The 144179-nt window shown below is 45.7% G+C and overlaps 2 protein-coding genes and 1 pseudogene across 11 annotated transcripts; 2 read left to right on the forward strand and 1 right to left on the reverse strand.

Annotated features, from left to right (window-relative positions):
• The first annotated feature begins 475 nt into the window (after positions 1–475).
• Positions 476–70807, forward strand: NRAP (nebulin related anchoring protein). Of its 10 annotated transcripts, none has more exons than XM_007173108.3 (42): positions 480–528; positions 652–723; positions 1040–1134; positions 1710–1797; positions 6760–6864; positions 9303–9407; positions 10722–10826; positions 11538–11642; positions 12423–12530; positions 12821–12925; positions 16015–16122; positions 17094–17210; positions 19418–19522; positions 22203–22310; positions 23664–23768; positions 27887–27985; positions 29240–29344; positions 30679–30786; positions 31028–31129; positions 32770–32967; positions 33571–33675; positions 36078–36176; positions 37270–37374; positions 38522–38629; positions 40222–40533; positions 41657–41761; positions 43866–43964; positions 45602–45706; positions 46433–46540; positions 47060–47173; positions 48865–49062; positions 50928–51032; positions 52294–52392; positions 54294–54398; positions 54741–54848; positions 55699–56010; positions 61495–61599; positions 62416–62514; positions 63799–63903; positions 67261–67368; positions 69754–69885; positions 70432–70807. In XM_007173108.3, the coding sequence occupies exons 1-42, from the start codon at positions 526–528 to the stop codon at positions 70534–70536; spliced, it is 4887 nt and encodes a 1628-aa protein (XP_007173170.2). In that variant the 5' UTR covers positions 480–525; the 3' UTR covers positions 70537–70807. The 10 variants fall into 10 exon arrangements, with proteins under 10 accessions (XP_057386407.1, XP_007173170.2, XP_057386404.1 ...); XM_057530416.1 differs by having other exon boundaries at positions 481–528; positions 16018–16122; XM_057530421.1 differs by lacking the exon at positions 30679–30786.
• On the forward strand, positions 67375–69747 carry LOC103011996 (nebulin-related-anchoring protein-like; annotated as a pseudogene).
• A 39-nt stretch (positions 70808–70846) lies between the features above and the next one.
• HABP2 (hyaluronan binding protein 2) lies at positions 70847–107486 on the reverse strand. Its single transcript, XM_007173113.2, has 13 exons — positions 107330–107486; positions 95385–95421; positions 83781–83891; positions 82234–82341; positions 80893–81009; positions 80017–80136; positions 79349–79520; positions 78060–78157; positions 76390–76645; positions 75841–75983; positions 74992–75126; positions 73480–73625; positions 70847–71285 (listed from the first exon to the last, which is right to left on the reverse strand). The coding sequence occupies exons 1-13, from the start codon at positions 107396–107398 to the stop codon at positions 71121–71123; spliced, it is 1677 nt and encodes a 558-aa protein (XP_007173175.1). The 5' UTR covers positions 107399–107486; the 3' UTR covers positions 70847–71120.
• Positions 107487–144179: the final 36693 nt, after the last annotated feature.

Consider the following 144179-nt stretch of genomic DNA (forward strand, 5'->3'; position numbering starts at 1 on the left):
CATCTCTAGGTCCATCCATGTTGCTGCAAATAGCATTATTTCTTTTTTATGGCTGACTAATAGTAAACATTTTTAGTAGACAAGGCTAAATTTCAAATATGGTATTTACCCTCCTGTGGAGTGAATCAATCCTGTTTTATTTTCTTTTGCGGGGGGAGCTGGACTTTCTGCTTTAGTCACAGGCCTCACAGAGCCAGCTTTCTCATTTGGTCGTTGGATGAGGGTGTGGTGAATGCCTTTGAGTTCTTTTCTTGGGTTATGATCACAGCTAGTGTTAAACTACTACATGCTGCCTGATCATACACGAGGATTCGGTCATCCACATAAACGTGATGCTGGTGTGAGTTCACTTTTCTATTTAGAGAAGCATGTCAGCTAGGAATACCTCCACCTTATTTCCCAGGCGCATGCGTGCTGAGCAGAGTTGCCAAAATAGCCCTTTGAGTAAGTGGCAGCTTTAAAAACCATCCAGCTGCTGACTTCAAACTAGAAGGTCAGCAAAGGAAAGTGGAAGTTGGATTCTGAATGGTCAGGGTGCCCACAGAAATTTACTAGGGGTCGGGATTTTGGAGACTTGAACAACTAGACTGGGGCTTCTCCTTGGATTTCTTCCTTGTGACCTATCTTTGTCTTCTCTCTTCGGACTTCAAGATGAATGTGCAGGCTTGCTCGAGGTGTGGGTACGGAGTATACCCTGCTGAGAAGATCAGCTGTCTAGACCAGGTCAGTAGACTTTTCTTGGCCTTTGGGAATCATAACAAACATGGGAAATTTATCTTCTCACATGTGGACATGTGGGTTTTTTTAAACCCCCAAAATAAGACGCTTTCCCCACCTTTCTTCATTTCTACCCATTTCTAGCTACATCTCCTGTATTGCCTCAATTTTTTTAAATTCATTTATGTATCGTAGCCGTGTGTGTGTGTTTTATCACCATTTTATCCCTAAAGCTCATTTTTTTTTTACCCTGAAATATATTAAGAATACTGAGTCTGAAAAAAAAAGGTAATTTTGCTAAATCTTTTTGTTTGATTTCTAGATATGGCACAAAGCATGTTTTCACTGTGAAATTTGCAAGATGATGCTGTCAGTTAATAACTTTGTGAGTCACCAGAAAAAGCCATACTGTCATGCGTAAGTGTTTGACGCCTCTTCCCACCACCTCTTGAGTTGTGTTTATCTTTTTTTTAAACAAGTAGCCAACCAGAGGTTCAAATCACACACTCCAGGGTTAAATCCAAGAAATGCCTTCTCAAAAGTTTTTACTTCCATACAATCATTACAGAGACCTAAGATGGGATTTTATGCAATGGACAGAAAGTTGAAAATTTCAGATTTCTTATAAGTAAAAGATCAAATCTATGCACTACAACCTCATGTCAACTTATTAAATATTGTGCAGAACAGTGTAATTTCCATGAATATGCATGAAGCTTTAAAATGTTTTCTTTTAAATAATTTCAGAATCCTTTTCTATTTCTTCAGAAAGTTTTTAAGTGATCATTTCCAGTTAAATTTGGTCTTTAAGTTAAATAGGTTGAATTTATTTGATTAGCCTTTGTTTTCTTTAGGACGCATTGCCTGGAAAATCTTGAATTTAATTATTAGGTTTTATATTTTTGATTTAAAAAATGACTCTGCCTTTAAGAATAGTCAATCATCTTGGATAAAGTACAGTTCTAATTTTGGTTTATATCTACTTTTTGTAGCCATAACCCCAAGAACAACACTTTTACAAGTGTCTATCACACTCCATTAAATCTAAATGTGAGGAAATCTCCAGAGGCCATTTGTGGGGTAAGTTACTTAATTTTGAATTTCAAAATAGCCTTTAAAGAAGATTTCTTAGCTCAGGCACCTGTTAGGTTTTTAAGTGTCTCTGCCTAGATGTGAACCTGCCCATTTTCTCCACATATACAAGCAAAGTATATTTAAATAACAGATATTGCTATTTGCCCTACCACAACATAGAGGCCAATACACAGGATAATCTAGCTTGAATATCTGAGATCCTTGTATCTATTTTAATCTCTCTGTGTCTGCCAGCTCTGGACACCTTGATGCAATAGGCTGTGCATACACTAGGTGCTTAATACATAAAACAAAGTTTATATAGTTGGAAAGTATTACAAAGGCCTTTCCTTTCTTTCCCCATGATATTTTGGTACAGACACTGAAACCTCTAGTTCCGTACTCTTAAATCTCTCCAAATTCAGTAGTGTTTCAGTTTATTTGCAGTGTTTAAGATCTCTTTCCCTATGGGTAGCGGTAGGTCAAAGATATTTTGATTTGGAACTGATGTTTGGATAGACCAGGAGGCCATATTGATAAACCAACCTCTTTTGAAAAACCAACAGTAGAGTTTTGTCAAATAACTGTTGATTAAATGCTTGCATTTATTAAAATGATGAATCATTTCACTTCCCTCCCCCATGCTCCACAACAAGTTGTTTTTTGGGATGGAGCTAGCAGCTTTCTAAAATTAGAAAATGACACATGAGGTGGAAGGCTCTCTAGTAATCTGCCTTCCTCGTGTTACCTTACCTCATCCTGACTCTCCAGCCTGCCCAGGCCATGTCCTCCTCAAGAAAATGGTTTAGATTGAGCTTATCATTATCATGTGGCTCTCTCCACAGACTGCCAAGTAGCTTATTTCACTAAATGCTTTGCACCAATTGTGAGTTTATTAATTTTTTTACAAGCTTATATAATATTTACTGTACAGTCAGTTCATTTAATACATTACATTCAATAAAGTAGATACTATTTTTATCCCATTCTACTGGTGAGGAAACTGAGGCTCAGAGAGTTGTTCATATATCATTGATTTCTAAGGATTAACAAGCCTTAAGAATTCACAAGCCATCCTAGATTACTGAGAAGGCTAATTCTTTTAGGATTTTGCTTTCATCTCTGTTTGTTTGGTTTTTGTTGTTGTTGTTGTTTGTTTTCATCTCTTTTTATCTAAGGGCAACTACACAAAATTACAATCAATACTGAATTTAGCTCTCAGTTCGATAGAGTGCCAGACACTCTTTGAGGCCCTTTATCTGTGTGATCTCACTTTTTCTTCACAAGAACCCTCTGTAATATTATCATATTACAGTTGGGGAGGCTGAGGCTCAGAGAGATTAAGTAACTTGCCCAGTTTTACCCGGCTAGTTCAATGGGCACAAATCCAGATCTATCTCACTCTGGGACCTGTATCCTAAACTGCTCCATTGGTCTACTCCCATGTACCTAGGGGGTGGCAAACTCTCTAGGAGGAAAAAAAAAAGCACTTACTTATGTTTACAAACATGCAGATTTTTCTGCAGTTCTGGGCCAGAGTTTGACAGACTGAACACAAGAAGACGTACTTATACATCAGAGTACTATTTGTATTTATTACAAAAAGATCCATAATATCTGTATCTTTCATCCTATGCGAGGTGTCGACTGGCATGTCCCCCTTACGCTCTTACAACAGGTCACAAAGTATTTACCTTTTTTTGAGGTGGTAGTGGATTCACTTTCTTTTAACTTGTATGACAGGCCCGACCTGGAGCAAGATCATTGCTGGCTCTGTTTCCAGCCACAGACAGTGATGTGAGCTTCTCAGGAAGCCTGTGTGTGTGTATTTGTTCGCATCTATGTAAATATATGTGTATGTGTATAAAAATGTATGTGTGCATATGGAGAGTGTATGTATGTGTGTATGTAGGTGTGAATATGTGTACACATGTATACATATGTGTGTACATGGTGCATACGCACATGTGTATGTATGTGTACATGTGTATACATATCTGTGTGCACATCTGTGCATGTGTGTGGTGTGTGTATGCGTGTATGCGTATATGTGTGTTATCTCTGTGTGTATGGTGGATGTGTGTTTACGTGCATGTGTATGTACATGCATATGTGTGTACATGCGTATGTGTGCATGTGTGTACATGCATATGTGTGGGTGTGTACATATATATGGGTGTGTACATGCATATGTGTGCGTGTGTGTGTGTGTACTGAACAATTGACTGCTGAGACCCCTTTCTCCTCCTTTCCCACCAGGGAAAAAATCAAATGGACAACGATGTCTGTTCTAGGCCCCAGATCTTTTTTTTTTTTTAAATAAATTTATTTACTTATTTATTTTTGGCCACGTCGGGTCTTGTTGCTACATGCGGGTTTTCTCTAGTTGCAGCGAGCGGGGGCTACTCTTCGTTGCGGTGCGAGGGCTTCTCATTGCGGTGGCTTCTCTTGTTGTGGATCACAGACTACAGGCGCAAGGGCTTCAGTAGTTGTGGCACATGGGCTTATCTGCTCCGCGGCATGTGGAATCTTCCCAGACCAGGGCTCAAACCCATGTCCCCTGCATTGGCAGGCGGATTCTGTTTTTTTTTTTTTTTTTTAAATTTATTTATTTATTTATGGCTGTGTTGGGTCTTCGTTTCTGTGCGAGGGCTTTCTCTAGTTGCGGCAAGCGGGGGCCACTCTTCATCGGGGTGCGCGGGCCTCTCACTATCGCGGCCTCTGTTGTTGCGGAGCACAGGCTCCAGACGCGCAGGCTCAGCAGTTGTGGCCCACGGGCCCAGCCGCTCCGTGGCACGTGGGATCCTCCCAGACCAGGGCCCGAACCCGTGTCCCCCGCATTAGCAGGCAGACTCTCAACTACCGCGCCACCAGGGAAGCCCGGCAGGTGGATTCTTAACCACTGCACCACCAGGGAAGTCCCCAAGGCCCCAGATCTTATAACCATTCTAGGGAGTGTGGTGGATTACTTTCTTACTCCCTTTTCTTCTCTGAGAGACTTTGCCAATTGTATAAAAAAACAGATTCATGGTGCACATGCTAAAATAAAAAAAAAGGAAAGAAAGGGATGCTTCAGTAATGGTGATGAAGGACAAAAGTAAAGATTTTAAGTTGGCATTTGAAGGAGGTTGACATTTTTCTGTATTTTAAATGTCATTCTTTAAAAAGTAAATGAATAAATAAATATTTACTAAGACAAAATTTCCTGTTTGGTAGGTGTGAATGGAACTTTTAACAGAATAGAACATCTGGGTTCCCTTCTATTTGGAGAATGAACTTTAGCCCTTAATGCTTCCTTACCCCACTATTAACAGTTATGGCTTTTTCTCTCTTCCTGCTTCCTCTGAATAATCACGAGTCCTGTGAAAGGTCTCTGGGGAGGCAGGCACGGCCCCCACCGCCACCCCCCGCCCCATGATGGATTTGTCCTGTGAGACGGGGCAGCAGATATGCCTTCCTGTTTATTTTGGTCATGTGATTCTGATTCTGTAAGTCAAAGGCTCTCAAGGAGGGCAGTTTTGCCCCCCAGGTGATGTCTGGGGACTTTTTTTGGGTCAGAACTAGGAAGGTAGGAACACTATTGGCATCTGGTGGATAGAGACCACCTATCCTGGTCAGCGTAGTGCCATGCACTAGACAGTCACCCCCAACAAATAACGAACTGGCCCCAAATATCAGTGGAGCTGCCAACAAGAAACTTTGCCTTGAGTCTGTGTAATGTTTGTGGTAGTTTCTCAAAATCCAAGGGAAAAAACATGTTAAGATCTCTCAATTTATCTATTTTAAAGTATACATATTAGTGCAGTGTTAAGCAAGCCCAGACAAAGTGCCCTTGACAGGGAACTAGAATTCCTGGATTGTGAACCTGGCTCTGCTAAATCATTGAATGATTTCAATAAGTTCATTTCTCTTCTCTGAGCTTCTTTCCTCACGTGTAAAATTAATGACTTAAACTTCAACTTGTTAAAGTTGCAGGTTTCTGGGCCCCATCTTGGATCTCATACGTTATGCTATCTGGGTTTGGACTTAAGACCTGATTTTTTTCTTTTGTTATTAGTTCTTTTTATGTTCTCCTTAAGAAATCTTTGCCTATTCCAAAGTTATGAAGATATTGTTAGATGTCAGTTCTCCTCAAATTGATCTACACATTCAATGCAATCCCAGCCAAAATCCTGGTGTTTTTCATAGAAATTGACAAACTGATTCTAAAATTGATATGTACATACAATGATTCTAGAGTGGCCAAGAAGTCTTGAAGAGCAAAATCAATGGACTTAGGTTACCAGATTTCTAGACTTACTATAAAAGTAGTAGTAATTAACTCAGCATAGTATTGGTGTAAGAATGGACAGACAGACCAGTAGAAAACAATACAACATCCGGAAATAGAGCTGCACATATGTGGTCACTTGAGTTACAACAAAGGCACCACTGCATTTCAATGTAGCAAGAATGATCTTTAAATAAATGGTACCGGAGCGATTGGACACTTGCGTAGAAAAAAATGAACCTTGATATCTACCTCATACATAAAAATTAACTCAAGGTGTGTTATAGATCAAGATGTGAAAGGTGAAATTATAAAGCATAGGAGAACACCTACATGAATTTGGGGAGCCAGCATTTAACAAGCTCCCTGGGTGTTGCACAGGCCAAAGTTAAGAACAACTGCTCTAATGTCTAGTGTTTTCTAAGCTGAACACTTGGTGTTGTGTGATTAGCTCATAGAGATGTTGCCTTTTTAATTGCACTGCTAAATAGAGCTTTGCACACAGCAGGTGCTTTCTGTGTGCCCTTTGGCTGGTGGTACAGATGAAGCTGGTGGTGACACTGACAGCTGTGGCTTGTAGTGCAGTTAAGATGCTTTGCAGTTGAGACTTAGGATCCCCGCCCTAGTTTAGCTGTATATCATTTGTTTCCTTTCTCTTTTCTGATGGAAACATTACCGATGATATCTTCATTGTGCAGATCGATGAGGAAGACGATGGCAAACGCTTTAAATCGGTTTTTCACTGGGACATGAAATCCAAGGATGGGGCGACTGCACCTAACAGGCAACCATTGGTGGACAAGGTGAAGGAAGAGTTATAAATGGCTTTGGAAACAGAGAAAAGAATGACACACTATGCAAATGAAATGTATTATCAGTATTACTTCTAGAGGGCATTGGTTACACTTTCTTTTATCCAGTTTGTAATTCCAGCTGTCTGCAGAAGACCCAGCATCACCCCAGCCAAATCTGCTCCAGTCCAAGCTCACTGACTTCTCCCTTCCAACCACTGTGTTTCTGTCACTGGGATCAGCCACCAGGCTGGAAACCAAGGCTGCCTTTTCTTCTTCTTGACCCTTAACTCAGCTCCACCCCTTCCCTCCCATTTCACTCTCCCAGCTCTGAGCCCCATCATCTCCTGCCTGGACCTTTGTGAGGACCTTCCCTCTCCTGGGTTTGCCCCTCTTCAGCCTGTCATGTGACATCGGTCACACACATCTTCCTGCTTGTCTCTGATTTACTCTTCCCATCACCTGAGAATTCGTGGTCATTCTCTATTGACAGCCTCATCATTTCAAAATTCCGCAGCCATTTGTTTTTAATGACCCACATAAAACAGTCCAAACAGTGCAAAGCTAACCCTTTGTCCACTATCTCCAATCCCAGTTCCTTCTGTAGAGGTACCCATTGTTGTCAGTCTTGTGGGTATCCTTCCAGACTCTCTCTCCTCATTTACAAATTAATATCCATATAATTTATTTTTTTGTTACTTACATTTATATATGACTACTGCCACTTATTGAAGGACCTTTAATGAGTTATTTAACCATTCTTTTCTTTGGCTTTCTTTAAGTTCAATTTTTAAGTGAACTTCAAACAGTTCCTGATGCACAGAACTATTGTAAAAATTAAAAGAGTATATAAATGTAAAGATCTTAGAACACTGGTCGGCACAATAAATATCAGCTAGCATTTCTTATGGAAAATTATAGATGTATATTTCTACTGAAATGTATAATTTTGTTTTTCCGTGAAACAATATGCATTGTTTTACAACTTGCATTTTTCGCTCAACAAATACCCTGGAGATGTTTCTATGCCAGCAACCTTTTAAGCTGTTGTAGGTGGGTAGATCATGGGTGCAATCATTAAGAGAGGATGTATCATGCTTTCTTATTGATGGGCAGGGTTATTCCCATTTTTTTTCTGTTATGAATTTGCAGTGAACACCTTTGTGCAAGACCTCTTTTGGACACAGTGAGTGTTTCTCTAGAATAGATAATGGAAAATGAGGTTGCTAGATCAAGAGTCTGTGGCTTTTTAATTTTAATGGACAAACTGTCAAATTTCTGTCTAAAATGGCTGTACATTTTATATTCCCACAGGCAGAGTATGAGAATACCCGTTTCCCACAGACTCACCAACACTTGGTATTACCAGATAAAAGTTTTAACAACCTGTATTTTGTTGTTTGAATTTAAACTTCCCTGATTGGGAGTGTAGTTGAGCATATTTTCACATGTGAATTATCTGTCTTTCCAGATCGCCAAAAGATGGTCTGTGCAACTTGCCCCACCTCCAGCCCACTTGGTTCCTCATCCTTACTCCCAATTCCAATCAAACCACCTCCTCATGGTCTTTCACATGAAGCCTATCACTACCTTCATGCTTTTATTCATGGCAGTCCCCACTCCGAGAATTTATTCAACATATATTTATTGAGTATTATATGCCAGGCATAGTTCCAGGCTACTGGAATACATCAGTGCACAAAACAGATAAAAATCCCTGCCTTCATGGAACTGACCTCCTAGAGTAGATGTTTTTCTTTTTCTCTTTGCATTATCTGTCAACTGACCTTAGCCCTGGAGGACCAGCTCAAATTCCTGTCCAAAACAGGGGCCATCATATACAGATTGCTTTTTCAAGGCTCTCACTGTGTTTTATCTTCAATACAGTACATTTAAGCACACAGATGTTCTCTAATAGCTCATTGTTTCATATGTTAGTTTTATCTCCATAGATAGGTCACAAGTATCTTAAAAGAGAAACTTTGATTTCTTCTTCTTTTTTCTTTTTTGATTTTCTTTTCCTAGTGTTAACTGCTTAATCTAATGCTTGGCACGCAACAGGTAGCAGGTTTTTGAAGCTTGGCTGAATAGTGCTGATTAGTCTCAGATGGCCTGTCCACAGCAACTCCCCGCTGCCCATCTTGGTGCAATAATGAGCAAAGAAATGTTAAGTTACATTTGGAACTCTTCTATGATATAAGTGAATCTCAGAAAGTTTGGTTATTTAGGATATTAGGTTATTTTCTCGTTTGAAAAAAAATGAACATTCTGGTTAGGTGAGACCTACCATAAAGCAAGAGGAGTTTATAGTTTTTAGAGAATGTATATTTTTTCTACCTTATATTGACAATGTATGTGAGTGTTGCTGGGAGGGTGGGGTTGGTAGGGGGATCTTACCAGGCAAATGTGTGGGGTGTGTGTTTGTATACATTTGTGTTTTTCCTCTATAGAGAGCCTATTGGACTGGATATGGGGAAGGGAATGCTTGGCGCCCAGGAGCTCTGCCAGACGCTGAAGTCGTAAGGATGGCTAAGGCTCAAAAGTCACTGGGTGAGGTAAGGGCCCTGGAAAGTTACTTTAGCAATTAGTTTGAATGTTCCTTTATTTTAAGATTGTGGTAGACAGAATACTGGCCCTCCCCGAAAGATTCCCATGTCCTAATCCCTGGAACCTGTGTATATGCTACTTTGCCTGGCCAAAGGGATGTTACAGATATGATTACGGTAAGGATTTTTCTTTTTTATTGAAGTATAGTTGATTTATAATGTTGTGTTAGTTTCTGATGTACAGCAAAGTGATTCAGTTATACATATACATACATTTATATGTATATATATATTCTTTTTCAGATTCTTTTCATTATAATTTATTACAAGATATTGAATGTAGTTCCCTGTGCTATACAGTAGGACCTTGTTGTTTATCTATTTTATATATAGTAGTTTGTATCTGCTAAACCCAAACTCCTAATTAAGGTAAGTATAGGAAGATTATCCTGGATTATTAGGGTGGACCGAATGTAACAAGAGTCCTTATAAGGAGGGAGGCAGGAGGGTCAGAGTCAGAGAAAAGATGACGTGACAACAGAAGCAGAGGTCAAAACTGTTTGGGGCCATAAGCCAAGGAACGCGGGCTGCCTCCAGAAGCTGGAAAAGTCAAAGAAATGGTTTCTCCACCAGAGCCTCCAAAAGCAATCAGCCCTGATGCCCTATTTTAGATTTCTGACCTGTAGCACCATAAGAGAGATCTTAGTAGGTTTTCATCGTAGAAAAGGCAATTTTAGCCCAGATTATGGAAATCCTTAGTGATCTGCACACAGTACCCTCTAGTCCTCTCCATACACCCAGGGCACCTGCCCTTTGAAGAAACCACTCTGGAAAATATTGCTAGTCTTTAGTAACTTTTCTTTAGCAAATGGAAAGAAGACAACAGAAACATAATTGCTAAGGTGGAAAACAGACCATCAGAGATACTCAAAAGTTAGGAGCAAAAAAGAGCAGACATTTCACTTCCAGTGCTGTAGAACTGTCTCTAGTACCAGAAAGTCTTCTGCATAATAATTGCTGCATTATCACACAAGCCTTTGAGTTAAAGGACATCCCTTGGGTTGTGCCAGGTTCCACATAGTTTAATATAAACATTGAAGGAGAAGCCCTTTGACCTGGGAAATATGCTTTCTTCAGCCTTGAAGGTGTTATTTAAATCACCAAGTGAATAACATTTTCAAATTTATTCCAGGTGACTGCAATATTTTCCAAGTATCTTATACATCCAATTGCATTGGTTCTGATGATGCTTGCTATTGCAGTTTTATTCGTTCTCATTGGATTTCATATTGGTTCTCATGCTGACATTGGTCTGACCAACAGGAGTACACAGAAGACTATGAACAACAGCGGGGCAAGGGCAGCTTTCCAGCCATGATCACACCTGCTTATCAAAGGGCCAAGATAGCCAACCAGCTGGCCAGCCAAGTGAGTGTCTTAGTGCTTATTCACCATTGATTACGCTAATGTTTGTCATTAGTGAACCCCTGGGATTCAGATAAAATCCAAAAGGAGAGTGCTTTGGGGCAGTAGGTACCCTTAGTGTGATATTATGGAGAAAACTATGTTCTTATCTTTTCCCTATCATTCACTCTCTGTGCCTTGTTTGGGCCGCATCTATCACATGGAGAGAAGACCCTGTAGCTCACCCCAAGACTGTACCAAATAATTTCTTGTGGTGGCGTTAGCATTAAGGACACTGATTTTTATTAAGTGGACGGTAGAACCTCCTGAAGAGTAGCACAACTTGTTGGTTAAGAGCTCAGATTTTAGAGCTGGAATGTTGGGATTTGAATCCTGGCTTTCTCACTTAGTACCTGTGGGACCATGAGCAAATTACTTAACCTTTCTGTTCCTCAGCTGCTCTTTTGTAAAATGGGGAAAATCATAGTCTTGCCTTATGTGATTGTTATGGAGATGAATGAATATTTGTTAATGTTTAGAAGTTCCTGGCACTCTCTTGGACTTAACACATGAGCATTGATGCTTTTTGGAGAGGAGTCCGTAGAACAAACCAGAAAGACTTGCCATATGTTTGCGTTGAGTGTTGCCCGATGGTGTAGCTTCCGGACAGCCGCAAGGAGAGGTCCTACAAAGGCTGTTGGGTGTGACCTTGACTCTATGCTGTCCCCTCACCAGGTGGAGTACAAGAGAGGGCATGACGAACACATCTCCAGGTTCAGCACAGTGGCGGATACCCCTGAGCTTCTCCGGGCCAAGGCGGCAGGACAGCTTCAAAGTGATGTAAGAAATGATGGAAGCCAGATGCAGTGATTCTCGTTTAAGGTTCCCCATTCTTTCCTTATGTGGAGGAGGAGGCAGGGAGAATGCAGGCGGCATCTCAATCCTGTGCGGGGGCCAGGAAGAACTTTCTAAGGTCAAGGATGGTCAGGTCAGATTTGGCAGCTAGCACAGACCTTGCAAAAACTTTTCCTTAGAGAGAAAAGTTTACACGGTATTAGTAACAAGCCAGGTATATCTGATTAATCTTAAAGAAGTCTCTCCTTGTCACTGCAAATTGTAGAAGATAACTTCCGAAGAATTTCTTCCATTTGCCTTTTCATAGCCCAGTTGCTCCACGGCATACTAAGACTGGGAACTTAGTATTGCTCTGAGTGGGAAGTTTAAGCACGAATCCAGGTTCAGCTTAACAAGTGGCTTCCACTTGACTTGGGTTGAGAAGCCTCTTTCATCCCCCAGACTTGACTGGCAGCTCCTCGAGGGCAGAAGCCTTGTTGCTCTGCCTGGCCTCACCCCCTGGTCCACAGCAGGTGCTCACAAGTATGTGTCGAATTCTACATTGAGCATCTCCACGTATCAGGCAGTGAGCTGGGTATTGGGAATAAAGTGGTAAATAAGATACACAGGGTCCATCAAGCTCTAAGCCAACGACACTGCATAAGAGCTGTGACGATGTGAGATGTGCAGGGTGCTATGGGAGCCCTGAGCAGGGCTTCTCCGTCAGATTGCCTGGGAGATGGTGGGATTGTGGCATGTGATTCAAAATTTGTTTTCATTTTCCAGGTGAGATACACAGAGGACTATGAACGACAGAGAGGGAAAGGCAGTTTTCCTGCTATGACCACACCTGCTTATCAGATAGCCAAAAGAGCCAATGAGCTGGCAAGTGATGTGAGTGTCCAGGGCAATGTTTTCATGGGAGGGAAGGAAGCAGGAATTTACCTGGGCCTGGCGAGTCCAACTTCCTATCTCCTTGTCTCCGTTTTTTTGCACCGTGGATACAGGAAGTAGCTTTCCTACATAGTTTTCAATCAGTTTTACCAGGACAATGATGAGGCACTTTTATGTCTAAGACACATTCCCTAGACCCAAGCAGAAAAAGAACATTCCACAAGACGTTCATTTTTACTATTCTGGCCCCTGTGCATAAGAAGCTAAATTTGTCCTTCCCCTTCAAATAGGTGAGGTACCATCAACAATATCAAAGAGAAACGAAGGGAACGGCTGGTCCAGATGCTGGAACTGAGGGCGCATTGACAAAGGAGTATGTGGACCAGTATGGCCAGGTATGTGATAAAATGACGTCCTGCAAGACCCTTTTTGATGGTCATTTCTCAGTTTGGCAGCCCTCTAGCCTGTGACACAACCTATGACTATTTAATCAGGGGTTGGGCTGTGATTTTTTCTTTGCCCTATTTATGGAAGGTGGAATTTCCAAGCCAGAAAGTAGCGAACCAGCAATTACACAGGGCTCAACTTGACTCACTTAGGAAAACAGATTCTAAGCACTTTTTCTTTCCTTTTTTAAAAATAAAGGACCAATATCAAAATGGTGGGTTTGCCAGGAATAAAGCATCTTCATCTATTCACTGAAGAAAAGTCCCAAGGACTAAGGCTGTCTGTGTTTAGCCTGTCACTGCATAGGCAAAAAAGGGATCAAAATGCGTGTCTTGAAAAATATTGAGCACTTCACTGAGTAGCAGGATTCATTTTCTTAGAAAATGAATTTCTTATCTAGGTTGCTAGATAAAGCAATATGCCAGAGAAAGTAACCCTTTTTCTCAATTTCACTTCTTAAATGAACTACATCTTGGCAGGATGTAAAAACGTTGAGTGACAACTGCAGCTAATTTTATTTGCACATCCCTCTGATTTTCTGGTACTAGACAGGTGTTGTAAGGGAAAAAGGGAACATTATTTTTTCATGGTTGTAAGTAAAGAATGTTGGAAGAGCAAGCGTGTGTCCGGAAGGGTACATTCAGTGGGCTTGGGTGATATTTCTTTCTTAATTTGACAGTTGTTTAAATTTTTTGGCACTGGGTAGACTTTACAACATATGTGACATTCAATATACATAATTTATAAAAAGAAACAAATAACTTATTTCTCTTCTTCAGAAAACCAAGTTGCTTATATTGGGGATATATTCATGTGAAACTTAAAATGCATGTGAAGATACGTTTTGACCCTTTTGCAAATGTCTATCTGAGCAAAAATGTTTGGTTTTGAATTTAAAAGGCCATTTTATTAAATTTCATGATAAGTCAGTTAAATGGTCTCTCAGTGCTTAAAACTCAATGAAAATACATTCTTATTGGTTTCAAGTTGTAAATATGTTGTTTAGAATGCTCAGGACAACTTTTAAAAGTCTGTTTAAAAAATATTTGGCTTCCATATTTAGCAAAAAGTATTTTGTTCTAAATTTGGACTATCCTATCTGCCACTAGTTATAACACATGCATGTAATTTCATGTGTGTATCTAGACCTGTCTATACACAGTGATGAAATGTAACTTCATAGTATCATAGTGGAACCTTGATTATTAGGACATTTTGATTGAAGTTTCCAATCATGATAATAACAAATACAAGAATCAAAGTGGGTGTTGTTCGATAGCACTGCCAGCAGCTGTCAGTCGAGAGGACTCCATATCCTGTGGCATTTCACCGTGATTGACTGTGACTCACCAGGGCAAGAGTAGGAGGGAGTGATAGAGAAGCAGGCGGACAGTCAGATACACTATAAATATCTGTAGTGCCTAAAAGACCAAACAATTCATTCTTCATTTTTTTTTTTTATAAAATTATTTTATTTATTTATTTTTGGCTGTGTTGGGTCTTCGTTGCTGCGTGCGGGCTTTCTCTAGTTGCGGCGAGCGGGGGCTACTCTTCCTTGCGTTGCACGGGCTTCTCATTGCGGTGGCTTCTCTTGTTGCGGAGCACGGGCTGTAGGCACGCGGGCTTCAGTAGTTGTGGCTCACGGGCTCTAGAGTGCAGGCTCAGTAGTTGTGGCGCACGGGATGTGGGATCCTTCCGGTCCAGAGCTCGAACCCGTGTCCCCTGCATTGGCAGGCGGATTCTTAACCACTGCGCCACCAGGGAAGTACCCATTCTTCTTTTTAATGAGTAGTTTTTTAAGTTAATGGACTATACCGTGTAATCTATTATTTGTAACCTGTCAACTCCCCAATAGGATTAAGGGTCTCAAAAAGATTTACATACACGATATATATTCACATATGCGGAGAAGTTAAAATGAAGCTACAAGCCAACTCCAAACTGTAAAGCAGAATGGGCAAAAGGAGGTTACCAAAGAATTTGAGAGTCTTTGTTGTTATTATTTTTTTCACTTACTACATTTGGCCCAGAACATTCTGACAGCCAAGCATAAAGGAGCACTCAGGCTAAACAGTTGTCATTATTGGATAAAACGGAAGCCTGGACATTCTAATTTGACCCAACTACTTCATTTAAGAGAGTATGTGTGCTAGACTCTGAACCATGATGCTGGAGCAGGGCAGGCCCCTGCTTTGGAGGAGGCCAGAGAGAGATGGAGTCATAAGCCCAAGGAGGCACACTAAGGGCTGTTCAAGATTTGTGGGAACACAGATGAAGAAGCAGCTGATTCTGCCTGGGGTGGGGCTGGGAGTGAGGGAGGAGTTCCCTGGAGAGAAGGTAGCATCTGACGGGGTCTTGAAGTACCTCCGGTTGCTGGGGAAGTTTTACACTAGTAACGTGATGACAGTTCCGTGAGAGAGAAGGTTCTTCTTTGTGGGAGAGCCTGGGTGATGTGGGGAGGAGGACAGAAGAAATTAAGACTCGGATTGTAATACTTAGTCTGAAATATACATTTGGTCCCAGCTGAGATCCTCTTATTGCAATTTGAAGTCTTTTCAGCCAAATTGCAAAAATTCAAATAGTTACATAATATCTCTTTCTTGGTAAATGAAATGAATCCATCACTGGGGGAGACAGTATGTGGAATATCAACGTGTCTTTGCATAGATCTGCTAAGGGGCCTGAGAACGGTGGCATTCGAGACTACTGGAAGACAGAAGGACTTTCCAGGTGTCATTTAAGAAATGAATACTCCAAAATACATGAGCCTAGGAGACTCATAGAGTATCTTGATTTATCTGATGGAAATGATGATGCTAGTGATAACAGTTACCATTTATTTAGTGCTGACTGTGTGCTGGGTCTACCTCTAGTGTCTACCACCTTAACGACCACGTGCTACTGCTTTTAGGGGTGATCACAGGAATTTCCAAGGTGGACGGGCCTCCATGGGAGCAGGCTCTAGGAGAGATCATTGCTAATCCCCCACCCATTCCAGGAGTGGAGCATTACTGATTAAACTTTTTGATTGACCCAGCAGGGTTACTCAGAAGAGTATGGTGAGCACAGAGGAAAGGGCAGCTTCCCGGCCATGATCACCCCGGCTTATCAGAATGCCAAGAAAGCCAGCGAACTCGCTAGTGATGTAAGTACCACATTGGGACGACACACAGAGTCACAGAAGCAGAGGAGAAATGAGACTTTGAAGGCTGTGCTTACTGAAACCTATATACAGTTAAATTTATCAGAGCTGAGTCAAAGCAGAATGTTAGCCCTCAATTCCTATCCAAATTTCTGACATCTGCATTTTTGGCTCGTGCTGTTAGGTCACATTTATCTGCTTCAAAGGAGACTGACATGGACAAACCACACAACTTACTTGAAGTCAGCTGAAGCAAGTGCACATACCGGTCCAGCTAGATAAGCTGGGGTTAGGAGAGTCTTTGCAAAATAACCCATCTTAGAAATTGAGCACTTCAGAGGAATAGCTGATTAAAATAAATCGTATGAATATCAAACTCAGTGTAACCCAGTTGATAAAATGATTTTTATTTGCAGAATGTTAGCCAGTTGGCAGTCCTTGAAATATAAGCTATAATTAAACTTGGTAAAGTGACAAGCACACTGCAGATCTTACACCAACTTGAACTTGATCTATAATCAGAAACCCAGCATTCATTTCATACCCCCTTTGCCCTTCTCCTTTACTTTGTTACTATTCAGTTATTACCCATTTCCTTAGAAGAGTGCACTTTGTCCTGAGAGGGGAAGTAAAAGACACATTCATCACTGGAGGCTGGAAGAGAAATGATTGTTAAAACCAAGAGCAGAATGGGTTTTGGATTATACCTTTAGGTATGATCATTTTGAGACCTTTCTTCATGCAGAATTAGAATGTAAAGTGTAAAAAATGTGAAAGGGGGCAGTAAAATTTTAATATAAAAGGCACTAAGTGGTTTATGGACTTTAGTGGAGGAAAAACCCATGTGATTATTTTTTCCTCCAGAAAATTCTATGAAATAAATGTTGACATTAAATGTGAAGTAAGTGTGGAGTAACTTCTCTCATGGAGCGTGAAAACAACAACTCCAGACGCTCCTTGTGTGCTTCTTTCAGATAAAATACAGGCAGGACTTCAGTAAGATGAAGGGCGCTGCACATTATCATTCCCTCCCAGCCCAAGACAACTTGGTTCTTAAGTGGGCTCAGAACGTGAACAAGCTTGTGAGTGAGGTACGTATGGGGACAGTTTCACCTGTGTGCTGTCACCTCCTTTATCTCCGACAGACAGTGAAGGGGCGACCCCAGAATGAAAAGTTCCATGTAACACCACATAAACTACACATGAGTTACCAGTTCCCAAAGAACGAATAGTCAGTAAAAAGCAATTCACAAGACAGCCTAGAATCAAACCAATTAAATCTTTCTCTGATGGTTCAAAAGTTTCTTCCCAGAATTCTCACAGGGCTGTAGCTATTCCAAAGTTACCAGCAATAGATTTCTAGTTGCCAGAATACTGGAGGAGACATGCTTTATAACAATATGTCATTCTTATAGAGTGGAAATCAAAGATAGGAGTGTTTTGAACGTGGAACCTCCCTCATTCTCTTATTATTGTAGTCAGGTTTCTGAGAAGTTGTGTGTACCGCTGTATGAATTCCCCTTGCCTTAGAGGCTGACCTGGCTGCCAGAGACTGTGTTTTGTTTGGCCTACCCAGTGGTTACGATTTTTATAATTGCTAGGACTATTTGGCAAGGAAATCTCCCCTCTGGCTTCCCATATCCTTTTTAAGTCCTGGAGTTTCTTCATAGTAGCTTCTCTGTTTGCATTGCCTATCGGGACCCTGAAGGCATTTGAGTTGTCAGCCTCTTGGCAGGCTATTCATAGGACTCACCTAGCAAGTTATCTGAAACTCAAAAAAAGGATATGCAAATTTCCTAAAACATTTTTCTTCTCTAACCCCTAAGAGTCAGTCTTTTACCCCAAAGTGTTCCTTAGCCTGTGGTGCTCTAATTGCTCAGAATCACAAGGGTGACATTTCCTGGGCCTCATCAGCAACCTCTGATACTTTGAAGTAGTAAATGGGTGCCGAGCCCTTGGAACCTGCATTTTAAACAAATATTCCACATGATTCTGATGCTGTAGGCCAGAGGTCAGCAAACTATGGCCTGAGTGCCAAATCCAGCCCACAGCCTGTTTTTATAAATAAAGTTTTATTGAAACACATCACACTATCTATGGCTGCTTTTGAGCTACAGGAGTTGATATAAAGATGGGATGTCCCGCGAAGGGGCAAATATTTACTATCTGGTCATTTACAGAAAAAGTTTGCTTAACCTTGCTTTTGACTCAGAGAGCATTAGATCTAGATGGGATCTTTACAATCTTTAGGCCCTCGCTTTGTCATAGGCCTGGAAAAGTAAAGTGTCTTGTTCTGGTTCAGATAGACTTTTAGGGACAGAACTAGAACCAGACTGCTGATAATGTAGTTCTACCCAGGAATAACATTGTTACCATTTTGACCTCTTTCTATGTGAATATATCATAAACTAATATATGAATATAAAAACATACATTTGTAGAATTAGAATTCAACGTATATACAGTTTTGTGTACTTTTAAAATTTTATATCATGTTGTAAGCATTACAATGCATCTTGCATACTTTAAAAGTCATATTCCCACCAAATGTTTTATAAGATACGATAACAAGTTGTATTTCCTTTGGTAAGCGGTCACAAGGGAACCTTCCATTTCTTTTTGCTCTTATGTTTCTCTAGTAAGACAAACCAGCCAGGCCTCTATTAATGGTAATCACCCTTCAGCTGCCTTCTCCAACTACCTGGGATGACTTGCAGTCTATTTAGTAACTATGGCCTCACATCTTATATCTAGCTACCCAGGGGAGCTCAAGTAGCCATTTAAAATTAGAAGACACTTTGCATCTATGAGTGGTCTCATTTATTACACTCTTTTGTAAAGTAACTTTTTTGGTTAAATTCTACTTAAGTATACATACAGAGAAGTGCGTATATCGTAAGTGTACAACAGGAAGAATTTCCACAAGTGGACACGTCTGTGTAATTAGCACCCAGATCAAGAAACAGGACATGACCAGAAGTCCAGACACCTGCCCCCAAGAGTATCCACTGTCTGGATTTCTAAAAGCATTTTGCCATTTTTTTGAGCTATATGAAATCTTAAAGTATTTACTCTTGAAAGGGGCTGTATATTTTTAACATTCAGAACCAAACTGATTATTTACTTATCACTATTTGAAAGGAAAAGACATATTGTTAACCTACAGTATCCTATGCCTGGTATTTTAAAATCTTGGGTTGAAAGTTTTCTAAAAATACCCTAAGTCGAGTCCTGGTGACATTTTCAAGAGTGACTTCGGGTTTGGTTCTCTTGTGCATCTGGTGTTTTGGTTTCCAAGGTGGAGTATAAGAAGGATCTGGAAAGTAGTAAAGGTCGTAGTATCAACTACTGTGAAACACCTCAATTCAGGAATGTGAGCAAGATCTCAAAATTCACCAGTGATGTGAGTTTTTAATGCCTACACGTCTGTTTGGGCTTTTTTTTTTAATGACCTTAATTTCTAGGTCTCCTAAGAGACAGTCTACGTGAATGTATCTGGGTGTCTTGGAGAAGCATGGCGTCTTAGGCACAAATACTATGAGTTTTGATAGAGATTGCCTGCTGGGGCTGGTCCATGGAGTGTTAAATCCCCTGGCATGCACTTGACCTTGAGCCCTCAGGGCTGCACTTGTCCTCTTGCATCCTTCGTGTATAGTAGTATCTGGCTCCTACTGGTGAATGCTGGCGAGGGAGCCTGGCTGAGCGTGCAACGTCCCCTCTCAACTTGACTTTGTGCTTCTTAAATTAGTACAAGATCTCAGTTAACCTGCACAGTCACTTAGGGAGCCAGGTGTTATTTCCCCATCTTACAGGTGAGCAGATATATGCTGGAGTGGCACTTGCAGATTTGGAAATTCTCAAAGCCTGGGGATGTATCCTTGAGAACATCAAGGACTAGTTTATATGATTTTACTTCTTTTTCTTGTTGTTGTTGCCCTCATTTTTACTAATTCCAATTTTTTTTTCACAACTCACATACACACACTGTATTTTATTTTATTTTATTTTATTTTTTTTAAACAATTGCCTAAGCTGTTTTTTTTTTTTTTTTTTAGAAATTCACGTTCTTTTATTTATTTATTTATTTATTTATGACTGTGTTGAGTCTTCGTTTCTGTGCGAGGACTTTCTCTAGTTGCGGCAAGTGGGGACCACTCTTCATCGCGGTGCGCGGGCCTCTCACTATCGCAGCCTCTCTTGTTGCGGAGCACAGGCTCCAGACGCGCAGGCTCAGTAATTGTGGCTCACGGGCCCAGTTGCTCCGCGGCATGTGGGATCTTCCCAGACCAGGGCTCGAACCCGTGTCCCTTGCATTGGCAGGCAGACTCTCAACCACTGCGCCACCAGGGAAGCCCTGTATTTTATTTTTACAAGAGATAAATAAACTGACACCAAGCATTGTAAATGGATAACCGCAACAAAAGCAACAATGATTGCAATTACCAAACACACTCATACTATGTCATAATATTGACATTCAGTCTAGTAATCCTCCACTGTAACAGCTCCTTTACTTTGCAGTGAAAATTGATTTGTATATTTTTTGCCTCTGAGTCCTTGTGGGGTTTTTTTTTTATTCAAACAGAAAGTCACAAAAATTATAATCATCCTCATCAGTTCACTCAGTCCCATGTAATTAAATTTTTTTTTCATCTTGATCTTTTGTTAGCACTTTTATGAATTCACCAGTTTTCCATTAGAGTTCTGAAAATGCTTATTCATTCAGTTCAGCAGTATAGTCAGAAACCTGTACTTGTCAGAGTCTTTTCCATGAATTCCTTGAAGATGAAACCCTTTTATAGGAACATTTTTGCGAAAGCATCAGAGTACACCCAGAACTGTCTGTAAATGACAAAAGACTTAAAAATGACCACGGTTAAAGATTTGATGAAAGTTCATAATAATGCAATTGACAAGGAAATTTAGTTATTTCTGAGATATACATTTTAAAGTAATAACTAGAATTATGACATAACATTATACCAGAACATATAAGATTTTTAGATATTTCATGTAATGTCTGAAACATTTATATTAACATATTTCCATACAAATAACCCAAAGAAAGTTTAGTATTAGTTGTTTTTTTTTGTTTGTTTTTTTATACTGCAGGTTCTTATTAGATTTTACTTCTGCTTAGCTGCGTATAATAGTAGAATTTAAAATCACTTGGGACTTCGTGAGGCTCAGTAAGGAATGTCTTCTGCATAAATGTCATGGTTAAGAGCACCAGCTTTGGAGCTGACGGACCTGGCTCCACAATTAGCCAAGTGGCCGACTTTGGGCACGTTTAGTTCTTGGAGCCATTTTGCCTTCTGTAAAACGGGGATGATAATAATTCCTTCCTCCTCATAGAGTGCTTGTGAAGATTAACAGAGATAAGTAGAACTGTGTCTGATGCAGAGTAATAGTATTCTGTTGGAATACTCTCAGTGCCTGGAAACTCCATGGCCTCCCAGGGGAGGTGATTTTAATGTAGCTTCATTAGAAGCTACCCACCTTTTCTTACTTATGACTTCTTGTCCTCTTGTTTTGTTCTTTGTTTGGTAAGCTGCATTTGGGACATAACATCGTTATTTCACATGGTTGTGGTAGTGACCAATGTGTCATGTATAAGTCACAGATTTTGGCAAAGCTGAGGTTTTATTCCTCATATATTTAGAAATGGAGGTCATAGCATGCAGTGATGTGTACTAGCCCCCAGCATGGGGCTTGCGTGCAGCCCCTGTACGATCAGTGGTTGTCCTTGGAAAGCTCCACGCCTGTGCAATGGGTTTTCACATTGGAAAAATCTGGTATATTTACAACTGAAAATGTTAAAAAAAAAAAAAAATCAGGTCCATTTTGTGCTGTCTGGGTGCATCAGATCTTATGTTTGCTTGTGTGCTTGTCTCACCCCAACTTCTTGAATTTTAAGTTATTTTTTTTAAGTTTGTCTTATTTTTAATTCAGAGACACACTGAATACTTAAATAGCTTCAATTTAATCATTTATGTTTTGGATTAGTGCATTAAGATGAGTAGTTTATCTTCAACGAGTTGGGGAGAGAATGCTTTTGTTGAAGGTTTTGTGTTCCCGTGTAGAATAAATATAAAGAAAACTACCAGAACCACATGAGAGGCCACTATGAAGGAGTTGGGATGGACAGACGGACGCTCCATGCTCTGAAAGTTGGAAGCCTGGCAAGCAACGTGAGTCCTGTCGTGAAGGGCCTTCAGGTCCTGGGGGTCTGTTGGCGTGGAGAGTGGTGGGGCACAAGGAATTCAGCCAGTTCTTTTTCAACCTCCCCTTTTTAAAAAATCAGTGTTTTGTTGTGTAAAGATTGACCCAAAAGAGTTTGTAAATGTTAATCAGTGCAACCAAGGCTAGGTAAAAAAATCTTTGAAAAATTTTAAAAGCTTCAATTTAGGGCTTCCCTGGTGGCGCAGTGGTTGAGAGTCTGCCTGCTAATGCAGGGGACACGGGTTCGCGCCCTGGTCTGGGAAGATCCCACATGCCGCGGAGCAACTAGGACCGTGAGCCGCAACTACTGAGCCTGCGCGTCTCGAGCCTGTGCTCCACAACAAGAGAGGCCGCGATAGTGAGAGGCCCGCGCACCGTGATGAAGAGTGGCCCCCGCTTGCCGCAACTACAGAAAGCCCTAGCACAGAAACGAAGACCCAACATAGCAATCAGTCAATCAATAAATAAATCTTTTAAAAAAAAAAAGCTTCAATTTATTAAACTCAACTTTCTCTGCTTTGAAGAGTACTTAGATCTATTGTAATTGATCCAGTGTGAGAAAAACTTTCAGTTTCTGAGAGATAAAGAGAAATGGACGAGCATAATTCTCATTTGAAATGCTTCAAATTTCCAAAGCATTGCAATTTATTTAGAATTGGTTGGTTGGTTGCTTGATTGGTTCATTCATTCATTCAATCTTAGTGTTCATTGAAGACTTCCTGTATCCAGGCACTGCTCAAGATACTGGCATAACAAAATAGATCAGGACCCTCTTTTCCCAATAGCATGTGATCTATTAATCTCTCTTTGGCTTTGTCAATTCAGTTTACAGGTTTGCAAATGCCAAATTGTAAATCTTGGAGGTAAAGGACACTGAGAAGGAACTGATTTCGTTATTAAAACATACAAACGTCAAATTTCCTCTACTTGAGAATGTCAAATTTGACCTTTAAAAATCTTTTTAAATACTCTGAAGACTCGTGACTTTTCATTTATTTTCTGGGGGTCAACCAAGAAGCTCTTTTGTTATATACTTGCCTGCAAATGCTTCTTTTTAACAAAATACTACAAGGGGTTCCATGATTAATAAGAAAGATAAAATAAATGTGCTACAGATGACATTAACTAATTTTAGATTAATTAAGAAGAAGAATTCAAATTAATTAAAAACAAAAGTGTGAACATAATTTTCCTTGGAGGTGATGAAACTGAATTAATTTTGTTTCTGGTTATTTTTAAAAGATGCTTTTATGACATTCAAACAAGGTCAAAAGAGAGAGGAGACTAATTTCTCTTTTCTTGTTTTTTTCTTTGTGTTTCAGATTGCCTACAAGGCCAGTTACAAACATAACGCTGTCGACTACAACTACCCAGCCACCCTGACTCCTTCCTATCAGACAACAATGAAACTGCTTCCCTTGAAAGATGTATGTCCTTTTCCAATAGTCCTTTCTGCTTTATTCCTGTCACTTCCCTCCAGTAGAGTGATTCTTTTTTTTGGCTGCTTTGGGTCTTCGTTGCTGCGCACGGGCTTTCTCTAGTTGCGGTGAGCGGGGTCTACTCTTCGTTGTGGTGCGCGGGCTTCTCATTGCCGTGGCTTCTCTTGTTGCGGAGCATGGGCTCTAGGCGTTCAGGCTTCAGTAGTTGTGGCTTGCGGGCTCTAGAGCGCAGGCTCAGTAGTTGTGGCGCACAGGCTTAGTTGCTCTGCAGCATGTGGGATCTTCCAGGACCAGGGATCGAATCTGTGTCCCCTTCATTGGCAGGCGGATTCTTAACCACCAAGCCACCAGGGAAGTGCCAGTGGAGTGATTCTTAGGCAGCAAGATGGAAAGAAACAAGATACAACAGTTCATAGGAGATGGAAGGGATTGGGAAAGGGGAACTCTTTTCTGATAGGAAGTCCGTATATACATGTTTGGAAACTCTTAGATTTCCAACATAAGGCGGGGACAACTCTGGTTTCATCTTGAAAATATCCTAAGGTTCCATTTCACCTCTTAGAGTTTGGGGACTATGTCTGCTGCTGGGCACATTAAAGTAATTATTCCCTAACAATGATGATCTTTTTTTTTTTAAGTTTTGGAGTGTGGTATGTTTAAGGACCAAAGGGAGTAAACTGAAATAGCTATAAGTTGAGAGGAAATGGTAACATTGACTTAAATTTTTTCCCCAGGAGTGCTCGGAAATATGTGTGGAATAATATGTATCACTAATTTATTGCAGCAGTGATTTTATTTATTTATAGTTTGGCTTGTCTCCAATGAAATATGTATAATTAATTACATTTGTTGTTTTCTAATTATAAGAATTTTGCTACATGTTTATTACAGAAAATTCAGATAATACAGAAATGTACAAAGAAAAAAGGTAAAAGTTATCTACTATTTTAAAAAGTACATAAGGTGGTTTAGAACTGAGCTGGTATCATGGTTGTCAGTGAAAGTTATCTCCAATCAATCAAGAATTTAATGTATCATTCGACATGCTAATTGAATGCTCAGGGCTACTTTCGTTCACATTCCTTTTGGATCAGCACAGCTTCAGCAGCTGACTTGGGCTTTGCTATTGGTAGATCAGTCTTTGCATCTCTTTCCCTTTTGCTCAGAGTAGGAGCAGTGTCAGGTTCAGCTGGGCATCTCCAGCGTCTAACAGTTTACAGGACAAAGAAGGCCAATCATTGGCAAATGATAGTTTGATGGATGAAAGGAGCTTATCAAACGTGTGATAAAGCAGGGGATGGGAAGTAGAAGAATATAAAGGGCCTACATTTTGCTTTTCCTTTTCCCAGAAAGTTTGCCCGAGTTGACTTATTCATTTCACCTTAATGAAATTCAAGGTTAAACTTGGCTACCAAAGCCAAGTTTCTTTTTTGGCTGCACACATTACCTGGGAAACTTGAGGGATCAAGAGCACCTTGTAAAATTTGAATGCCAATTTTCACAGTAGAATTCTAGAAAAAATGCTTCATAGCACAAACAAAACAAGAGAGCGCTCTACAATTTTGTATTCCCACTATAACATGACTTGCTGTTTACGTTTGTCTGTATAAGACAGTGGATCAAACCAGGCACCTGAAATATAGTCAGCTGTCCTGGGGAAGTCGGAGAGGTGAATTAAACTAGACTGGATTAGAAATATTCATTGGAAGCAGAGGTCGGTTCCACACTGGCAACGCATGAGCCAGATCCAGGCTGCAGAGGTATTTTGTTTGGCCACACAGTGTTAAAAAAAAATTGTTTTTCAACCAATATGTAGAAATTGTGAGAGTTCACATAGGAACTGTGGTCCTAGTTCCTGTACGGCAGCAATTGCCTGGGGCTGAGTGGCAGCTGCTTTTATCACCTTCATCTCCTTTATTTTCCTGGCTCCTGTGTGAATTTGAATTTACCACCCTTAATGAAGGGACTTTAGTATTCAGGAAGTTTGGGGAATCCATTTACAAGAAGATTTGTGGTCTCTATTTCTGTCTGGTAGTCTTAAAGGTGGTCAAGTAGCTATGAAATTAAATACACAAGCACAGGTCCTTAATTAGAGAGCATTCCCTTCAGATGGATTTTATAAACACTAATAGCATTAAAAATGAGACTCTACCCTCAGCAAAGGGACCTTTCAGAAAGTAGACTGAAGCAATGACCAAGCATCCGTGATGTTGCAAAGATATAATTAATCATGCAGAGTGTTAATTATGTCCTGCAGAGGAAAGTAACTGTACTCTGCAACATACTTAACGTAACATTATCAGGAAGGAATGTACCATTTAAAAAGTACAGTTTTGTGACATTTTATCGTGCATAATTCTGAATTCTAATAGACTCTATTATGAGATGATAATTTTCCCTCTGACTTAATGCATTAGGAAGCTACTGTAGTGTAATCTCATTAATGATTAATATTGAAATGACTTCATATTTCCTAGTTTTCTAAAATACCCCATGTCCAAAACTCAGAAAATGCAAAAACTTTTCTCCTTGAATCATTAACTAAAAAGCTTGAAACAATGCTGTCCTTTTTCTCCAAATCCAACAAAAGAGTCTGTGGCCCAGTATCTGGAACACTCTGCTTTTCCTAGATCTTGTTCTAGAAGCTAATTTGTAAGTCTTTTTCTTTTTTTTCTAATTTGTCAGTCAGAATACATTTCCCTCTCTAAACAAAGTTAGCTCTGGCTATAGGGAACACCTCGTCCATCTGTAAGATAACAAGTAACAGTTCCAAGCACACCAGCTTTGGCAAACCACATTTATAGTGTGTAGGCTGGGAGCCACTTCGGGAGGCCAGCTGCTGGGATTTAAAACCTAACTCTGACACTAGCTGGGTGACCTTGAGCAAGTCACTTCAGGTCTCTGTGCCTCAGTTTTCATGTTGTGAGGTAGGGATAATAACAGTGGTTATTATCCAGAGTGGTTGGGAAGATTAGATGCATCAATATGTGTAAAGCACTTGAAATAGTGCCAGGCACATAGTAAGTACTATTTTTTAGCCATAAATATTATTAGCTGATGTTGGGACAGGCAAGAATGGAGTGAATACAAGGAAGAGATGCAGTATCAACTGGTCCTTGGGTCTGTTTCACTTGGGTCACTGGGTTTTAAAATATTGCACTATTTTCCAGCATTTAAAAAGTGTAAGAATTTATATAATAATATAGATTTCTGGTTTCTTTGGAGTAATTGGACTATCTGTCTACTCTGAACCCCACTTTGATGCAGGATTACCATCTCCTAGAGCTGAGTGGTAGCTGCTGCCCTTCGCCCCAGTCCCCACCACTCCTTACTACTTCCCCAACAATGAGGCCAAACACTGACTAGTGCCAGCCTAGTGCCATCTAGCTAGTGGTCTGTGACTCACTGAGGTGGGCTGTCACCCAGGGAGGTGACAGCAGTCAGATAGAATGGCAAAGACATCAGAGTCTAGTTTAGACAGACAGAAAACGGTAGGAAAGTGCTGTGCTGGCTGCAGTACTACCCCTGTGAGGGCAGACCCAGCTGCCAGAGGAGTATGGCCAGAGGCAGTAGGTGGAGGTCTGGACAGAGTTGGCAATAGCTAGTGGGGATGCAGGAAAGGGGCATGGAGGTCTTAGGCAGAAGCTAGGCCTAAAGAAGCTGCCACACTGTGTGGGATACTGGGAGAGGCCCTGGGCTTTGGACAATTAAACAGAGGCATGAAGACCATGCATGGGGTGTTTGATGGTGATCTGACTGCTGCAAACAGAGCCAAAGCCTAGTTGACTAAAGGGCCTAGCCGGGAGCCTGTAGGTTTTAAAACACCTTTCTCTGATTTAACGATGTGGATGAACACATTTTCCTCCGTTCACCAGCCATTTAGTTGACCTCGTTTATGAGCTGCCTGTTTAAGTCATTCAGTCTTCAGTGGACTGTTTTTCCATCTGTTGGCTTGGAGTGTCTTTTGGTCTCCAATTGGAATCTGATTCTTTCTCTGCTAATTTGAGAATCATGGCTCTATAGGGCTGAGCGGGAGGGAGCTAAGTAAATCTTAGAGAAAAGTACAAATGACGTCTTCTTGTGTCTCTTTGCCTCTTTGCACCCAGGTCAACTACAGGCAAAGCATTGACAAGCTGAAGTACAGCTCTGTGACCAACACCCCTCAGATTGTTCAAGCCAAAATCAATGCCCAGCAACTGAGTCATGTAAGTGACCTGCCCCTGCCCAGCGGGATATGGGGGACTTGTAATTGCTTTGCAGGGTCTGGATATCTGGTTCCCCAAAGATTTGACTTTCATTGATGGTGACATGTGTCCTATTACAACCATGAGATGACTCTCTTTGATTTAAATGTTTTATTATACAAAATTTCAAATACATTCAAAAGTAGAAAGAATAGCATAATGAATCACCAGGTACCCATCACTCAGCTCAACTACTATTAACTCATGGCCAGTCTTGCTTCTATATGCCTATCCACTTCCCCCCTCCATATTATTTTGAAGAAAATCCTAAGTATTGTATAATTTAATCTATAAATATTTTAGTATGAATCTCTAAAAGATAAAAATAACTTAAATTGTATTTATACAATTTTAATATATCACACCAAAAAACTAACAACAATTCTTAACATCACCAACGTCCAGGTGGCATTCAGCATTCCAATTGTCTCATAGGGTTATAATTTCTTTTTACGGTTTGTCTGAATCAAGCTCCAAATAAGGTCCACACTTTGTGATTGGTTGATATGTCTTCAAGACTCTTTTCATCTTGAAGTTTTCCCTTTATCACTTTTCTTTTCTTGCAAGTTGTTTGTTGAAGAACTTGAACTGTTTGTCCTATAACGTTTCCCACATCTGAGCTTTGCTGACTGCATCCCATTGTGGACTTCATGTATTCCTCTGGCCTCCAAATGCCTGTAACATACTAGTTGGAGCTATAGGTTTGATCAGGTTCAGGTTTAATTTGGGGGCAAGACTGCTTCTCAGATGATGCTGTGTTCTTCCATTGAGAATCATATAATGTCTGGTTGGCTGTTTTTGTGTGTGATTTAAGATGGCTTTTTTCCAATGGGGGCAGGCATTTGATAATTACTCTTTGAGTATCTACCCTGCACATAGCAAGAGGTTCAGAACTGCAGCAAGTTAAAAAAATAAGTTTCATACCCTCAAGTGCCTCAGAGGACAGTGGGTGAGATAGCCACAGGGAAATCTTTTGCAAACTCATAACTTTGAGCATGCCTTTGAGTTGTCTGACTTTTCATTTGGTCTTCAATCTGTTAATTTAAAACACTCCTAAAATTACAGGCTTCCTTGTAAAAGGCCTTTTCCGGAAACTCCTTCTGGGCTACGGGCCTACAAAAAGAAAGTGAAAAAGAGAGTGTTCTCTCCAAAGTTCTCCTTCTGCCCATGTAAAAACCATGCACTTACCCTGCAGGTTTATTTTAAATCCAACAGGTGAATTACCGTGCTGACTATGAGAAAAATAAGTTGAATTACACATTGCCACAGGATGTACCTCAGCTAGTGAAGGCCAGAGCCAATGCCGAATTGTTCAGTGAGGTAAGCAAGCAGCATGGGTGAGAACGTGGTGAGGGTTATGCACAGACGTGAAAATGAAGATGCAAGGATGGTCCAGCAAAACAGGGACCAGGGGCTCTTCTGTCCATGGAGAAGTTCATCAGAGGCACCCATCAGGTTATAATTTTGAATTTTGCTGTCTCATGGCATGTGGTAGTGCACAGGGCTAAATTGATCATAGCAATTGAATTCTCACTGCGTATGCACATGTATGATGTGTGCTGGGACACACACACACACACACACACACACACACACACACACTCACTCATCATCAGTATCATCATCATCATCATCATCCTGATGACTTCTAGCTGGTGCTTTGCTGTGTGGGTAAAATTTAAGTTTTAAGAAGACCAATCTTAATCACCAGATTCTTCCGGGAGTCACAACTAGGCTATGATTAGGCTTCTCATTCTAGACGGGATTTGTAGGGCAGGAGAATGTAAAAAGGAACTAACCTTGGATGGGGAGAGATCAATTAGGAGTTTGGGATTAACATATATACACTACTATATATAGGATAGGTAAACAGTAGGGACCTACTGTATAGCACAGGGAACTATACTCAATATCTTGTAATAACCCCTAATGGAAAAGAATATATATACACACACACACACACACACACACACACACATATATATATACATCTAAATCACTTTTCTGTACACTTGAAACTGGCACAACATCGTAAATTAACTATACTTCAATAAAAAAAATAAATAAGAAGGAATAACCTTTTCCGTATGCTTATTTTGTGCTGGGCACTGGGATAGGCACTTTACATATGGAATTATTCAGTTGTTATAACCCCTTGGAGGCATTTACTACAGAGACACAGTTGGTGGCATGGGCTTCGGTATCAGATAGACAGAGAGAGTCAGGTGTTACTACCATGGCAATAATAATAACTTACATCCGTGTTGCACCTTACGTGCTTAGGTTATCTGTTTTCGTGTATACAATTTATTCTCACAGCCACCCTGAGACAGATAATATAATATTATTTTTTCAAATGGTAAACTGAGGCCCAAAGAGGTAAAGTGATTTGTCCAAGGTCACATGATCAGGAAACAACAGCGCTAGGATGAACCCATGGGTCTTCTCTTTGCCCCCTCCCATTAGCACTGCCCCACATGACCCTACAGTGAGGGAATCAACTGTATTAATAATTGATGTTATCACTTTGATAACAGCCAAAATTCTGGTCTGTAAACAGAAGAAGACTTTGTTATTGAAAAAACAAAATTCTGTTCAACTTTTGGCAGGACTCTGGATAGCGACTCCCATTCACCTGCGTTCTTATTTGTCAGGTTAAGTACAAAGAAGGCTGGGAGAAGACAAAGGGGAAGGGATTTGAGATGAAGCTGGATGCCATGTCTCTGCTGGCCGCCAAAGCCTCCGGAGAGCTTGCTAGCAACGTAGGTTTTCTCTCATTAACTCAGAAATGCATAAGAAATTGTTCCAGTGAAACGTCAGTGGTCCCGCAGAAAAAAATAATGACTGTTAACATTGTAAACATCGCTATACTTTAATCTTCCACTGGGTTCGAGAAAGACTGGGTGGTGTTTTTTTAGATTTGTTCCCCTTGCACCTGTTAAACCACAGCCCCTTAGATGGCAAAGTTTCTCTCTCACAGTCGACTTTCCTCTTTCTCTCAAGATTAAATACAAAGAAGATTATGAAAAAGCAAAAGGCAAAGTCCTGGGAACTACAGACACGAGGCTTCTGCACTCCCTGCAGGTTGCCAAGATGAGCAGTGAGGTAAACGCTTTTCTACTCCCCAAACCTTCACTTAGCGTTGTGCTGCTCTGAAAGTTTTTCCCTGGCCTGCTTCGCCGGACACTGTTATTTTTTCCACTTCCACTTGTAATTTCTTTCTTGGCTTACATGAGAAGTGTTTTCTCTTTCTTTATTTTGGCAAAGGATACTGTTCTTTTAAAGTAGATGAGAAACATGTGGTCCCTAAGGGTGACCGGCATCTACTGTTCACGGTACAAGATGTTCGGCCACATCTATTCACTCTGCAGATGTTTACTAAACAACTACTCTGCGTGAGATACTGTGTGAGACACTGGGGCTGTAAGAACAAACAACACATAACTGGTTCCTCCCTAATGGAGCTTAATTCTACTGGGAGAGTTAGACAGGAAGCATCCTGTTTATTGAGGTAATGTCCTGGATGAATCCTCTCGTCCGAACACACGTGATATTCAAAATGTTTAGCCACCAACTGGGGCGTCCAGACTCCAACCACTCAAAATGACACCGGTTGTAAACAACTGTAATGGCTGGAGGTTAACCTTGGTAAATGTCACTTACCAGAAGCCTTTGGGGAAGGAAAGTTCTGCCAGAAGGTCAGACTTGGTTTCTAATTAAGACTTCGTTGTCAATGCCAAACAGGCAAAAAGGAAGCACGGGCATTGGTTTTCTGCTTTACGATGGCCTGCTCTAAGCTGTGAGGTCAGCTTATGCCACTTTGATGATGCAGTCAGATATAATTACCTAATGAGTCATTAAGGACCCAGGGCTTGAAATAGAATAAGAGTGTTGGCATCTGGGTCACCATTTTGGTTGTGCCTACAGAACAAGCCCTATGATGTGCATAGTCATGAAGCATTTGGCTTCAGTTTAGACAGAGAACAGATCGGTATTATATCCTATTTGCAGTTGGAGCAAATGGGGCCAAAAAAGATGGACTTGCCCAAAGTCATGTAGTAGTCAGTGGTAGTGGTGGAGGAATGGAGAATTAGACCCTAGAACTCTCACTTACTGGCACCTTGCTGCTTCTACTGTACTACCTTTCCTCACCATCACACCATCACCATACCACCATCATTATCACCATCATCACCAGAAACACCATCACCACCATCATCACACCATCCATCCTCATTGCCATCCTCATTGCTAACATTTATCAAGTGTTTGCTGTATGCCATCCCTGCGCTAAGTGGGTTTGAGCTACTATTTTGTTTACTTATCACAATAGCCCTCCAAGGAAAATGAGCCATTAGAGAGGTAATGTGACTTTCTAGAGGTCATCTAGCTGACAAAGGGCTGATCAGATTTGAACTCAAGCTTGGCTGGCCCTGGAGCCCAAGCTTTGTTATTTTGCCTCTTAAAGTTTCTACAGAAACCATGGGTAGGGTGTTCTCTTCCTGGAGCAACTGGGGAAAAAAGAGTTAGGAGGCATTCCTCCCAGAGACAAAGTAGTGTGAAACCTCAGTTTCCAGGTGCCACCACCTTACAGAGCCAAGACTTGGGTCACATCCTTTGGACAGACAGGTGCCATTGTCCAGAGTGCCAATTCCTCATGGAAACCTGGCCTTCTTTCCTGTGTTTTCACATCACTCCTGCCAAGGCGGGCTTCAAGTAATACAGCGTGTTTTGGTGCATTCAAGGTTGAATACAAGAAAGGCTTCGAAAAGAGTAAGACCCACTTTCACCTGCCCATGGACATGGTCAACATCAGGCATGCTAAGAAGGCCCAAGCTCTGGCCAGTGACCTGGAGTACAGGAAAAAACTGCATGAATACACCGCGCTGCCTGAAGATATGAAGACTTGCTGGGCCAAGAAAGCCTATGGGCTCCAGAGTGAGGTGAGCCCTGGCTCTTCGCCAGTTCTCCCCACGCATCTCTTGCAGCTGGATACAGTGACAGTTTCCGAGTGATTTAGAAACTGTGCCTGAGTCTATTAGGTGACTCAGAGGACTAAGAAGAATTTCTGGAGATGTGCCAGGCCCAGGGAGGATGGATGGGGAGGTAGCGATAGAGAGTGAGTCAAGACAGTGGAGACGAGAGGGTGGAGGACTGGGGCTCAGAGCTATTGCGAAAGTCAAGATGTGCTGGTCATGGGATGAGCAAAGAGGAAGCAAGTGTGGAAAGTGGTAAATCTGGTAAATGTTAAAAAGTAAATCTGGGAAGTGTAGCGGGTTGGCAGATGAGATCCTTAGGCAAAAAGTCTGAAAAGCCCTCTTTTTGGTAAGGCGGTGGTGTTTCAGAGTTAAGGTAGAAGAGCCTCTTCTGATTACAAGGTGAGCTAGTGGCTTCACCCCCAAGCAGAGTTCTGCCCGACTATAACAGAGTGGCGAGCAGCTCTTGCACGGAGACAAATACAGGATCGAGGGCTTTCCTAACTCTCCCGTTAACTTTGCCCCGTCCGCATCCATGTGTCTGATTAGAGCTTGGTTTTTCTCTCGCAGCTGCAGTACAAGGCCGACCTCTCGTGGATGAAAGGAGTTGGGTGGCTGACGGAAGGCAGTCTCCATCTGGAGCAGGCCAAGAAGGCTGGACAGCTGGTCAGCGAGGTAACCTGAGCCCAGGCCCCCCAGCTTCTAATCCTTCTCAGCCCAAGTCACCACCGAGAGCCATCTTTCCCTCTGATTCCTCCCCCATCCCCAGGCTTATTTTGAGTGAGACTCAGGAGAGTACTTCTTCATTTTGCACGCATAGCACACCCTGAACTAACTTTCATACCCTTAAGCTTCCCAGGGAGGTATTTGTAAGAAGCCAACTAAAAGTAGTAGTTGGATCCAAAGCCTCGTTCAGAACGGTTGTGGTATACAATTAGTCATGTAGGAAACATGTTTGTTTTGTAAGAAGTGTGTGATTCCTTCTGAATCAGAGAATCTGGTGTTTGGAGGTCAGCATTCTCATTGTGCGTGTGCCTTAAACTCACTGCAGACTTCGGGCAAGTCACTCAACCCTTCCGATCCTCTTTCTCTCTTATAAAAATGAGAAAGTGGGAAAGGATACTCTACAAAGTCCCTGTGGCTCTAAGCCTGTGCTTCTCTTTATACCGTGTAGAGCTGGCATTGGCAACAGGCAGAGGAGGACTTCTGAAGGACATTTCATTTGGAAATGGGACTATTTCGGGAGCTCTGTTTGGGATCTCCAAAGGGGTTTCTTATTTCGGTGCCAGGAAGGCTGAGTTGGCATTTCTCTTTCATATGGTAATAATAGTGATGATAACAGCTGCCCTTTATGGACTGATACTAATTATGTAACCACTGCTATCATTCATGGATGACTTTGAGTGTATTACATACCTATTGTTCATTTATTGCTCACATTTATTATCGCTATGTGACTAGACACTAGTAGTATTCTATTAATATCCCCATTTTACATTTGCAAAAGGTGAGAGACAAAATCACATTTCAGTAAGTGGCAGAGCTGGGATCTGTACCCAGTATTTTGGTCCAATGCCCCAGCTCTGGGCTATTAAACAACATTGAATCCCCAAAGCACATTTTGTAATTTATTCTCATTTTTCAACTGTACTCATCCTTCTCTCAGACACAGACACATTGAAAGTTAGAGTGCATAAATAAGGAGGGTTCTCATTACTTAACTTCTGTGAGACCAACTGAAATCCAGGTGGAGCAAGCCGAACCCCGTTTGACTTGGATGGGGTGCAGTAAGGGGACCTTCTGCCTTAGGAGTGCCCGTTCCTGTCTCACTTCCTGTACTGACTAATTTTCAAGCTCCTCAAGGGGCAAGAAGGTATCATTTCCTTTGCCTTTTTCATATCCCTGCTCTGCCCTGGGCAGGGTGGGTTCTTGCCTCCTCCCTACACACTTATGATTTGACCAATGCAGAGGCTGGGATGCCATGGAAGGGGCAACGTGACTTCCTTCAATTACTTAGTGAAGGAGTTTTCCCATTCAACACACTGGAATGAGAAAGAAAAAGTGCAAGTCTCCTTGGAATACTTTTTCTAGATTTTTTTTTTTCCCGAAGGGAGGAAATTTTGGAGTTTTCCATATTCCAATCCCTATTTTGGGTTCGACTGGCATCAACAACCCTCTTGCTGACAGCACTGGGGGCTCTGCTCATCTCTGATCTCCCCACCACGTGAAGCTTTTGCTTCCATAAGCCATTCTCAGCAGCTTCCTTTCCCATCAACTTTGGCAACTCCAATGGAAAAGCCAGAGGAACCAACCTCCGGGAAGCACAAGAAGTCCCCGTGGGGGGACAGAATTAGCACATTTGAAGTTGCATTGTGGCCGTGAGATGGCAACAAGATGCAGACAAGCCCAGTGATCTGGAACACGGAGAGCTGGGAGGGCAAATCCCACCTTGCCACCCACCTTCTGAATGTGACTCTTGGCGTTGCCCTTCGTCAGAGCTGATACTTCCTGGATCATCCTGATGGCACCGTGAATAACAGTGATGGCGAGCTTAGTGAGCACTTACTCTGCCCAAGGACTCCACTCGTGGGAAGTGTGGCATTGAAGCCTCCGCACCACCCTCAGTGAAGCAGCTTCTATTGTTTTCCACGTTGTACAGTCCAAGCCCGAGGGGCTCAGGTGATCCAGTGATACGCCCAAGGCCGTGAAGCCGAAAATAGGTAGAGGGGAGATTTGGACCTTGGAATTCATGGTTGTAAAGTCCAAGTTCCCTCCACCTCTCTCTCCTATGTCAGATCTAGGTTTATAAAGTGGATCCATCCCAGGGCTCATGGTAACATACAGGGTTCACTGAAAGGAAAATTCGAGTGCCCATTCAGTAGTAGCAACTAAAACAAGCTCACCAGGGCTGGCTGGAAGTCTCAGGTCTGCATGGTCCTCTTTAAGCTATAGGACCAGCTGGAGCATCCCCCCTGGGGAGATGCTTGGGTCACAGAAGTTATGCATGTGTGTGCATGTGTGTGATGGTGGGGACAGCCCGATCCTAATGCTATGGGGTCCCTTTTCTTTGGAAACAGAAAAACTACAGACAGAGGGTGGACGAGCTGAAGTTTACCAGCGTGGCCGACAGTGCCCAGATGAAGCACGCCAAGACGAGCCAGGAGCTGCAGAGCAGGGTGAGTCCCAGGCTGCCCTCTCTCCACCGGGCTGCTGTGTCGTGGGCCTGGGAACCTCTGGGGACAACAGCAGGTGCTGCCCATGCACGATCCAGGGACCGAAGAGCCTTTCCTTTAAATAGGCCGGACCCGGCTTTCTATGGGCTTCCAGGCCTCCCTGCCTCACCCACTACACTTCTCCTCTGGTTGTTAAGGACAGATGTCAACTGACATTATTCCTTCTCAGCTTTTCAGTCTTTCCTAGTTCCTTCTTTCTTTCTCCTTCTTTTCTCTCTTCTCAAAGACTCCATAATTCTGGAGCCAGGAGAGAGGAGGATAACATTTGCTTGCGGGATGTGTGCATTTCATGCCCACTTGAACTCAAATGTGGAAGGTGGGACAACGAAACACCACATATGCTATTTACATGTTAGTGGTCAACAGCCGAACAGGTGTAGTTGCTACCATCTGGCCAGGACGTTCCTACCTTTCCTTCCTAAAGGTCCAGGTACACCTGCCAGAAAGCATGCAATCAACATAATTCAGAGTCAGCAGAAATCCACTGCATGGAAACTCAAGCTGGGGAGTGGGAGAGGGCGGAAGAGAGAAAGAGCAGGAGGGACGTGGCTTCCATAGAGAAGATGTGCCCTCATGTTGCCTTTTGGGTTACTGTTCACTCTCCAGGTGTCAGTACCTGTGGAAACATTAGGTCTGGTTATGGGGTGCAGGTGACAGGGGATGCTTCTTATTTTTCCCACCTGGGGAGCCTGTGCTCATCTGAGCCCTCAGGTGGGTTATTTTTTGTGGCCATGGACACTGTGGATGGGAACAGCTTGGGGAAGTCGACGCCTCCTCAAGAGAAAGGTGTGAACGCGAAAACCGTAGAGGGGTTCTCAGGTTGGCCCCCTGGCTACATTCTCCTCCCCGCTCCTCACTGCTGCTGCTTCTTCCTGCATCACCTCTCCTGCTTTAAGCCTCGTTTCCTGCACGCTGCCAGCAGCATCTGGTCTGGGTGGCCTGGTGACGGACTTTCCACGTAAGACACAGAGAGCTGAGCAGCCAGCCACCCTCCTCCCTTGCCTCCTGCTCCTGACCCGGTGCTCTCTCCCAACAGGTGGCCTACAAGGCAGGGCACGAGCAGTCTGTCCATCAGTACAGCATCAGCAAAGACGAGCCTCTCTTCCTACAGGCCCAAGCCAACGCTGCCAATCTCAGTGAGGTACAGCCAGAGGGAGTGAGCAGCCCAGGGCTCTGCTTCCCTGCGTGTAGGCGCCTGGTCCACAAAACCCACTGGCCGTGTTGGTGTGTCTGTGTCACTTGAGGCTGCATACATCTGGTCATTGTAAACAGCTCGTGACCAGTATTTTAGGGGGAGGGAAGGCCAGCCTTTGGTAGGAATGAGCTGGTGGGAGATTTGAACCACTGACTATATGATGGGGTAGGAGGAAGTGGTTATTCCAGGACTGGAGTTAAAACAACGTAAGAGGGGAGTAAATAAGAGCTCAGACGTTAGCTTCAAACTGCCTGGGTTTGATCCTTGTTTCTAACACTTACTAGGTGTGCAACCTTAACCAATTTCTTTGCTCTCGGTTGTCCCGTTGGTAAATGAGGGCACTCCTAGTCCCCTCCACATTAGGTTGCCTTGAGGCTTCAACAAGCTGATATATGGAAAACATTCAGAGGAGTGTTCACAGGGCAGTTATTCCTTAGACGCGAAAGCTTGCACAGTTCCAACTCTCCTTCTCTGTCTTCTAAGGAGGGGCCTTTCTTGGCTCTTCTGCTTGGCTCCCAGGTCTTTAGGGCCCTGATCCGAGGAATGCGTAGAGGGGAGAATTAGAAGGAGCAACAGAAGCTAAACTGATTCACGTGCAGAAATGGAGGGAGCCTTCCAGAAGAAAGAACTTGAAATCTGGAGGTGGGGGGCGGGACAGAAAATGGGAGGAGCAAAGAAAAGACGCACATGGACTAGGGGCTGGGCTTGGAAAGAAAAGGGGTGCAGCTGGAGCAGCTGCTGGGCTGGTGGGGTGTGTGGACAGAGATGGAGAACGGAATTTTCAGAAATGCTGCTGTGTGTTGTGCAATGTTATTCCACCCGTGACAAGTCATTAAGACTTCCATGAAGATGCCTAGTATTTTCCAAGTCTTCTGGAGTTCAATTTCTGCCTCTTTTGGCTGAAGCCCTATGTGGCAAGAGGCCTTAAGGCAGGAACAAGAAGGCCTGGTTGTATTCAAGTTACAGGTTTCTCTGGCTCTCAGGGTTTCTATGGAAGGATGTAATAGGTGTTTCCCTCTTGGAGAGGTCATTAAAGAGTCTAATTGAAGCCCTCTTACATGAGGATGATCTCTTTTCTCCTGAATCCCCTTAGAAACTGTATAAGAGCAGCTGGGAAAAGCAGAAGGCGAAAGGGTTTGAGCTGCGTCTTGACTCCTTGGCCTTCCTGGCAGCCAAAGCCAAGAGGGACCTGGCCAGTGAGGTAAGCGAGTCCCCAACTCGCACTCGACACCACGAATCCAGATGACATTTATATCTGGGAGAGTCTGAAAGTGTCCTGGCAGGTTTTTATAGTCTCTCTGAGCCTCAGGGTTCTAATGTGTAAAATGGAGATAAATATGACCACCTTGCAGTGAGATAATCGTGTAACTGTCTAGCACACTGCCTGCTGCACACTGGTTTTTGGTAAGTCGTAACTGTTATTATGAGCGGTAGTAGTGTGAGTGGTAATCCAAATCACTCATTTTACAGATAAACTGATGCCCAGAGACATTCCATGACTTTCTAAGGTTGTAGAGGCCTGCTGATGGTTAAGAGTACAGGCTCTGGTGTCGGATAGACTTGGGATAAAATCCCAACTCCATCACCTACTAGTTTGTGATTTGGGGCAGGTTGTTTAACCTTTCAAAATCTCAGTTAACTCATGGGTAATTTGGTAATTGCAAAATGGTTATGAGGAAATGAAATGAATTGATGTATGTTAAGTGTTCTGTAGTCCAGTGCTATCTGGTATGAGTCTGATGTGAGATAAGGAGCCTAGGACAGAATGTAAGTCAAACTCTGCTTCCTTCATCAAGAAAGTCTTGCTTCCAAAAAAACCCCCAATATATATACATGTATATATATTCTGTATCTATTGTGTGTATATATATATAGTACATATATATACAGAAAATATATCCGTAAATGTATATAGATATCAGCTGAGCTAAACAGTGGCTTGGCAATGTGGTTGATTTCCGTTATGACACAAGCCCCTTATCTTATCAACTGGTAACATTTTACAAACCAGCACTTGTCTTCAGATGCACTTTGAGTGACACAGATTTATGCCATGCCTGGCTCATTTTAAGTGTTCAATAAATTGTGGCAGATATTGATACCATTGTTCTTGCTGGCAGATTTGAGAGTAGAGCCCAAGTCTCCTGATGGCCACGGTAATGATGATGTTGAAATGATGCCACACACCAGTATTCTGTTACAGTTTTCAAAGCATTTCTATATTTATTCTTTTTTTGGATCCTCATTACTTTTTGCCTAGTGCTTTTTCAAGCCAATGTGCTCCCTTTTGCTCCCCATAACTGCTAAATATTTATATGTACCTCAGTTGTCTTTGAGCTTCTTTCTGAAACAGCAGTTGTATTTTAGATATTCCGTGTCTTTTTCATTTTGTGATAACTTTCTATTTATAATATTCTCACTGTTACCAAAAAAGATTATAAAGTGGCTTTCATGAAAGCAACAGGCCACTTAAAAATAAACCCAGAAAGAGTAATCTCAAATAATATAGAGACAAGATAGAATTTCACCAGGAAATTGAAAAGACTGTTCTGTAGCTGAACTTTCAGTTTAGCTCTGGCAGTCCAGGTGTAAAAGGAAATAATGAGTAGTAATATTTTTTTTCCACTGTTTGATCAAAGGAAGTACATCAGTTGTTCTAAGGAGGCAAGCTTTTTATGACACTAATTCTGATAGGATTCTGCTGTACGGCTTTGTTTTAACTTTCTTGCATGGCTTGATACTTAATTCCTTTAGGAGATGCTGATGTACCCCTGCTCTCTTCCTCTCATTTAGGTGAAGTACAAGGAGAATTATGAAAAGTCCAGAGGGAAACTCATTGGCGCTAAGGGTGCCCAGGGGGATTCGCAAATGAGCCACTCACTGCAAATGTCCAAGCTGCAGAGTGACCTGGAGTACAAGAAGGGATTCGAGGACACCAAATCCCAGTGCCACGTCCCCCTGGACATGATCCACCTCGTGCACGCCCGCCAGGCTCAGCACTTAGCCACAGACGTAGGCTACAGGATGGCATCCCATCACTTTACAGCTTTGCCCACAGACATGAAGGTGGAATGGGCAAAGAAGGCTTACGGTTTGCAGAGTGATGTAAGCTCTGTGTGTGCGTTTATGTGTGTGTGTGCTGGTGTTGGCGCCAGGGTTTTCCCAAACCCTTCAGGACGTCGTTTATTCTCTGAGATACCTGTTTCTGGATCCCTAAGTGGAAACATTTTAGCTTCCTAGTGCTTTAACTTTTACTCAGACTATGCCCACTTTAGATCCTATACTACCAAAGAAAATCATACAGCTACTCCTTTCTTCTTGGAATTCTGATCTACATATGTTTTCCGTATTTCTGTTTCTTGCAGGGCGGTGGCGACGGTGGGGCGGGAGGCATGTATTTGTGACCTTCTTAACTGTGGCCTGCTCTGGAAGAGCATCCCTGGCACTCATTCTAACGTTGGTAGTCCCATTTTTAGAAAGGGCACCTTGCTAATCGTCAACAACCCTCTCCCCTTTCTCGTTATATTCTTTCATCTTCGGTTGACTCTTGCAAGAGAAAGTGGGTGAACTGAACAGGCAGGTCAGTTGCAACCAGACTGGCACACGTGGGCGTGGGGTGAAGGCAGCACAGACACACCCTTCCAGGTAGAGCTCTTTCAGGATCGAGAGGTGATACGCTAGTTTTAGAGACGTGTCCATTTAAATGGCTTTCCCTTAAAAGTACTCCTTCAATGGCAAGGAGAAAAATGAGAAAGACCCCCCGCCCCTCACCGAGCTTCCTAAGAAGGAATTGGCACCGTGGGAAGCCTCGAATGTCTTGTGATATTCCCTCAAATAGCTCCCCACCTGGGTTCTGTTGTGAATTCTCATTTTCTTCTCCCCTGCATGTCATTTTAAACAAGAAACCAGGGAAAGCAGACAATGAGGACGGGCTCCTTCCGGAGGTCTACGTGGCCTGTAATGAGGGATGCGGCTGATTTGGCTCCACCCCCAATAGTGTCGGGCGGGGCCAAAGCCGCCGTCAGCAGGTCGGCTCCAATTAAGCGGGAAATTAATTTACATTTTGGAGCCCTACCTGTGACTGTGCAGAAATAGATAAGACAAAAGTGGCATCTAATTTGACTCAGCTGGCACCAAGGCGACATTGGGGAGCTGTTAACAGCCCTTTAAATGTCCGCACACCAACAATGGCCTGCCTTTTTTTTTTCTTTCCTTTCTCCTTTGTCAGAACCAATACAGGGCAGATGTGAAGTGGATGAAAGGCACGGGCTGGGTCGCCACCGGGTCATTAAATGTGGAGCAGGCGAAGAAGGCAGGAGAACTCATTAGCGAGGTGAGATTCCCTGACAGCGTGCAGCAGGCCTGGCTGCATTAGGCGTGCGGCATTTCTGTATAAAATTAAAATAATTTCCACTCAAAAGGCAAAGAAAAAGGCAAAGCTACATGAAAGGCCTCAAAACCCAGACTAAGGCTGGTAATTAGAGGGAAACCACATACCAAACACACCCCAGTAGGGACCCAGAGAGCCCTGGCAAAAACAAAGTGGGTGACAAATGATATTATGAATAATAATGACAATCAAACAGAGCTCAATTGCTACCCACCAACTTACCTTTTTAATGAAGCAACGCGGGACAGATGATAAAAAGATACATTTATTGCACCTAGAAAGCCCTTTTGTGACTTAAGGCACATTTTCTCCCTCTTTCTTTCCTCAGCAGGCAGTGTAAACACTTTTTGAATATTCATGTGGTGTCGAACATGTGACACGGTTCTGGTTCTTTTTTGTTGGAGGGTCTCACTTCTATTTGAATCTCACTCCTGTCTACTTGCAGCCACCCTCGCTGGACCCGAAGGCTTATGAAAGGAGCCCTTTCCTCGCATTTTAGGGCAGTATCCTTGAGCAGATCTTTTAAAGATTAGATCAGGGTTTCTCAACCTTGGCCCTGTGGATATTTTGATAATTCTGCGCTGTGGGGCTGTCCTGGGCCTTGTAGGATGTTTGGCAGCGTCCCTGGCCTCTACGCACTAGATGCTAACGGTACCGTTTCCCATTATACACATCACTTAGACTTCGAGATGATTCCTTCATGCATCGAAGTCTGGCATCCAGGGGATCTTTTTGGAACCATTTTTCCCACGGTGGTCTTAATCTTCTACCACATTTTGCAAACTTATTCAACAGATTTGCTTATCTTCCGTGCTTTATACTAGTCCTCAAACTTCAGGAAGGCAAGCCATCTTTCAGCAATTTTTCCCAACCATCTCCTTCCAGTTTGGCACATTTCCAGTTTAGTGTCAAATTGGATTGGCCTCTAAATTTTCAGACAGAATGCCAGGCACCGTGAAAGAGCCACAGATGCACACACACCTGTCATTTAAAGCAGGAGTTAGCAAACCTTTTTTTGTAAAGGACCTGATGGTAAATACTTTTCGTTTTGTGGGCCACACTGCTTCTGTTGTAACTGCTCACCTCTACCATTGTAGCATGATGCAGCCATAGACGATACGTAAATGAACGAGCACGACTGTGTTCTAATAAAACTTTATTTACAAAAACAACTGATGGGTCAAATTCAGCTGGATATTGAACTGTCTTCTTAAGATAACCCAGTATACAAATATCGAACCCAATAAATAAGGAAGTGTTTTTAAAATAATTGTTTGATTGGAGAAAAGATATACTTCATAATTCCATTAAGATAGAAACTGTTTTCAGTCTACTGGAACTGTACTTTAATTAAAAAAAAAAAAAAACAGGAATGAATTGAAGCATAATTTTCAGAATACTTCAAAATTGGGTATCTAGGACTTTGTTAGCATTTGAATTTCTTGTAATTTTTTTTTTGTTTTTCTCAGTCTCTTTCAAACTGTATGATGACTCCTTTCAATAATAGCACCCTTTTTCTTATAACATTTATAGAATTATTGTGTATGTTAACTGAACCGGTTTCTAAAGTGATTAGATAATGTACAGTCACTGACTTAAATGCGAGGGTTTTGACTCTGGTAATCTCTGCCCAATTCTTTCGTGGAGGGAAAATAGAAAGCTTCAACTGATAAATGTAACTGTGAGTGTTCTTTCTTGCTTGGGAGACCCGAACTAAAATATGTAAACAACTGCAAAACAGTATTTGAAGGCTATATAAAAAATCCTTTACTAAGTGTGTATCCTCTAGTATTTTACTGGTATAACCTAATTTTGAGATGTTTTCTTTGCACCAGGTAAAAATACTTTAATGTTAATTGACATGAGGTTATTCTTAAATTGAAACAAATATTAACCTGAAGGCACCTAGGATATAAAGATGGAGGAAGCCGAATAATAATTATGTTCACAAATTCACTCTAATCTCAAGCAACCTATGATTTTCTCTTTCAAATGGCATGAAAGAACAGCACAAAATTCACAGCTTTGATCTTTTTCTGCTCAACAGAAGAAGTACCGTCAGCATCCAGATGCTTTGAAGTTTACCAGTATTAAAGACACTCCGGAGATGGTCCAGGCCAGAATTAGTTACACCCAAGCAGTGGATGTAAGCGATAATGTATATACATTATGACTCTAAGAGTGGGCTCTTCTTTCAACCCTGCGATTGAAGCCGAGGGGTTCTTGGCTTGCTCCTTCTGTTGTTCTAAGGATGAAGGAGCTTCTTATCCTTTGCTGAGGCTCACCTTAGTGGCGGTGCTTCCTCATCAGGATGTAGACGGGGTGTTACCACTGCTCTTAGGATGCCAAGGAAGGCTCCACCACCCCACAGCCCCATGCTTTCACTTCTTCCCATTTGCGTGTCTCCAGGATTTGTCTGTGGTCGAGGTCTTTTCCCCTCTCCTTTTGTTTTGAAGCATTGTTTTCAGAAATGGGACTTTTGGGCGAAATTCTTGGTAATTATAACACCTAGGAATTAGAATGCTTAGGGCTTCTTGGGACGCACGGCAGGAATTCTTGCTTTCCGAATTCTCCCAAAGACTTTGAAAAGGATTTGGGTCTGGTTTATGTACATTAGACTAACTTTCAAGCCATTTCCCATATTCCCTTTATAAAGTGAAGCCAAGATCTGGCCTTTTGCCCTCTCAGCGCAGGGTTCCTTGTAAACTAGACGGAATGATGAGGTCCTCTAAAAATTCATGTTAAGACATGGATTAGCCCTGGTCGGCTGATTCTACTGAGAGGGCCCCCCAGGTCATTGCGCAGGGTGGACATGCCTTTTAAATATCTTCAGACCATTTAACTTGCCGTGAGGGAAATTGACAAAACTTGGTGGGGAGGGGTTTCAAAATGTCTCCCTTGCTTCCCAGTTGAACAAATTATTCCTGTTGTGCCTTATTCGACAGGCATTCTGAGATGGCTTGAGTGCCTGTCAGAATATGTTATGGGATGATTTACAAACTTATGGGTTTAGAAATGTATAATTTCTTGACAATCACCGCTTCAGAAGCAAATTTAATTCTGAGAAACATAGATGGTCAAACAAGAACTTTTGTATGGAAAAAAAAAAAAAATAGCTGCTTTTTTCCTTATCCTAACCAACTCTAGGGGGCACTGCTGTGATACGTAGAAACTTGGACACATCTAATAAGATTTGGGATGGAAAAGCCCGGTTTAGAAACTTTCTCTGGTGGCAGATGCCAACTCCATGTGTCATTGCTAACTACTAGAATTATCATAAGCCCAGATAAGAGTTCTAGATGAATAGCGCCCCAGACCCACCCAGGAAACGTTTATTAGCACAAGACTCCTTGAGATGGCGGGAGGGGAGGAGGGTAGAAGTAGGTCCAGGGAAAATCTCGCCTGTGGAAGAGCCATTTTCTCTTGTGCCTGCTGAATTTTGATGTCCTCTCCTAGCTTATAGTTAATAACGAAATTACTAGATGTTAACCAGCCATCATTTTCTCATTTGACACCCATCTCAGCAGTATGCTACAAGTGGAGTATTAACTGAGAGGAAAGTTTCAGCCTGTCATGTTCTGGGCTGGGAACTAGAACTCCGGAGGGAATGAAGTACATGTCACCTCGCTTAGCCGTGCGAGCCAGGGAGAGGCAGGGCGCCCGAGATCTTGTCTCTATGGGGAGGTGGCAGCTGCAGTGCCCTTGTCTCCTGGAGTGTAACTTGGCTGATGGCTGTATGGGGGAGGCTTCTGGGTTTAATGCAAAACCTCTCTGCATCCACAGAGGTTATACAGGGAACAAGGAGAGAACATAAAGCATCATTACACACAGACAGCGGATCTCCCTGAAGTCCTGCTGGCCAAGCTGAATGCCATGAATATCAGCGAGGTGAGGCTGATGGAGGGGGGGCTGGTTTTAATCACTGGAGGTCCAGGGACCTGCACAGTTGTACTGCATCGCATGCTCAGAAGCGTCCTGTTCTTCCACACTTGGTTTAATGCTCTGCTGTCACCATGTTGAAATTTGTTAAGATTCCTGAACAAGGGGCCCTATGTTTTCCTTTCCATTGGGCCCTGCAAATTATGTAGCTGGTCCTGCAGAAGAGTCAAGCTCATTGATAAGGATGAGACTAGGAATACTTCCTTAGTGCAAAGGACATTTGTACTGAGGGGCTGGAATATGGGAACATCAGAATATAGGTGAAGACATCCATCCAAAGAGAGACTTGGGAGACTTAACTCTTCCCTTCCATCATCCCTATCAGCACCCGCTTTCCTCTTCTTCAGTAGAGACAGTCGCTCCTCTTTATTCTCCATCAAGAGCTGTGCACACGCAGCCTCATGCCTCCTTCTTCCCATCAACTGCTGCTCAGAGCGATCTGGTTCTGACTCCAAAGCTCTTGCTTTTTAAATCCCACTCCCCACCCCCGTGGCTCTCCCCTCCAAGGGTGGACATAAGGCAGGATCCAACTCTTTGTTGGTTTTTGCTAAGCCACAGTGATCTCTCACTGGGGGAAAAAACTCCACGAGAAACCAGATTCTCGTTTTGATAATGGGAGTTCAGGAAGCCACCAGGTCACAGGAGGGTCTTTATTGGTGCACATCTTCTTGACAGACACGCTACAAGGAATCCTGGAGCAAACTTCGAGACGGTGGCTATAAACTGAGATTGGATGCCATTCCGTTCCAGGCAGCAAAGGCTTCTGGTGAAATCATAAGTGATGTAAGCCTCCACCTCCATTCCTAGGACAATGTTTAATACTCACCAATTTTTATTCCCTTTGCCCCTAACCCCTGCCTTCTTTTGCCTGTGGATAATATCCTCTGCTCTCCCAACTGACTGTGAGAAAGAACATGCCTTACAACAACAGCAAAAATCCCCCAGCCAGGGTACAAAGCTGATGCTGGACTGTAAATATGGACCCCTGGCAGATGAAATGCACCCTCCACCAAGCGCTTGCCTAAAGCAAGTCCACGTGAAGAGACTGTTAACAATGTACCCACCTTCCTCCGGTGTGGGCGGCCCAAGCGCTCTCATGTCCTGCCATTTCATATCCCAGCCCTTTAGTCATTGGGAGGCTTGCATATGAAAGAATAGGCCTTTTGACGACTCCCGCGCCTTTTCTTTTAACTCACCCAGTTACTGTCAAAAGAACAAAACATTTTCACCCAATACCCACCTCTTCCATTCCGTGTCCCTTGTCCCCGAGCTGTTACTCTCTCCCGCTCTCTTTCCCTTTAGTACAAATACAAAGAGGCATTTGAGAAAATGAAAGGGCAGATGCTCGGCTCCCGGAGCTTGGAAGGTGATATCAGCCTCGCGCATTCAGTGTACGCGAGCTCTCTGCAGAGCCAAGTAAGTGGGAGAGAACGCAGTGGAGCTGGGGGCCCCCCACCTAATGACGCGCAGCCGACAGATGTCCTGTGTCCTTCCGGTTGAGGGTATTGGCTCTGTCCTAGCTAGCTAGGTGGCGTGGTCAGGTCCCTTGGCCCCTCTGGGCTTCAGGTTCTTCCTCAGTCAAGTGAGGGATAGGACTAGTTGACCCCTTAGCTCCCTTCCAGGCTGGACATTCTATGATTTTGACCAGTGGCCACACATGGGGGCCTGTAGGCTGGATTTGGACTGCCGAGGCGTTCTGTTGGGTCTGCAGAGCGAATTAATTGCAAACCTTGCAAAACGGAAAACTTCACATAAAAGTTTTAGACTTCTGTGCAGAAGCCAGACCTGGATTCCTCAAGGCTACTGTTGAAGTTGACTGCTGAGAGCCCCACTTCGAAGGGATCTGTACTCTCCTAGTCATGCAGCCAACCCCTCCTCCCCCCCTTCCTCCTTCACTCATTTATGCTACCTGTCTGGCCTCTGGTGGCATCTGAGTTTGTACCCCTTGATTTGATCCCCTGGATGCTGGCACACGTGTGTATACAGTATCTCCTTGCCCACATGTGAGTTGGCTAATGGCTGTGATGAAATCGAATATGTGTCCAACATGTAGCAGAGGACTAAACATTTTACATGCAGTGTCTCATTTAATCATCAACTTATTTCTAGGAGCGTCACTTGTTCATCCTGGTTACTGATAAGGAAGCCTAGACTCTGAGGGTCTCAATCCCTCGCCCAAGGTCAGCTTGCAAGGGGCAGACTAGAACGTGCAGCCAGCTCGCCATCGCGTGCTCTTTCCACAGTTTCACACGTTCTCGTCTCTTTCGTTCTCTGCCTCAGTTTCCCTATTTCTAACACTTCTCTCCGCTTTCGGTACTGGGGTGGGATTGGACATGAATTGTCCTTGGCTGTATGCTAGGGGTGGGGAGGGCGCGCGGAGGTGGGGGTGGGAGGTTAGGGAGGAGTGGCTGGAGCTTGGAGGGCAATGGGAAGGGTGGAGGAAGAGGTGGCGATTCTGCACCTGACTCCCCAGAAAGCCCAGAGTGAGCTTTGTGGACCTTCAAGCAGCTCCTCCGAGGACTGGGGCAGAGCTTGAGGTCTGGAAATGGGCCTCTCCCTTCCTCCCTCAGGATGCATGTTGGGCTCTTGGGAATACCCATCCCTCAGAACTGGCTTTTCAAGCATCTGCCCACTGCTCCTGGCTCCCAGATTTACTAGGATGTCCTCTGATGTTTGAAGAAGCTCTCCGTTACCTAGCATGAGAGGAGAACCCCTGGTGTCTCAGTCTGAACTTGAGAAGGTGATGGGGAGAAACTGTGTGGTGCAGGAGGCGGCTTAGCCATGTGTCTTCTTGCCTCTGGAAAATGGGAAGATCTAAAGACTTGAGCAAGGGAACCACTGCCATTATATCTGTCCCTCGAACTTCTGTATTTTCCCCAAGTAGGGGAACCATGGGCCTTGATCATCCAAGAGCTGGAGGTGGTGAGTGGCAGGACCTGGAGACGAGTCCTGCTTGTTAAGCCAGTCGCTGCAAGAAAGGAGCACTGGCCCTGCCAGGAAAGCCTCCTGGGCTCACCTGGGACAGTCACGTCGCATTGCTCTCCCTCATGGTCCTGATGCAAATGGCGGCTTTGAAATAGTTGCTATTGATCTGTCTGCCCATCTAGGTGAATTACAGGAAAGGCTTTGAGCACTCAAAGGCACAGTTCCATCTGCCATTGGACATGGTAACACTGGTGCATGCCAAGAAGGCTCAGACCCTGGCCAGCGACCAGGACTACAGACACCCACTCCCCCAGTATACTTCCTTGGCCGAGGACCTGAGGCTCAGCTGTGCCAAGAAAGCTCACAAGTTGCAGAGTGAGGTAAGGGGACCTGGCCTCTCTCTCCAGGCTCTTTTCCTCTTAAATGTGACCGTGAGGCAGTGACCCACAAACTCCTGGTGGCTCAGTGGGGCTTCCAGAGATGAGGAATCCCGTACCTGGGGTTTCTTTTAAAGCACTGCCCTGGTTGTTCCTGCCTTGCTCTTCATAAGCACAATTGCACAGATCTATTAACAACAACAACAGCAGTTTATTGAGTACTTCTGCTGAATTCCAAGCATTGTGTTTTCAGACATTATCTCATTTAATCCTCCAAATAACCCTGTATCGACAGTCTTTATCCCCATTTTACGGAGGAACTATAGTGAGTCTCAAAGAAGTTAAATAGCTCGTGCAAGATCATAAAACTATAAATGAGAAAGTGGGTGCTGGGACTTGGATGGTGTCCAAGGAAGATGCTTTCAAGGCTCATGGTTTTGCATGTTCAAGACTCGCCAACGGTGTTGCCTCTGGCCCCAGCTTGAGCTGGGGGTTCTTCTTGGTGCATCATATGTTCCCGGGCCACCCAACTTCTGAAGAGGCCTGAGATCTGCTAAGAGAGTTGCTCAGAGCCCCTTTGGAACTGACCCACTTCAGGCAGAGGAGAGGGAAATAAGGGCCCCAGAGACCCTTCCTGAGTCCTCCCAAGGAGTCTTGGAGGCCTTCACGCCCCCTTGCCCCCACTGAGGGCATTTCTAGCTCATGCCGCCTGTTTTCTGAAGCAGGCAGGCCCGGGAGCAGTGGGGAGCGGTGGGGAGCGTTGGAGGATTGCCTCACTCCCAAGGAGTCTTGGAGGCCTTCACGCCCCCTGCCCCCACTGAGGGCATTTCTAGCTCATGCCGCCTGTTTTCTGAAGCAGGCGGGCCTGGGAGCGGTGGGGAGCAGTGGGAAGCGTTGGGGAGCGGTGGGGAGCGTTGCGGAGCGGTGGGGAGCGTTGGAGGGTTGCCTCACTCCCAAGGAGATACAGAATGTGTCTTCCCAACAGGCAGCAGCATCCTTTTTGGTACTCACCTCATCTCCCAGCTCGCCACGTTTCCGTGCCGGGAGATTTGCAAGTAACGGGCCTCTGCTGGAAAATAAAACAACACCCCCAAAACCCGCTTTCTGGTTTGGCAGAGCCTGAGAGCTGAGCAGTGCTCGGATCCGGGTTTCTGTTGTCCACTGGAACTTTCCGCGTGTACAGCGTTTACTAAGTGACATAACTGTCAGGAGCCCGACAGCAGGTGGAGGAACGAGGGAGCCGCCACGCTCAGCTCAGGGGCCCGTTTGTCACTTGAGCAGAGCCCTGGCTTCCCCTGCCTCTCGTTGCCATGGCAATTGGAAGGCGGCACGCGCGGGGGCGCCTCGGTGGCCGGAGGGGAGTGAACTTGGGGCCCCCTTTAAACTGTCAGCCCAGACCCCTCAGGTACCCACACCGCCTCCACCCACACAGACTCGGGCCTTTGCCAGATTATTCTGGATTCATTTATTAGTTCTTTCTTAACCCATGATTAATTAATGCCGCCTTCTGCTGCTGGGTTTTGTTTTGAAGACCCATTAAACCATTTCCACATTTGCCCCAAGACAGCTGACTTTCTAACCACAATCCGCTCCAGCGTTTATTTTTTGATAGCCCACATTAAAATAAAAATCCGCCAAGCATCCCTGTAACAGCTACGGAGACAAGTGACAGCAGAATTATTTTCTTCTGACCTACATTTTTGTTTCCCTAATGAGCATTTAAGTAAGAAGCGTGTTTGTGTTTGCTGAGTGTGATGTATCTGGAGAGACTGCCTTGGCCTTGAGTTCTAATTATGATGCTGTCTGTCGTGGGTCCTTCCTCATTCTGCGAGCTTGGCTTTTCTGATTCCTTGTGTCATTCCTTGTAGAATTTGTACCGGTCGGACCTGAACTTCATGCGAGGCGTTGCCTGTGTCATTCCAGGCACGTTAGACATTGAAGAGAGAAAGAGAGCATCTGAACTCATCAGTGAGGTAACCAGGGACCCAGGACGGGTTGGGGGTGTCAAGTATTTTCCACGGTAGAGGTTACACAACCATCTGTTTGTTTCTTACTAAAGCCAGTTAGATGCTACACTGTTAGCAGTGGCAACTCACCCAGCCTCTCTCCTTACTCCCTTCTCCATTCAGACTGGATGCCGTTTAAGACAGCTTTGCAGATCTCGAGCCAGTTCCTATATTAACATATAAGAATTATTTGCTGGATCCTAAGATGTACTTTCCTAGGGTCCCTTTGAAGAGTGGCTTGTGGTACAATGAAAAGAGGGCGGGCTTTGGAGACACATGTGGTGACTGAAATTCCAGGCCAGTACTCATTTGCTGTGTGACCTCAAGCCAGTCACCTGCCCTCTCTGAGCCTCAACCTCTTAATCAGTCAAATGGGAATCCTCAGACCTCTCTCATTTAGTTTTTGTGAGGATCAGCGCTAATGTAAGCACTGTGCTTCTCTGGGGGCTGTATATGAAATGGTTGCTATAAGCTTGGTGATAACTTCTTGGTAAATTACAGAAGTCTGGAATTCTAAGCTCTTTGAACTCCTGAGGAATCTTGCCCACCCCTGGGAGGGCTCTGGGATTTCCATTCACGGTAGATGGGCATAATGGAAGGCACTGCAAGCAAAAGCCGGTCAGCATCCAGCCTGGGTGCCTCAGAATGGCTTACGCATTGATTAGAAGCTCTGAGCAAGCGGAATTGGCCGCACTGTGGGAGTTGAGATTTAATTTTGTGCTTTGCTTTTCCAGTGAAATCTCTAAAGCGAGTGGTTTCTAAACCTCATGGTGCATCAGAATCCCCTTTGGAACTTAAAAAAAGTACAGAGCCCACTGATGATTTACTGAATCCCATCCCCTGGGGTGGTGTGCAGGCATGTGGATTATTTTAAGCTGCACGGTTGTTTCTGGTACACCCCCAAAGCTGAGGAGCCCAGGGTTTCCAGCGAGCAAAGGAAATTTGGGAGCAAAACGTGAATTTCTATAGTCGCGTTCACATTCGTAGCAAAGGACTAGATCTCCCTTTCCCATTGATAAGTATCTGATTCCATCCGTCCTCTCCTCCTCTCTGCTTCTTCATCCCACTGGGTTCTGAGGTCACAAGAGCAGGGGATGGACTGGGTTCTGGGCCACAGACTAACAGCCTTTGCAAAACGAGGTTTTATAGCTAGTGCTTAATGAGCTGGTTCTTCTGCTGGTTTTGCATCTTACCTTGTCTTCTTATCGCCTCTTGTGTGTGAGCTCAGAGTAAATATCGTCAGCATCCCCAGTCATTCAAGTACACGGCCGTGACAGACACTCCCAGCCTCACTCATGCAAAACTCAGCAACCAGATTACAAACGAGGTAAAATCTTCGGATGGCTTTGGGATGGGCTTTTTAAAAACTGCTAGATTGTTAAAAAATATGTGTGAATATTTGTGGGATTGGCGGGGGTCAGGGGAAGGATGGGTGTTTGCATGGAAAGAAAAGAATGTCATTAGACAGAGCCTCAACAGTTTCCAGAAGGAAAAAAGGCCCAGGAGGAAATTCGGTTTAGTCTGTCGTCTCGCTCCCCAGATGTGGTCACAGACCGACAGCATCAGCATCCCCTGGGAGCTTGTTAGAAATACCAAACCCCAGGCCCCACCCCAGACCCACCGAATCCACACGGTCATTTAACAAGATCCTCACGGGTTTCCTTTGCACGTTAAAGTTGGAGACGTGCTGGTCTGTCGTTCGTCTGTTCTAGCTGGGCAGATATTGCCTAATCATTTCTCCACTGTCATTCTGATGATGACGTTGGGAAGGATTTGTGGTTGTCCGGGGACAGTGACACAGTGTGATGTTTGCCAAGCTTCTTGGTTCTCTGCCTCCTCATCTTCTCACTCACACCACTTACCCAATTATCACTTTAATATTCTAGCAGAGGGGGCCCAGGGGAAAGAATCTCACTCCATAAAATCATCATTCCAGCTCTACTTCTTCTTAATGGCCCTCTGACAAGTTTGAAATATCGAGTGAGCTTGGCAGAGAATGAAATTTCGTTTTTAAAATTCTCCTTCTGACTCTAACTTTTCGAAGTCAGTTGAGATATGGGTATTTATAGATTAGTTCCAAGCTTGGGATAAGAAAATCCAAAGGGCTGTGTAGCGTGACATGATCAAGTTCAAATTCCCACTGAACCTTTCTTGCCTGCTTTGTGATCGGGGTGCTGAGGGGTAACAATGCCTCCTGCAGTGGCCTCTGGCCCTGGAGAACTCAGCGACCACAGACCCAGTTCTAATCACGAGAGCAGATGTTTTCACAACGGCTGAGTGCTACCATGCAGCGCAGCACTGGTGTGAGTCTGCCCATGGGAGGATCCCGGGATTTTAGTAAAGGATGCAGACTGGGGTTTGGGAACCTCCCTTCCAACCAGTAGAGCTTCTCCTAAATTTTCCAGATCTTAATATTGTCTTTACACTGTGTCCTCAGCAAAAAAAGTCTGCAATGGGAAGAACCACGATAGTATTCTTAAAGGTGTTTTTCTTCCCTCGGCCTATTATTGAGCAAAGTATAGGGAAGGGAAAAAATATCTTTTCTTTTACCCATCTTAGGTTCTCGGCTGGGGCTCTGTAACAAAAGATAGATTAACAAGAGAAAAGCATACAAATTTATGTAATATAAGCTTTAGGTGGTACAGGAGTCTTCATAAGGAAACGGAGACCAGGAGGGAGGGACGGTTAAACCTGAGCATTTTTATTCTAGGTTTGATGAAGAGTGGACAGTCGTGGGAAAATGTGTAGGACAAAAGGGGGTGAGCTAAGGGCAGGAAACTGGGGGACACTTAGCGAGGTCTGTCTGTTCAAATGCCTCTCGGTCCTTCCGAAGTCAGAGATGAGCTTGATCCTTCCCTGTGTCAGAGGGAGGGCAGCTCCCACAGGAGGGGAGAAGGTCAGAGAGAGGTCTTCCACCTCCTGCTGCTTCCAAATTCCTTCAGCTGAAAATATGCACGATGCCAAGGTACCATATTTTGGGGTAACATGTCCTGAACCCCATCACAAGCAACTTGCAGTTTCTTCCACATTCCTTTCACAGCACTCAATTTGACTCATGAAGGACTATCTCTATTGAAAAAAAAACATCTTCTCCAGGCTGAAGGTGTACCCATGACATAGCGAATGGCCTTTTACAAACGTATTTCCCAATTGCAAAGGAGGGAACTCCAGCCCTGCAGAAATGCACAGCACTTACCTTCTTGCCTTTTTTTTTTTTTCCCTGCCCAGCGCCTCTATAAAGCAGCAGGCGAGGACGCGAGACACCACTACACAATGACCCTGGGCCTGCCCGAGTTTGTCCGAGCGAAAACAAATGCAGCCAACCTGAGTGATGTAAGCCTTTCCCGTTGCTGAGGTTGAGATGTGCTCCAAGGCCACATATGTCTGTGTCTGTGATGGGAGCTAACAGTGACCCTGGTGACTTTCACAGAAACTTTAAACAATGTATCTTGTAGACACTCATGTTAAATATACCTTACACAGATGTGTTGATACCTACGTGTCAGAGCCCACTTCCGAGAGGGTGCTAATGAGATTTTCTTTGCAAAATCGAAAGCTTTTGCTTGTCAGGAATTGATTCTGGAACACCACACTACAAATAAAAGGGAGTAGCATTTGTTCTTTGAGTCATGTAATTTTTTTTTTAAAGAAGATCTACATGTGTTCCTACCGTAGGCAAAATACAAGGAGTCTTGGCGGAATCTCCGTGTTCAAGGCTACAAGCTGACAATAGACGCGCTCCCCTTCCAGGCGGCTCGGGTCTCTGGAGATATAGCCAGTGATGTGAGTTGAATGATATGACCTTCCATCCGGCCTAATTTCTGTTAACGTCATGTAAAACAATGTCTACGGCTGATTTTCCTGAATTAAAGCAAATCTATCACCATGTGAGACAGGATGTCACCTGCAGAATATATTAGTTATGAATGAGATTCTTTGACGGAGAGAGAGAAAGAAAGGCCCTGTTAATCAGAAGCTAAATGCAGGCAAAAGTCTCTAGCAGGAAGAAGATTACGATTTATTTCTAATTGCGGTGTCTAGGCAATGATCTCCCCTTAATGTGTGAACTGTCTGTTTTCTAACTCCACCCAAAATTAGAAAGAACTCGCAGTAGAAATTGTAACTCGGCTCTCTGTAGTTTCCCGCGTCGGCGGTAGGATTTTCAGCTGTGTTTCAGGCACTCTGTTGATAACATCCATAGCTTTGGGACATGAAGGTGACTTTCTGTTTCCCACAAACAAATCGCAGAAAATGTAGACTTCAAATAAATGGATCCTGTCTTTTGGGTTTGATGTTTTGCCAAGTGCAAGGGGATAAAGCACAAGTTTCTCTTTTACCCTTTTTGATAAATTCCTTTCGGGCACAGGACAAGTAAGGGGAGTGGGCCCCTCACTTTGGTTCTAAGGATCTGGTTTTAATTAGATGGGAGGAAGGGAGCAGTGTTTCCACTGTTCCTCCCCCAGGGAGGAAGCATGCTCTCAGGCCAACCTCACTGTGGTTTTTCTTATAATCATCTCCTCCTAGTGTAAGAACAGGTGATTTTCTTAGAGTCTGCAAGGAAAACGCATAGATGGAATGTAAGCGTCCCAAATGCCAGCCCCTGACCTCCTGGTCCGCCCCCCCCCCCTTCCAGTTTCTCTACAGGCACGACTTTGTGAAGGAGCGAGGGAGGCTGATCGGGGCCCAGAGTGTGAGAGACGACCCCCGGCTCCAGCACTGCCAGCGGATGGGCCGGCTGCAGAGTGAGCTTCAGTACCGGAGGGAGGCGGCGGGCAACAGAGCCCAGTGCCACCTGCCCATGGACATGGTGCCCCTGGTCCACGCCAGGAAGGCCCAGGCCCTGGCCAGCGACCGCGACTACAGGACACGGTGCCACAAGTTCACGGCACTGCCCGAGGACCTGAAGATGGCCTGGGCCAAGAAGGCTCACGCCCTGCAGAGTGAGGTAGGGGGCGGTCCGGAGATCACACATCAGTCCCCGACCTTCCTCCTCCCGCCAGGCCTGCGTGTAAATCTCTGCTTCTTCCTTAGCCTTTCGGATCCCCCAAACGATTTGCTTGGTCTGTGCCATCTAGGTTGGAATTATTCAATCCATCAACAAATGTTTGTTGAGCACCTACTACGTAGCAGGCATCCCTCAAGGCCCTGGGGATACAGCAGTCAACAAAAGAGTCTAAAAATACAATAGTCAACAAAAGAGTCTAAAAACTCCGGGGGTCATGGAGCTTCCGTTCTGTGGGAGGGAGAGAAAGTATAAGTGAGACGTGTAGTATGCCAGATGGAGACAAACAGAGCAGGGAAGTTGGGTAGGGGGGTGAGTGTGTGTGTGTGCAACTTAAAATGGGGGTGAGGGTAGTTCTCAAAAGTGCAAAAGCGACATTTGAACAAAGCCCCTGAGTGGCAGCAGGCTCAGCATATTTGAGGCTGGAGCGAAGCAAGTGTGTGGGTGGCTGAAGAGGATGTCGCAGGGGATGGGGATGGGGTCCGAGACAGAGGCTCAGGGCTGGACTGTGTGTGGTGAGGCGAGGAGAAGAATTGCCCCCAGAGCTGACGCTCACTGACTGCTTTGCCAGTACCAGCACCACCCTCCTTACCGCACTTCGGGGTGGGGGCCATTGCTGCTCCTGTTTCACAGACGAGGTCACGTGGGAGGGGCCGGGGCAGGACTGGCTCCAGAGCCCACGCGCCCAACCCTCCTGCCATCCGGGGCAGGGGAGTCACGCTTCCTAGGATGCAGGCGTGGACGCTGAGGCCCAGAGAGAGGCGGTCCTGGCCCACGCGAGGTCATCAAGCATGGGTAGCGCCAGCCACTGCCCCCGTAGTGGAAGGCTCTGGAGTCAGTCCCCGGCCCCTCCGAGCCTCGGCTCCCTCGGCCGGGCCGGGGCCGCGATGAAAATGAGGTCACGGTCGGCACTTACAGGGCGCGTGCACGTGGCAGCCTCTGCACCACGCGGGCTCCCGTGCGTCGTCTCCCCTAGGAGGAAGGCGCTCTCATGTCAGAGCAGAGCTCATGGCACTGTGGTCACCTCAGTCTGTTCATCCACACCAGGGTTTCCCAGCTCAGGCGCGTTTGACATTTTGGGCTGGATGCTTTGTCGTGGGGGCCTGTCCTGTGCACTGCAGTGTCCCTGGCCTCTACGCTCTACATCCCACAGCACCCCCTTAGCATGGCAATCAAAATGTCTCCAAATATTGCCAAATGCACCGGGGGACAAATCTGCACCCGATTGAGAACCCAGCTCTCAGTTGAGGGCTGGTCCGTATGATGCCCTGAGCATGGTGTCTTCTCTGTAGGAACACGCCAGTGGGTGTGAGCAGTTCGGACTATGTTCTCCACCAAGCCTTCTGATTCTGGTGGCCTTCAGGGCAGTGGCTGCTTCTAGTTTAGTTATGTTGCCCAGGCAGAGTGTTGTAAACACCTAATGGATGATTAATTGTGACAACGATGATGTGATTTAATGAACGTCAGGATCATCTAATTATGCATCGAGATTTGCTGGAACTGCAGTATCGTGTTGGGCACCAGCCAGCAGAGCGTAGAGCAGGATGAGTTTATCGGGCCCCACTCAGGGCACGTGGTCACTGAAGCACAGCCCAGGACCCACTTAGAAAGCCTTCCACTTGCTAGAAGGCCACCCTGAGGTCCAAGAACTCATAGCATGACTTGGTGCCCAGCCCGGGACCCTCTTGTCGGTGGCCTATTCCTGGGGAGAAGAGAAACCTCCTGGGACAGGACAGGTCCTGAGGAAGTTACAGAGGCCACCGGGGAGAGGTCGGGGACCAAGCCGGAAGCCCAGCTTCGTCACTCACTGGCAGTCCTTCCGCGGCCCCTTGACTTTCTAGGCCTCCGTGTCTCCGCTGGAAAAGCAAAGAGGTTTGATTTAGTTGGTGATCTCAGATTTCAGGATTCATAGATTAATGTTTTTTAAAATGCTGGCATCAACATAATGTCAGACTATTTAACTAAGTGAGGAACGATACCAAAAACCAAATCCTACCTCAGACTACCATTTATATCACTGTTACTTCTGAAAAGAAAGGATATTTTAACACTAAAAAAAGAAAAAAAAAAAGCCGAAGAGGAAGAACAAACTAAGACAGAGGGTCCTTCCCAAGAAACGCTAGTTGGCCATCTTAGACTGACATTTTACCAAATGGGATATGTATTAGAATGTTGTGTGCTGAGAAATTATTGCCTAATTGAAAAATGACCGTGTTGTGCTTCATGCATTGTTTGGAAACTTCAGGTTTGTTAAACTGGGGGGTCTTGGACGCTAAGATGCTGTGAACGGTAGACCCGCACAGTGTCCACAGATGGTTCTGAGGCTTTAGTCTTCTCAGTCATCCCTGAAAATCCAATTCCATGTGGTTACGTTATAGCGAAAAGGAGACAAAGGCTCAATATGAGCTCACTCAGTTCAGCAGAATCTAGGGTAGGAACAGTAGCCCTCAGTAGCCTTCAGCCATTTCTCCTGTCCTCTTCCACCCAGGCCAGAAAGAATGCTGTGGGACTAGGTGCTCGCCCCTGGGGAGAAGGTCCTCAAGGCCGTGATTGCTCAAGTCATGCTAACCTCAGGGATGTACCTGAGACGTGTGCTCCGCCCAGGCCACGCTCCACCACAAATAGGTGCTGGTTCAGTCACCTCTCAGCCTTTCCCAGTGTGCCAGTCCACACTCCCCTCCGTGATCTCACGCGGGGGCTGCAGGGCATCCTGCAAAGCACATGCAGGGACAGTCAAGGGGACAGTCCTGGCCCCGCCCTTTATGGCTACCTGGCCTCAGGAGACTCCTTAAGCTCTCCTAGCTTCAGTTTCCCCACCATCACAAATAACAACAACCATAACAATACCTAAAAAGTATGGAATGCTTATCCTAGGTCAGGCATTTGTTTAAATATCTTGCGCGAACCATGTCATGTAGTATCTAGGTAAGTGCTGGCATTACTCCCGTTTTAACAGTTGCGGTAACTAAGGCACATGTAATCTTCAGTAACTTGCTTAGGGTCATAAGCTGGCAGGGAAATGACTTGCTCAAGACCATACGGCTAGCGAGAGGCAAAGTGGGGCTCTGGGCTCCCGACTCTGGGTTCAGTGCTCTCTGGCTCCCCCTGGTGGCTAGATTAGGAACCCAGGTGCCCTGGCTCCTGAGTGTTCTCTTAAGGACCACCCACGCAGCATCCCCACGGGACCGCAGCTGGTGACTCTTCTGGGAATCCGAACAAACATTTAAACCCCGACATTGTTCTGTAGATGGGAATAAGAGCTCGTGCTTTGAGAATGGCGCAAGGACTGAATGAGATAACGAGTCTAAAGCAAACCACACCCTATGCAAGGTAGCAAGGTAGTGGTTATGGTGATTCTTATTAATATGACAGATATACCCCTTCCCCTGGCCACCTCCTGGGTGCATCTGCTTATGTCATTCCTGTTAGAACTCAGGGGCTGAAAGCTGCAGCTCATGCGTCTGCCACACTGTGCTCCAGGATAGGGGTACCTGGAAACCCCACGTGTGACTCTGAAGGTGACTTCTAGGCCTTCGTATATACAAGGGCAAATAGCAAGGCTGCCATGTGGGGAAGCCAAATTCAGCTGGGCATCCTGAGAAGGTCTCTTATTATCTTAGAATCCTTCTTTGAAACCATCTTTGGGCCGATTCTCCTCGACTCCCCTCCTCTCTCTCCCTGTTTTATCGTGAAGTCTGGGGCAGGCGTGTTGTTTTTAGGGTCTGCGTGAATAGTCAAAGCTGGGCTGGGAGCAGAAATATCAATAGACAATTCATTTATAAGAGAGTCTAAGGCGCAGTCAGATCTTTGGGGAACCTGCATCTTGCCTTCTGACTCACCTGCGCTCGCACTGTTCAGCTCCACAAAAGGCAAGTTGAAAGCGTGCTCCCCCGCTTCATCTCACTTATGAAAGGAGCAAGGCCTGGCTGTGAAGAGGCCCTGTAGGATGATTCTCTCTAACTTAGAAATTTATCCAATTTTCTCTGTTCTTTATCAGAGTGGAAGGCAAAAGCTTTGCCGGTGTATACTGAAAGATCGCGGTATAAAAAGCAATCTCACTGACATGGGGTTTTGAAACGTGCTCTGGGACCTGAGTGATGTCTCCTTGCACCAGTTGGAAGGCAGAGTGGAATTTGCACAGGGGCCTTAACCAGCAGACAGTAGATCAGAAACGGACCCTCTTTGAGGCCAGCTGTGAGGAGCGCTGTGATTCCTGAAATGAAAGAAAACTAAAAAGGCCGAAAAGGCTGATTTCAGGAGTGGGTATTTTGCGTTACAGCAGAGCTTATATCTAAATTAGAGAAAGGCTAGCAACTTCGTTTAGATCCAAATTTCAGATTTCCTTAGAGAGTCTTTTCCCACCTTTAAAAATGCCTAATTTCCATACAGAGAGGAAGAAAAGCAACTGTCTCATCGTAGGTAATGGTGGGCAGATCAAAGAATGGTAATTAGATTTAACATTTTAGGAGACTCCTAAGCAGACCCACTGCCTTTTGTTTTGTTTTGTTTTGTTTTGAAAATGTCAAAACTGAGTTGATTTGCTGCCTTAAGTTTTCCTTTTATATAAACAGGTGTTAAAGGCTGCAAGTTACATGTTCAGTACCTACTACGGACCCATTGTCTTAAAACAGCACTTACGATTTTCTCCCCAGAATTGATGCTGTACTCCTGATCTTCTGAGTCCTTAAAAGGAAGAAGGTGGATAAAGCTTAAGCCCATTTGTGCAATATAAGCAAATCATGAGTAGAAGTAGGAGGGGTAAACCGAGGCACAGAAAGATTAAAATGGCTTGCACACCATTCGCCAGGTGTAGCCAGGTTTGTTCCAGTTTTGAGAGTCCTGCTATAATCGTCTTCCCTTCCCCCCACCACCGCAAGAAAAAAACAAATCTAACACATAGAGAGTGGCTTTTACCCCTCAGGACTCTCAGGTGTTTTCATGAGAACAGAGGGGTTGTCATGACCTTCAGGTATCACAGAGAGAAACTGAGTCACATTTTGGTACAGTGATTTGCTCCGAGTCACAGCAGGTTTGATCCAGAGCTCAAAGCCCTTTGATCAACTGAGAGTGTATAAAAACGTTTCTGTTTAGGCAGGAGGTCAATCGCCTCACTGCCAGAATGAAACAAAATGATGGGGGCTGATGTGTGGGCTGGGGTGTATATCTCAGGTCGTTCTTAGGGATCATTCCCGCAGGTCAGTACCTTCTGCTTCAAATCCAGCCAGTTTACGGGTGGGGCCTTCCTGTATCGTACACTGGACCCGTTATTTGATTCTGGACAGAGTGCACAAACTCAAACAGTTTGACTCGATGACATGCAGAACGCACCTGAATGACGATGTTGAAATGTTGCGATGAAGCATTTTTACAAATGCCCCACAGTCTTCGACCCTCTCCTGATAAAAGCCAATGATTTTCTTCCTGCAGTTGCACTACAGATCAGACCTGATGGGCATGAAGGGGATAGGATGGCTGGCGCTGAGTTCCCCACAGATAGAGAGTGCAAAGAAAGCCGGAGAGCTCATCAGCGAGGTACCATTAATCTGACTCTACCACAGACGCAACCTGGCGTTTATTTCCTCCTGATGAGGGAAACTGCAGATGGACTGGAGATCCCAAAGGGCCCCATGGCCACTGGACTCCTGATATTTCTCTGGGGCCATTTGCAAGCAAATCCCAAGACAGAACAAGATTTCCCTCCCAGTGAATTCACTTGCTGGGGAGTTAAAGGCATGTTCCAGTCAGGCAGTGAAAGAGGGGTGATGCGTTAGAAGATTCTCAAGGGAGGCGTTAATGTACAATTGTGATCTAAGCTGGCCCATTATTTTGGGGGAGGCAGGGAGAGGGTTTGCCACCCATCTCCTGAGTTTACTCAGAGAGTCCAGTGTCTGGGGGTTGTCTGACTTCAGAGGCTGTTAAAAGTTGCACAGAAATGGTTACATTCACTGAACTCCCCACCATATTGATGACCTAGAGATTCTTGCCCTGGGAGCTGGTTGAGGGTGCCACTGCTTTCTTCAGTTCCTTAATAACAGAACCTACTTTTATAGGGTCTGAGCAGGGCCACCTTGTTGCTGGATCCTTCCCTCTACTGAACTCCTTTATTGTGATGAGCTATGGCATTTTGCAGCCTCTCTTTTCAAGAATGTAAATACCTGGAAAATGTTCCTTATCACAGAGGCAGCTTGGATCTCTTCTGTATGCTGGTGAGGTGCCCACCAAGAAGAGAGACTTGTTTTCCGATCATGTCATTGGTACATTTGGTACTGAGTAGATGGGGTGAAGCTGCGCTCAGAAAAGTGCATGGTGTTTGATTGTTTCATGAGAATCTTGGTCCTTCTCTTATAGACCAAATACCGTAAAAAACCAGACACTATCAAATTCACCACGGTGGTTGACTCTCCAGACCTAGTTCATGCCAAGAACAGCTACATGCATTGCAATGAGGTGGGTGTTTTCTCTTCACTCATCCCAGGCCCAGGAGTGGGTAGTGCTGTGCAGTGGTCAGTGCTTAAGATGTGAGGGCAAAACCTTTTGTCCCTTCCCCGGGCGATCTTGGGTCAGTTTTCTAATGTCTTCTAACCCCGGTTCCCTTATTTGAAAGGAGGGTAATGATAGCAACCATTTCATAAGATTGAGTGAATTAAATGAGGATTAAATAAATAAAAGTACGTGAAGCTTTTAGCAAGTATCAGAACAGAGAAAGTCCTCAATAAATGTCCCTAGTTTGACTCATAATCATAACAATAATAATACTAAGTATTATTGATGATCCCTTACCAAACACTAGGTCAGATACATCTTAATTGTTGATGAATGATAATGGAATTAAAAGCTTAACATAAGCCAATTAGAAAAAAAAAAAAACGGCTATATCAAAAGCTTCCTTCTGCTTTTACTCTCTATATGATTTAGCCCCATTTCTTCTCTCCTGTATTAATTTCGAAGAATAGGAAGTTACATATATATTTTTTTCTCTGAAATTGTCCAGGGATTGGATTTTGCACACTCACCAAGCTGCCCCGTGCTCACAGAGTCCAAATGTTGTACTGACCAGTTCACATTTGCAAAACCCAAATTGAATTTGGGAAAGGGTTGGAATATTAAATATTATATTTCCTCTCTAAAACTGGATGAGACTCAACCACTTCCTAAAATTGTTTGCAATTCTTAGATCACTGCCCTAAAAATAGCAACTAAGATAAAGCTTGAGTTTTAAAATTGTGTCTTCTTGGGACACGGGGTGGACCGTGAAAACTTCACATTTCTGAACAGATATTAAGGCATTTAAGACTTTTTAGCTGTTGTGTCTTTTTATTATTACTATTACTGTTAAGTAGCAAAGGTATGGAGGCATCTTGTTACTAGTAAAAAGCTTGAGCAATGCCCAGTTGCAAAGATTCTCTGAAATATCCACCCACTTTTACTGTTGATGAAACACACAGGTACAGCCAACCAGGGTGATGGTTTGTGACCCTTTTGGAGCAAATCTTGATGAATATTTTAAGCAGAGTTTATTTAAAACCAGCCCCGCCACCGCCTGACCCTGGCCACATGGGCCCCTCCCTTCCTGGGTGGCTTCTGGAGGGATGCTCTCCACGGGCTTCTGTGCCCTGGGGTGAGGGTATGGGGTCACTCGAGTGGGAGGGGCAGGAACGGGAATCGGCCCCTTCTTCACCTTGGCTGCAGCAAGTGCGGTTTCCCATTTACTGTGAGCCTTCTTCCCCGCAGCGCCTGTACCGGTCAGGGGATGCCGAATCCCGGCACAGATACACCCTGGTCCCTGACCACCCCGATTTCACCAGAGCCCGCCTCAACGCGCTGCATCTGAGCGATGTAAGTGAACCAGCGGTTCATGTGTGGTGTGTGCCTGTTTCTGTAAAATGATCTGTGCCCAAACGGGATTTTATTTGTTAAAAAAAAAAGAAAAGAAGGTCCTAGGAAGGGGGGCTGGGAGTGGAAAGAACCGTGGATTGAGAGTGGGACAAATGACATGTGTGACTTTGAGCCACTTTCCTCCCTGGGCCTCAGTTTCCCACCTGTAAAATGGGGATGGAGCTGTGCTAGCCAATGCCTGTGGTCCTTCTAGCTCTCAAATCTTAATGCTGGGCATGGCTCCAAAGACCTCGGTCAGGTGCTGGGTTACGGCCAGAGGAGTGGTGCCCTGGCCCCGCGGGTGGAGAGACCTGCTCTGTTTATTCTTTGGACACCTCTCCTTAGCCATTCAGAGCAGTGTAAGTTTGGAGACAAAGTGGCGCTTTCTCTGCTTTGTGCAGTTTAGAAAGATGCTGCAATTGTCGTCCATCTGGTCCAAACACAATCCGCTCCTTTGTGTGTGAGGCTGTAGACCCCAACACGTCTGTTTCCCTTGGATGTGTGCCCTTTGCATGCATCACCAAGATGCTGTTTCCTAAACCCAGGCTTGTTGGCAGGGGTTGGAGGCCCCTGGTTGTAATAGAATAGGCGGCCGCTCTTCCAGCAAAGCTGTGATCCTGGGATAACAGGTATCGAGGCGGCAGAATCAAAAGATGCTGTCAGATCAGAATAACACAGGCTGAGTGTGTCGGCCTGGGGCAGCGCGGGGCCTCCCAGAGTCTGGCCATTCTTCCCGCCCTGGCCCGGCCATTGTGTCCTGGGGCTCCGTGAAGATCAACAGCTGCTGCCGTTCACCCTAGAGATGGCTGCCTCACAGGGGTTGGCGAGAGGCGCCTTCTAGTTAGCGTGTGTATTAGTTTGTTGCGTTTGTAAAGCCCTGTGGGATCCCACACAGTGAATGTGATGGTGCTTTGTAAATATGAGTTATTATGACCATTTGATGCTTTTGAGGGCTGTGCGCGGGATAATTTTAGAACAGCAGCTCTGGTGGGCTGACCTCCATCTGGGGAAGCGGGACCTCCCCCCTCAGCGGAGCTTGGACAAAACATCCATCTCATTAATGCTGCAAGGATGTGGGAAGGCAAGGCCTCCGTTAGAGGAACTATTGGAGGCCCATTGCCCTGGAAACTGGGATAAAACCGCCCGTCCATTTGGGGCCCAGCTTAAGGAGAACAGCCACCCCAGGCTGGTGGCAGAAGCATCTTTCCTCCCACGAGGGATGCCAGTCTGCAGAGTTCCGGAGCTGAAATTAGCCGCCAGGGCACGCGGGTATGGAGAACTCATGGACCTCTTTTGAAAGAGCACTTCTTCGGGGGCGTGTAGGATACGCACAATTGGATCAAGTGCTCTGTGAGGATGATGTGGAGGGAAGGTGACCTTCCTGGGCAAAGAAAGCCATTGAGATGTGTAAGGCAGCCGAAATAACTAAAGAATCAAATGACTCTAATGTGTGAGGATGAGGGCAAAGCTGTGCCCACTGTGATAAAGAAGAGGAGCACCCAGGGTTCCAAATCAAAGAGCCTGCGAAATCTAAAGGCTCCCAGTGGCAAGGCGAGAACCTCAACAGAATAAAAAAAAACTCGGGGAGGAAGTGATGATAATCAAGCAAATAGTATACAGGGAGAAGTGGCCGGGAGACGGGGATCCAGCACCTCGGGGAGAACCCCAATTTGGGCCGTGCCCTGGAGTTGACCCTCAGTTACAGAGCCTCAGAGGCTGGGATGCATTGAACACCAGAGTGGGGTGACCTCGGAGTTTGATGCTGTGGATAGATCGATGTCATTTCCTAGCCCAGATCTGGTATGGAGGCTCTTATTAGGAAGGCACCGCAACAGACCCCTTTCCAGGGAATGATAAGGTTTTGGACTCTATTTGCTAGTCTAACATTTGCGGGACCGTCAGAACAGGAAGCGTCATGCTAGAGGGGCTGGTTGGTCTGTCATGGTCTGAATGCTCCTCCCCTTCCTCATACCTCTCGGTCCTGCCCGCTAAACTCAGTGGTGACCCAGGAAATCTAATCCTTTGGGCCCTGATTGTGATCTGTCAGTTAGGTGATTGCCCCAGCGGTGATGGGTTCTGTACTTCTCGCTGCTTGAACAGAACAGGCGTTTGGCTCCTGGTTTGTGATGTTGGAGCTGGAGGCGGTGATGAAGGTGAAGGTGACAACGGGCAGCAGGACCGAAAAACGATGAGCTCCACCGCGCTTGGCTCGAGCTTTCCGTGGTCCCCTCTAGTTCCAGGCCCGGCTGTGGGGTGGCGTGAGGGCACTTTGCTTTTTTCTGCCACTTTTCCTGTGCTTAATCCCCCGAATCCCCTGTAGAACAGAGCCTCAGCCTTGACCTCTATTTCCAGGTGACAAAAGTAAGGTTCTTAAGGGCCCCCTCACCTGCCGCGGCTCTGGGAATGAGTGAGAGACCACCGACACGGTCCGGGGCTGTCACTTTGTCATCTGTTGGCGATGTGCCTTGCCTGCTGTCTCCCTTCTCTGTGGCGGAATAAAGACCAGCCTTCCGCTGGGATCTCCAGATAACTCCTTTCATGGAGCCATTGCCTTATCTTGAAAAAAAAAATATTAGCGACATGAAGGCACGGGAGATTTTGATGCCTCCATCGGTGGTGTGGGTCTACCTGAGGACTGAGAGGATGTGATTACAGACTCCCCGAGGGTGTGCGAGAACAACTTGAAAAGGGAAAAAAATGAAAGAGGAAGATGTGAAACACGGGGGTCAGGAACTCGGGCAGGTTCCTGACAATCAATTTAATTCAGGGGAAGGCTCTCCCCTCAGTGCAGGCACCAGGGGTGCATGTGGGGTGCAGCATGCTTCATAGGGATGCTGTGACATGGCATCAGAGGTAGCCCAGGGGCCCCCAGGAAGTCTGTGGAGCCAGTGAACATGTGGGTGCCAGGACCCAAGGAATAGAACCTTCGGCAGGTGGGAAGAAACAGGGTTCTTGAACTTTGAGTTCTGGCATCTAGAAGCTGCAAACCTGAAACGCTGAAAGTAAAAGCAAAGACAGAAAGAAGCGGGTCAGGGGCATCTGGTACCAGTGGGACGTAGCAAATGAGCCAGACCCACAGACCCCGAGACCCACAAGAGCAGGGCCTGATGCTCAGGCTGGGGGCTGAGAGCTGAAGCCCTTTGTGGCCAGAGCTGGGGGAGGTCCTCAGGATGGATGTGGGACCACAGGCTCTGCCATTCTGGGCACCAGCAAGACAGAGGGTACATGTTTAGGAACCACTCCCACTGAGAATCAGCAACATTCCAGACATGGAGCTACTTACTCCCTGCTCACTCATTTCTGTGTTTCCCCAACTAGAAAGTCTACAGAAACTCTTGGGAACAGACCCGGGATGGTGGCTATGACTTCAGGCTGGATGCCATCCCGTTCCAGACCGCCCGGGCATCCAGGGAGATTGCCAGTGACGTAAGACCTCATGTTCTCTCCCTCCTCTCTCTCTCTCACTGATAGGTTTTGCTCTGGTTTTCCCAGATCTGTTGAAAGGCAAACCACCGGGAACCAAAACTGAACAAATATTTCAAACGAAAGAAAAAAGGTGGCCTTATTTTTTTAGCATCTTAGCCAGAAATTTGGAATTGGGGAGGGTCGTATTCCCACTCCCTCTCTTTTAAGAGAGGCACTCTTAAAAGTTGACGCATGTGGACAGTACCAAGAAGTCAATTAACATACGATTGATTTGTTGACCTTCAGTTGAGGGACTATTTTTTTTTTAGCTGAAGTGCACTGTGGTGGGATAGAAAGAGATTGGGTTTCCCTCCTAGATTGACTTGAGTTCAAATCCTGGCTCAGTCACTTAGGAATTGGCTCTGTGGTCTTGGGTAAGTTGCTTAAATTCTCTGAACTCAAATGTCTCCATCTATGAAATAGACATCTAATACTGGTCTCCTAGGATTGATGTAGGGATGAAACCAAAATGGTTCATAGTGTCATGCACAGAACATGACAAAACACGGTAGCTTCTGTTATTGAATAGGAGGATATCATTAACTAGATACGTCATCATTCATGAGTGGTTTGTTACTGGTCCAAAGTGAGATAAGTACAGAAATCAAGAGCAAGCATTCAGGAACATTCTTAGCAGTTAGACATTATGACCTCCAAGCCTGTGACTGGTGGACTCCTCTGGCTGATCAGAGTAGAGGCCAGTTTTTATGTGTTATCAAATGTACCTGGTACCACTACATACTAATCACAGGCAGGAGGACCACATATTGGACTTTGACAGATTGGAAATTTTAAAAAGCAAAACAAAATGAATCCTGTCCTTCACTATAGATGGTTTGAGGAGCACTGGACTGGGTCGCTGAAAGCTGGAAAGAATCAAAGGATGAGTGGCTACTGAGAGAATGGACACATTTTTCTTGCTGTTGGATTATTAACTATTACAGCAGCAATAATACCAGCAGCCAACACTCGGTGGGCATGAGCCTGTGCCAGACATGAAGCTCAGCCCCCACGGAATCCTCTCAACGTCCCATGGGGTGGAGGTTCATGCTCCCATTTTATCAGGTGGGGAAACCGAGAAACCAGAGAGACTCAGTAACTGACCCAAGGCCACACAGCTAGTAGGCAACAGAGGGAGATCCAGGTCCCAGGTCTACTTGAATCCAAAGCTGTGCCCTTAACCCACTGTTGAACTTCCTGCTGAGAATCCTGAGGACTGGTCCTAGAAGGGAGGTGGGCGCCCATGACCCCCCTCTGCATCTCTGACCTGCAGTTCCGGTACAGAGAGGCCTCCCTGCGGGACCGGGGCCTGCAGACTGGGTACCGCAGCATCCATGACGACCCGAGGATGAAGCATGTCCTCAGTGTCAGCAAACTCCAGAGTGACAATGAGTACGGGAAGGACTTCGCTAAGAGTCGGTCCCAGTTCCACAGCCGCCCAGACCAGCCTGGCTTCCTCCAAGCCAAGAGGAGCCAGCAGCTGGCCAGCAGTGTGTGCTACAGGCAGCCCCTGCCCCAGCCCACCTGCGACCCAAGAGCAGCTGGGCCTGAAGCATGCCCAGAAGACCCACCAGCTGCAGAGCGATGTGGGCTGCCCTCACTCTCTGGCCGAGGCCCGGCCTCTGGGGCCTCTTCGTAAGAGATGGCCAGAATCCCACGTCCCCTGTTACCTTCAGGGAGGACCTGGGCTGAGATAGAACCCAGGAGACCTAACTCAATAGTGCCAGAAGAAGTGACAAGAATTGCAATGTATTGAGTCCTTCCTGTGGGCCAGGCTCTGTGCCGAATGCTTTCTGAGCGTCGTGCCACGGAGCTCTCACAACCACCCCACCACTGCCCCAGTTTACAGATGGGGAACCTGAGGCTTAGAGAGGTGAAGTAGCAAACTCAAGATCACATGGCAAATAAGTGGCAGGCCTGAGATCTGAGCCCCATTTGGTTTGATGTGAGAGCACAAGCTCTTGATTGCCATGCCATACTCTTTCCAAGGGATCTTAGTAGTCGCCTAGACCGTTACCTTTCTCTGGGAGGCAACTGAAGCCCAAAAAAGGGAAATGACTTCCGTAAGGCCACAGAGCAAGTCACGAGGGGAGCTCGGCCTTGAACCAGGTCTCTGACCCTCCACCCCCATTACAGCCCCATCACTTGAATGGAAAGATGCAGAGGGCAGCGTTATGCTGGCCCAGCCCCCGGCACAGAGGGTCCTCAATGCCGGGGAACGCCTGCTTAAGCTGATTTGGCTCCCTTGACCTGGCTTCGCTGACAGCATATTCTCCAGGGCAGGCTTTTTAAGCCTCCCCCCAAACCCTGCTGACCTATTCCTCTTGCCTCCCTCCTTCCCCCAAGGTTAAGTACAAATCAGACTTGAACCTGACCAGAGGTATTGGCTGGACACCTCCTGGCTCCTACAAAGTGGAAATGGCTCGGCGGGCTGCAGAGCTGGCCAACGCGAGGGGCCTGGGTCTCCAGGGAGCTTACGTGAGTAGCGGGCTGGCTTGCAAGGCCATGGGGGAAAGGCAAACTCATTGTTTCTTTTCAAACTTTATTTTTGGCCAAAGGTCAGCTGGCTCTAAAGACGTGTGAAATGCAGCTCACGCAAGGCGCCTAATTTCATGGGTCTGAGGTGACCAGGAGGGTGACACCCGGGTTAAACTTCCTGCAGGGTTTTCTCTGAAGTCACAGCCATTAGTTCTTCGGAGACAAACATGCCGGGCCTACATCAATCGCAGCCGCGGCAGCCCCGGCTGTGCTGACTGCTTGCTCGTTACATTCATGGAAGGGGTCAGGGACTTGCTGGCTACAACAGTCTGGGTTTTGAACCCTACTTTGTTCGGAAGAAAGATGCCACGTCTAAATGAGAGATTGGCTTTACTTCTTTCTCTTTCTTGCCTTGAGGATCCTTCTTCTTGGGGAGGATGGAGGAGGGAAAAAGGAAGGGGAGGGCGAGCGTTTTAGACAGCTTGTCCTATGGGAGCAGGGCAGGAGGTTCATCTTAACTCAGGGAGGTGTGTCTGATTTCTGCAGGGGGGGCAGGAGGCTGTAGAGACCGGAGATGATCAGAGGGGGCATGTGAACCCAGATGCCACCGAGATTCTTCACGTCAAAAGGAGGAAGGCCCTGCCGTTGTGAGTGGGCGGCGTCCACCTGGGATTCTTGGGAGAGGAGCTGGAGAGGAAATTTGCACGCCAGAGGCATGGCTTCAGTTGCGGCCAACTGTGAAAACAGCACCCCAGCCCATGCTCCGATCCTCCTTTATTAAAATAACAACTCTCTGAAAGTGGGCGGAGAATGTTGTATTTTGGTCCCCTGTCGGATGCCTAGAAGTGGGGTGGCCCTGTTGCATGCCTTGAGTGTCTGGGATGAGGAATAAAGATGTGAAGGTGACCCCCACCGACGCTAAGCCGTCTGAAATCTCACATTTGCAAATGTCCGAGGTGAAGGCAGTCGATGAACACTGATTTTCTAGAAGCTACAATTGTTGGAAGGGAAGCAAACGTCATATACTTCAGGTTGATTCTCTCATTTCTGGGTTTCCCAGGAGGGAGCCTGAGGCAGTGGTGGCCATGCTGGTCCAGGGGACCCCAGGCTGGGCAGCAGTGGTCTCTGCTTAGAGCCTGGACACTCGGAGGCTTCCGGGGCTGTCCACGGCCGCCCGTGAGGCCTTGCCTTGGCTGGGTGCTAAGGAGGATGGGCTGTGAGCTTTGGAAGACACCTCAAAAGCTAGCCTCCCTTTCCATGGTGGCTTTGATCCAAGTCAGGAATTTGGTCACTTGGGTGTAGACTCCTGGCTTCTTCCCACACTCCAGGCCCCAGCTCACGATCCCATAGACGTAGTAGGTACCATCCTTCTCACAGGTCAGAGGGCCTCCAGAGTCACCCTAGGGGAAAAAGACGCAGGAGTCAGCCTTGTGAATAGGAATGCATTCAGAGACAGCCCCACCCTCCGTGAGGGGGTGCCGGGGGGGAGGGGTGAGACTGCTGGCGGGTCCTGGGGAAAGTAGCAACAAGGCTCTTCCAATGCCTCATGTGACGCAGTGCTCTGAAGGGAGAGAAACAAATGCCAACCTACGTCCTGAGTCAGTGAGGGCTTCCTGAGTCAGAGAAGCCACGGGGCCAGCCCTACTTCCTGACCCGCCATGACTCTTAGTGATACAGGTATTACAAGGGGCCCTCAACGTCTCATTCCGGCAGGGATCTGGCGGAGGCTGAGAGGTGCCCTGTTTGGATAGAGCCCTTCCAGGGCCCACAAGGGCACACACATGGCAAGGAAGATGGGGCTCAGAGGCAGCATGGCCTTGATGTTTAACATGGTCCACGGAGTTAGATCTGCTGGGCTCCAAACCAGGCTTACTGCCTGCTGGCCAACGGGGCCTCGGTTTCTCACACTGTAAACCGTGGATAGCAACAGAACCCCTGCCCCACGCTGAGGGTCTTGTGAGGACTAATGTTTGTAAAGCACATAGAACAGTGCCTGGTTCATATTAAACCCCCAGTTAAGGTGGAGGGGATGAAGATGGTGAGGAGGAGAGGAATGAGGACGTCTCTCTCTCTCTCTCTCTCTCTCACACACACACACACACACACTCACACACACACACACACTGCTGCTTACGCACCACGACTGGTAGGCTTTTTAATGAATTGTCTCTTTCAATCTTAGCCACAATCTGCTGATTTTATGGATACACTATTTCCATTTTACAGATTAGACACCTGAGGTTGGAGAATTATTTCGGTGCAGTGGGTTGAATGTTTATGTCCCCCTGCCCCCAAATTCATATGCTGAAGCCTCATCCTCACTGGGATGTTATTAGGTGGGGCTTTGGGGAAGTGATTGGGTCATGAGGGTGGAGGCTTCATGCATGGTATTAGTGCCCTTATAGAGGAGACCCGAGAGAACTAGCTTTCTCTCTCCACCATGTGAGCACACAATGAGAAGTTGGCAGTCTGCAACCTGGAAGAGGGTCCTCACCAGAACCCGCCCATGCCGGCACCTGATTTCAGACTTCCAGCCTCCAGGACTTTGAGAAATAAATGTCTGTTGTTTAAGCCAGCCACCAAGTCTAAGGTAATTTGTTATAGAGGCCCGAGCTGACTAAGCCATTCAGTGATTGATAAAGGTCACAAAGTAAAGGATAGAAGCAGGTTTCAAACCCATGACCATCGGCTTTTAAAGCCTGCAAGGGAAGCCCTTGAAATATCTAGGGAATTGAACAATCTGTTTTCTTATTCGTCTTCTAGGGACTTAGGGAAAAGCACTCTCATCTGCCCACACACCTCCTTTGAGTAGGTGGATATCTGTGGCTCCTTGGGAAGGGGCAGAGGGTCACAGTAGAGCCACAAACCCTGGGGAGAGTGACTGTGATTTCCCATCCCAAAGGGGGCTCAAGGCTGGGAGATCATTGTTGGGTCCCTTTGTAGGGAGGAGCTCAGATTTGAATGTGCCCATGCTGGTCCTCCGAAGTCCTATATGGGGGCAGGTGTCAGGCAGGTTCTAAATTGGCCCTGGCCACAGAGAAGCCACTCAGCCAATTAGTTTATTAGGGTTAAATTGCCCTCCCCCTTCACACACACACACACACACACACACATTTAAATCCTAATGGTTAGTCAATATTATTGTGAATTCTCTGGCGTCTCATCTTTCTCCTTCCAACCACTGGTCTTTGGGACTCTTCCCTGCTTATTGGGATTTGCAGACAAGCTGCCCGGTGCTGAGGCCATTTAAACACAGTGGAGCAAATTCCTGCTCTGCCACTTGCCACCCAGGTGCTACAGGCCAAGATGATTTCTCTAAGCATCTGTACAACGGTGATAATGACATTCCCTTCACCAGATGGTTGTGAGCATTAAGTTGGACAATGTGGGCAAAGTGACTGCTATGGTGATTATGCTGAGTCGTCCTGGTTTGATGTGGATTCAGATTTGCCAGAGGACAGACATGTCCCCCTTAGCTTAATGGCAGGTGGGTCTCTGAACCCACCTCCCAGCCCAGGGTTCTAAGGGCCCTCTGTGCCCAGTGTAAGGTCCTGTCAGCCCCTCCTTCTTCAAGTACCATTTGGAGTCTCTGACCTGGCAGGAGTCTTGCCCAGGCTTCTGGAGGTTTCCTGCACAAATCATACTGTCATCGATCATGTGGTCATAGAGTTGGCGGGAGTTGCACACGGTGTTGCTGATCAGCTTGACTTTGGCATCCAGGAGCTGGTGGGACCCTTCTCCTGCGGGGCGGAGAAAAGAGGTTGCCACTGTACAGACCAGGCTGGAACGTGCCCCACCAGAAGCCAGCAGCAGTCAGAAGAGAGCCACCAGACCTGAGCTCGGCAGAAAGGGTTCTTCCAGGAGATGGGCAGAGTAGCCTCATCTTTCAGGGCTGGGGGCTCTTTGCTTTCAGCCTTCACGATGGTTCTACAGACCTTCAATGCTGTGCTTATCACATGGAGCAGAATCATTTATGCCCTCCTCTGTCTCCCCAACTAGATGGTGAGGTTGGGCAAGCAGGGATGGTGTCTTAAACCCATTTTTAATTTCCCATGCCTGGCAGAAGACTGAATGTAGTAGAGCCTTCATGACGCATGAAGTGCCCTGGTTGATCACCTAGAGTACCTGCTTCCCAGAGCAGACCTTTCCTTGCCTAAAGAACCTCTGTTCTGCTCAATCTGCTCTCGTCAGCACGATGATGCTGAAAGGTTTAGATGGACTCCAATGAAGTTAGCTACAAAAAGTTTCCTGGTTAACCCTAAATCTAATTATCGATCAGAAATCTTTCCCAGAAGCCTTCTGACAAATTTGTATATTACACTTCACTTTCTTCCTCAATATGGGCCTATTTAAAGTGATTCTTGCTTTCCATTATTAAGAACAAGATTTGGGGGGAAGAGAAATCTATTTTGAGTATTTGAGAGAGACTTGATATATACTTCTGAATTTCATATATGAGAGGATATAATCTTGTCAGTACTATAAGGAAAGTAGCCCTTTGGTTACTTTTTAAGATCAGACCAAATCCTAGAGATAAATCAACAGCTTGATTTAACAAAAATTTATAGAATGCTACTATGTAGAGAGCCTTGACCAAAGCACCGTAGGAGAGTCAAAGGTGAATGAAACCTGACCCCTGCCCTCCAGGGGCTGACTTAATGAATATCTCTGGAGAATTCTATCATCTCCTGTTATCATGATTCCAAACCTAGGATGTTATTGGGAAACTGAAACTCAGCCGTCCAAGTGACAAAGCTGAGAACCTAATACAAGTCTGTCTGACTCCAAAATCCATCTTCTTTCTAATTTATCCTCTTTCCAATGTACCTAGGAAAGGAAAAAGTTCTCCATGGATACAGGATCAATGCTTGGTGAAAGTCAAAGATCTAAGAGTTGGGGCCAAGGACAGATATGGAGATCAGAGAAGACTCCTTGAAGGTGATGAGATTTAACTGGAGCTTGAGAGATGGGGCAATCTCTTTCTTTTGTTTATACATTTTGAATAGAACACTGATATCTAGTTCAGGAGGGCAGTTGAGTGTAACCCTTTCTTGTCTGGTGGATGTAACTCACCTGGGCCTCAGGAGAATGCATGGCCAGCCTCACCTGTTTCTGTAACACCCCAGCCGGAGATGTGACACTCAGTCCCAGGAGGAAAGGGACCATCAGGCAAACATACAGTTTTCACATATTTGGATTCCAGAGCACACTGACCATCCACTGGCTTTAGCTTGAGCAAAGCTAGGTAGAGAAAGGGGAAACGGGCAGTGATACCCTCTCTGTCAAAGAAGCATCAGCTTCAGCTTGATTGGAAGGTGGACCTAGCAAAGCCCCATTCCCGATACCTAAAAGAACACTCCCTTGGTCATTGCATTCTTTTAACTTTCAATTCAGAGGAGTAATAACACTTTGGGCTGAGTTTTAAATTACTTCGAATCCTTTTTTTAAAAACAGGCTTTAAGGGGGAAAAAAAGATATTGAGGAAGCAGAAAGAGTGAGAGGTCTGTGAATGGAGAAATAGGGGGTAGAGCTAAGCAGCAGGCAGGTTAAGTCCATCATTGCCTACCAGGTGCCAGATGTGCATGGGGATACATGAGCATCACGTCACTTAGCACATAGGAAGTGGAGACTTGTACATCAGTGTCTCCGTTCTACAGAAGAGGGAATTGCAACTTAGAGAGGTGAGCCAGCTGTTAATTCAAGGCTGAGCTCTCTCCACAACGCAATGTTCCTCACATCTCTTCCCCTCAATTTAAGAACTTGTGCACATTTATCTGCGACACTAACACAGACCTTTAAGAACTAAAAAGCTCTGGAATAAATGCTCTACCTTACAGGGTCTATGAGGGACCAAAAAGACAAGAGCACCTTCTAGAACCAAACCTCAGCTTTCCATCAGTAGAGAAATCCACCCAGGACAAGACCCACGGGAGAGCCACGATAGAAGAGACTTGCCAATGTCGTTGTAGGGAATGTCGTCTCTTTCGTCATAGTGGCTGTACTTGAATATCTTCTCCACCCCAAAGCTCTGCTCGTGGAATTCTGTCTTCTTCAGGTCCTGGTCCCCTAGCACCACTTTTAGATATTTGGCTTTTAAGCTACAAGGGAAAGTAAGATGATCAGGAACTAGCCCTGGAATTTGAGAGACTGGATCCACACCCTGGCTCTGGTCCTGGTGAGCTGTGTGACCTTTGACAGATGACCTGACCTTCTCACGCCTCAGCATCCTCATCTGTAATCATGGTCTTGCTAAAGAACTCTCCTGCTTGTCTTTAAGTAGCTAGTTTGGAGGCTTGCATGTCATAACACATGTAATGCACATGGTGAGCATTCTACACATGGGAGCTCTCTTCTACCTGGTTGTAAGGAAACATCCTTTCACCCTTGGAGCAAGATCCGACCCCCAGGTCCTGCCAGAGTTGCCAAGATGCTGCTCAGATGGGAAGAGAAGAACCCCCCTGGAGATTGCAGCCACCCTAACCTCTGCTCCCAGCAGGCACCTACTCGGTGCAGTGGGCGGCAGTCAGCACCCAGCAGGGGTGGATCAGTGTCCCCCCACAGAAATGGCCCTGGGGCATGGAGATGGTCAGTCGCAACGAGGTCTGCAGGGACGCCTGCCATGGGTGCTTGCCCGCTGTGCTCTTAAAGCCGCCGTAGATCCTCTTGACCTTCCTCTCTGCTATCTCAGTCCTCCCGCATGAGTCAAACTCGGGAAGTTTGGTCAGCGGCTCCGTGAGGCTTCCCTCTGGGTTGGCAACATCTGTGAAGCACAAGAAAAATAAATCACCCTTCTCACCCTCCCTCCAGATCCTCAGAAGGACCTTGTCAGAGGCATGGCTCTGCATCCCGAAGCTTAAATAGTGTCCAGAGCTAAGAGACTATACTGGTGCGTATAGGATAGGCACGTGTGCAGTTAGCATTTGTTGAATACATTGATTAATACAAAGCGAGTCTATAGAATTAATGATGAAGATGTTGCTTTTTCCTTCTTATTTTGACATGTACACAGACACATAAAAAATGTTTATCACTTATATGTGGAATCTAAAAAATACAACAAATTAGTGAATATGACCAAAAAAAGAAGCAGACTCACAGATATAGAGAACAAATTTGTGGTTAGCAGTGGGAAGACAGAAGGAGGGAGGGGCAAGACAGGGGTAGGGATTAAGAGGTATGAACTATTAGGTATAAAATAAGCTACAAGGATATATTGTACAATGGGGGGATATAGCCAATATTTTATAACTATAAATGTAGTACAACCTTTAAAAATTGTGAATCACTGTAGTGTACACCTGTAACTTACATAATATTGTACAGCAAATATACTTCAATAAAAAATGTGTGTATAAATATATAAATCCATCTCTGGGTATGCATTTAACTCTTTGTTAATGCACACATATATTTTGGAGGCTTTTTTGGTGCCTAGGGGAAGATATTCAGATGAAGTAGAGTGGGGGAGAGAAGACATTTGCACATATAACTGTCATGCAAAGGAGAGAGCAACAGGTGTTGCATGGATGGTGCCCAATCTATTCCATGGGGTTTGTAAGAAGGGAGAGAGAATATTTCACTTGGTAAATCATGGAGGACTTCCTGGAGGAGTGGTCATTTGGGTTGATTCTCAAAGAATGGTTGGATATGGACAAGAGTGGGTATGGGACAGAGTATTACAGACAGAGGTGACCATAAGAGCAAACGCACAGAAATGAAACTGTCCAGGGAAGTAATTCCATTGAGCAGAGGGAGGGTGCATTGCTTCAGACGTGAGTAGAGAGGTGGGCTAAGGCAGCGTGGCAGGAAGACTGTGAGGCTGGAATTCAGTCCATGCTGTATCCTGAGAGGCTGTGGAGACCCAGCCACTGTTTGATCACCACTGTACACTGAAGGCCTGGCATAGCGCCTGGCATCCAGCAAGCAATCGATCAATATTTGCTGAGTGCACAGACTGGGAGTCAGGAAGCCTGAGTTTACAAAGGTATCCAAGTCTGCTCGACCTCCCGAGAGGGGAGCAGAGGATTGGGCAGTTGGGTTGCCACTGGGATGGCAAATGGTAAAGCAGGTGTTGTGGAAGGACAGGGGTAGGACAGAGAGGGAATTCCAGGAACATCTGTCTATGGCTCTGCAACCTCCCCACTACCCGGGCCTCCAGACAGCCACAGTCTTACCTAGTTCTGAGCAGGCGGGGACATCACAGTACTCCCATTTCACCTTTGCATTGTTTACTTTAAAGAAACACCAGGGCTTTTTGTCTCCATCTGGGTTTCTAAAATAAAAAAACAAACTAAGCCGGAGCCAAGGCTTGGTGAACCCGCTGGACCTCATTAAAAATCCTTTGAGTAAGAGAGTACCAAGCTCTTGCATCCCCCTGAGACCACATTCCATTCCATTCCTCCAACAGGTTAGCAAACCTTGACATATAAGGGTGGTTATAGTTTTGGGGCCAAATCTTAACTTCCAGAGGAGAATCTCAATAACCAGGAAGTAGTTCACGAGCTTTGTGCCAGATCCACGGGACATATTACATTGTTTGTAGGAAAATAAATGAGATCCTTGTCGAAGATCCTTCTTTGTCAGGAAAGTGAAATAACTACAGAAACATGGTGAGAGTAGGGCTCCTCTGCCCGAACCTTCAAATTCTGTGCATGGGAGTTCTCTGAGAGAGGCTGCTGGGGTTCACCCTGAAGACAGTCCCATGGAGGGAACAGCTCAAGGTAAGTGAAAGTAGAAGGAAACTTGTGTTTTGTGCTAGGGAAATCCTCTTGCTTAATGGAACCAGTTTAAAGCCATACAAAAAATCTCTGTTTCTATATGCAGACCATGCATGTCCTTGGCCTTGGTTAGACAATAAGCAGTGGGAGGAAGCCAACAGAACGGTCAGGAAGACGGGGAAGAAGGTAACTAGTCATCACCAGGGATAGAAATGGCATTATTCTTATTTGGGAAAACCTGCACATCCTTGTGTCAGAGACCGTAATGCTAACCAAACATTCCATTTCCTCCTTTGAAGTTCCATTTATCCCTTGATGTTATGTGGGACTATATGACCATTTCTGGCCAATGAAATATGTGTGCTAAGATGACGTGTCACTTCTAGGCTGAGCTAGTAAAAATCTCATGCTCCATGTTCCAGCCCTTCCTGTGTATCTGAGTAACTAAGCGAAGCTAAGATTACCCCCTACCTCCACACCCAACCTACATGACACACGTAGCATTAATGAGAAATAAACATGGAGGTATTCAGGCCACTGGGATTTGGGGGTTGTTCATTACAGCAGCATAACCTAACCTATCCTGAGTTGGAAAATCTTCCTAGAAAGAAAGCTGATGAGTTTCAGTGTTCCGGTCCAAGATTTCGAAGCTGGCCCAGGAAAACTAGGAGCAGGGGGAAGGGACAAACAAACCCTTACATTGACAAGGGGCCAAGACGGAGCATAGGGAGGAGGGTAAGTTTTACCTGCAGAAGTTATGCTCCCCAATCCCATGGGCCTCAGCATCCTCCATAAACGTGTTGTAATTCTCCTTCAAGAGGAGGTGGGAGTTCCAGTAAAGGCATGAGTGCTGGTTGACTGTCTTACTCACTTTCCCTCGGTAAGAGTAGCCATCACCAACATAGCAGTCATCAGAACCTTGGAGAGAGCAGTTGGGAATGTGAGAACTGAGACCAGCTGGTGTACCATGCCTGGAAAGGACTTGGCAGGTATGTCAGGTGGTGAGAGGATGGGGCCTGAGTATTGATCACCCTGAGGTTTCACTACGAGTTCCCAGAAATAAGGTGGTTTGAATGCTCCACATTCAACCCAGCTTAAAAACATGGAATATCATGGGGGTGGGGGTGAGAGCTGAGTTCTTTAATTTTGGCTCAAACAAGAACCAGTGGTAGGTAAGTTGAGGCCCAAGGATACCCAGGAGTGTTTGACTTGCCTGCACTATATCCCAGCTTATTACTTCCTCTACATGGAGCTAGACATACCCTACGCCCTTAGGTTGGAAGGCTGAGGCAATAGCAGAGCTTGGGAATTGACTTGAACCCTGTTCTGGCAACAAAATGCAAACAGATAAAGGATTCCAGAGGCCTCACCTGTGTCCCTGAGTTTCTGATGAAGTGGTGGTATAGACCCATACCTATTTCACAGAATCTCCCCTTGAACTGGTCAGGACAGGTACAGGTGAACTTGGATCTCCGCCTATGCCGGGAGCAGGTGCCGCCATTTTGACAGGGATTTGGCCTGCATGCAGGAACCACTGTGAACACAGGAAGTGGGTCCAGGAAGGCTCTTTAGAAGGAGTTGCAGCTACATCTGAGCTGGTGAGGAGATATTGGTGGCACTATTCTGGTGTCCATCCTTTCACAAAAATGGGTCACCAAAGGGGAAAGAGAGACCCACTGACATGCAAGAAAACATACACACAAACCTTAAGAACATAAGCAAACATGGATGAAGCAATATGATGGAGGCCAGCAAAAAAGAGTATATAAGTAGATGGGTCGCTCAGTAAGGAAAAACAAGGTGCATAGACTGAGCAGGAATTTGGGGGCCAGTCTGAACTAGGTCGAAACTTAGCTCTGCCTTTTGACAGCTGTGTGACCATAAGCAAGTTAGCTAACCTCTCTGAACTTCAATTTCTTCATCTGTAAAACTGTTTCTTGTAGTGTTTTGGGGACAATGTGAGAGAGAATGTAAATCTCCTGAGACAATGCCTGACTCATAGCAGTGAGTCAATAAATATACATGGCCCATTCTAGGAAAAGACCAGGGCTTACTTCCTAGATGAAGTGAGTTTCAAGATGATTTTTTTTGTTGGGAAGAGACACAGACAAGTCAATTCTCACTGGACTTTCCAGGGGTAATGAATCTTAAAAAGTACTAGTTAAAAGGGCCATCTTGGATGCCACCAAAACATTGGATGTATCTGGACTTCCACACAGGAGGATATCGACATCCCAGGCACAAGCCACGGTAGAGAGAGCTTAGCATAGAAGAGGCCTCCAGCACTTACCTGTGGAGCAGTCTACACCCCTGTAAGGGTGTTTACAGGCACAGCGGTAGTAAGGAGAACTCCGAGTAATGAGACAGTCTCCTCGGCCACATGGGTTGTTCTTGCATTTGTTTTGCACTGTAGGAGACCAATAGAGAAGTAGGGACAAATTACAGGACATTATTTGGGGCACATTTTACTTTGAGAGGTACCTGTACAGTACAGTGTTTGGGAGGGGAGTGTGGGGGCGTGGGGAGAGGTGGTATTGGTGACTGATAGAGCATGTGCCCCCTGTCCATGGTTCTGAAACATCATGCTACCTTCCTAGACAAGGCTTCTCTCTTATCCTTGGGTCATGGATGATTGCTTCCCAGTTCCTTATGGGTTCCTAGGGCTCATAGTCTTTATTATGCTATTTTTATAAACACCTTGATAATTTTTACACCTTCCAAAAAAGATAGCTGCAATTTGAGTTTCTCCATTGTATAGCTGGTTTGATATTTCATTTACAATTTTGTCATTCTTCCAAGAAGTTGAGGGATAAACCCAGTAACTATGTTTGTGCCTGATACCCCAAGCCATCCTGAAAAATTTATTGAAAGACTTTGTAGGATTGAAAATGGTAGGAATAACTGAAGAGGGCACAGAGAAAAGAAGTCAACCATAAAACCCTCACTTCCTCCCCCACCCCACTTAGATGGTTGCTAGATGCGACAGAATCCAGGTTCTCTCTAGGGGTGCAATTAGCCCGTAAGAATTCTATTCCCAATACCTTATCACATAGCCTCATGTTATGCCCACAGTAGGTCACTAAAAGTGGACACACCTTTTATCAGAGTCTCCACGAGTGAGGATGGCAGGAACAGAGAGCGTGGGGCTGGGAGTCAGGCATCAGGTCTCTAATTTCTGCTCTTCTCTTAATTAGCTGTGTGACCACGAGCAAGTCCCCTGTACACTCTGGGCTCCCTTTCTCTAACAAGGTTGAGCCTTATGTGCCCTGAGAGCCTTCCTGCTCTTGTATATGAGAACAACATTTCTCTGTTGAAGTTGGTCTAAACACTCTAAACAACAAGTCCTGAGTTTAGAACACATCTTGGTCAGAACCCAGCTATTATCTCCTCTTACCCTCAATGTTCTCATCTGTGGAATGGACATACTAGTCCTAGCTAACATGTAAGGGTGAGGACTCAGTGAGATGCTGCCTGTGACCAAGCTGAGGAATCTATTATGCACAATATAATATGTGTGATCGTCAGCCTTTTCACGGGATTACTGAACCCTTCTTTACCCCCTAGAATTGGAGGAGAAACAGCCTCTTGTTCAACATGGAGGGAAGATTGGATCCAGTGAAGGTCCACTCACCATTCTGACACCTGTTTCCAGAGAAAGGGGCTGGACAGCTGCAGGTGAATGTGGCCCCGCTGATGAGGCAGTCCCCACCATGTGCACAGGGGTTGGACAGGCACGGATCTAAAACACGTGGGCGGAAGTCAATGTTGCAGTGAACAGCAGGCAAGAAGCCCCCTGTCTCTTCATTGAATTTCCATCTCCTGCCCCAAATGAGAGAGGAACTGCATAGCCAGTGATCAGGGAAAGGGGGAAACACGCATTGCCCTTAAAGAGCCAGGAAAACTGCCATCACAAGACCAGAGGGAGGGTTCAGGTTAGTAAGAGGAGAGGCAAGAAGGAATCGTGACTGTCTCCCTCAGCCTGGCTTTGGATGGGGCCTTTCTCGTTGAGTAACTCCCCTTTCCCGTCATCAGTGTCTCTCTCCTCCCAGTCTCGCTGGGAGTGCCACGGGGTCTGTCTCTGATGCCGAAGGCATTTCACAAGCCTGAAGACCTCCCCTACTCCCAGTGCCCAGGGGTGGAGGTCAGGAGTGGGGAACGAAAACCCACCCCTAATGAAACACAAGCTTTCTGAACATCAGGAAAGAAGACCAAAGGCAAGAGGGGGACAGAAGAATTGACGGCGAGGAGGAAATGACCCAGTGGCCTTCATCTTTCTTCAACTACTTGTTCAGTTAGATTTTGTCATATTTCATCTGTGCCTTTGGCTTTTCATGGTTGTCTGAATGGATCTTCCCTTGGGGAATTCTTTATCCTTCTGTTCACACACATTGTTCTTTGGTTCAGGAACTAGGATCCCTGGGCCTGGCTCTTGTTTTGATGGTCCCTTCTGATGTTCCCCTGATGCCCCGTATCTTGGCCCTGCCTTCCAGGCCACTTCGCAGTTACACAGCTTTTATTCCAGCTGCTAAGTGCTTTCCATTACTTCTACTGATTTAGTCACATGGCTTTGCTTAGGCCCAGCTTCTCATTTTCCTTTCTGTCTCAAGAAGCCACAAAAACAAAAACAAATGTGGCCGAAGCACACCTGTGTGAGCGCGCGCACACGCACACACACACACACAACATAACAACTGTGCAAATCTTCTGAAGAGTGAAAAGAGAAAAAAAAAAAAACACAGCACAGCACAAGGCCAAATTCGTGAATGCTCCAGTTCGATGCCTAATGCTAAGACGACTCTTCTGCATAATTAGGACTACCTGTCATGAAAGCTCTGGGATGATTTTGAACATGACTCTAACCCACAGTGTCGGGAGAGCCGGATGACGATGTACAAACTTGCTGCGTGACCTTGGCTAAGTCAGCTCCTCTCTTGGCCTCACTTGCTTCACCTGTCATTTGAAAGTGGGAGAGATGGTCTCTAAGAACCTCCCCAGTATTCATAGTATGTAATTCTAACTGAAAAAAAAGCCAGTCTAAATAATTTTTTAATACCTATTTTATGATGCTGGTCAGAGAGGAAGAGAAGAGAGAGCCCTTGCATGTGGTCACACATAAACTCCCCTCCAGGTGTGCTGCTCTCCCCCCAGGAGGACCCCCCAAACAGCTTTGGTACCGACCGTCCTCTGCGTAGTACCAGTCAGGGTTCTCGGGATGGGCAAGAGCACTGCTGGCGTTCTCTTCCTGGTCATAATACTCTTGGCTGTACTCATAGTGATCGAGAGTCCAATCTACAGATGTGGGAACAAGACAGAAGAGACCCTAATCATCAGACCTAAAGAAGTCACCATTTTATTTCACTGAAAACCCCCTTTCCCAAAGATTTCTAGGTCCTGAAGGAGGGTTCATGTGTCTTTCCAGCTCCTGACACTGACGGGGCAGATAGAAGGGGTCAGGCATTGTGAGATTTCATTTGAGGGGGCTGTTGTGACCCAGTGAGCCAGCTCTGGCATTTGGCAAGGTCAAGAGCACGTGATTGGAAATGGGGAGAAGACAACAAGTTCTGGCTTTTCACTAACCGTGACCTTGGACAAGCCAATTGTATTCTCCGTGCCTCAGTTTTCTCACCTGTAAATAGCAGGAAGATGACTGGGGCGCAGGAAGTCTCCAAGGTCCTGTATGAGATCTGCCCAGGGTCAGATCCAGTGGCACTTGAGTGCCTTGTTGGGTGGTTCTGTGAATGAAATTTCTCAGTGGGACTTTATCAGTCACCTTAGCTGAATAAAGTCAAAGAAACTTGTCACTTTTCTTTCAGCTTCAGCATCAAACTACTCCCGAGTTATTTATATAGAATCATCGTAACTGTTAATATTTACTGAGTCTTTAGTACGTACCAGGCTCTGGACTAAGCATTTTACATGAACCACCCCATTTCATTCTCATAAAAATCTAGATGTATTGTTATCTCTACTTTAAGCTTAGAAACCTGAGGCTAAAAGAGGTTAAGTAACTTGTCCAAGGTCACATAGCTAATAAATGACAGCATATGAACTAAGGCAGTTTATCTCCATATATCCCTTAAATTGCACTCTCTCAACTGCTTCAGCAGGCCTCTCATACTGCCTCAGATAATTCACACTTACCCTTGGGAAAGGGGTCCTATCATTCCCATTGCGTATCCAGACTGCTAATTAGGAATTGCCCAAGGACAGCCTTGAGAAGGTTCACGGATCTTGCCTACTGAAAGAAAGGGCAGTATATGGCGTTGCCCATGGTTGTAAACCTTACACTAGACCAGTCCACTAGGAAGAGCAGGTGTGTGTAAGCCTCAAGCTCTTTGTTGTCTGGGGCCTTGGAAGATGCTGATAGCTCTGTGGTTGATGGAGAGGAGTTTGGGATTTGAAGAAAGTTGGGTTGACTTTGCTCTCTCCAGCTGGCAGGAGTACGGCAAGTCAGCAAGTCGAAGCTGTAAGGAAGCTGTCCAGAGATGCATATGATAATGAGGCAGGAGCAAATGCAGATAGCCGACTTGAAAAGGCACTCCCACGGAGCCAGCGATGGCCCGGAGGATGGCACTTTACCTAAGCCCGATTATCAACCACATTATCTTATTCGTCTCTCAGTCATTCCCTTATAGTCTTTATCTCTTTGGCTTTTGAAAAATCGACTTTTGCACAATGGCTGTTTTATATTTCCCATTAAAATGGAACTATCTTTTTATTTCCTTTTTGAATACGCCAACTCTGGTTCCTTGCCAAAGTTTCACCTCATTTATCACAGTGTCAAGTCAAGACTCCCTTTGCTTCCTCATTATTTCTCCCGAGCTGCTTTTCCCCACTATGAAAATGCTCTCAGAGGAGGCCACCTTTCCAGGCATGAGGATCTAGGTTGAAGATAAGGCCATTGTCTTCCTGGAGCAAATAAAGTTTCTTTCCATCTAGCATGATAAAGCAGAGAAAGGGTGAGAAAGTAAGGGGAAAAAAATGTTTTTCTGAGTTTGACATGAAAGATTTCAAACTGACATTTGGAAGAGACAATGAGTTTGGTAATGAGATGATTGCCCCATTTCTTTCTATCTTTTTTCTTTGGAGAATTGATTTTTGTTTTTCCAACAGGTGTTTATAGATAAGCGCCTTCGAATTGCTCCTGTAATTTCTCCCATCATTCCCACAAGTCGAGGTTCAGACTGGATAACCTTGGTTAGACCATTAAGAATCATTTCTTTTGCAGATATTCGGAAATGAGAGAATGTTTTTCATAAAGATGGAATGGTATGATTTTTCCAGATGACGGAGGATGGGTGAAATGTCTGTTGGAGGGTTTTGATTTGAATCCAACCCTATTTACAAGGTCTGTTCCCCTCTCAGTGAAGCTAAGGAGGGAATAAAACACATAGACTTGGAGTTACATTCCTGCTAAGTGAGGCATTAAGTCCCTGCTATTCTCCAGGGTCCAGGGCCCTTGGCTGAGGTGGGATAGAAGCAGCAGAGGCTCAGTGGCCCCAGATTGTCAGAAGCCATCCAGTTGGAAGACTGTGCAAGGGAAGGCACCAAGATCCTTGACATTTGGGGTGGGTTGCAACATGTTTTGAAAATGCTTTTTAGAAGAATCACCTGGGAGGGTTTCTCTACCTCCAAACTTAAAGCTTATTTTGTCTTCTCTATTCTATTGGTACTTCATCCCATTGCCCATGTAAGAAACATGTATTGTGCACCTAGAGTGGGACAAGTATTATGCCAGGTGCAGGAAGGCTTTGGGAACAATGGAGAATTATACAAAAAAGAGTGGGATGCAGCCTCCAGTCAAAGGAGCCTCGAGTCCGGGGTGGATGGGGGAAGAAAGCCAGCTAAGGAAGGAGATGAAAGGGTAGTGAAGAGGCAGGGGAGCTGGATGTGGCCAAGTCTAGCTGGTAGCCTCAAGTTCCACATTGGCACTCTGGTGTGGTATGAGCCAATCTGACGAAATAAAAGGGACTGATTCTTCACCTCTCCCTGTGGCCATGCTTTTTGCAATGTGCCTTTGCAGCTCCTCCCACCAAAAGGTGGAGTCACAAATCAATAAAATTAGAAATGAAAAAGGAGAAGTTACAACAGACACCGCAGAAATACAAAGCATCCTAAGAGACTACTACAAGCAACTCTAGGCCAATAAAATGGACAACCTGGAAGAAATGGACAAATTCTTAGAAAAGTATAACCTTCCAAGACTGAACCAGGAAGAAATAGAAAATACAAACAGACCAACCAATCACAAGTAATGAAATTGAAACTGTGATTAAAAATCTTCCAACAAACAAAAGTCCAGGACCAGATGGCTTCACAGGTGAATTCTATCAAACATTTAGAGAAGAGCTAACACCCATCCTTCTCAAACTCTTCCCAAAAATTGCAGAGGAAAGAACACTCCCAAACTTATTCTATGATGTCAACATCACCCTGATACCAAAACCAGATAAAGATATTACAACAAAAGAAAATTACAGACCAATATCACTGATGAATATAGATGCAAAAATCCTCAACAAAATACTAGCAAACAGAATCCAACAACACATTAAAAGGATCATACACCATGATCAAGTGGGATTTATCCCAGGGATGCAAGGATTCTTCAATATATGCAAATCAATCAATATGATACACCATATTAACAAATTGAAGGAGAAAAACCATATGATCATCTCAATAGATGCAGAAAAAGCTTTTGACAAAATTCAACACCGATTTATGATAAAAACTCTCCAGAAAATGGGCATAGAGGGAACCTACATCAACATAATAAAGTCCATATACGACAAACCCACAGCCAACATCATTCTCAATGGTGAAAACTGAAAGCATTTCCTTTAAGATCAGGAACAAGACAAGGATGTCCACTCTTGCCACTATTATTCAACATAGTTTTGGAAGTTCTAGCCACGGCAATCAGAGAAGAAAAAGAAATAAAAGGAATACAAATTGGAAAAGAAGAAGTAAAACTGTCACTGTTTGCAGATGACATGATACTATACATAGAGAATCCTAAAGATGCCACCAGAAAACTACTAGAGTTAATCAATGAATTTGGTAAAGTTGCAGGATACAAAATTAATGCACACACACAAAAATTAATGCACAGAAATCTCTTGCATTCCTATACACTAATGATGAAAAATCTGAAAGAGAAATTAAGGAAACACTCCCATTTACCACTGCAACAAAAAGAATAAAATACCTAGGAATAAACCTACCTAGGGAGACAAAGACCTGTATGCAGAAAACTATAAGACACTGATGAAAGAAATTAAAGATGATATCAACAGATGGAGAGATATACCATGTTCTTGGATTGGAAGAATCAATATTGTGAAAATGACTATACTATCCAAAGCAATCTACAGATTCAATGCAATCCCTATCAAATTACCAATGGCATTTTTCACAGAACTAGAACAAAAAAATCTTAAAATTTGTGTGGATACATAAAAGACCCCAAATAGCCAAAGCAGTCTTGAGGGAAAAAAACAGAGCTGGAGGAGTCAGACTCCCTGACTTCAGACTATACTACAAAGCTACAGTAATCAAGACAATATGGTACTGGCACAAAAACAGAAATACAGATCAACAGAACAGGATAGAAAGCCCAGAGATAAACCCACACACCTATGGTCAACTAATCTATGACAAAGGAGGCAAGGATATACAATGGAGAAAAGACAGTCTCTTCAATAAGTGGTGCTGGGAAAACTGGGCAGCTACATGTAAAAGAATGAAATTAGAACACTCCCTGACACCATACACAAAAATAAACTCAAAATGGATTAGAGACCTAAATGTAAGACCGGACACTATAAAACTCTTAGAGGAAAACATAGGAAGAACACTCTTTGACATAAATCACAGCAAGATCTTTTTTGATCCACTTCCTAGAGTAATGGAAATAAAAACAAAAATAAACAAGTGGGACCTAATGAAACTTCAAAGCTTTTGCACAGCAAAGGAAACCATAAACAAGACGAAAAGACAACCCTCAGAATGGGAGAAAATATTTGCAAACGAATCAATGGACAAAGGCTTAATCTCCAAAATATATAAACAGCTCATGCAGCTCAATATTAAAGAAACAAACAACCCAATCCAAAAATGGGCAGAAGACCTAAATAGACATTTCTCCAAAGAAGATATACAGATTGCCAACAAACACATGAAAGAATGCTCAACATCACTAATTATTAGAGAAATGCAAATCAAAACTACAATGAGGTATCACCTCACACCAGTCAGAATGGCCATCATCAAAAAATCTACAAACAGTAAATGCTGGAGAGGGTGTGGAGAAAAGGGAACACTCTTGCACTGTTGGTGGGAATGTAAGTTGATACAGCCACTATGGAGAACGGTATGGAGGTTCCTTAAAAAACTAAAAATAGAATTACCATATGACCCAGCAATCCCACTACTGGGCATATACCCAGAGAAAACCATAATTCAAAAAGAGTCATGTACCCCAGTGTTCATTGCAGCACTATTTACAATAGCCAGGTCATGGAAGCAACATAAATGCCCATCGACAGACGAATGGATAAAGAAGAGGTGGTACATATATACAATGGAATATTACTCAGCCATAAAAAGGAACGAAATTGGGTCATGTGCAGAGACGTGGATGAATCTAGAGACTGTCCTACAGAGTGAAGTAAGTCAGAGGGAGAAAAACAAATATGGTATATTAACGCATATATATGGAACGTAGAAAAATGGTACAGATGAACCAGTTTGCAGGGCAGAAATAGAGAGACAGATGTAGAGAACAAACATATGGACACCAAGGGGGGAAAGTGGTGGTGGTGGTGGGATGAATTGGGAGATGGGGATTGACATGTATACACTGATATGTATAAAATAGATAACTAATAAGAACCTGCTGTATAAAAAAGTAAATAAAATAAAGTTCAAAAAAAAGAAAAAGATGGAGTCAGTTTCTCCATCCCTTGGGTCTGGCTGGCCTTGGGACTTGCTTTGCCAATAGGTTCTAGTGGAAGCATTGTGTGCCAGCTCCAAGCTTCTCTTTCTCTCTCTCAGGGACCCCTGTGACTGCCGTGTGAACAAGTTTGGGCTCTTCTAAGTAGGATAATGGAACATGTGAGGCAGTCCTAGGCCCCAGCCAAGGTCTCAAACATGTAAGAAAGTCCAGCTAATCTCCTAGCTGACTACAGACACATGAGGAAGCCCAGTCAAGATCAGCTGACCCTGTCTAGGCTAGAGGAACTGCCCAGCTGAACCCAGTCCAAATTGCCAACCAACACAGTTTGAACTGCACACATAGGTCCACTTATATGTGGATTTTTTTTTTCAGTAGATACATACGTACATGCACTGTAAATGTATTTTCTCTTCCTTATGGTTTTCTTGCTAACATTTTTTTTCCTCTGGCTTACTTGTAAGAATACAGTATATAATACATATAACATACAAAATTGTGTTAATCGACTGTTTATGTTATCAGTAAGGCTTCCAGCCAAGAGTAGACTCTTGGTAGTTAAGCTTGGGGGGAGTCAAAATGGATTTTTTACTACATGGGGAGGTCAGGACCCCCAACCCTTGAATTGTTCAAGAGTCAACCATATCATGTAGTAATACCAAATGAACACACATGGCTTAATATTGAGTTGCTGGTGGGATACGAATTTTAGATACTAGAATTCCTCAGTGGCCCAGGTGGTTGCAGAATTTTAGGTTTCACGGCTGGATCTCAGAGGGCACGCCTCTTGAGTTTTGTATTTAACTTGGTCTATCTGATTTCTTTCCTTCAACTAGACAGTTGGTTTCTTAAGAGAAAGGGCCATGTCCATTCCTCTTTCTACCCTGCAGTGCCCAGCACAGAGCCCTATATGCTGTTAATATATGTGTTGGACAGATCAAGCTTTCCCTCTCTGGCCAAGCCTCCCTTCCTTCTGATTGGCTGGCACACAGTGGGCACATAGCTCTGCCAGTGAAGATGGTGTCTGCCTGGTGCAGAGTAAACAGGGAATTCAGGAAAAAAAACTATTTGAGATTTGGGTCATAGATATTTGGTGAAGAAAATACCTGATGAGCTCAATAGGAGGATAGAAATTTGTCCAAGGACATTCCTGGGGAGACAGGGAATGCATGCAGCCTGACATGAAATTTGGTTCCATTGGTAGTTTTTTTTTTTTTTAATCAGTCATCAATTTTATACATATCACTGTATACATGTCAATCCCAATCGCCCAATTCAGCACACCACCATCCCCACCCCACCGCAGTTTTCCCCCCTTGGTGGCCATACATTTGTTCTCTACATCTGTGTCTCAACTTCTGCCCTGCAACCCGGTTCATCTGTACCATTTTTCTAGGTTCCACATACATGCATTAATATACGATATTTGTTTTCCTCTTTCTGACTTACTTCACTCTGTATGACAGTCTCTAGATCCATCCAAGTCTCAACAAAGGACTCAATTTCATTCCTTTTTATGGCTGAGTAATATTCCATTGTATATATGTACCACCTCTTCTTTATCCATTCGTCTGTCGATGGGCATTTAGGTTGCTTCCATGACCTGGCTATTGTAAATAGTGCTGCAATGAACATTGGGGTGCATGTGTCTTTTTGAATTATGGTTTTCTCTGGGTATATGCCCAGTAGTGGGATTGCTGGATCATATGGTAATTCTATTTTTAGTTTTTTAAGGAACCTCCATACCGTTCTCCATAGTGGCTGTATCAATTTACATTCCCACCAACAGTGCAAGAGTGTTCCCTTTTCTCCACACCCTCTCCAGCATTTACTGTTTGTAGATTTTTTGATGATGGCCATTCTGACTGGTGTGAGGTGATACCTCATTGTAGTTTTGATTTGCATTTCTCTAATAATTAGTGATGTTGAGCATCTTTTCATGTGCTTCGTGGCCATCTGTATGTCTTCTTTGGAGAAATGTGTATTTAGGTCTTCTGCCCATTTTTGGATTGGGTTGTTTGTTTCTTTAATATTGAGCTGAATGAGCTGTTTATATATTTTGGAGACTAATCCTTTGTCCGTTGATTCATTTGCAAATATTTTCTCCCATTCTGAGGGTTGTCTTTTCGTCTTGTTTATGGTTTCCTTTGCTGTGCAAAAGCTTTGAAGTTTCATTAGGTCCCATTTGTTTATTTTTGTTTTTATTTCCATTACTCTAGGAAGTGGATCAAAAAAGATCTTGCTGTGATTTATGTCAAAGAGTGTTCTTCCTATGTTTTCCTCTAAGAGTTTTATAGTGTCCGGTCTTACATTTAGGTCTCTAATCCATTTTGAGTTTATTTTTGTGTATGGTGTCAGGGAGTGTTCTAATTTCATTCTTTTACATGTAGCTGCCCAGTTTTCCCAGCACCACTTATTGAAGAGACTGTCTTTTCTCCATTGTATATCTTTGCCTCCTTTGTCATAGATTAGTTGACCATAGGTGTGTGGGTTTATCTCTGGGCTTTCTATCTTGTTCCATTGATCTATGTTTCTGTTTTTAGATTTTTAAAGAAGTATTCCAGGTTCCAATACAGATTATTTGAGATTTTCTCTAGGCTATAGAGAAGCAGAAAGCTTTGCGGGAAGAACGGGGAAGCTGTCAGAAGCATTTCATATCAGGTATAAAAAGAAACCCTTGTGGATTTGTCTAATTATAAGAGTCTGTTTTTAGAATTTATCAGGAAGAATGGTAAAGAGTATCCTGAGTTAACTCAAATATTCCAAATAATAGGTTATTATGTACTGAGTATTTTCTATGTATTGGTGACTATACAAAATAAACGTGGTCACACACAGTCTTATTTAACTTAAAAAAACCTCTATAGCATAGGTATTATTATACCCATTTTACAGAAAAGGAAAAACTAAGGCAGAAGGAGATGGTATCAGAACCCAGGTCTACCTAAGTCCAAGTCTTGTTTGCTATTTTATGAGCCCCGGAGCCTCTTGTGGGTTTGTGTTTCCGGAAACTCCATGGGTTTTGGCTTCCAGGAAGTAACACCATTGGGAAATTTCTTTTGTCACATCCTCCAGGTCCCTCAACCGGGATTATCGTGGTCCATACATGGGGTCTCTCGGAAAAACTCAAGAGTTCCTGGGATGGGGTTTTGCAGCTGCTTGGGTTAAAGAGCTTGCCAGATGTGTGGAACAGAATAGAAATCCCTGGAATGCCGTCCCTGTTGGCACCATCCATCACTGTGGCACAGACGGTTCCTCCGAGGGCCTCCCCCAAACCCCAACCCTGTCAGCCTGCATCTGACGCTTGCAATCTGGCTGACAGGGCAAGCCCAGCAGAGACCCTCGCTGGCAGGCGTCAGGACAGCTGATGGATAGGCTCAGCCTGTGTTGCTGGGCAGAGTCTAGCTGGCTTTGAAGAGGCATTTCTGCAGGCCTGTGGGCTGTCATGTCACCTGCTTTGGGGAGATGGGCAGAGTCTGTGTTGTTTGATGGTCACCTCCTCTGCCACCCGTTGGGGACTGTGGCCCAGGCCCATCTGCTCCAGCCAGGCCCTCACAATGTACTGTCTCCAGCAAGACCAACTACAGTAGCAGCTTGCCGGTGGACATGTGCACAGCGTTTCCCTGGCCACACTGTTGTCAAAGCCGGCGGGGAATCTGACAAATTCCATCAAAGTACAACCCTCTGGTGAAATTAAATCAGACACGAACAGGGGTGTTTTTAGAACCTAACCTGTTCTTTGCAGAAAGACCCAGCCACTACATCTCACCCTGTTCCACAGCCAGAGGCTGGCAGAACACCTCGAGGTGGACTTGGGAGCATGCAGGTGGCCTGTTCCAGGGTCCCTTCATCTACTTAACCAAACTATCAGAAGCCCTTGGCAGAGTTCTTATAAAGCCCAGAATCTCAGTATGTTAAATCCCACACTTTCCACTCCTTACTAAGTGGCTTTTCAGCCTGTGCTCGAATACCACCAGTGAGGGAGAACTCACTACCACCCAAGAGCCCAAAAGCCCATTCAGATTTTTTGACAACTATGTTGGTGAGGAAGTTCTTCCTGTTTGCAGATCAAATCTGACCCTATAGTTTCCAATCTATTTGATGAAAGCTGAAGGCCTCATGGACACAAAGAATGTATCCACTCCCTTTTCTGTGATGTCTGTTCAGTAGGGCCACTGCATACATTTGTTCGTGTTGTTCACTGCACAATCCAGGGTGTCATAAACTCATAGTCATTGTAGATGTCTTTTGCAACTTTCTGGCAGGTGGCTGTAAAGTTTCTTGAGGTAAATACTCCTTTTAACTCCCACAAAGACCACCTCTTGGACTAGGGGTGGGGCTGCTTTTCAAACACTTGAAGAGAGTGAGGTCCCTTGGGTGTTAGATGTCCTGTTTCTTCCTCTGTGCAAGCCCACAGTTCCGAAGCTCTGTCTCGTGGGCACCCGGACCAAAGCAGCCCCTTCATTGGTGCCATTTTTATTTTTGGCCCCACTGAAGAAGAAGTTCGCGCTGAAGGCTGGGGAGGGGGCAGCTCTTCCCATCTCTTGGCCTTGGACCCTCCCTGGATTCCATGTACGGCTGCTGGTCTGGCCAGCTGGGGGAGCCCCCTGAAGTATGATTCTTCCAAGCAATTGAATTATATGTTGTTGAATTCAACACTCTCCTTTGCTTTGGGGAAAGACACAGATCCTTTCCCAGTCCCCGCACCACGCTCATGTACATTTCTATCCAATCCCACAAACATTCCCTGAGCATGCAGGGCAGGACAAGGTCCAAGCATCGCTTGCCTTGAGCCGGCACAAATCTGTCTGCCCATCCAGGGCTTTGCTGCCAGAGAATACTGACTGTCAAGCTGAATTTGACCCAGTTATTGCCTTCTTTGCTCCGAAGAGACCCTTGATCCAATGTTTAGATGTGACTGTAATCTCCATGTGCCTGGCTCTTGTCCTCTGTGGGTGATCAACACAGGTCGCTACCAGTGGGGGATGTGTCCTCTGCCCCAGTGAAATAATCAGTGGAGTTTTCTCCCTTGAGCCTCAAAGTAGCAAAGGGAGATTCAGACCCAGAGACAGAGACCGAGAGATGGATGATGTGGCAGGAAGCAGCGGCTCTGCTCAGCCCAGGCCCGGCTCAGGGCACCAGGCAGAGGAAAGGGCACAGGGAGCAGGTGAGAGGTGGCAGGTGTGCCTGTGAGAGAAGAGCCTGTGTGAAAGAACATCGAGGAGACACACCGGGTGGAGGAGCAACCCAGTGGGGCTGCTGGTGAGAGGCCATCAGCAGCGGTGGGCCAGCCGGGGGCTGCCTGCACGGCACTACCCTCTCAGCACAGAGGGGCTGGCTCCCCACCGAAGGGGGTGGAGAGAGTGGGGTAGCACAGGGCTGGCCTTCCTGGAGTCATTGTTCAAGACACCCTCACTTTGCCTTGGCCTTTTGGTCTCATTTCAGACACTGATGGGCTGTGTGACCTCAGGCAGGATGCTTCCCCTCTCTGGGCCTCAGTTTCCTTCTGTATAAAAGGAAGGGGTTTAACGGCTTCAGCAATTTTTCCCTTGGGGTCATGAGACTGGACATCAGGGATGTCCACAGGCAACTCAAAATTGTGTAAAGCACTGTGTGTGTGTGTGTGTGTGTGTGTGTGTGTGTGTGTGTGGACACACAAATACCCAGGAATGTATTTCTCTGGGAAGATCCTCAAAGCGGTCCGTGCCACTTCTGAACCATTGGAACCCTGAGGTCACATCCACACTCACATGTACAGGCCCCCTTTTCTCCATCCCAGAACCAGCCTGTGGGGTTGGCAGCCCCAGGGGGGTCCGCACACTCACCTGGGTCCAGGTTGGTGAGTAAAGACAGGAGGGAGAACTGAAAAACAAAATGACACAGAGCAGAGCAAGGTTGAGTCCTCTGAGCAGGCTGGGTGCTTTCCTGAGCTCCTGCGAGCTGAAAGGAGCCTTCTCGGAGTCATAGCTAGGGCACAGGAGCACGGGGTACTCTCTGATGGCTGGAGGGGTGGTGTCGTGGATTGGAGAGAGAGGGGCTGGGGCCCATTTGACGACGTGCCCCACTCACTCTCCCTGTGCTGGCTGAGCATCCAAAACATCCCTCTTTCTCCCCAGTGTGGAAGAGTAGTGCTTGCACTTACCTGTTCCCATGCTGGAACCTGGCCGCCCAGGTACTGACCGTCTTGTCAGTTACAGCGATCAGCATGTATTGTGCATCTCCTCCGCCTGACTACACATCGCTGCATTTAACTCTTCTAACAACCCTATGAAGAGGCTTTATTAGCCTGTTTACAGATGAGAAAATTGAGGCTCAGAGGTCACACGGCTGTGATAGGATTCGGATTCGGATTCATGCCCAAGTCTAGTGATTGTCTCAGGTGACAGTTCCTTAAGGTTGGAGATGGACAGATGCTTAAACTCTCCAACTACTTCCCATTGTTCTTGGAATAAAATACAAACACCAACTCTGACCTGTAAACCTCCTCCCATACCCCTCTCTCCTGCTACTCTTTACTAATCTCCAGCCACACCTAGGTTCAAAATGGCACTAGCCAAGCTCTTTCCACCTCAGGGCGTTTGCAATTGCTGTTCCCTCTGCCTAGAAAGCTCTCCACCCCACCCCTCCAATGACCATCACTAGGTCTCAGCTTAAATATCATCTTCCCCGACTCCCCTATCAGTATGACATGCCCATGTTTTGTCTCTGCAGCCATTCATTTCCTCCATGGTCCCCATTACAGCTTGTAGTTTTGTATGTTTATTTGCACGTTATCTGTCTCTCACATCAAACTCTGCTCTCACAAGAAAGTCTAGGCTCTTGTCTGTTTCATCACTGATGTATTTACCCAATATTGAGCATGGTGCTTGGCACATGGCATGCCTCAAAAAGTTTTGCTGAAAAAATAAATAACAATAGGAATAGTGCTTTTTGGTGGTGGTGGTAGTGTTTTTTTGTTTTTTGTTTTTTTACAATGCAGTACTTTCCAGAAAAAGAAAGTTTTACTTATCTAATAGCTGGAATATTTTCTTTCACTTACATCAGATGTCAGCAAACAAAGGTCCTTGAGCCGAACCCAGCAGTTGTGTTTTTGCCAATAAAGTTTGATTGGAACATGGCCACGCCCACCTGCTTACACATTGCCTATGTCTGCCTTTGTGCTGCAACTGCAGGGTGTTTGTTGACACAGAGAGTATAGTCCCAAATATTTCCTATTGGGTACTTTACAGACCAAGCTTGCTGACCTCTGACTTGGAAAACAAGAGTTCTATCTCCTGACAGGGTTCCCCTTGGGTGGGTCTCGGTGACCAGGAAGCTTCCGTCAGGGTGATGCATCTTCCTTGTACCTGGTCTAGGCAGTTTGGTATATTTGCTTCCTCTACCCTCAGCAGAAGTTTTAATTTTCTGTTTTACTGTAGCCTCCTCAGTCATTTTTGGGTAAAATGGTAAAAAGAAAGAATGCATCCCGACGTGATGTACGCACAATAGGGCACAACATCAACTTGTAGCATTCTGGACAAAAATGCTTATCCTAAATCTACTCACGAGGAACATGACAGGCTCAAATTGTGGGCTTTCTACAAAATAACTAGCCTCGACTCGGCAAGATTGTCAGTGTCATAAAAGGCAAAAAAGATGGGAAGACTGTTCTTTATTAAATGAGGCTAGAGAGACCTGACAACTAAATGCAGTGTGGGTCCTTGATTGGATCCTAGATTTAAAAAAAGCCCTAAAGGATATAATTGGGACAATTGGGAAATCTGAATATAGACTTATGTTAGTATTATTTCGTTAGTGTTGGATTTCTTGAGAGTGATAATGGTAGTGTGGTTTTGTAGGAAAATGTCCTTATTCTTAGAGGATGCTGAAGTAGGGAGGGAGATGTCTGCAATTTAGGTGCAAATGATTCAGCAAACCAACCAACCAACCAAACAAACAAACAAACAAAACATGTATATATCGGGTTGTCCAAAAAGTTCGTTTGGGTTTTTCCCCAATGCATAAGAGATCATGGCAGAAAGCAACTACGACAAAGGTTCTGTGTTGCATCTATCTGGGTGAATGATATTCAGTGAATTATTCTTTCCACTTTTCTGGAGGTCTGACAAATTACAAAATAAAAAGTTGGGGGTGAGAAAGTCATGCAAAGAAAGGGAGAGAAGCCATTTGTTGTCTGGACAGTGCCTATTTAAATGCATTACTATTGCCCTGCCCTGTTTCTGCAGGAAGTAGACAAGGGGTGGGGATTTTGTTTGGTGGGGGATTGGTAGTGGTGGGCGGGGTTGGCAGAGGAAGGGCAGGTTCAGGTCTCAGGGTATTTCTGGGCCTGGGGTGCTTGAACAGGGAGCAGCTGACATTGACATCTCTGGGCATGAGTGGCAGGCAGGTGACAGAGAAGAGGCATGAGGGGTCCCTGAGGACAAACGTTACCCCTCCTTCAGTCTCACCCTCGTCACAGCCAGTCAATGCAGCCTTGGTCCCGGTCCTTTGCCTGCCTCATCCTCCCTCCATAAAGCTTGTGTGGAAGTCAGGGCCCGTCACTCTCTACCTCTCTTCATCCAGCCCTTCAGAACCTGAGCCAGGGCGAGAGCCCCAAATCTTAGCTGGAAACTGGAGCTTGAGGGAGAGTCAGGTGCTGCGCTGCCCACAGCCAGCAGGTGGCAGACGTGCCCTTCCCAGGAGTTGGAGCTGGAGCTGGAGCTGGGGCTCAGACGGAAAGCAAACAAAAAGAAAGCAGGACCTTCCTGGCCTGGGGGCACCTTCAGATCCCACGGGCTCTCAGGGGGTCTGAAGCAGCTGCCGCCCAGCTGTGCAGCCTGGGCTGCATGTCAGGGTGTCCCAGGGGTCCGAAGCAGACCCACTCATTTTGTGGATCAATGGATCCGCCCTCAGAAAGAGGCTGTGGTGAAATGTGGACACTGGCAGCCCAAACACCAGGCTGGATATTGGGGGACAAAACTGGAAAGGTTAGGACAATAGCCAGTGATTTATGCCGTATACCTGGATCCTGAAACTAACCTGGATGATGGCGGGGGGCTGAGGGGAATGGATAGACACAATATTCGCCTCCTTTCATCCCATTATTCCATTCCATTTTTCAAAAGAGACAAGGAAATAAGAACTCCTATGCCTGGGACTTGCAAATCTAAAGAGGAAGGTCATCGATGCAAAAGAAGTAGGAAGAGGAGCAGGAGGGGACAGCTATGATCTCAGCTCACATTTATTAAGACCTGACAGCTGCCAAGGACTGTGCTAAATGATTTATGTGCATTTTGTCTCTTTTATTGCACAGAATCCTTGATAATTGAAGTACTATAATTATGCCCATTTTAGAGGTGAGAAAACACGTTTGCAGAGATTGTTGCCCAAAATTACTCAGCTAGTAATTGATAGAGCCAGGCCAGAAAAGAGCCATTGCTGTGAGGGATGAGGGACCCACAGCCTGCAAACATGGTGTTGAAAAGATGGAGAAGGAAGTGGGAAAGCTACTTAACCCTAAGAGGAGCAGGGCATTGAGCCCGGTGAAGAGATTGGGTCCTTATTCTGGGAAACCTTTGTGAAAATCTTGTTCAGAGTTGCCCAGGCCTGGCAGACACAGAGAGAGCCACTAGGTCCCATGGACATCGGGGGAAGGGACAAAAGTCATCTGCAGCCTCAGCCAGCCCACTGTGACAAACACATCTCAGCAAACATCTTCACCCAGATCAAAAGGCACACAAGCCACTGCCTGCTTCTTCCACCACATTTATTCCCAGTCTCACCAGGGATGAGTGGTCACAACTGCCTCAGCTCCTCTTAGAGGGCTGGGAATAGCTGCTTCTTGCAAGTGGAAAGGTAGCTGCTTTGCAGTAGATTCAGAGAGATCTCTCTAGATCCAATTGCTGGTCCATCTACAATCGGACTTTCAGAATGGACCCGTGGCTCAGGACTTTGGCCTTCCCCAGTTAGAAGCAAATTATTAGCAATGTTAATATCCCACCCCCCAGCCCAGTCACCAGGGAGCATGTCTCATGATCTGGTTCTAGGCTCAGGATGGTTGGTGGGGAAGGCAGGGAGGGGCAGAGAGAAGGATCCTGCTTCAGAGTCTTATTGATTTACTACAGTGTAATCTCCTAGAGGGTGGAGGGAGTTGAGGTCTAATCTCTTCTGTCCTATCTTTAATCTAGTAATTATTTCAACTCAAGTTCTTCCTCTACCTTTCACAATTCTAGACCTTCTTGGAAACAAAACAAAAAGGCAGAGGCTAAAAGTCTGCCTTGATGGGTTCCAGGAATTAACTGATAGGAAATATTCTCAGAGGACTAGGAAGCAGTAGAGGGGAGAAGGGGGGCTAGACCTGACCTTTGGGACTAGAAGCTTGACTTAGAATGAACCAATAGCAGAAAAATCTTTCACCTGGTAAGTAAGAGATTGGGACTCAAATTCCAGCCATCTCTTTCTCTGCAGTTATTCTACCATGACCGGGTGGTAGACCAGATGTCACTGCACACCAGGAAAGGATTTGCATTGCTCCTAAAGGTAGCTGGGGAGGAGAGAACTCTGCACTGTGGCCAGATGAGGGTGAGGCTGCTGGGCTGGAAGGCAAGCCAGGGACAGGAGTACATAGCTCAGCAGGGCCAGTCCCCACTGCTGGACACAGAGCTCAAGGTTAGGGTGAGAGGCGGAGGTAACAGAGGACAGGGGTTGCCAGGATCCCAGGCACCATCCCAACTGCTGCCTCACAACATCCTCCCACTCTGGCCCCTCCTGCAAAAAGCTATGTCATGAGATGAACAACTGTGCAAAGCCTAAGTCATTTTTTTTAAATTGTAAAATATATACTACATGATATTTTTCATTTTAACCATTTTTAAGTATACCATTCAGTGGCATTAATTACATTCACAATGTTATGTAACCATTACCACTGTCTATAGCCAAAACTATTTCATCATCCCCAACATAAACTCTGTACCTATTAGACAATGACTCCCTTCCTTCTTCTTCCAAGCCCGTAGTAAGCTCTATTCCACTTTGTCTCTATGAATTTGCCTGTTCTAGGTACCTCATGTAAGTGGAGTCACACATTATGTGTCCTTCTGTGACTGGCTTTATTTCACTATGAATAATGTTTTCAAGGTTTGTCCATGGTGTAGCATATCTCAAAAACGTGTTCCTTTTCATGGCTAAATAATATTCCATTATATATCACAATTTGTCTATCCATTCATCTGTTGGTGGATACTTGGGTTGTTTCTATCTTTGGGCTATATGCATAAGACTGCTATGAACATTGATGTACAGATATCTGTTTGATTCCCTGGTTTCCATTCTTTGGGGCCAGTACCAGAAGTAGAATTGCTGGGTCATATGGTAATACTGTGTTTAACTTTTTAAGAAACCACCATACTGTTTTCCACAGTGGCTACACCATTTTACATTCCCACCAGCAATAAATGAGGGTTCTGCTTTTTCCACATCCTCACCAATACTTGTTATTTTCCATTTTTAAAAGGTTCTAGGCATCCTAGCAGGTATGAAGCGGTGCCACTCAGTCTCCTTCGCAGTCACGAGGAATCTCATCCTTGCTTTAGCACACAAGCTGTGCAACGCTGTCCCAGGATCGGCAGCTTCCCTGAGGCTTTGCTTTAATCTGAAGCTCAGGGCGAGGAGGGACGGCTCTAACGGGGAGATCCAGAGGCCAGAGGAGAAGGCACCAGCCAGTGGTCCCTGCGGGTGGTTTCCTTCCTGAGGGCCTGCATGCAGCCGTTCACAGGACCACAGCGATGAGCCAGGAGGCACTGTGGAGAGGAGCTGGCCTAGACCCTTTATGTGCAAAGGAGGAAGATCAGGTCCAACAGGGTGACGTGGCCCCTGTAAGGACGCGAGTGGGTTGGGCCAGGGAGGAATTCAAGGCCGGGTCGCCTCACCGTGAGGCTGATCACCTATGCCTGGCTCAAAGCCACCTGTACAGACCTCTGTCCAGTTAACTGGAGGCTGGACTGCAGCTTCACACGGCGAGCAGGGCTGGGGCAGGGCAGAGAGGAGAGTCCCGTTTGTAGACCCTGGGAATTTCCATTTTTGTCTGGGGAGCTTTTGACAAGAATTCAGATCCCTGGGCCCCACTTGCAGGGTTGTGCTTCCATGGGCCTGGAGTGGGCCCAGAACATGCATTTTCAATCAGCCCCCAGCTCACTCTGCCCTCGGCCACACTTCGATTTTACCTCTCTTAGGCCTGAGGCTCCTGGCCAAGGAGATGGGTGAGTCTATCTTTGCTCCCGTGCAAATTGTTGAATCACTTTGTGCCTCGTTTCCCCAGTGAAAAAAGAAAGAATTCCATTACCCACCCTGATGGTTGATTCAGGGGGATTTGTCTGCTCAGGGAGAGCACAGCATTTGCAGTGGGTTACTCAGGTAAGCACTTAGCGAGAAATATTGGTACGAATGGCTCATCCCAGGACTTGTGGGGAGGGGGCTGAAGGATTGGTGGTGAGACTATCCAGGATAAGGAGACTGGATAAAAACAAACGCTCATTTCTGGATGTGACCATGCACTTCGGAACCCTTTGAAAAGGCAGGTGTACAAAAAAATAAAAAACAGAAGAGCCGGTGGGGGTGGAGTCTGAGGCCCACCACATGGGCACAAGCCCCCATATTCACCTCCTTGGCCAGTCGGTTCTCAGGAAAAGCCCAGGGGTTCTCAGGAAAGTAACTTCCCATTGATGGGAACCAACTCCACCCCTGAAGCTGTCTTTACTTCTGTGCTTTCTCTGTTGTGGGACATGAACCGCTGCTGGTACCCAAGCTGATCTGGGTGGTGCCTGGCCAGGGAGAGACATCACATCAAAACACAGCGTGAGAGAGTCATTCCCTTCTCAGTTTTACTGTCATCTCTTCCAATCCCATCACAAAGACAGACTGGGGTGGTGCTGGTAAGTCCCTCGCCTCTACCTCTTGCTAGTCTTCCCTCCTAACAAGGAGAAAGCAGGCGTCAGCCCTGCGTTTTAGCGTGACAGCTGCAGCCAGTTAGAACTCAGTGGCATTGTTTCATTTTCTTTGATTTTCCCATTTATAGTAGTGATGGTTTCCTTTTAAAATATATCTATCTAGGTAGACAAAAAGTGAGTCTATTCAACAAAAGTATTAAGAAACTAGTCTGGGCTTTGGCAAAATTTCTAAAGATGGATTCATTCATGACTAAAGTTTTGAAAGCACTGAGCTAATGGGTTAGCCATCTAGCAAGACTTGATCATTCTGGTGTTGGAAAGAAAAGCTTTGGGGATTGTTGAAGGAGCCTCCAGATGGAAGTGGCTTTTCCTCCTGCCTGAAACTGGAGTCTGAGGCCACTGTCCCTCTGGACACCTTCCATTCCACATTGAAAGTCCCAGTCGTTTCGGGGTAGTGCCTGGCATGGCAACCTCTAATAAAGTGGTTATGAGCATGGAACTGGCATCAGGCAGACCTGGGTTTGAATCCCAGCTCTGTAACCTCACAGGGGGGCCATTTGCACAGATTACTTAATTTCTGTAAAGCTTAGTTTCTTATCTGTAAAATGAGGATAACAGTGGTCCTTAACTCATAGGGCTGTTGGGAAGCTTTACATGAGATAATAAACATAAAGCACACAATACCTGACATATGGTAAAGACTTGATAAACTTAATAAATACTTGCTGCTATGATTATGATTATGATAATTAGCCACTGCTGTCAATGAGTTTGAATTTTTTTTTTTCAAATTATTAAGTGATTGAGGGGAGCTCACTCAGCACAAACCCTTCCTTGAATTTGCTCATCAGGTCACAAGCACGTCACACGAACCCCCTCCCCTCATTTTTCCTGGGATCTTTGCCAAGTCCTAAGCCAGGAAACCTTGTTATATTAATTATGAAGAAAAAGCATGTTTTATTTAAAATCCCGGCTGCCGAATATTCTGCCATGCTGTTTCTCTGTGACAGCAGAATTGCTTTTGCATTTAGGAAACTCTAATGAATTGAAAATATAAATATATCTGTGCCTACATACACATGTGATTTCCTGCGACCTGATTTCCCTAAATACCAGTGTACACTGCCAAAGCTAATGAGTTGGACTTGTGCTTAGGATCAGGTTTTTTTTAAATCTATAAGAACATGCAGTGCAACTCAGTCCCTCTCTTTTCCATAAGACTCTGAATGGGTTACAGCAAGAGGAAGTGATGTCTCCTAGGCCTGAAAGAGACTCTGACATTCCGGAGCATCGACGCTTTGAAAAAGGTGGTTCGTATTATCCCAGCCAAGGCCTTGTTTGGTCCTGGGGGCCGGGTAGATTTGGATGCTTGAATTAATCAGACACTGAGCCCTGTTACCTGACCATCTAAAATTGGCTCTAATACCTCAGCATCCACAGTGTTTCTAAACAATAACCAGACAAGCAGGCTCTCTCTCCATTTCTTTCTCTTTTTGCCTCTCTCTTTCCGAGGTAGAACGAGGTAGATAATATACACCTATCAAGCAGAGAGGGTGTCAAAAACAGAGAGTGCTGGGACCTGTGGGATCTGGGAGGCTTCAGCTTCTAATATCAGAAGCAGTAGTTCCTTCTCCCCTTGGTGCCGTGCAAGAATGGGAGCCTGTGTTACTAGAATGCCTGATTTTCAAGAAAAGCTGGGGATCTGTATTGTTATGTGAAATGTTCTGATTCTCAGATGTCACCAAGCAATTGAAAGGAAATGAAAATACTCTTCAGGTTGAACTTCTACCCACCAAATAAAACTCGGGCTGTGAGTAGAATGTACCCCAAGCTGCCAATTTGCAACCTCTGGTCTATGCAGACATTTTTGTGACTCTCTATCTAGGAGAATTCTGGAGTTCTAGAGTTCTTGGACTCTAAACTCTAAACTCTAGGGTTTAAAAAGCTTAGAAACGGGGGCAAACATGCATTTTAATTGTAAGGCCTGCTGTTGCAGACGGGCTGAGATAAGCAGGGCAGGCCCGACAAGCTTATCCTCTGGCTTATGACCCTAGAAGAGGTCAAATTACATTATGGCTGAGGCCAGTGGCACGGCAAATCACCCTAAGAACCACAGCAAGAAGAGATGTCTAAGCCCTGGGGACGAGGCACATACAGTTGAGCAGGCCTCCTGTGATGGGCGAGGAATTGGACAGAGCTGGGTCTCTGTCCTGGCTGGGAAGTTAGTTCAACATCTTTGGGCTTGTTTCTCCTTCATAAAACGGGAATAACAATACAAGACTGTGTTGGGGACAGGTGTTCAAAACTGACAGGTAAGGAAAAACAAATCTAGACCAGACCAGGAAGGCACTAAGAAGGATTCCCTGGAATCCATGGCAACTATATTTGACTGCATCTTTTTTGGATCGTGGATATCTGAATAAAAACCTAAGTTAAAGACGAGCCTACAGAGAAGTCTTCATGATTTTTGTTGCATGAACTCGTGGGAGGGTCTCCAGCCATCTTTCCAATGGGTAGCAATCAGAGACCTTTTGCTTTAAAATTTCAGAGGCACATGAGTCTGTTACGCTCCAACAAGCAAAGAGGCCCCTGGTCTAAGAGCCTCCCAACCCTACAGGAAGGACCATGCCCTGAAGCTATATGGACCAAAGAAAGCTCATCCTCAGCCAGGGCCCCAGGCAAGAGACCTTATCCAGACAGATGGACACCAGCCATAGTCTAGGACTCAGCTCTGCCACCTCCCAGCTTTGTGACTTGAGGACACGTTACCCAGGTCCTGATCTGTAAACTGAGATCAATAACAGTACCTATTTCTTAGGGTCCTTCTGGAGGACCCAAAGACCAATGCATCAAAAGCACAGAGCCTGGCACACAGGATTTTTCATTAAATGGTAGCAGTTGGTTATTATTTTTAGCTACATGGGGCAGAAGAGGCCACCCTATCCATTGGGCTATGTGGCCCCTTCCTTCCTGCTGATGCCTCAAACTCTCTAGACATCTGAGTGAGTTGGCCACTTTCCCCTGGATGTCTGTGTACTGGCCTATGGAACACAAGCTGCCCTCCCAACCACCTGTCTGGCACACATCTGGAGTAAGAAAACATTCCAAAGCCCTGAATCCCCTTTTTGGAATTGACTAATCTCATTGCCCAAAGGCTATCTCTCGTATTTTGTCTTTTATCCATTATTGACTTATATTTTCATCCCTAACCCTAAAAATTCACTGGGGCTTGCAAAAAAGGGATTTGGGGGGAGCATTATCTTTTGGTGAATTTCAGACAGACTGCATCCACTCTTTTCCTTGCCTGCAAACTTTAGGATCTAATTCTTTCTGACTGGTCCTTTCTCCGGGCCCCTTGTGAACCTCTGTTAGTTTCCATCGCTTTTCTCTAGACTTGCGGTATTTCTGCAGGATCTTGGCCCCAGACATCCAACAACAATCAGTGATGTAGGGGGTGTGATAACAACCGGTCATTGTAGCCACACCACACACACACACACACACACACACACACACACACACACACACACACGCAGGTCATCACTGGAAAAGAAAACTCTTCCAGAGGTGAGTCATTGGCAGCTTAATATGGAACTAAGGTAGATGTCTGAGTACAGTTTACCGAAAGGGGAGGAGAAGCTCTTGTTTTTAAAGCATGCTAATCAGAAAACCTGGAATTTAATCTGCTTCCTGCAGGAAAATCTCTATGGAGTGAAATGGGAAATAAGATGCAAAGGTATTTAATGAGATAAATAGGTTATGACTGTTATTTCAGTTCTCACCCCTTTCTTGTTCTCTATTCAAACCCCCTCCACTCCAACAAAGGGGCGCATTCTCTGATTTTTATAGAGAACTCGTATTCACTTTGGAAATCTCAAGGGAAAAGAGCTCACATTTATTGAAAGCCACATGCATTGCCCCATTTAATCGGTCTCGACCCTCCCCAAATCTGGGGAGATTATCACTAGGTTTGCAGTAGAGGAAGCTGAGGCTCACAGAGATGATGTTACTTGTTACTTGTTCCGCAGCTAGAAGGCGGCAAAGCTGAGATTCCAACCCTGGCTCCCAAGCCCACACTCATGCCTCCAACCCATCCAAGAGGTGCGACGTCTGGTGAAGGCCCTCTCTCACATGTCCACAGAGACCCAGCTAACACTCTTGGACCACAACGGCGCACAGCAGGAGCCGACACCTCCACAACTCCCCTGCTCCCGAATGTCTTGAGTCCCCCATGTGAGAACCCCTGATGTCCCTTTCCTTCCATTCTCACCACGACCTCCCTGGGGCCCCTGCTCCTCTCTGCCCCATTCACTACAGCCATGGTTACAGGGTGATGGGAGAAAAAGTGCTGCCCACAAAGCTTCTCTCCAAATCTAATCCATCTAAGTAGACGTGTTTCCAGCGGGATTCTCCTCTAGAGCCAAAGCACAGGGATTCTTAACCTAGTGTCACCTGAAATAGCTGGAGAACGTGGTATGTGTGTTGGCATGTACAGAGAGAGAGTTTGTAGCTTTCAGCAGCTTCCCAGAGGGATCTCTGAGATCCATGCCAGATCACAGCACACTGCCTTGGCAGATTTTCTTGCTCTGATCTCCTTAGTTGGAAGGTGTTCATGGAGACTCTGCTCCAAGGGGGCTCAAGTCAATCGCATGGCTTCATGGAACTGGCCCCTTAACAGCAACCAACATGACAGGCCTGCATGAGACCTTGAAATCAGGACATATTCCACCTGGCAACACCAGCCTTTCACAACTAGAGTTTCTCAGCACTCCTGGCCCAGCTGGTTTGGTCCTCCTAATAACCTCAGATTCTCTCAACTACAGATATTTGAAAAGAACACTTACCCCGAAGGCTGTCTTTCCCGCCAGAAACATTAACAGCAGAACATGGAGATCAGACATTCTGGCAAACATCTTTGTAGTTTAAGAACTCTTGTTTTGCTCTAAAAACAATTCCTTTTGTTGTCTATGCCTTTAGGGGGGAAAGTGTCAGTCTCCAAGGATTCAGGAGCAAATGAAGAGGATGCAAATTATTAACTAGGCATCAAATACTGTTTAATGTTTAATGTTTTGCAAACCAACTATCTTGATTAAACAAATGGTAACTTTGGGGCTGGGCTGAGTCATGGGGGTGGTTTCTTTTCTGGAGAGAAAGCAGCAAAGTGCCCCTGGCTGCTGGGGTTGGGGGTGAGGGGGCGGCTGCTGAGGGTTCAGCGCAGAAAGCCCGATGGTCCACTAGCATCCCAGCCACTGGGTGAGAGCCCTAATAGCGTGAGACGCCTGCCACAGGCCTCGGACATCGCTGATTTGAACAGAATGTTAATAGAGCTCGGATTCACCAAACCTCACACAGAATTAAGGCATGGATGGGCTCCTAATAACATCACGCTTTATATTCATGAAAAATAAATTAAAGGATGCAAAACTGCTATTGACAAACATTGATTCTGGGCCCTTTGAAGCATTGCCCATGGTTGCTTGTTGGCTTCAAAAGTTTTCTTTTAAATTTCATTACATAAGGTTTTAACTTTTTAATTAGTTTTTTTTTTCCCCCTTTCATTGGAGTCTTTCTTTGATCAAGAGGGGGAAAAAAAACCCATGGTGCTCATATTTGGGGCCAATTGTTTCCTACGTTCCTTTTATAGCTGCACTGGTTACAGGTAGCACTATGTAGAGCAACAGTTACCTATGAAGCGTGGGTGCTGGTGGATACAACTGACCTCTTTAATAGGCATCACTGTGAGCTCCTGCAAACACCTCACTGCCCATAATAATCCATGCAAGGGCTCCAGGAATCCTCTCACCTGAGTCCTAAATCCAGGTTCTGAAACCCTGCTGCCGAGCAAGGCGGGGGCTCACCTGGGCCTCCTGTTCACCCATTTGCCATCCCTACTTGGCACGTGTACTTGGACTCCTCAGTGGCTTCTTCCACCTTTGGAGGCCAGGTTGCTGGTCATGGAGGGCCCCAAAGGTACCAGTCCAGGAGAAGGCCAAAGTCAGTGCCCCAGCCACCAGATAGACAACCTTGAAGGACAAACCAAGTCCTGCCACCTTACTTCCTAAATTACCCCCAATTTGTCCTTTGTTCTCTATTTTTTTTTGTCTCCACCCTCATTTAGGCAGCCATCAACTCACTCCTGGTCAACGTCCATCTGATCCCTATAATACATGCACACTTTTCTGGAAAAGATCCTCTCTAACCTTCCTCTATTCTTCCCCTAATCCTTATTCCACCCCTAACTCTGTTCCTAACTCTAACCCCGATCACTCTTTAGCAAGTTCATTTAGATAGCCACCTGGTTCATCCATCTTTCGGATTTCAACCCAAACTTTACTTCCTCAGAAGCCCTGCATGAGTTTTTCCTTCATGGCACTTACCAGGGTCGTAATTGCATACCTGTATAGTTCTTCCATTAATATTTGTTTCCCCACTGCCCCCGATGGACCGAAAGCTCATGAGGTGGGCACTCTGTTTTGCTCACCATTGAATTCCTGTCAGGGATGCCTGGCACATTGCTGGCTCATGACAGGTGTTCAATAAATACATCGTGAATGAATGAGCAAAGGAATAACCACTGTCTTACAGTGATAGTTGGATACTTTGTAACCTGGGCGCCTTAGATAGCATAGCCAACTCAATGTGAAAAGGAAAACTGGGTATGGAAAGCTAAAGTATTTGTGCACTTGTAAACGCCCTTCAATTTATTCATGGACACTACATGAATATTGATTGATTATCCACTGATGATCTGCTGTGAGCCTGGCATTGGCAACACCAGGATAGAGGAGGTGAGGTGAACTTTGCTCTTAAGGAACATGCATTCTGGTCGACGGGGAGTTAGGCGGACCATGAAAGAGTAAAGAAGTTAATTTTAGTTAGTGATAAGTCTGAAAAAGAATGAGGCAAGGTGATGGAACAGAAATCCTTGTGAGTGGGAGGTTTCCGTAGACTAGGAGGTGGCAAAGGTGGGGATAGTGGCTAAGCGGGTCCTTGGTGGGGCGTTGACACTGTTGCTGGTTATCTGGTCATAGAGCAAGGGTCAGAGAGGCAACGTGCACGAAGAGGTTGCTATTTTCCAGGTTCAAACCTGGAGCCCTTGTAGCATCGGCTCAGGCTGTAAAAAGTGGAAATGGAAATTCCAGGCAAGTCAAATCACTGAATCACCCATGTGACTTAGGCATCTCTTTTAGCTTCCACAGCCTTGTGTGAACTAGTGACTGTCTAACTTTGTGGAGAGATTCCCAGAAAACAAACCAGAAGCTTTTCTTCCTGTGTGAACAGGAAGTGACCCAGTGAGTTTGTTGTTCACCTTTAGAATCCGGATTCATTTCCCTGACGTGTAATCTTCCCTTTATCTCTAGCAAAAAGTGAACAATTGTGCTCTTTGTGTAGTAGCCACAGGCCTCTCACATATTATCTTATGTCCCTAAAGTTTTATTATCATGACAATGTGCAACTGAATAAACGTCTGCACGTAGCCCGAAAAGAGAGAATTCTCTAAAAGATGCTTAATCCTTTTAATTTGGAAGGACAAAAGACTAGTTTATCATGTGATATGATTTTATCTGGGGAGTTGGAACAAACCTACCTGGGATCTCTGTTTTTTAAATCCAAACACAGAGACTTCAGCCCTCACCCCAGTGGGGGTTTCAGATGTGATCAAGTCAATCTATTCTCTTGAGCTCTGGGGAGCTCATGTAGGGTTTTCTCATGTGTAGGGTTACATGCTGCAGGAGAGAGACTCTGTCCTGCATCAGGAGGCCTTGGGACTCTGGTTCTCTCGCAGGCTGATTCTTCCACCCTAAGGGAAGACTCTCTCACAATGCCTTTGCTGGAGACCCAGGCTTTAATGTACTGGGTTACATGACATCTGTTGGGCCTGGACCAACCTGCTTCATGTTTATTGTTTATAACATGTTACAGAAAAACTCGAATGAACTTTTTGGCCAACCCAGTAACAACAGTCCTCTTCCTGCTAGGCCTTCAGTACGGGAAGGTAGCAGAGGGGAGGGCCTAAGAACAGCAGCCTAGACTCAAAACTGACGTGGGGTGAGCCCCGGCTCTACCACATCCCCTCTGTGGATAGCTGGCCAATCATTTACTCTCTCTGAGTCTTGGTTTCCTCGTCTGCAAAATAGGGATACTATGGTTCCCACTTCATGGCGTTACCTCGAGGTGTATGTGAGAGCATAAAGGTAAGGGGCTAAGTACAGCAGCTGGTGTGGAGCAGCAAAACACACTGGCTTTGGTATCAGGGATGGTATTTCCTGAGCCCCCAGACCCTCACAGATGAAAGAACCTGTGTTCAGTGAGTCTAACCTCCAATCCAGAAACAGGAATGACTGCCTTCTCGGGGGGACCCTTGTCTCACTTGTTCTCTCTAGAACAGGGGTCAACAAACTTCTGAAAGTGCCAGGTAATAAAAATTTTAGGTTTTTTCTGGCCCTCCAGTGTATGTTGTGAGTCCTCAATGCTGCCATTTTAACACAAAAGCAGCCACAGCTAATACATTGGGCGCTCCATATCCACGGTTCTGCATCCGCAGATTCAACCAACCACGGATCAAAAATATTTTTTAAAAAGTTCTAGAAAGTTCCAAAAAGCAAAACTTGAATTTGCTGCATGCTGGCAACTATTTACATAGCATTTACATTGTATTTACAATTATTTATATAGCATTTACTTTGTATTAGATATTATAAGTAATCTAGAGATGATTTAGAGTATACAGGAGGATGTGGTGTAGGGTTTATGCAAATACTACACCATTTTATACAAGATACTTGAGCATCCATGGATTGTGGTATCTGCGGAGGGTCCTAGAACAAATCCTCCCCAGACACCGAGGGATGACAGTACTTATGCCACTGGCCATGGCTATGTTCCAATAAAACCGTATTTGCAGAAAGAGGGCTATAGTTTGTGGATCACTACTCAAGGAGAGAGAGCTGCAGATAGAGCCAGAGCATCACGCAACTTGAGGGGCCCTGGAAAACAATGGAGACACATTGGGGAACACGGGAGGAGGCCCTGGGCGGATGATGTTGCTGCCCTCAGAGTGTTTACCCAGAAACTATGCCCCCCCGAACCCCAGAATCATCAGAACTTCTTTGTGTGGTGGGGGGACTAAAGATCATTCGTCATTCTTTCTACAAGGATTTATTGAGCACCTACTATGTGCCAGACCGTGCTGTTGGGAATACAGACGACAGACTAGGTGTCAGCCTCATGGAGTTACCTTCCCATGACGATCCTCACTCAGAGTCACGTGGCTGGTCTTTGGCTAAATTGTTCAAGCCATCCCTAATCAGAGATGACATCATGTAGGGACACGTCACTGCTCCTTCCCGTTGTTCCCAGAGACCTCTGCCTGATCCATTCACTTCCAGGGGCACCCTCTTTTGGGGGGAAGGGGGGATGGCTTGTTAACTTGTCGTGGGGCAGTAACCTTTCCCCAGACTACCTCACACCACCACCCCCAACCCAGCACAGTTCAGTATGCTCAGATCCATTGTACCACACTTCCATTCTCTGACCTGGAAGATACTAGGGTGCCCCTCACCCCATGTTTGTGAAAAGAAACCAGCATTTATGGAGCAGCTTCTGTGTTCCAGGTGCTTTTACAATTCTGAGCTCATACAGGCTTTGTAACTACCCTGAAAGGTGATTTGGCTCATTTAACACATAAAGAAACTCAGAGGCTCAGAGAGGTTAAGTAAATTGCCCAAGGTCACAGAGCTTGAGACAGAGCCAGGTTTGAAGCTCTTCCTACTCTACTGCACGGACTCTGAGAGTCTTAGGGGGGTGGTTTTGCCCTTTACTCCAAGCCACCTAAGAACTTATTGAAGGAAACAACTTGTCTAAAAGCAAAGATTGCCCATTGCCTGACCAATTTCCATGTTCTCGTCTTCCTTACTATCACTTATTCTTAGGGGTGGCAATGTGCCCAGTGTTTACAGAAACCGTGTCCTCCAGCAACAGCAGCCACTCGTTTTAGGCTGGGTTTCCTGGGAAACAGAGATGCTGAGATTTGTGGGCGGGACATTTGTTGGGTAGTACTCTCAGCACCAACACCCATGAGGGAGGGAGGGAAGGAAGGCAGTCACAACAGACGCCCATTTCACGGAATGTTCTGGAGCTGGGATGGCCTTCAGTGTTGTCCTGCCATGAGCCAAGGGGGCTGGAACTTTGTACTGGGACCATCTTGTCACTGGTTAGGGACTCTGCCTGTGAAAGAGATGTGAGTTTGGGCAAGGCAACCCTGGTTAAGAGTAACGCTCAGAGAGGAACGCAGCTGAGAGCCCCTAGCAGCCAACACCTGGCCGCTGAGAAAAAGAGGGCTTCACTGGTGAAGAGGGGATCTGGTGGCACACTGCAGAACAGCCACTCCAACTATTAAGTGGGAATTTACCCCGCATCCCTTAGTTCAAATATCCAATTCAGGAGACCTGAATGGCTTAGCCAAGTTTTGAATGAACATCCCTAGTCAATACTTGGCCTGATCAGAGACGGCTGGAGCCGCAAACAAGGCCAGACTGCTCCAGGCCCACGGCGCAGACAGGGACAGATGTTTAGCTGAGGTAATCAATATCAAGGAGAGAACCAGAATGCTATTATGGGAATCATAAACTCTACGTAGTTATTAAGCAAGCCAAGCTACAAATTTATAGCTAAGCTCCCTGCTGGCCAGAGGAAATTGAAAACCCTGATCGTTTGGCCTGATTTTCATTATACTTAAGTCAATTTTATAAGAAAAACAAAGATGTTTTTCCAATGACCAATTCCAGGTCAATTTTTGTTTTTTAAAAAGCTTATGATCTGATGAGCACAAGTTGGAGTTGAGGAAACAGGATGGGGAACCTCGCGGACACACTGGTGATCCTGGATTCCACACGGTCCCTCAGCATCACCCGTGAAGGGTCTCTGTCTCTCAGGCCGAGCCAGGAGTCTGGATGAACCTATGACATAGATTTGCTTCTTTTTCTCAGAAGCAGGTGTTGAGTCTCTAGCACATAGTAGATGCTCAAGAAATGCCATTTGGAGGATGGGAAGAATCAACAGCCTCTTGCAATCCTCTCCAACTTAGAAAATGGCACTAGTATACACATGGCTTTTCAAGTTGGAAACCTGGAAATCATCATTTGACTCTTCCTCTCCTTCCCCAAACCCAAATTATCAGCATGTTTCCACCTCCGGAATGCATCTCAAATCCTTCTAGCACCTTCCACCCTAGTCCAGGCCCACATGATATCCTGCCTGATCTCTTGCAATAACTCCTTCACTGCTCTGCCTGTTTTCACTCCTGCCTGCTCTTAAATCCATTCTCCACCATATGATAGCATTATTGTAGAAAAGCCTAATCAGATTATGTCATGCCCCAGCCTAAAACTCTTTGATATCTTCCTTTTGCACTTAGAATGAAATCCCAAATTCTTATTGAGATCCCGTTTGATCTGGTCTCATTGTGGGTTCTTCTCAGATATGCAGTATTCTCTGTAAGACCAGAGACCTTGTCTGTCGTGTTTACTGCCCTAACTTATCCCCTAGCCCAGGGCCTGGCATGGAGTGTCAGCACTTATTTGTTGGCTGAATGGATGAACGGGTGGTTGGTTGGTTGGATAAGTGGATGGATGAAGGGACAGTGGGCAGCCATGTTTGATCAGATGCCAGAAGCCTCTCTCGGCAAGGGCTCACCATGGACTCCAAATTCAGAGCTGTCTCCCTCTTGCCAAAGTGATCCCTGGTCTTCGGTCATTGGTAGTTCTGGCTCCTGTGATCTATGAAGTTTGGAAAAATATAAGAACAACTGATGCAAAACAACTGTGTAACCTCCAAACACAATGCAGCCCAATATGAATTAAACACCTCAGGATCTTCACACAATAATTGATCTGACAATTTGTGCTTCTTTCCTTTCTTTGGTCTTTCAGTGCAGCTTCAATCTTCCCTCTTTCATTTTAAATTTCCTCTGTTCAGTGGTTGTCTATGGCAGAGAGTGTATTCCCCCTCCCCCCGCAATCTCTCCCATCCCATCAGTTCTATAGAAACACAAGATCCCCCTTGGCTCTCCAGCCTCACAAAGAGCTATCACCTGGGTTGCGTGATGCTTCTTGTTCTAAGTGTGTCTTTGATTTATTAAACATTTTTGAATAAAATTCTACATACATTTTACATGTTGAAAAGTTTCCCCTCCCTTCGATATAATAGAAAACCTGAAAGAGAGGAGGGATCTTGAGATTTAGGTGTCCCTTTCTGTCTAGACTTGTGGGTATTCTGAATAGAGGGTGCAGTGAAATTTTCAAAAGCCTTTTCTCTTTTGGGGAAGGCAGACCTCTGAGCATTTCTCTAAAATGTACATTTTCTAGACACTGCCTGACATTGACATCTTTCCTAAGCACATTTTCTTGCTGCCTCTGTGGTGCAGTGGCAAGAGCCTGGGTTGGAATCAGAAAGAGCCAGTGGCAAAGCTGTTTACTTGCTGTGTGAGCTTGGGCAAGTTGCTTAACCTCTCTGAGCCTGTCTTAAATATTTTTTGTGTGTTAAATGAAAATATATATGTGAAAGTACCTAGCACACAGCATGCACTGGATTTGTGTTCATTTATCTTTCTCACTTTTTCCATTCCATTTCTTGGTTTAATTTTAATTTATTATGGAAACTGTACATCTTTCTCCAAATTGGCGTGATAGTCAATGAAGCAAGTTTTTATAAAAAGAGTTAGACAGAATTGGAAACAACAACACACACACACACACACCTATGTGATTTGTCTTCCTGAATCATGCATTCTTTCATTCATTTTAGGAGACTTCATTGAGTGCTGGGTGCTATGGCAGCCTAAGTTGCCTAAGAGACTTCTGTCTCTGTTGAGAAAAGACCAAGTAGGCCAATCTGCAGACATCTAGGAAAACAGGTCCTTGCGGAGGCCAATTCTGAGCTGTGGAGATTGGAAGAAAGCACACTAGAAGAATGATAGGTGCAAAATGGGTTCCATTAGTCATTACAAGATGGCTCTCAGCTAACACATATTTAATCACCCACTCCAACCTCAGGCCGCTCAGTAAAGCCAGTTGCCGTATGGGTGACTCCTATCTATCACCAACACATATTTCTTGTGTGTCCATCACTGGGCTTAGTTCTGTGGATGGAGGTTGGAGGACAGACCCCCATTGGCTCACTTTCAAGGTCCTCACACCGCACCTGGGGAAACATTCCTTAACTTTTCTCTATGACTCAGTTTCTTCATCTGGGACATGAGGACAATGTTAATATGTATCTCATGGGGTTCTTAAGATAATTAAATGGGTTATGATGTGTCAAGTTCAAAGTGCTTGGATCGTGCCAGAACCTAGTGAGTGCTCTAAGGCCATTCATTAAATGACCCACCCTCCAGAGTGTCTATGGTGGGGTTTCACATATCACTATGTAAAGCTGCACCAAAGGCTCAGTTAATTAGCATAAAGGATGTTAAATATTAAAGTTCTGTGGATAAAATGAGCAATATTCACAATAGATGGTTGACTGAAATGATGGAACGGGCACCGCGGCCCTGGCGTAAACAAAAGAAAAGAATCTGGTGAAGCTGGCCGCCCAGCACCTTCAGAGAAGAATTCCAGGTCTAGACCTCCTTTCAGTCTTGTCTCCGACTCCTGGTCCAACCAGAAGACCAGCACGCCCTGCCATCCAGCTATGATTGCAAAGTGACCCTTTTCTGCAAAGTGGTTGTCAGGATGCCTGAAAAGGCAGAGAGTGGGGACCTACCCACACGTGGGTGACTTTAAGCCTCTTGGTACTTGTGGCAGAACTACTACTGTAACGCTGCCAGGTAGCAGGTTGAGAGGGGAAGCCATGGATCTCCCCCTCCTCTAATTAACAGAGACCCTGCTATTTCCCAAAGAGCCTGGCAGCTGTTGAATGGACACAACGGCTTTAGGTCAAACAGCATCTAGAGTGTTTAGAGCATCTTCTGCCACGCAGCCTAGACCTCAAATGTTAAGCCATTACTACCTTATGACATAACTAAAGACTGGTCAAGTGTTTGACCACATGGAACAGATGACTTGAGTCACAGAATTTGACAAAAGGAAATCAGGACAGTGTGGCCAGAAGCTAAACTTGGTCTCCAGAGACCAGGGTTGAGTTCTAGGTGCTTCTCATACCAGCAAGGCAACCCTGGGCAAATCAGCAACTTCTCTGAGCCTCAGTTTTCTCAACTGCAAAGATGTCCTTCATTCTTCCAATTTTGCCAAGTGGTGATGAAGGGCTGGAATGTTCCATAAGCACGATAACCTCCCCAAGGCAAGCCTTGATTCTTTTCTTGCCCTGGCTGATATCCCTCTTCCCTGAACTGTTAAATGTTGATTTTCGTGCTGTCGCCATGCCTTGCACCCCGCGGCCATTTCTGCAGCCATCTGTGTAGTCAGTGCTTATCAGGGGGTCTTGAGTAGCCCCCTTTCTCCAGAGTTTATTTTCTCCTCCAACCGGCCAGGGTCTGTGGAGTGTGCTTCTTCCAGCTCACAAGTTTAGTTCATCCCCCAGGCAGGGTCCCTACAAAGGATGCACGTGAGTTTGTCGGTCTGAGTGTGCGCTCCACAAAACATCCTTCACATCTGTTCTCTCGGCTCAGCCCTCACCTCCACACTTGCGCTCACGCCCTCAACATCCCTGCCTGCACCTTTACGGTAGCATCCGGTTTCTCAGCCCCGCCCTCAAACCCACCTTCCACCGTGCCAGAGAGTCATCTTATAAAATGCCAATCCGGTTGTGTCACTCACCCACTTAGAACTCATCAGCAGTGCCTCATTGGCTACAGGACAAAGTCCAGACCAATTAGCGTGACACAGGAGGCCCTCCTAAGCTGGCTTCTGGTGACTTGCTTTCTCCTCTCCCCACCAGCTCTGTTCGCAGCTATCATCACACTCCCCTGACATCCATCCTAAACACCCACTTTAAGCTCCAGCCACAGGCCTGCCCGATGCCTTCATTTATTTACAATTGTGGTTCTCCTGCCAGAAAAGTCTTTTCCCACCTCTGGTGCCTGGAGAACTCCACCCTTTGCTCTTTTAAAAGGCTCAACAGTCCTCCTGGGAGAAGCTTTCTTCCCCTAGAAGTTGGAGTCCGCTTTCGACCCTGAAGACTCCTATGGCATTTTGAAGTTTATGACCTTAAGACCCTGGTGTGTTACTCTTGGGAACACTTTGGGGCTGAGCCTATGATTCTCTCATTTTTGGATTTCCAGCACGTGGCACACAGTAGGTGCTCAATAATTGTTTTCTGAATGAAGTGAATGTGTGTATGTCACCTTAGGGGCATGTGAGCTAACAAGGATCTTGGAAGAGGGAAAAGGAAGGCAAAAGAGAGCTGAAGGCAGGCTTAGAAACAAGCAGTGGCACCCTCTGGAGATGCTAGGCCCCCACATCTAGTCTGAGTCTATTCATATGTTATTCTTGACTCCTGTCTCTGGAGTTGAGTAAATGGAAGCACAGCAACAACAAATAAATAAATAAGGAAGTATTTGTCAATGGGCCCCTGGGAACTGGTTCTTTCAGAAACAGGCTGCTCTTGCCTGTCAGTAGTCATCTTCCTGCCAGTTCTGGCTTCAGCCCGACCCCTCCCACTGGCTCCTATACAGATGTCTGCTACAAGCCCATCTTGAGGGCGTTCACGTGCAGGAACAGTGGAGCTCGAGTTCAGGGTTTAGATCCCAGTACGTTCATTTTCTGGCTCAATGATCTGATACTGGCCAGATGGGACCAATAAGGCCAATCGAATTAGATAATACATGTGAAGGTCTTTGCACAGTTCCTTGCATGTAGTAAGCATTCAATAAATGCAGCTATTATTTTCTTGGGCTGCCTTAGAGCAAGAAATTCAGCAATCACAAATGAATGCACATATGACAAGAGAAAATTATTAATGTACTTTATATAACATCCTACTTGTTCTTTTCTGAGGCTGGCATTCTTCATTTGATTCCTCTGCTTGATAATGTGTACCCAAGGAAATCACAATAACAATCATTATACATCTGAATTAGTTTCTAGAAAAAAAATCATACATTTTCTAAAAACAAACTCATATTGTGGTTGGATTTGGGACTTGGTGATCACATTGAGGCCAACAGACCACAGCAGTCTCTGGGTCTCTGGGTCTCTTTCTAGGTAGTTTTTTCCAGCCCTTTCTCACAAAACCAGTTCTCTGATACGTTCTTCTATCTTTGAAACATTTACACTGGAGGCGGCACCAATCCCAGAAAGGGACACACTTACACAGAGAGCTATCAAATTTTCCTGGATTTTGAGAAATCAGTGATTCCGCAATGATATTTGGATCAATTAGTGAATTTTTCATTTCACACACAAGCAGTGGCATGCTGGAGCTGACTCACACTGGCTCACAAGAGCTGACTCTCCACATCTCTTCCCAACTCTGCATTCAATGACACCACATTGGTAGCTTAAAATCCACCACGTGGGAATAGATCACAGAAGTTGGCAAATGCAGGGAATTCCCCAGTGGTACAGTGGTTAGGACTCGCACTTTCATTACGGAGGGCCCAGGTTCGATCCCTGGTCAGGGAACTAAGATCCCACAAGCTGCGTGGTGCAGCCAAAAAAATTTTTAAATTTTTAAAAATAAAAAGAAAAGAAGTTGGCAAATGCTACAGATCAGGGCTTCTCCCTCACCCTCGAGAGCCAGCTACTAAACATTTACCAGCACACCATGCATCCAATGGAAATGTGAAACAGAGAGATCAAGTGACTCTCTCAAAGTCACACAGCACAGTAGTTTAGAAGAGAAATTGTTAAGAAGGACTTTTTAGAACACGTAAGACTTAAATTGGGCTTCTGAGATAGATGGATAGGATAGGACAGTATAGGATAGGATAGGATAGAATAGAAAGACAAAATAATGGCTCCCAAAGATGCCCATGCCCTAATCCCTCAGAACTTGTGAATACATTACCTTATATCACCAAAGGGACTTTGCAGATGTGATTAAGGATTTGGACCTTGAGATGCTAACATTATTTTGGATTATTTCGGTTTGCCCAATTTCTTGAAGACATGAGTACTTAAAAGAAGAGAACTTTTCCTGGCTGGGTCAGAGGGATGAGATAGAAGAAAAAGGAGAGATTCAAAGTGCGAAGGGAGTTCCCTGTTGGCCTAGTGGTTAGGATTCTGGTCTTCACTGCCATGGCCCAAGTTCAATCCTTGGTGGGGGAACTAAGATCCCGAAAGCTGCAGGGAGTGGCAAAAAAAAAAAAAAAAAAGATCCCCAGAGTGTGAGAGAGGCCAGATGTTTAAGATGGAGATATGGGTGGCCTCTAAAAGCTGAGAAATGGTCCTCAGCTGATAGCCAGCAAAAGAATGGGGATCAGCAAGGAATGTAGCCCAGCTGACACCTTGAGACCCTCTGAGACCCACGTCGGGTATCTGACCTACAGAACTACAAAGGAATAAATTTGTGTTGTTTAAGCCACTAAGTATGGTAAATTGTTATGGCAGCATAGAAAACTACTAGTGAGGCTAACATTTAGTTGCTAAAGGAAAAATAGGGAAAGCATGGATGCAGTGGAAATGCCTAAGCAAAGGCTCGGAGGCAGGAGGGGCAAAGCATTTCAAGGAACCGAGGGTAAACTACTTGTGTGCATGGCGGCTTCCAGTGGAATCAGAGCGGGAAGTAACTTTGGGAGGGCAGGTCAGGGGCTCTGTGTGGCCCCATGGGAACTACTGGCAAGTGGCAAAGACAGAAGCACTGGCAGCAACAGGCTAATGAGACTGGGGCTACTAATGTAGATGCCTGCAAGGGCCAGGCAGGTAATTTGAAATGAGTAGAATGGGTGACATGTAAGGAAAACAGCCAGAGGATGGCGATGGATGGTAATTAACACTGAGCTTCAGGGTGGGGGGCAATGGGGGTGGTGGAGACTGGGTGAGCTGGGGAAGGCCGCACCCTGTGTCAGCATCCTAGCTCTGCAGGAATGTGGGCTTAGTGTGGCCAGAGAGTTAGCTTTTTCAAGAGAAGACGGAAATCCTGAGTTCTTCTGATTTCTAAACGTTGAAAACTATTTCATTGATTTTTTTAACCTGTGCTGGTCCCTGTTGTCTGTGTCCCATTAAAGCACACCCGCAGACCAGCTTTTGACCTTTGTCTCCTACTCCCAGCTTTTTCTCCTCCTGGTTTTTGGATTCTGTGCTGATTCTCCCTATGGATTGAGCAAGCTTCTGGGATGATTACACAATTCAGTAGTGGGAGGGCTCAAGGGGGGCAGACTCTGGTCCTCCTGTGAGTATGGGCCCAACTGATTCATTATAAAAATGACATGAGATCATCCTTTCCTCTCCCCATCCCCTTTCTCCCCACAAAAAGGAAAACAAGAATGAACAAATTTTGCTGGCTTGCGGGCCGACTTACTAAAGACCTGCCAACTCCATCTCAGACCCATCTTTGATGCGGAGGAAGAACAGGCCCAGCTGGGAGTCTTGCTCTTTGGGATGACAGGAGGCCTGCTGTCCTCCCCCCTCCCCCTACCGTTTCAGCCCAGGACCTGCCCAGACTTATCTGGAGCCTTGGGGAGGGGAGGGGGAAAGGGAGGGCAATTATTTGGATTTCTTGTCGGAAACCAATTTACACTGCATTTATCTGAACAGAATTCAATATTTTGTCTTCCCCAGAGCAACCATTTATTTATTTATTTTGGGGGTAATTGATCCTTCTTACTTTTCCTGTGCTACCAGATGGAGTGTTGCTGAGGAAGCAGTTTTAAGCGGTAAAGCGCAGAGAGATGAAACAATGAAAGCAGGAGGGAGGCTGTCCCGGGGCATTTCCTGAAGGAGCAGACAGACCCCCGTACCTGACGTGGGCCCTTCCAGCCACTTCTCAGTGCAACGGGACCCTGGTCTTGACAGAAGGGGGAGCCCGAGCTAACTTGGGGGGCCGGGTAGTGTGGTGGCTGGGAGCTCCAGGTCTGGGTAAGACCGACTGGGCTACCCATTCTGGATTCACTGCTTACAACTTGTGTGATCTTGGGTAAATCAAGCCCTCGGAGCCTCAGTTTCCTTATCTTACAGGGTTTTGGCAAGATTAACTAGGGTAGGTTACGTAAAGGGCTTTGCTATTATTCCTTGATGTGTTATATTTATGAGTTTGCAACCCAGACTGCGCATACTCCAAGTGTGGAGACATGCACATGTGTGCACACTGCATGCGGATGTCTGTTTGTTCTCAGAACCATTTCCTGTCCTCTCCCTGCTTTAGGAGGGAATTATTGATCAGCTCTCTTGCCCTCTGGCTTCTGGGCAGGTTTGGCCACCAGGGGCACTAGAGAAAGACTGGAGGGCTGAAGGAGGAGAGAATCTAGGGAAAGCCTCCCCTTCCCTTTGTTCCCTTTGGCAAATCTGGAAACTTCTGTGTTTTCTCTACGATCCCAGCGCCCACAGAATCTGGTGGAATTTCACTGATTACAATGACAGGGAACCTCCTTGAATACTTCCATGTGCTAAGTGCTTTACATGTAGTTTAATCTTATTTCATCCTCTCAGTGCCCCTGTGAAGAGGATGCTACTGGCATTAGCCCCATTTTACAGATGAGAAAACTGAGCCTCAGAGCCGTTAAACTGCCTGTCGTCCGTCTCACCGTTAGTCACTGGTGTCGACAGGATGTGAACGAACAGAGTCTGACTCTAGAATCTTTGCTCACCAAGGAATGAGCCTTATACAACTGAGGGCTGGCTCAAGCCTCACTTTCATTAGCCAGCCATGACCCTAACCACCAGGCCCACAGGCTGACACCAGCCCATGCTGGGCCTTTACAAGTGACACCTGCTGCACTACAGCTCCAAGAAGGCGAGAGCTGCCTCCAAAGGCTGCAGTAGTTGAAGTTTTGACAGACACCACTAGCTGGGCCTGAGAAATGTTCTGCAGCTTTGATGGGCGACAAGATCCCATCCAGGCAGCTCCCGGAGATGGCTTTGCTCTGAACAGATAACTCAATATAAAGAGAGGAAAAAGTGGAGGGGTGGAGGGAGGGAGAGGAAGGAGAGGGGGTGGGGGAGAAAGTCCCTGATTTCACAGAGCCCAACCCTGACCAGGCACTCTCTGATGACCAGGGGAAAGGCTTTGAAAAGTGGAGGGGCAGTGCCTCAAACCCCGTTCCCTGAAAGTGGGGGTGGATCCTGGCAGAAATCACATGGGGACCCCTGCTGTGGAGCCAGGGAGACCGGGAAAGAGTTCAGGTGATAAAAAAAAAAAAAAAAAAAAAATGTTAATAGAGGACTGAAATGCATGTGGCTGTGATTCCAGCCTTCTGATTCCCCGTCTGAAATCCTGGGGAGAGAAGGCTGTCGGGCCGCTGCCTCTTCTGCCCAGCCGACTCCACTCACCCTGGGGTGACGCCCCTCAGAGCTGGCGCGCCTTTTCTTGGTTCAGGATGTGAGAGTCGCCCTATTAAGTGTAGCCAAGCAGGCACCTTGGTCTGAACGGCTCTCCTGTTAAGCACCTTCCTTTCTCCCAGATGCCTGAACCACTTGCCGGCCACAGGTGAAAACATCTGGAGGGGAGATGGACCCCTTGCCTCACGAAAGATGGCGTGTCCATGCCTCTGGCTGGTAAAGAAGAACCCCATCGATGTCTCCAGTCCATTCTCCAGAAAGGACATCGTTAGGCACAAAAATGGGGTCACGTTGCTCCCCTGCTGAAATCCTTCAGTGCCTTCCTCATGTGCTTAGAATACAATCCAGACTCCTTACTTTAACCAGGTCCTCCGTGGTCCGCCCTTGCCCCCCGGCAACCTCACCTCGGCCCCTTCTCCCCTTTGCTTGCCGAGCTCCAGCTGAAGTGCCTCCTCTCAGTCCCCTGGAGACACTCCGCTCCTCATCGCTGCCACAGGGCCTTTGCACATTTACTTTCCTCTTCTTGGGCCCCCCTTCAGGCTGCTCTTTACAAACCTGGCTCCTTTGTGTGCTTTGGTCTCAGCTTAAATGCCTGGTGGCATTTCTCTTCAGAGGAGAGAAGGTCTATCATTTTCGATCTTGACATCCTTTATGGTATTTTCATAATATGCAGTTTGTTTATTTACTGGCTGTCCCTTTCACTGGCCTCTTAAGCCCCCCTCCCAAGGTTCAGGGGCCTTGTCTGTCTTGCACACACCTGTGTTCTCAGTGTCTAAGCACAGGTGGCTGCTCAGTGAATATTTGTTGAATCCATGACCCTCCGAGGAGGGCAGGAAGCAGAGAAGCAGAGCTGGGAACTGCTGAAGGGGAGGGGGACTTCCCGACTAGGCTGTGGGTGACTGTTCCTGGAGGGGATGGGACGCAGAGCCAACAATTAGGGGCTGGCTGACAAAGTGGGAAGATTCCAAAAGCGGGTCCATGCAGGCAAGAGGAAGCCTGTGCTGGTGTGCCTGCCGGGCTTGGCAGGCGTGTGTGTAGACAAAAGTGGGGTGGACCTTGATCCCTTCGTTTTATCTGAGCCAGTTTCCAGAGCTGGGGATGCCAGCTCCTCAAGCACGTCACTTTCTCTTGTTTGCCTCCCTGTGCGACAGTAACAAAAGTGTGAGTGGTAATTCCACCCAGCCAACCAAATTTTTTTAACTATTTTGAGATCATGTAGTTGAAGACATGGTAAAAGAACTGACAAAACAGAGGAAAGAAAGACACTGTCGCAGATACAGACACATACGTGTGTGTAAATAGTGCCTATTTTTAGATGATACATATTTAGACATTTTAGACCAATTCATTATTTAGACAAAGGTGACCAACAGAGGAACCAAGAACTGTGATTTAGTCCTCCTGGAGAGAAGGAAGGAGGAGAAATGGGTGAGTGTCCTGAGTGAACCCAACCCTCATTTATCCAAGTAGAAGCTCAACAGATAAAGTGCATAATCCATAAAACAAGAAGTGGTGATGGAAGCAGAGTATTTGGAGAAGATCATCAGAAGAACTAAAAACAGAAACAATTTTAAAGATTAAAAAGAAGTTGCCTCTGGGCTTGAGAGAGGAGTGTTGTTTTTCATAAGCCGTTGAGTGCTATTTTTTTAATTGCATACATGTCACTTTGAAACAATTTTAAAATTTAAAAAAACATTTTAAGTGTGCATTTCAGTGGTTTTGATAAACATTAAAAAATATTTTATATTTTCTAGAATATTCATGTATTTTTTTTCAAAAGATAAAGACAGGTAAAATTGCAGAGGGGAAAGGCGACTAGGTTACAAGGAATGTGCTGGAAACCCAGTTAAGCCTGTGTAACTCTCCATCAGCATACTTCTCTCCAGGTTCCAGGCTAGCTGCACAGACCGTTGCCTTTTCTGGCATGTTCTGCAACCCCCCCACCCCACCCCGTCCCGCTCTCACCTCGTGCTCCCGGGGATACCTCAGATCAGGGGCAGGGGTGCAAGACCTTCCTCACCACACGACCATGGGTGGGGAAAATTAATTACAGAGAAGCCCGGGACCATGAGCCGGATCAGAATGCACCTGCCCTAAGATTCCCAAACCCCCATCAGTGGGCGTCCTTCTTTGTGCTCCCAGAGCCTGGAGGAGCTAGGACGGGGGAGCATCTCGGGTCACCTTCCCCGTATGGCCCTTGAGGTGACACTCCGGGTTCTCTCCTTCCTACAGCCCTGCCCAGACCCGCAGACCACACTCCCATCTCCCAGTGTCCATGTGGGACTCCTGGACGGGTCTGAATCCCACCTGGCATTCCTCCAAGCCTCAGACAGAAGGGGAAGGGAGACAGTTCTTCTTGTAGCCAAGAGCCATCTCCCTCCCCTCTGACCATTACTCTCCTCCTCTTCTTTCGCGATTTGGGGTCTGGTCACTTGTGCCGCCTTCGGAGCACCTTTCCCCGCCAGCCCCGCTTCGCGGGGCCCTTCCTGTACAATGGGTCCTGTCCTGTGGCTGCTCCTGACAGCTAGGGCTGGCAGGTTCCTACCTGCACACGTGGCAGTCCAGTCCTTACAGGCGGGACTGTGAGCTCGTGTGACTGTTATTTTAAGTCAGCGACACCGCCAAGTGAGTGCTGTGCTCTTGGAAGCGCCCGGGTCTCTTGGCAGTCCCAGGGCATCGCTCCTATTTGGGTCAAGTGGCATCAATCCTGTTGGGACTCACCTTCAGATCCTTCATCCCATTAGCCTCTCTGATGGCAATCTTCAGCCTTCAGGCAGGACTTGGATTTCTTTGCAGCTGAAAGCTGCCTCCCTGGAAAAGGCCAGGGTCTTGGGGTCAGAAACCAGCCACATTGCCAGAAGTGGGTAGCTTCCTCATGCCATGTTAAGGTCCTCTGCGAGTGCCCTCCTGCAGAGAGCTAGCCCACCCTTCCCCTCGGTCTCGGCAGAACCCAGTGCTTGTGCCTTGTATGGTGTGCGAACAGGCAGGTTGGTGGCCCCCGGGTTGAGAAGGAAAGACACCTTGGTGGTTCGACAGAACATTCGAGCATCATGCGTGTGGCCGCTGGTCCTTCTCCTCTTCTCGCCCGCACTGCCCCCGACTGTCCTCAGGAAGCCCCCATCCTCTATTCATCCTCTGCGGGCTTGTCCTTCTGGCCTCTGGCTGCAGGGGAAGGACGCAGTCTGCGTTTCCACAAACAGCTCAATGCTGGGGCTTTGTTGGGGGCCTTTCTCTTATCTCGGCTCTCCTTTCTCAGAACGATGTGCAGGGCCAGTTTCAATTTGGGGATTAATCTCACCAAAGTACAGAATCTCCTTCTCTGCATGGAGAATGCTCTCCACGCTGTTGTTTATCTGTCCTCCTCCCACCCCCCCCGCTCCCTGTTTCACCCTAATCTTTGGAGCTTAAAAAGGCTTAAAATGCTTCTCAGGCCTGGAATCATTCTTAGGAGGCAACTATTGATGAGCTAAACAGAAATGACTTCAAAACTTAGGGTGTGAACTTTCCTTCGTGACTGCATGGCCGGACGTGGAGCGAAATGGGAAGGAGAGGGCCATCCTGTTGTCTTGTGTTGTCGGATATTTTCTTCCTGGGGAAAGGCTGAACGTCAGGATGTCCAAATATGGAAGCCTGAACCTGCCGTGGAGGCGGCGATGCAGAGGGGCCCCCTCCCTTCTCCCTTCACCTGCTCAGCTGATGAGATGGGGACAATCGGTGTGGTGGCCTCACCCTGTCACAGACCAAGCCCCGGGGAAAAGGAGCTGTTTCCCTTCACATCATCCTACTGCTTCTTGTTTCATCAGTTCACAGCAGAATGACATATCAGAGTAGAAACCTAACATCCACGTTGCCCCTTGCAGTGTGAAAACTGCTTTCACATGCATCGTTTTATTTGCCGCTCACCACAATGCAAAGACATAAGTACAATGATTCCCATTTGCCAGATGAGAAGACTGAGGCTTGGAGAAAGGAAATGACTTGCCCAAAGCATCTCAGTTACTAAGGTGTAACGTTAGGTTCAAACCCAAGATTCTGACTCTGCAGCCCTCCTGCTGCCCATTCCTGGTCCAGCTATTTCCCATAGTGATGGGCAAAGCTGCAAACTGGATGATGATCGGTAACTTGGGTAAGGTGTAAGCCCCTTATGATATTAGAAAAAGAAAGGTCCATGGATCATTCCCAACTCAAATCAACTGGAGGCTCCATGCAATAGGATGGGAAAGAAAGGACCCAGAAGAAGGTAGCTCTGCGCTGAAATGAACACACAACGAGCAATTTACCTTCACGAGTTGAGGAATTAGAATCCAGTGACCTTAAAACCTACCACCTAGCGGCTTCCCTGGTGGTGCAGCAGTTAAGAATCCATCTGCCAATGCAGGGGACACGGGTTCGAACCCTGGTCCGGGAAGATTCCCACATGACGCTGAGCAACTAAGCCCGTGCGCCACAACTACTGAGCCCAAGTGCCACAACTACTGAAGCCCACACAGCTAGAGCCCGTGCTCCGCAACAAGAGAAGCCACCGCAATGAGAAGCCCGCCCACCACAACGAAGAGTAGCCCCCGCTCGCCGCAACTAAAGTCCGCACGCAGCAACAAAGACCCAACACAGCCAAAAATAAATAAATTAAAAAAAAAAAACAAAACCTACCGCCTAGAGCATGTTAGAGCTGACCCCGCACCTGGGAAGGGGGTGCAGAGAATTAAGGGCACAGTCAGGTGATTGAGAGAGTGCTGCCTGTTTCTCAGGGGAGCAGGGGCTCGAAGTCTCTTGATAATTCCATGCCTTTCCCCTCAATCTGCTTGTGTAGACCGGCTGAGTTGAGGGGCAAAGAGAATGTCTGAAATGCTACTTGCCTAAGCAGCTCCATCAACGCTGATTTCAGAGGCAGACTGCAAGCACCAGTTTTGAGGTAGAAACCTTTGCTGCTGACACTAGCTTTTGAACCTTCTGTTCACATTGTTGAGAAAGCAGTAAATGTTTGATGCTTCCTTTAAAATCTTTGTCTATCCTCCAGCTGCGGAAGGACAAAATTGGCAAGAGGTGAAAAGAAGGAATTTAGTCATAAGAAGAGATGCATGTATGGAAATCTGTGGGTATTTGTCCTGAGTTCTGGAGGCCCCCGGCTGTCTTGTCTAAATCACCCGAGGAGCATATGATATCTACTCAGGGACTCCTGGAAGACCCAGTGGTGCCCTAATGAAATAATAATGGAGCACATCCTCCTCTCCAGCATTCCTACAGCCAAGACTTATCGTTACTCCAGGCGGGGATTAGGTCTAATAAATTACACTTCAGAATGCAGGATGCGCACAAAATGTCAGGGCTGCGTACACACACGGAGCCCCGGCACAGAAAATTCATCATCCTCAGGGTAGACACACAGCAGGCGCCAAGCGGCAGGAAGGAGCCTGGAGTGTGTCCCCTGAAGTGGTTCTTGGAGCTGAGAAGGAAATGCCAACAGCAATGACTGTTACTATGTGTGTGTTGCAGGCGGTGGGGGAGGACTCAGGGCCCGAGGGACACGGGTGCTGCCTTTGCGGCTCCCTGCCATCTTCCTAAGAGAATATTGCCCATTCCTGGGCCTACACCCGGCTTTCTCAGCCTCGGCAACAACCGTTGACTTCCCAGGTCAGATCGTTCTTTGCTGGCGGCGGAGGGGGCTGCTCTGTGCATCTTAGGGTGTTTAGCGTTCTCCCTGGCGCCTGCCCACTAGATGCCCGGAGCACAACACCAAAAATGTCTCTAGACACAATGTCCCCAGGGTGGGGCAAATCGCCCCCAGTTGAGGACCACTGGTCTATACCAGGAGAGACAGAGTGATTGTGTTTTTCTGTTGGGCCACCAGAACCTCCAATGGCTTCCGGTCTCACTCAAAGTCCACCAGGGGCCTCAGGTTCCTTCCTCATCCACCGATCCAGCCTCACCTGACATTTCTTCCCCCGCTCACCCGACACTTGCTGTTCCTCGTGTGCCCCCAGCTGTTCCCTTGTTAGGGATTGTGTGTTTGCCTTTCTTTCTGCCCGGAATGCCCTTTGCACCTCCCCCCTCCCCAGTATCCACCTAGCTCATTTCCTCACTTATTCGGGTATCTGCTCAAATGTCACTTACTTTGAGACATCTTCCCCTTGACTTTTCAACTTGAAGAGCGTCCCACTCCCGTCACTCTCTAAGCCCTTATTCCTTATTCTGACCTCCCCTCCCCATAGCTCCATTTTCTCCAGCCATTCCGGATCTGCTGCCCATCTTCCTCATCCAAACTCATGACCCTTGAGGGCAGGACCTTGTCCGCTAGGTCAGTTGCTATAGTCCCAGAACCTCCAACAGGGCCTGGCCACCATAGGTGCTCAGAAACCTGTTGACTGAATTAGGACAGAAGTTGTGCCTGTATTGGTCACCAATGTGAACTCAGTGCCCACGAAATGTTAAAGAGGGTTGTTGAGTTATGGTTAATGAATTCTGGTATGATGTCCTCTCTTATAGGTGTGAGGTGGGGATAAAGTGGAAATCAGAAATAACCAAGCAAAATGCATATGGGGCTAAGAGCTCAGCTTGAGCTCAGACTGACCTGTGTTCAAATATCTGCTATGCGTCCTGGTGAAAAAGTCACACACTGGCTGTTGGACCTTTGGCAACTCTTCACTTCTCCAGGCATAGACACTGTAGACAGTGGGGATAAGAGCATCCCCTCCTAGCCAGGTTGTTGGGAGGAGAAAAAGAGCTGCTGCTGACAAATGACTGGCCCATCCTATTGAGGTAGATCTGGCTCCCAATCTGGCCATTAAACCTCTGTGAGATTCTGCCTGCCCCTCAAAGCAGAAGCACAGCAGTTCCCTGTGTCCCCTTGTTCCCTTGACCCAGTGTGGTTTGAATAGGTTGGGTAATGGTGGGAACGGGGGAGAGAAGAAGGAATGGCTCTACACCTTCAACTTGGGCAAGTCCCACCCAGCACATCTGCCCACAGCTTCCTGAGGATGAGCAGAGAAGGGGGGGCTGGCTGAGCTCGGGGCCCAGGGTCATCAGGCAGTTCACTCAGGGGGACCCCGAGTGGTGCCTCTGTCACCTCCCTCCTCTCAAACCCTCAGTGGAGTCACCTGGCCAATGTCATCCCGGTGGGGTCAGCAGGGAGGAGCCCCGTGGATTTCTGAACTTCCAAACAGCAGTCTGGAGCTGTGTGGGCCTCCGTCCGGGGGCCTGAGGTCTGCTCTCTTCCCGACTGTAGGCTCCCTGGGGACTGTGTCCATTTGGGCTTTGTGTGCATAGCTCGTGGCAGGATGCCCATGTGTGGAATGAATGAGTGAACCATGAATGATTGGACTCAGTATTTCATTCCTGGTCTGATGGGCTCAGTGTGGACCCAGGGATAGGACAGCACGAGGAGGTCTCTGTGGATTTATTCTCCAAAAGCCAATGTGACCCGAGATACCTTTCCATATTTCTGTCTCTGCCATTTCTACCTGCGGTTTGTCCTCAGACTCTAAGAGTCACCATCGTACCTTTACACCAGTGGCTGCAAGAGAATATTGTGACAGATGCTATTCTTTGGGTGTCCCCTAGCCAGGAAGGAACGCTTTCTCTCCTGCTCCTGAAGCTGGGAGCCTGAGTGCATCATTCCCTTCCCACCACTCCAACCCTGCCTCCCCTCCTCTGTGGCTTCCTGAGAGCAGAGGCAAAGGTGGGAACGGAGGTCAAGCCCTTGGGTTACACTTTCAACAAGGAGTCATTTAGCCATGCCCCCTGGGCAGCCTCACCAGGTCCCCATGAGTTGGGAGGAAGATGGTATCACAGGAAACTTCTAACCTTTCCTGTTAAAAATTGTTGGGGGGGCGGCGAGAAGATCATATGAGTAAATATAGGAATTGGAGACATTCTCTGTGTCCTATTTATCCCCAGGAAAGGAACAAAGAAAAGAAAGAACAGGGGCCTGAGAAGAGTCCAGCAGCTTCCTGAGGGTGACTCACCATCGGGAACATCTGACAGAAAGGCTCTTTATCCGGCTGCCTGGCACCGGGCAGAACATTCCACCGCGGTGGGCTTAGGCCTGGGCAAACCGCACTTACAGGCGATTTCTGTACCAGCGGAGCCTTTCCTCAGGAGGCCGGGCCTTGACTGCGGCCCTTCCCCTCCCTCAAGTGTGGAGCCCTGCCCGGGACACAGCTACAGCACAGTGGTTAAGAGCCCAGGCTCTGGGCTTCCCTGGTGGCGCAGTGGTTGAGAATCCGCCTGCCAATGCAGGGGACACGGGTTCGAGCCCTGGTCTGGGAAGATCCCACATGCCGCGGAGCAGCTGGGCCCGTGAGCCACAACTACTGAGCCTGCGCGTCTGGAGCCTGTGCTCCACAACAAGAGAGGCCGCGATAGTGAGAGGCCCGCGCACCGCGATGAAGAGTGGCCCCCGCTCTCTGCAACTAGAGAAAGCCCTCGCACAGAAACGAAGACCCAACACAGCCAAAAATAAATAAATAAATAGCGTTCCCTTTCAAAATAAATAAATAAATGTACCAATATTTAAAAAAAAAAAAAAAAAGAGTACAGGCTCTGAAGTCAGACTTCCTGGGTTCAAATCATTCTTCTGCCACTTAGTAACTGCGAGACCTCAGAGAAGTTTGTTCATGTCTCTGGGCCTCAGTGATCCATCTGTAAAATGGGGATGATAATTCCCTTTTAGGTCATGGTGAGGATGGAGCGAGTTAGTACGTAGTTCAAACAGTTCCTGGCTCATAATAATTGGTCAGTAAATGTTAGGTATTGTTATTATACTGCAAGTTTAACCCTCCTACAACAAATTGCCTTTCTACCCTAAACTCTAACCTATGAACTGGAACCTTCCAGAACCCGGCAGGTTTTTAGTCTGCCACTGGCCATCAGTGGTAGGAATTCTCCAAGGTCTCCACAAGGACAGACCCGGGGCCAAGTAAGGACCCTGTCTTTGCTCACTGGCCTAAGTTCAAGGACATTCCTTTGGGTTGGTAGGGCATTCCCACCCATGAGTCAAGGGAGTCATCACACAAGTCCATGTGACCCCTCAGGAATTCCTGTGTCATGTAGACCGTGGTGGAAATGAAAAAGGACACTGGGGAGCAGACAGCAGAGCCCTCCAGACCCTTGCTGGGGCACAAGCCCACGGAACGTGGCCACTGAGGTGTTAACCTCCTACAGGATTCCTGAAGCCCCTCCCACTGTGTCACTTAGTGGACGATGCAATGGATGAAGAAATGTGCCCTCCTGGTTCCTATCAGTGGTGTCTCTGTCTCCCTCAGAGGACTTCCCAGGAATCACATCAGCCGTGAAAAGAATCGCCTCTTGTTTAAAATCCGTTCCTAAAAAAGGTGATAGGATAAAAAGATAACTCTTGTGCATTCAATGCTTATTACATGTCAAGTATTGGATCAGAACTTTATATACATTATTTCATTTGATTACCACAACAGCCCTGTGAACTAGGTCCTCTATTATCTCTGTTTTATGAAGGAGGGAACCAAGGTTCAGTGAGGTTAAGTATCTTGTCCAAGGTCACACAGCTAGGAAGTGGTGGAGCTGAGGTTCAAATCCAGGTCTGTCTGACCTTCGAGCCCAAGTGACTTTATTTCGCATTAGGAAATGGAGTCTCCTAATAAAGAAATCGTTCCTCTGACCTCTCTTCTGATTGCTGGGGTATTTCAGTTAAATATACACTTTCTTTCTTAGCAATGGGGACATTTGGGGTCCTGTGCATGAGACCTACTATTCCCTATTACCAAAGAACACTTTTTTCCTCCTCATTTTAGGTGATATTGTGAAAAGGACACTTGACCCAGATACGCAGAATCTTTTGGAATAACCGGATTCCGCAAAAGCCTCTTAATTAAGCTGTGACCTTCACCCAGTTTATCTTTTTCCTGAATGCATGTTCTCTTTTTCTACCCAAACTGCTTTGAGTAAAAACGAGGCTGGACTTATAAAGCACTAACCTTTTTCTCTCTTCCTTTCTAATATCTGCCACTCCAGCTCTGGTTCCCATCTCCCATTTCCAGCTGCCCACAGGAAATTGCCACTGGTGGTCCCGAAGGCACCTCCAACTCCACCCCCACCCCCCAAACAAAGCACATCCTCTCCTCTGTGCCCACCCCTTCTTCTTGTTGGAGGTGCCATTGTTCTCCCAGCCTGCAGAGTTCAAGGTCAGAGAAGCAGCTTTGATGGCACTATCTCCTTCATTTCTGAAGTGCCAGGAGTCACCAAGCCCACAAATGCTGCCTTCCCAGCATCCCAGGCATTTGTCTCCATCAGCACCTTGTCCTGAGTTCCAACCCTCCTCACCTCTCCTCAGGACTCAGGCCGTTTTACAATCTGCCTGGCACAAGCTGCCAGAGATGTCTTGCCTCCAAAGGACCATGATCACATACCCCTGCCCAACAACCTTCAGAGATTCCCTTTGCCAGCAGCTGCAATCAGCCCAGAATCCCAGGGCTCCAGAAAGCAGCCTCTCTCTACTCCCTTTTCGTATCAGTTCTGTCTTCTCACTCGTAATTTAGCTTACTTTACTTCCTCTGGCTAAGATGCCCTCCCCCTCCCCCTATACATCTTTAACTACCCATGTGTCAAGACCTGGAAAGGTAAACTAGACTGTTCGCCATTTTCTCACTCTGCTTAATTGTTTTAACTGCCTGGAGCTCTGTAATGAGAACTCTGAGATCATATACTTGGTCTATGAGAGAGAGAGAGAGAGAGAGAGAGCTATGATTTATTAGTGATGTCTGCCATGGGTGTGGAAGGAGAAATGATTGATTAGTGATGTCTGCCATGGGAAAGGAGGGAGAAATTGAAACCAGTGGACTCTGGCTAGAGTCAACTGATAGCCTGACTCTTCCATGCAGCCTTGAGACAAGGCAGCCCTATGGGTCATCTTGCCATTGATGTGCTATCGTATTAATAAACACCTTATTACAATGGGCTCTGAGAATTTAAAAAACTAAGGAGATCTGCCTTTGAGAAGGCCATGATTAGGAGTATATTTATCCCACTCTTTATTATATCCCACCCTGTTCTCTATCTGTACTTGACAATTAAAAATCTTACTTATAACCATAATGGCTAACCCTTATGGGAATGGCTCTGTGCCGAGAACCATGCTGAGGTCTTGACATACTTCATCTCATTTAATCATCATGACTCTGCGAAGGAGGAACTCTTACTAGGCTCATTTTGCAGACGAGGAAACTTCCCAAGTGGTGAAGCAACTTGCTCAAGGTCACCTAGGCAGTAAGTGGTGGGACCAGGACATACACCCAGGGCTGTCTGATTCTGAAACTTGGCTGTTACGTTGACAGGTATTTTTACGATTCTTTTTTAGTGTTCAGTGTCCTATAGTGTCACCCTGAACTACTTACTTTTGGTGAATGTGTTACAAATAGACTGCCAGGTCTTTGAGGGCAGAAATCTGCCACACACTTTGTCATTTCCTTCCCTTCCACAGCCAGGTACCCAACACAGCGCTAGGCCAGAGCTGATGGACCCTTGGAGTCTCTGATGCTCATTTTAAGGCTCATTAGTTATCTATCTAGCATCATTTTAACATATTTTCAAGGCACTGGAGGATCACAGATACATACAGGGTATGTGGGACCGGATCAAAATGACTCAGGGATCTGAAAAGCACTGTGTTCCATGAAACAGAAATATCTCCCTCTCTGTGGCCACAATGAAATCTGCTTTTTCACGTGACAGCAACATTTTTGGCCACAAGAGGGCAGTAAAGACAAGGCTACCAGGACCGAATTACACCAGACTCCCTCCAGGCCTCAGAAGCAAGTGGAGACCTCGGTGGCAATCACTGTTTCTTTTATTACGGCCACTGTCATAAATCTTCAGATGAAATGTACCACAACAGGCTGATGTGAAGGTCTAACTTATGACGTCCCCGCAATTTCCATCATAAACTAAGCTAAATGGGCTTGTATCCATGAATGTATTTGTTCCACTTGCATTTATTGAGCACCTACTGTGCTGCTATTGGGGATGACAGAGAAGTAAACTGACAGCTCTCCTACAGGTTTCTAAAAGGCATCCGCAGCCTCGGAGGAGGCACTCGCCATGTTCCTGGAAAGGTCTGGTATGGCATCTCAGAGGAGGTGACATTTGAGTTGGGTCCTGGAGGAGGTCTAGGAATTCCCCAGATAGAGAAGGCTGGGGAGAGGGCATCTCAGGCAAAGGGGACAGGAGAATGGGAGCTGCACAAGTCACTGACCTGGAAGTGGATTTTTTGCTGCTTGCCAGGGGCTGGAATTTGATGGCTATCTTTCAGATTCTTGAAATTCTCCTGTCATTTTTGGTCGGGTTTGTAAACACCCACAGGAGCAGAGCTATAAGCTCTGGCTAAAGGGTACCAGTGGGAACCATCTTTTCTAGAAAGTTCCTGTGGTTATATTCCTCCTGAGCAGATTTGTGGGAGTTCCCAGCAAAGGCATCACTATCTTCCTCGGGAACAAGCCCGAAGGGACAAGGTGGGAACCCCTTGGGGCACTCCCACCCGCACTCCTGCACCTGGCTCAAGACGGCTGAGGGCCTAATTCTCAACTCTGGAAAACAGGCCGCAGTCCCAGTCCCCCAGCAGCTGGATTTCCAGCCCTGCTCTTCCTCCCTGAGCTCTTTTTCCAAAACGGTCCTTCCCCCCTTTTCTCCTGCTTTAGGCCAGATTCTGTGGCAAACAACAGCTGCCCTGGCAGTTGATCTGAGCCTCTGGGTATAAGGCGGGGTAGGAGGTCATGACGCCTTTGAGGTCAGCCCTGAGCTCAAATCTAGGTCATGTCCACACCTTGGCTGTGTGAGCTTGGACTTGACACTTAGCCTCTCTGGGCCTCCATTTCTTCATCTGGGAAATGGGCATCATAGCCCTTTCCTCCCACAGTCCTTTCCTCACTTGTGGTGAGCAGTTGCAGAGGTAAATGTGAACTGGGGTCCCAACTAAGGGCCTGGGCTGTGGACCCCAAGATGCGTGAGCATCTTGGGGGCAGTGGCTGGGCATGGCAGGGTGTCAGGAGTACCTGAGCAAGGACCATAGCTTAATCTGCCCAGGGAGCCCCCTAGGACAAGTTGGATGCCCTCCCTCCCCCAGCAGAGGGAACCCCAGTGAGGAAACGACACCCAGAAACTGTTGGGAGAGGCCATTACTGTTGTCTCCCCCAGTGCTGACCCTTAGCCCGAGGAAGCTGGGAGCTGAAAGGGGCTGAAATGGATGCAGGAGGGAGTGCAATGGGGGAGCTGACCCCGGGGGTGCTGGGGGGAGAGTCATGGCCCCCTCATCCCAGAGCTGCTCCTTCTCAGGGGAGCCCAAGAGAGGGCAGGGCTGGGTGGGAGCAGGGATCATGTCAATCACAGTGTCAGAGCTGCACCCGTGGCCAGAAAGGGGGACCTCAACCCTGCAACTAGGGAGCCAAGAGGACAGGGGTGGCAGGGCCTGGGGAGAATGTAGAAGATGTGAGGCACTGGAGAGAAAGGTCCTGTGTGTCATTCAGCATCATCATCTTCATCTCCATTATCACCGTCATCACCATCACCATCATCACCATAACAATATTACTACTACTACTACTAATAAGGGTAACTTTAGTTTACTGAGCTCCGACCACACTTCAGGCATTTTCCATACACGAAATCCTCACAACAGTATTTCCAGGTATTTGTCATTATTACTCGAATTTACAGATGAAGACCCTGAGGCTCAGAGAGTCTAAGGAACTTACCAGCTTTGCTAAAAAGCAGCAAAAGCCAGGATTCAAATCCTGATGCACCTGACTTCAAATTTTGGCCTCTCTCCACTTCCCCACTGCCTCTCTGAAAGAATGAGTCACTCTTGATCCAAAGGACAAAGACCCCATGAAAATTTTCTTCAACAGTTTGGTTACTCTGAGTTAAAATGCATCAAATTCAGAGGCAGATTTGGAAAATCAGCTGATGTTTAAGGGACGAGCAGTGACAAAAACAGAACCCTGGGAGCAAAAAATGGCCTGTGGGGAGGTACCCCACAGACCTGGAGGCCAGCCAGCACTGTGCCCTCCTGTCCTCCCACCCCATCCCATCCTAGAGCCCGGCAGACTGGGCCAGATCTTGCAATGCCCCCTCTCTGTCCTCAGGACGGGGAGAGAACATCCCAATCCCTGCCGGGATGGCACTTCCAGCTCCTGCCCCAATGGAAGCCAGAGACTGAGAGTCAGGCGGACCTTGTATCAAGTCCAAAGAGTGGCTGTGTGGCCTCAGGCAGGTCTCCTAACCTCTCTGGGCCTCAATTGTCTCATCTGTGAGATGGACTAATACCTGACTTACGCACATCCAAGATGCCCTCAGTTATAAGATGCAGCATTACCTTATGTACTACTGCAAAACGGTTTCTAAAAATGCTGCCAATTAAACTCTGACTCACTGCTGAGATGCCATGAATACTCAGATACATCCAAATGTTGGTGATACTAAAATATGCAATGGATGTTTGTTTTAAAATTGATGACAGAGGCTGATGGTCCCCACATACAGCCTTCAGCACAGTGCCTGGCGTGAAGCCATCACCCAGCAAATGGGAGCCAGATGGAGCTACATTTTCTGCATTATCTCTTGTTTATAACGTTCCCACCAGAACTCCCTCCACCCTCGGGGACATCTTCCCAGTGCTGCCCCTCCCCCGCAGTGAGCACCCCGGGCTCCTCCCCACCCCCTCCCTCCTTCTCCCGCCCTCTCAGGAGCAGTTTCTCTCCAGGCAAGAACGTGGGCCCAAGTCCCTACAGAAATGGAGAGGAAAAAAGATGATTTTAAAAGTTCTCGGGGAAGATTTATTTTTCTCTCTCTATTTTCGGTGAGCCTGTCAGACTCCTAACTGTTCTTTGAAAGTTAGAACATTAGCTGGGTCAGCAGGGGTGCCAAGTACACTGCAGAGCTTCTGTGCTTGGGCAAAGCTTTTCTTCCTGCTGCGGTGAGACTGAGTCCTCTATTCCTGCCCCAGCTCTCTTCCGCTGGCTCTCTGGATAGTGGGGCTTTTTCACTATCTTGGAAGATATTCACAATCTGCCTGAAGGGATGGAAGTCAAATTTGGTCGTTCTCCAACTCCCTGTAGCCCGCAGAGCAGTAATCAAGGACCCACCAACCCTGTCCCGTGTCCCTGGGATTTACACAGGAGCCGGCAGTCCGTCCATCAGCTGGCAGGACAGGCACAGGGAGGCCCCAGCCCATCACACACCCAACTCCTCATAGCTTTGGTCTGTCGGCTCTGGACCCCTTGCTTCCCCTTGGCCAGAAATTAGGCAGGTGGGAGCAGGCAGAGACCATCAAGGATGCTCCTGCTTTTGCAAAGGAACTGACTTGGACCCCTGCTCAGAGCGATACCCACTCTCCCTCACACAGACGGGTAGACTCAGCTCAGTCTCATCACCTAAGCTCTGCCAGTAGCCTTCACCTGGGCCTCGCCGGCAAATGCATCTCTCCTGTGGGTACCATGCATACCTCAGAGTCGGGGAGATGCCCGCCCACTTCTGCTAGCGCCTTTGATTTCTCTCTCCCCAGACCACTGTGGGCCAGGGGTTATTACATGTTGGGCTATAGTCCCTGTGTGTGGATGGACAGAGATCCTTCCCTGCTGCCTTGGAAACACTGTTCAAGAGACATGGAATGTTCTAGAGCCACAAATAACAGCTCCCAAACCATGGAAGTCCCAGGCAGGGGAGTCATAGGTATCTCATTTTTAAAAAAATGAGCCATATTTTTGCTTTTTGTTTGCCCAATGATCTTCCTTCTTCATGAGACAAGGAGGAGGAAGCGGGTTTATATAAAGAGGGGGCAGTGCCGAGTCCCCAAGAACCCAGGGGGGCACTCAAGACAGCCAGAGCAGCCAGCCTGCAGCCCTGGAAGGAGGCCCGGCCTCAGCGGCCTAGAAAGGCCGGAACTGGCCGACCCTCAAATTCTGAAGACTGAGACGGAGTTAATGGAGAAACGATTGTTTAAAATTAGAAGAGACTGAGATACAGAGAATGAACAAGTTTCCTTACCTGTCATGTAGGCCTTACAGTATAGGTCTAAATGGCCGCCTTATCATTCTGAAATCCCCAAACCTCTGAAAACAGAAAGCCTCATCTTCTTCCCTAAATTTTTGGCACAAAAATTCATTTAGTGGTGAAGTCTGACCTGCATTAATAGGAAGTAATGTATAACTTTACTTTGTCCCACCAAAGGTGAAAATACTCATGTGTTTGATCAAAGCCCTCTGATCCTATGGTGGTGGTGGGGGGTGGGAATCATGTACTGTACGCCCATATTATTCTTTTACTAAAATCTGGGGGGAAAAGGCTTAATTTTGAAACATATCAGACCCCAAATATTTTTGGATAAGGGCCTGAGGACCTGTAATACCTTCCTCAAAAGATTATTCTAGAAATCAAATGAGATAACACAGGTAACACACTTAGCACAGGGTTTTGCACCTAGTAAGAAATTCTCTACCTGGCCCCTGCCCCCAAATGGCATCCCTAGCAGGTTTGGGCCTCGAATAGAAAAGACAGCTAGACATTCTTTTGAAAAGGGACCTTTTCCCTAGGGGAGCAATAGGGACTTCCCTGAACACCAGGAGAAACACCAGGATCCCTCCTCGCTCCCCCAAATCATATTTCTCCCAGTGAATCAACGTATCCATGCCACTGCCTCCCATTTTGCCCACAGTTTCCAGAAAGAACATTTTATTATATGTGGTTTTCTTCCCCCAGCTGCTTTAAGTTGCAATACTCCCTGCTGGTTATGAAGTTGAAAAATACATTCACATCTGTCCTTGATCTGATAAGTCAAGAACGTAAAAACTCAGAAAACACAAAGACATTCTTCCGCACTCCTTCCTAAGGGGCAGTTTCCATCAACTGTGCAGGCGCGTAAGAGCTGCTTTACATATGTTTTTGATGCTGAAACTATAACATTTGACTTCTTTCTCCTGCCCCAAAGTGTTAACCAAATAAATAAGAATTAGACGATGTTTGCGTAAACTCCAATACATGACCTAAGATTCTTGTTTCTCTTCTGACTTCAGCGTAAGGCTTAGCTACTTAATCCCTACACTTTAAAGCACGTGTCCTACTTATTTATTTATTTTATCAAATCCATTTATGTGGCGACTAACCTCTCCCTTGGCAAATATACAAGCAAGGAGGTTGTTTTGTATTCTCACCAAGGTGGAATGAGCACTGGAGCTTTGTGGCTGTCTAGGGGTTGGGCCACTTTACTTCCTTATCTGGATCAATGTAGGTTCTTTTCTGTCCCTGTAACCTTGGTCCCCTGACTTCTGGCCACAAAGGGGAATGGGTGTAGGGTGACGAATTGACGCTGCTTGTCTGAGACTGAAAGGTTTCCCAGGCATGGAACTTTCAGTTGTAAAACTGAAAAAGTTCTGGGCAAACAGGGAACAAGTGGTTCCCTGGGCATGGGCGGGAGAATGGGCGCATCAAAGTAAGCTATCCCATCTACTGCATTAGAATACCTGTGCCATCTTTAATTCTAAAGAGGAGCACGGAACATATGGTCACACAAGAGGAGGATGGGAGAGGATGGAAGCTTCTGAAGGTGAGCACCTTGGCAGGAAGCTGCTGTGGGTCATGCAGGAGCCAGGGGGCACAGTCTCACCCCAGCAGGTACCAGCCACCAGGGACCTTGGGATGGGACACATCTCTGGAGCGCTTGGTGAAGATCCAGGGGTGGCACAAGGAGGAGAAGCCCACGGGACACACCTCTCCTACAATGCCAGGATGGAACAGAAGCTGCCCCACCACTAACAAAATAACAAACAACAACAAGGAACGGTGAGGCTGCTTACGGAGGAGGGCTGAGGAAGGGGGTAAGAAAAGTCCAGAACAAACTGAGATCACATTCTGAAAAGACCAAAATTCATCCCGAAGAGTTCACCTCAGATTGTTTTAAGTTGGAGATATTAAGAATGTCAAATATGAGGTTTTTATTTCTCTGCGGTGAGGAAGATCTCTGTGCCAGATGAGACTGACATTACTTAGAGGGAAGACATTACATTCTTGAGTCCTAGAGAATAAGTGTGGACACCCCCTCCCCCACTGGCTTTATAATTATGACAACTTCCATTACTTTTAGGATAAGGTCCAGATCTCTACCACAAGACGCTGGATGACATGGCCCCTGCTTTGCCCCTTTTACAATCACATCTGGTACCATTGCCTCTCCTCCCTCTGCATGCTCAGCACACTGGCCTGCTTCCCATTCCCCACTGTTAGATTTCCTCCTGCCTCAGGGCCTTTGCACGCCTCCTGGTCCTTCTTCCTGAATACCTCCCTTACTTCTTGTCCTGGATCACTCTTATTTTCCCCACCTCATCCCACATTAAATGGCTTTTCCTTGGGAATGCAACTCATAACCCCTGAAATTAAGCATCTCTGCATCCCCAGTACCTAGCCCAATGTGGAGCACATGGTTGGTACTTAAAAAATAATTGCCAAAGAATATACAAATCAATTTTCACTGCAAAGTAAAGGAGCTGTTACAGTGGAGGATTACTGGACTGAATGTCAATATTATGACATAGTATGAGTGTTTCGTGTTTGGTAATCGCAATCATTGTTGCTTTTGCTGTGGTCATCCATTTACAATGCTTGGTGTCAGTCTATTTATCTCTTGTAAAAATAAAATACAGTGTGTGTGTGTGAAAAAAAAAAAATTGCCAGACTGACATAAGTGAAAATGGCAGAGTAGAACTCCAGTAGTTCATTCCTCCACAGAATGATGAATAAACTGGCGAAAACTTCCTCAGAATAACTTTTTTGGAATTCTGGAAACTAATCAGAAGCATACAGTAACAAAGAGAATTGTGCTTGGTTGTTTTAATCTGTCTGGTGGTTGCCTGGAGGAGTAGTTCAAAGGGCTTGCCATTATATTGCCTAACTCAGAACCATCCCAGTGCTGAGATGGTTATCCAAGGGGCATTTGTCAAAGACATTTAAGGAAATGCACTATTTTCTGCTAACTGGACAATGTATAACAATTGGGGCAAACAATAAACTAACCAAAAAATTGGAGAGGAAAAGCTGGGGGATAAGATACTTTGGGAAATAAGGGTTTTGAAAAGCTCTGGTATTTTCTTGAGGGTCTTGAAGGCCACATGCATGCCAACTGGATCCATGCTAAGGAAAGAACTGAGAAGTCTCTAGGGTCTTATCACTGACTGACCTTCAGGTGTTGCACAAACAAGAAGAAAAAGCTAAGGCAGAGTTGTCAACTGCTTGCCTGATTGTTGAAGGCATGCCCCAATAGGTACCAGAGCTCATCTACAAAGACTGAGAGTTTTTGTTGTTGTTCTAGACATTTAAAGAAATCCCTTTCTACACTCTGGCTGATACTAGGCCAATGGAACAAAGACTTCAGTGATCACAAATGACAAAGAATACAGGCTTTACAAAATTAGTCCAGAAAAGTCATTAAACAAACAATTACAAAACAACAACAAACTGTGTGAAGGAAGAGAATCTAATTTCCAGAATTGCCACATTATAATGTTCAAAATGTCCAGTTTTCAACAACAACAAAAAATTATGAGAAACAAAATGTATGGCCCATGCACAGAAAGAAAAGTAATCAATAGAAATTATTCCTGAGAAAACCTAGATGTTGGACTTACTAGACCAAGATTTCATATCAAATATTTTAAATATGTTCCAAAATCTAAAGAAAATCATGAGAATGATGTATCACCAAATAGAGAATATCGATTAAGAGATAGAAATTATAATAAGGAATCAAATGTAAATGCTGGAGTTGAAAATTACAAAACAGAAATTAAAATTTCACTAGGTAGGCTCAATAGCACATTTAAGCAGACAGAAGAAAGAATCAGCAAATGTGAAAATGGATTAATTGAGATTATCCAGTCTGAGGTGCAGAAAGAAAAAAAGAAGGAAGAAAAATGAACAGCCTAAGTGACCTGTAGGATACCATCAAGAATACCAACATATGCATAATGGGAGTTCCAGGAATGAAGAGAGAGAAAGGGAAGTAGAAGGAATGTTTGAAGAAATAATGGCTCACAGTTCCTCAGTTTTGATGAAAACATGGATCTATACATCCAAGAAGCTCAACAAACCCCAAGAAGGATAAATTCAAAAAGATTCACACAGAGATAAAGTATAATCAAACTGTGTGTATAATCTAAGGCAAAGAGGGTATCTTGAAAGTAGCAAGAGAGATGTGACTTGTCATGTTCAAGTGATCCTCAATAAGATTAATTTCTCTTCAGAAACCATGGAGGCCAGAAAGCAGTGGGATGACATATTCAAAATGCTGAAAGGAAAAAAACCACCAACCAAGAATTCTATATCTTTCAAAATTATTCTTCAAATATAAAGGAGAAATTAAGACATTCCCAGATGAACAACAATGGAGAAAATTAGTAGCTAGTAGATCTTCCTTACAAGAAATGCTAAAGGGAGTCTTTCAGGCTGAAATGTCTTTTAGAAATAACTCAAATTCACCCAAAGAAATAAAGAACATTGTTCAAGGTAACTACATAGATAAATATAAAACACAGTATTAGTCTCTTTTTGGTTGGTAACTCTTTTTCCTATACGATTTAAAAGACAGCTTCCTAAAACAATAATTATAAATCTATGTTGATGGGCACACAAAGCATAAAGATGTAATGAATTTGTGACAATGATCACATGAAGAGGGAGCAGTGTTAACAAGAGCAGTTTTTGAACACTATTGAAACTAAGTTGGTATTAATCTGAACTAGACTGTTATAAATTAAGATGTTAATTGTAATATCCAGGGCAACCACTAAGAAAATATAAGTATATGGCAAAAGAAACAAGGAAATTACAATAGTATCATATAAAATATCTATTTAACACAAAAGAAGGTAGTAATGGTGAAATTGAAGACAAAAAAAAAAAAAAGTATGACATATAGAAGAAACAGCAAAATAAAGAGTATGCCCTTCCTTACCAGTAACTATATTAAAAGAAAATGAATTAAACTCTCTAACCAAATGGCAGGAATAGGCAGAATGGATTAAAAAGAACATGATCTGACAATATACCATCTATAAGAGACTCACTTTAGGTGCCACTATGATTCAGATTTCAAGGGAAAGACAGGGACTGAGGCACCTATTCTAGTCTATTTCTGTCAAACAACATCTTTTCTTCTCTGACAACTTGGGTAAGTGGAATCCAGGGAAATTATTGATATTCTGCCAAAAATCTGGAAACCACTTTCTGCTACGCTAGATCAAAAGTGAAAATAACACATATATGGAAACTTTGAAGGTTATTCTCAGCCAGC

This window comes from Balaenoptera acutorostrata, chromosome 16, assembly GCF_949987535.1.
Source record: "Balaenoptera acutorostrata chromosome 16, mBalAcu1.1, whole genome shotgun sequence".
Lineage (NCBI taxonomy): Eukaryota > Metazoa > Chordata > Mammalia > Artiodactyla > Balaenopteridae > Balaenoptera > Balaenoptera acutorostrata.

Excerpts from the sequence above, each read along its gene's own strand:
- NRAP (XM_007173108.3), top strand. Across the intron at positions 10,827-11,537 it reads CCAACCAGCTGGCCAGCCAA|GTGGAGTACAAGAGAGGGCA; the intron begins GTGAGTGTCTTA and ends TCCCCTCACCAG. Across the intron at positions 30,787-31,027 it reads CCGGAGAGCTTGCTAGCAAC|ATTAAATACAAAGAAGATTA; the intron begins GTAGGTTTTCTC and ends CTTTCTCTCAAG.
- HABP2 (XM_007173113.2), bottom strand. The coding sequence starts at position 107,398 with ATGTTTGCCAGAATGTCTGATCTCCATGTTCTGCTGTTAATGTTTCTG. Across the intron at positions 82,342-83,780 it reads CTGGTACTACGCAGAGGACG|ATCCGTGCCTGTCCAACCCC; the intron begins GTCGGTACCAAA and ends CACGTGTTTTAG. Across the intron at positions 78,158-79,348 it reads GGGGAGCATAACTTCTGCAG|AAACCCAGATGGAGACAAAA; the intron begins GTAAAACTTACC and ends TTTTTATTTTAG.